This window comes from Felis catus, chromosome E2, assembly GCF_018350175.1.
Source record: "Felis catus isolate Fca126 chromosome E2, F.catus_Fca126_mat1.0, whole genome shotgun sequence".
In the NCBI taxonomy this organism is placed as follows: Eukaryota; Metazoa; Chordata; class Mammalia; order Carnivora; family Felidae; genus Felis; species Felis catus.
Window position 1 is genome coordinate 1,970,694 of NC_058382.1, and position 121,896 is coordinate 2,092,589.

General features: G+C 45.6%; 4 protein-coding genes across 13 annotated transcripts; all 4 read left to right on the forward strand.

The window, feature by feature from the left end:
* Positions 1–10,304: 10,304 nt before the first annotated feature.
* Positions 10,305–78,901, forward strand: ZIM2 (zinc finger imprinted 2). 8 transcript variants are annotated; one of them, XM_045046765.1, is made up of 9 exons: positions 10,327–11,667; positions 13,684–13,841; positions 22,415–22,917; positions 25,059–25,159; positions 27,024–27,150; positions 30,023–30,115; positions 49,270–49,433; positions 78,046–78,103; positions 78,815–78,847. In XM_045046765.1, exons 2-8 carry the CDS (start codon positions 13,789–13,791, stop codon positions 78,067–78,069), a joined length of 1,065 nt encoding a protein of 354 aa, XP_044902700.1. In that variant the 5' UTR covers positions 10,327–11,667; positions 13,684–13,788; the 3' UTR covers positions 78,070–78,103; positions 78,815–78,847. The 8 variants fall into 8 exon arrangements, with proteins under 8 accessions (XP_044902695.1, XP_044902693.1, XP_044902696.1 ...); XM_045046760.1 differs by lacking the exons at positions 49,270–49,433; positions 78,046–78,103; positions 78,815–78,847 and adding exons at positions 13,477–13,549; positions 32,490–33,885 and having other exon boundaries at positions 10,305–11,667; XM_045046764.1 differs by having other exon boundaries at positions 78,046–78,901.
* Positions 78,902–81,618: 2,717 nt separating this feature from the next.
* On the forward strand, positions 81,619–84,648 carry LOC123382403 (sulfated surface glycoprotein 185-like; the record flags this gene model as incomplete). Its single annotated transcript, XM_045046897.1, has 3 exons — positions 81,619–81,696; positions 83,123–83,162; positions 84,503–84,648. Coding segments are annotated over 3 exons (264 nt in total), but the record flags the coding sequence as incomplete, so codon positions are not given.
* A 13,765-nt stretch (positions 84,649–98,413) lies between these two features.
* LOC111558120 (olfactory receptor 5-like) lies at positions 98,414–100,174 on the forward strand. The gene has a single exon (XM_023246084.2). The coding sequence runs from the start codon at positions 98,839–98,841 to the stop codon at positions 99,775–99,777; it is 939 nt and encodes a 312-aa protein (XP_023101852.2). The 5' UTR covers positions 98,414–98,838; the 3' UTR covers positions 99,778–100,174.
* A 7,416-nt stretch (positions 100,175–107,590) lies between these two features.
* LOC101100853 (olfactory receptor 5-like) lies at positions 107,591–121,222 on the forward strand. 3 transcript variants are annotated; one of them, XM_045046802.1, is made up of 4 exons: positions 107,591–108,233; positions 110,962–111,022; positions 111,114–111,193; positions 118,345–120,278. In XM_045046802.1, the coding sequence occupies exon 4, from the start codon at positions 118,345–118,347 to the stop codon at positions 119,317–119,319; it is 975 nt and encodes a 324-aa protein (XP_044902737.1). In that variant the 5' UTR covers positions 107,591–108,233; positions 110,962–111,022; positions 111,114–111,193; the 3' UTR covers positions 119,320–120,278. The 3 variants fall into 3 exon arrangements, 1 of the variants encoding a protein (XP_044902737.1); XR_006590652.1 differs by lacking the exon at positions 118,345–120,278 and adding an exon at positions 120,810–121,222; XR_002149704.3 differs by lacking the exon at positions 118,345–120,278 and adding an exon at positions 120,810–121,222 and having other exon boundaries at positions 110,962–111,193.
* The last annotated feature ends 674 nt before the right edge of the window (positions 121,223–121,896 follow it).

Genomic DNA, 121,896 nt, shown 5'->3' on the forward strand with positions numbered 1-121,896 from the left:
CTATCTGTGGGCAAACAGGTTACTGAGAACTGGGCTCTGCACTTCTTAAATGCACCTTCCAGATCCTTCCTTTGATTTAAGTCACTCCCCACCCTGGGAAGGCATGAGTGAGAGAGAAGCCAGGACTGGTTCTGTATCTACCCCACACCAGCCAGACATCTGGAGGCAGGAGGATCACGTGGAGCCCCTTTCATCATGGAGAGGGCAATGTTTTATCCTCAATGGAAGAGAAACTCGTTCTGGATTTAGATTTTTCTTTCGCTGCCTACCGGCCTCTTCTCAGTGTCGGTGGGCTTGCTGCCCCACTTCTGTACCATATATAGCAGTTATGAATCCCAATAATGCTGTATAACAACCAACCATGAAACCTCAATAAGTCACACAATAAGTGTCTGTAGGATCGGTTTGGGATGGGCTAGGAGGCTCTGCCATCTCACCTTGGCCTGCTGTCTTCCCTGGCTGTCAGCTGGTGCATGCTAGTTATAGCGGGGGGGTGTGAGGCTCTTAGTACGTGCCTCATCCTCCCGAGACTCGTGGGACACCTCCTGATGGTGACAGAAGAATTCAAAATAATCATCTTTAAGAAGCTCAGTGAGTTAGAGACACCTGGCTGGCTCAGTCAGAGGAGCATGTGACTCTTGACCTCAGGGCCGTGAGTTCAAGCCCCACACTACGGGGGGAGAGTTACATTAAAAATAAATAACTTTGGGGGTGCCTGGGTGGCTCAGTCGGTTAGGCGTCCAACTGTGGTTCAGGTCATGATCTGACAGTTTGTGAGTTCAAGCCCCGTGTTGGGCTCTGTGCTGACGGCTCAGAGCCTGGAGCCTGCTTCGGATTCTGTGTCTCCCTCTCTCTCTGCCCCTCCGCTGCTTGCACTCTATCTCTCTCTCTCTCTGCCTCTCTGTCTCTGTCTCTCTCAAAAATAAACATTAAAAAAATTTTTTAATAAATAAATAACTTTTAAAAAGGCCTAGTGAGAACAGAACTCAGATAAACAGGTCAATGAGATCAGGAAGACAATACATGAACAAGCAGAACATCAGCAGACATAAAAACAAACAAAACACCCAAACACTGGTTCTGAAGAATACAATAACTACTGAGAAATTTGTGAGTGGAGTTCAAAAGCAGGCTTAATCAAACAGAAGAAAAAAAATCAATGAACTTGACACAAAGTCCTTCAAAATGATCTAGTCAAAACAAAAAGAATAAGAAAGAGTGAATGAAGGAAGCCTAAAAAACTTATGGGACTACATAAAATGAACAAATATGCCCATTACGGGGGAGTCCTAGAAAGGGGAGGGGAGAAGAGGGGAGGGGGAAGGTAAGGGAGGGGAGAAAGAAGCAGAAAGCCATTTTAATGAAGTAACGCCTGAAATTCCCCCAATTCTGGGAAAGCACATAAACATCCAGATTCGTGAAGCCCGTAGAATTCCAAATAGGTTGAATTTTAAAAGCCACTAAGACAAAAAAATTATCAAGTTGTCCAAAGCTAAAGAAAAAGAGAATTTTGAAAGTAGCAAAACTTGTCTCAGAGTAGATAGCCCTGATAAGACTGTCAGCAGATTTCTCTGCAGCAACCTTGCAGGCCAGAAAAGAATGCGGTGACAGATTCAAAGTGCTGAAGGGGAAAAATTGCCCGTCAAGAATACTACCCATGCCAAAGCTGTCCTTTAGAAATGAAGGGAAATAAAGGCTTTCCCAGAGTAAAGATGAGGGAGTTCATTACCATTAGATCTGCCTTACAAGAAATGCCCAAAGAGGGGCACCTGGGTGGCTCAGTCAGTTAAGCATCTGACTTTGGCTCAGGTCACGGTCTCACAGTTTGTGGGTTCGAGCCCCGCGTTGGGCTCTGTGCTGACAGCTCAGAGCCTGGAGCCTGCTTCAGATTCTGTGTCTCCCTCTCTCTCTTTGTCCCCTCCCCCACTCGTGCTCTGTCTTCTTCTCAAAAATAAACATTAAAAATTAAAAAAAAAATAAAAAAACAAGAAATTTCAAAGAGAGTTCTTCAGGCTGAAATGAAAAAAAAAAAAAAAAACCACACTAATCAGCAGCCTGAAAACCTATGAATATAAAATTCACTAGTACAGATAAGTATATAGTTAAACACAAAATACTCAAATACTGTTATGGTTGTGCATAAATCACTTTCAATTCTTGTATAAAAATTAAAAGACAAAATCATTAAAAATAATTATAATGACAATAACTTATGACTACACCATATAAAAAGATGTAAATGGTATCATCGATCACAAAATGCCTAGGGGAGGGAGTGAAAGCAGAGTTTTTCTGTGCAATCAAAATTAAGTTGTTATCAGCTTAAAATAGATGGTTAAAAATATAAGATGCTTTCTAAGTCTTATGATAAACATAAAATTTAAAGAAAATAGCAGATACACAAAATAGAAAGAAACATACCACTACATGAAATTATCAAATGACAAAGGAAAACAGCAAAAGACAAAGAAAAGAACAAAGGAACTATTTTTTAAAAGTCTGGAAACAGTTAACAAAAGGGCAATAATACATTCTAACCTATCAATAAGTGCTTTATGTATAAATGGATTAAATCCCCAATCAAAAGATATAGAATATCTGAATGGGTAAAAAAACAAAAACAAAAGCAAAACAAACTAAAAAAACCAAAAATCAAAAACATGATCCACATATATGCTGCCTACAAGAGACATACTTTAGGTTTAAGGACACACATAGGCTGAAATTGAAGGGTTAGAAAGAGATACTTCATGTAAATGGAACGTTGGCCAAAAGAGAATAGCAGTGGCTATTCCTATATCAGACAAAGTAGACCTCAGGCCAAAAACTGTTACAAGAGGGGCACCTGGGTGGCTCAGTCTACATGACCAACTCTTGGTTTCAGCTCAGGTCATGATCTCATGGTTCTTGAGTTCAAGCCCCTCATCGGGCTCTGCACTGACAGCATGGAGCCTACTTGGTTGGGATTCTTTCTCTCCCTCCCTCTCTGCCTCACCCCCACTCATTCTCTCTCTCTCTCTCAAAATAAATAAACAAGCAAACAAACTGTTACAAGAGACCAAAATAGTCATTATACAATGGTAATGGGATTAATTCACCAAGCAAATATAATAATTATATATGTACCTAACATCAGAGTCTCTAAATACACAGAACAAGTATTAACAGAAATTAAAGAAGAAAGAGACAGCAATATACAATAAAAGTAGGGTGCTTTAGTTCCTCATTTTCAACAGTGGATAGATCCGACAGAAAATAAAGAAACAGCAGATTGGATCAACGCTATCCAAATGGACCTACAGACATGCAGAACACTTCATCCAGTGGTAGTAGAATATACCTTTTCTCGAGTGCACACAAAACATCTTCCCAGATACTTCATATGTTAGACCACAAAAGAAGGCTTAACTAATTTAGGAAGATGGGAGCCACCATGTCTTTTCCAAACACAAAACAATAGAAAAGATGAATGAAACAAAGAGCTGGTTTTTAAAAAATATAAACAAAATTGGCAAAACTTTAGCTAGACTAAGGGGAAAAAAAGAAAAGTCTCAAGTAAATAAAACTGTAAATGAAAGAGGACACATTATAACTGACCACAGAATTACAAAACAAAATTATGACCCCACTGTGAACAATTACACACTACTAAGTTGGACAGCCTAGACGAAAGTGATACGTTTTCAGAAGCGCACAACCTACCAAGACTGTATCATGAAGAAATAGAAAATCTGAACAGGCCAATAATGAATAAGGAGATTAAATCAGTAATAGAAAACCTCCCAACAAAGAAAAGTCCAGAACCAGATAGCTTCACTGGTGATTCTACTAAACATTTAAAGAACAATTAACACTGGGGTGCCTGGGTGGCCAGTCAGTTAAGCGTCCGATCATGATCTCACAGATCTCGCATGATCAGCTCAGATCGTGATCTCACAGTTTGTGGGTTCGATCCCCACATCAGGCTCTGTGCTGACAGCTCAGAGCCTGGAGCCTGCTCTAGATTCTGTGTCTCCCTTTCTCTCTACCCCTCCTCCACTCACACTTTGCCTCCCTCCCTCTCCCTCTCTCTCAAAAATAAATTTAAAAACGTTTAAAATTTTTTTTCAAGTATCTCAGTGGACAGACTTAGGGAATGACCTTGAGCTAATCTAAATCCCTCACTGGTACCCACACTCCTGGAACAAGGTAGATCCCAGATTTATCTTAAGGTCACAACATGAAAGCCCATGGGAGAGACTTAATTCAGAAAACTTCTCCCCTACAAAGACTAAAGGCAGGTGCTGAGTCAGACCCTGGGGGGAAAATCAGTCCCTGGCTGGTGAGGCTCAAAAGGGACCGCCCTCCCTCTCCTCAAGGCTAGGGTGCTAATCTGGGGCCACCCAGTGGCAGCAGAATCAGGATCCTGATCAGTTTGGGGTGGGGACGAGGATCTCCTGGCTGGACCTCTGCGTGAAGGGCAGCGGAGGCGCCCAGCCAGCAGAGCACAGAAGCGCCTCGGGGTCCTGGGGCTCAAGTGTGCTGTCTGGGAGACCCTGAGATGGGTGTGGGAGGTATGGAGCCAGGCAGAGGACCAGAGAGTCATCCCGACCACCGCTGGCACTTTCCAGGCCATTTCCTAGCTGACAGCCACTCTGAATTGTGTGGCTGCCTCCTGCCACCTGCAGGAGAGAAAACTGGAGGGGACACAGAACACGGGACCTCACAGAGGAGATGGCTGGGGACACCCTCCATACTAGTGACACGTGGGTTTGGGGAGAGCAAGGACACATCTGGTGGGGTTCAACACACTGGGAAGTCAGTTAGGGGGCAAGTTATGGACACGGCCGGCAGGGCATAGGAAAAGGGTTTTAGGGGAGAGTCCTGAGGGATGTTTGCAGGAATAGGGGTAGGGGTGGGGGTGCGGGCTGAAGTCGGGTGAAGTGGGGGTGGGGGTTGTTGACTGGAGCCGCTGTGGAGGGCGCTTGTGAAGTTCCAGGAGGAGAAGGGCACCTGCAAACCAGCCCTGGAGCCTCCAGTGAGTGTCTGTGCCGAGCCCTGCCGCGAGTGGGGCCTGGGAGAGAGCCCAGGGTGTGCAGCCGCGGGGGGAGAGGGGGTGCGGGGTAAGAGTCAGTGTGGGCCCTGGTGTCAGTGAGACCAGTGTGCATCCACGCTGCGGAGCCCAGGCCAAGACCTGGGGGTCGCCTCCACGTTCCGGCAGCCCTGCTCTGAACACATGGGAACTGGTCAGCGCCTCCAGCTCCCGTTAATTTCTGTGGCCACCCGCAGGAGAAAAGTCTGGAAGGGACAGAGAAGGATGGGCCAGTGGGCAAGAGGGGACCACCCAGGCTCCCTCCAGGACAGGCCTGCAGACCTGGGCGGGGGTGGGGAGGGCTTCCAGAGGCAGGATGGTAGGGCCTTGTTCTAAGGCAGTCTGATGGAGGAGACAGAGGTAATTCGGGAGGCCTCCAGGATGCTGAACAGGTCAATTGGGCATCAGGGGAGACAGTGGCCAACTTGACAGGCAGAGACAGAGAAGAATGAATTTGGAGGCACCCCAAAGTCAGTCTGGAGCCAGGACCAGGCGGGGGAGGGGGCCGTGGAGTGTCGGGGAGACCCTCAAGAGACCTTTGACAGAGAGGGCTGACTGGTGAGGAGGACAGGACTGAAAACTCACGGATGAGAAGGGCGCTTGCGCACTGGCTCCAGCGCCTCCAGCGAGTCTGTGTGCGCATGCCCGGCTAGGGTGGGGGTTGGGCGCGTGTGGGGTGTGTGTATCCAGGAGGGGACACCTGGGGGGGGGGTAGGTCCACCCGCAAGGCTCAGCCTGGGTCCTGGGTGTCAGCCAGAGGCGTCTGCGTGTCTGGAGGGTGACTTGGGGTTTGCAAGCTGTGCGTCTACAGATGCGTGTGTCCCCCGGCGTGTGCGCATGCGTGTCCGTGTTCCCGGAGAGACCTGCAGGCCTGGGTGTGTGCGTGTCTCAGAGTTTCCCTTGCAGCGTGTGTCTGCGGACGTGTGTGACGTTATGTCCAGGCGTCCTCGGGGTTCGTTTGAAAATGTGTGTGTGTGTGTGTGTGTGTGTGTGTAAAAGTTTGTGTGTCTGTGCTTCAGTGTGCTTTCTTTGGACTTTGTGTCTGCCTGTTTCCGTGTGAGGGTCTGCAAGTCAGTCTTAGGTTGCTAATTGGAGTGCGAAGCCCGCAGGTTGTCTGTGAGGCTCCAGGAATGTGTGTGTTTGCCATTGTGTAGGGACCTGACAACCCCCCGCCCCCCCCCCGTGTTGTGAGCATGAGGATGCGTCTGTAGATTTTGTGTGTCTGTGGGATCCACGTGAGTCTCAATGATTCCATGTAAGACTGTGAGCGCCAAGGGGGTGATTGTGGGTTTTCATTGTGTATGCATTGTGTGCAATCTCTGCGTGTTGTGGGGGGAGCCCAGTGTGTCCCTGGGGGTCCCGGTGTGTCTGATCTGATGCTCCTGCAGGGCTCCTCCTGTTCCCCTTCCATTTGGGTGCACGAAGAAGACCCCGAGACTGGGCCAGTGCTTCAGGGCCAGAGAGGAGGAGGCGGGAGAGGCCTCCTGCCCCTCAACCTGTAAACACAATAAAATTGTCGCCAGCACCACAGCGGCCTGTGTCCTGCTCAGACACTGTTGCATCGCTTGTCTTGGGAGCACAGATGGGGCAGTGGGGGCGGGGAGTGTCCCTGAGCCCTGGGAGAGCACGTTCTTTCCCACACTCTTTGTCCTGCACGGGTCTCTGGGCCAGTCCTGAGGGGCCCTGAGCAGGCAAGTGGAGAGGAGCTGAGCAGGGCCGCCCCGCCCCTGCCCAGCGGGAAAGCAGCCGCCAAGTCTGACAGGGCCAGAGGGACAGTCCCAGGCTGGTGAGGCTCAGAAGGGACTGCCCTTGCTCAGCTCAAGTCTGGGGTGCTAATGGGAGCCTGCCCTGTGGCGGTGGGATCAGGTTCCGGATCTGGATGGGGATGAGAATCTCCTGGCTGGGCCTCTGCATGAAGGGCAGCGGAGGCACCCAGCCAGCAGAGCACAGAAACGCCTTGGGGTCCGGGGCTCAAGTGTACTGTCTGGGGGTCCCTGAGATGGGTGTGGGAGGTATGGAGTCGGGCAGAGGACCAGAGAGTCATCCCGACCACCGCTGGCACTTTCCAGGCCATTTCCTAGCTGATAGCCACTCTGAATTGTGTGGCTGCCTCCTGCCACCTGCAGGAGAGAAAACTGGAGGGGACACAGAACAGGGGACCTCACAGAGGAGATGGCTGGGGGACACCCTCCATGCTAGTGAGATGGGGGCAGGGAGGGGGAGGCACAGAGCATCCGTGGGGTTCAACACACTGGAGAGGTCAGTTAGGAGTCAGTGGGGAAGGTTATGTACTTGATGGCCGGTGGGGACGGTGGGGGGGCATAGGAGAAGGATATTAGGGGAGAGTCCTGGGGGGTATTTGTGGGGGTGGGGGTGTAGTAGAGGGGTGAGGATGCAGGTGGGAGTGGGGGTGCGGGCCAAAGTGCGGGTGGTGGGGTTGCTGAATGCAGCTGCTGGGAAGGCTTTGGAGGGCAGCTGTGGAGGACGCTTGTGAAGATCAAGGAGGAGAGGGGCACCTGCAAACCAGCCTTGGAGCCTCAAGTGAGTGTGCGTGCCGAGCCCCGTGGGGGCTGGGAGAGAGCCCAGTGTGCACATCCAGGAGGGGTCCCCAGGGTGGAGGGCTGTGGATGGGAGCCATCGTGGGCCCTGGTGTCAGTGAGAGGGCATCTGTGTTTCCTGGAGGGTGACTTGGGAGTATCAGGCCGGTGTCCACTCTGGCGTGTGTCTCCGCGTGTGTGTGTGCCAGAATGCCGCTGAGTGTGTGCACGTGTTACTGCACACGTGTGTGTCTGTGTGTGTGTGTGTGTGTGTGTGTGTGTGCCTCCACCAGAGGGTCTCTGTTTGCAGGTGGGCCGCCCAGGCTGAGGGAGAGTGTCAGAGTTGTTGGCAGTAGGCCCGGCAAGGAAGAGGGTGTGTCCAGTATGTTAGGAGATCATCCAGCACCTGGGGGGGTCATCTTGCCTCCCACGATCCTGCCTGCGTCCGGTCCCACAGCACAGCCCGTCCCCCCCTCCCCCCCCCCCCCCACCACGGCGCCAGGCACTGTGCCCCTGCTGCTCCAAAAGCATGAGGTTCCGTGCCAGCCCATCTCTCCTGTCAACTCAGATTGCCTTTCCCTGGACGGCCTGGCCCAGACTCCAGGGCTGGGTTGCTGGGGGAGGTTGCTTTTGTGTTTGGGGGTATGTGTGGTAGGTGTGGGGGTACAGGGGAGGAAGAAGACTTCCCTCCAGGACAGTCCTGTGGACCTGGGCAGGGGTGGGGAGGGCTTTAAGGGGCAGGACGATCAGGTCTTGCTCCAAGGCAGTCTGATGGAGGAGACAGAGGTAATTCGGGAGGCCTGCAGGACTCTTGGACAGGTCTACTGGGGATCAGGGGAGACAGTGGTCGACTTGGAGGGCTGGGGCACAGAATTAATCTGAAGGCGCCTTGAAGTCAGTCTAGAGCCAGGGCCAGGGAGGAGGAGGGGGACGTGGAGCAGCGAGGAGACCTTCAGGAGGCCTTTGTGTGAGAGGGGGTCACTTGTGAGTATGACGCTTCTGAAAACTCACAGATGAGAAGGGCGCTTGCGCACTGGCTCCAGAGCCTCCAGTGAGTCTGTGTGCGCATGCCCGGCTAGGGTGGGGGTTGGGCGCGTGTAGGGTGTGTGCATCCAGGAGGGGACGCCTGGGGGGGGTAGGTCCACCCGCAAGGCTCAGCCTGGGTCCTGGGTGTCAGCCAGAAGCGTCTGCGTGTCTGGAGGGTGACTTGGGGTTTGCAAGCTGTGCGTCTGCAGACACCATGTGTCCCCAGGCATGTGCGCATGCGTGTCCGTGTTCCCGGAGAGACCTGCAGGCCAGGGTGTGTGCGTGTCTGAGTTTCCCTGCAGTGTGTGTCTGCGGACGTGTGTGTGACATTATGTCCAGGCGTCCTCGGGGTTCGTTTGAAAATGCGCGCGCGCGCGCGCGTGTGTGTGTGTGTGTGTGTGTGTGTGTGTGTATGTAAAGGTTTGTGTGTCTGTGCTTCAGTGTGCTTTCTTTGGACTTTGTGTCTGCCTGTTTCCGTGTGAGGGTCTGCAAGTCAGTCTTAGGTTGCTAATCGGAGTGCGAAGCCCGCAGGTTGTCTGTGAGGCTCCAGGAATGTGTGTGTTTGCCATTGTGTAGGGACCTGACAACCCCCCCCCCCTCCGTGTTGTGAGCATGAGGATGTGTCTATAGATTTTGTGTGTCTGTGGGATCCACGTGAGTCTCCATGATTCCACGTAAGACTGTGAGTGCCAAGGGGGTGATTGTGGGTTTTCATTGTATGCATTGTGTGCAATCTCCACGTGGTGTGGGGGGAGCCCAGTGCGTCCCTGGGGGTCCCGGTGTGTCTGATCTGATGCTCCTGCAGGGCCCCTCCTGTTCCCCTTCCATTTGGGTGCACGAAGAAGACCCCGAGACTGGGCCAGTGCTTCAGGGCCAGAGAGGAGGAGGTGAGAGAGGCCTCCTGCCCCTCAACCTGTAAACACAGTAAAATTGCCGCCAGCACTACAGCGGCCTGTGTCCCGCTCAGGCACTGTTGGAATCACTTTTCTTGGGAGCTAGTGGGGGTGGGGAGTGTCCAAAAGCATGAGGTTCCGTGCCTGCCCGTCTCTCCTGTCAACTCAGATTGCCTTTCCCTGGATGGCCTGGCCCAGACTCCCGGGCAGGGCTGGTGGGGGAGGTTGCTTGCGTGTTTGCGGGTACGTGTGGTGGGTGTCGGGGTGGAGGAGAGGAAGGAGACTTACCTCCAGGACAGGCCCTGTTATTGGACACTGTGGGGAGGGCTTCCAGAGGCAGGATGGTAGGGCCTTGTTCTAAGGCAGTCTGATGGAGGAGACAGAGGTAATTCGGGAGGCCTCCAGGATGCTGAACAGGTCAATTGGGCATCAGGGGAGACAGTGGCCAACTTGACAGGCAGAGACAGAGAAGAATGAATTTGGAGGCACCCCAAAGTCAGTCTGGAGCCAGGACCAGGAGGGGGAGGGGGCCGTGGAGTGTCGGGGAGACCCTCAAGAGACCTTTGACAGAGAGGGCTGACTTGTGAGGAGGACAGGACTGAAAACTCACGGATGAGAAGGGCGCTTGCGCACTGGCTCCAGCGCCTCCAGCGAGTCTGTGTGCGCATGCCCGGCTGGGGTGGGGGCTGGGCGCGTGTGGGGTGTGTGCATCCAGGAGGGGACACCTGGGGGGGTAGGTCCACCCACAAGGCTCAGCCTGGGTCCTGGGTGTCAGCCAGAGGCGTCTGCGTGTCTGGAGGATGACTTGGGGTTTGCAAGCTGTGCGTCTACAGATGCGTGTGTCCCGCGGCGTGTGCGCATGCGTGTCCGTGTTCCCGGAGAGACCTTCAGGCCTGGGTGTGTGCGTGTCTCAGAGTTTCCTTGCAGCGTGTGTCTGCAGACGTGTGTGTGACGTTATGTCCAGGCGTCCTCGGGGTTCGTTTGAAAATGCGTGTGTGTGTGTGTGTGTGTGTAAAAGTTTGTGTGTCTGTGCTTCAGTGTGCTTTCTTTGGACTTTGTGTCTGCCTGTTTCCGTGTGAGGGTCTGCAAGTCAGTCTTAGGTTGCTAATCAGAGTGCAAAGCCCGCAGGTTGTCTGTGAGGCTCCAGGAATGTGTGTGTTTGCCATTGTGTAGGGACCTGACACCGACCCCCCCCCCCCCCGTGTTGTGAGCATGAGGATGCGTCTGTAGATTTTGTGTGTCTGTGGGATCCACGTGAGTCTCAATGATTCCACATAAGACTGTGAGCGCCAAGGGGGTGATTGTGGGTTTTCATTGTGTATGCATTGTGTGCAATCTCTGCGTGGTGTGGGGGGAGCCCAGTGTGTCCCTGGGGGTCCCGGTGTGTCTGATCTGATGCTCCTGCAGGGCCCCTCCTGTTCCCCTTCCATTTGGGTGCACGAAGAAGACCCCGAGACTGGGCCAGTGCTTCAGGGCCAGAGAGGAGGAGGCGGGAGAGGCCTCCTGCCCCTCAACCTGTAAACACAATAAAATTGTCACCAGCACCACAGCGGCCTGTGTCCTGCTCAGGCACTGTTTGCATCGCTTGTCTTGGGAGCACAGATGGGGCAGTGGGGGCGGGGAGTGTCCCTGAGCCCTGGGAGAGCACGTTCTTTCCCACACTCTTTGTCCTGCACGGGTCTCTGGGCCAGTCCTGAGGGGCCCTGAGCAGGCAAGTGGAGAGGAGCTGAGCAGGGCCGCCCCGCCCCTGCCCAGCGGGAAAGCAGCCGCCAAGTCTGACAGGGCCAGAGGGACAGTCCCAGGCTGGTGAGGCTCAGAAGGGACCTCCTGCTCTCAGCTTAGATCTGGGGTGGTAATCTGGGGCCGGCCAGATGGCAGCAGATCAGAATGGATCCGGATCAGGATGGAGATGGGGATGAGGATCTCACTGCTGAGCCTCTAGGCGCCCAGCCAGCACAGCACAGAAGCACCTCAGGTCTTGGGGCTCACGTGAGCTGTCTAGGAGCCCCTGAGATGGGTGTGGGAGGCACAGATCCACGCAGAGGACCAGAGAATCATCCCGACCACTGCTGGCACTTTCCAGGCCATTTCCTAGCTGACAACCACTCTGAATTGTGTGACTGCCTCCTGCCACCTGCAGGTGAGAAGACCAGAGGGGACACAACATGCGACCTCACAGAGGAGACGGCTGGAGACACCCTCCATGCCAGTTAGAGGTGGGAGGGGGGGTGGTCAGGGACTGGGAGGGGAATCAAGCGTGCATCTGGTGGGTTCAAGACTCTGGAGAGGTCAGTTAGAAGTCATGGGAAAAAGTTATGGACCTGACAGCCAGGGTGTGAGCATAGGAGAAGGATTTTAGGCGACAGTCCTGAGGGATGTTTTCAGGGGGTGGAGGTGAAGTTGTGGTTGGGGAGGGTGAGGGTCGGGTTGGGGGGTTGTTGATTAGAGCGGGTGTGAAGGATGCCTGTAAAGATCCCAGAGGGGAAAGGCTCCTGGAAACCAGCCTTAGAGCCTCCAGTGAGTGTGCGTGCGGAGCCCTGCAGTGGGTGGGGCTGGGAGAGAGCCCAGTGTGTGCATGGGAGGGGGGGCTCTCCGGGGGGGGGGGGGAGGCTTGGGTGAGAGCCTGCATGGGCCCTGGTGTCAGTGAGAAGGCGTCCTCGTGCCCTGGAGGGTGACTTGGAGTGGCACCCGGGGGTCATCGTACATCTGATGATCCTGCCTGCGTTCGGCCCCCATAGCCCAGCCCCCTCCCACCCCCGGGACTAGGGCGCCAGGCACTGTGCCCCTGCTGCTCCAAAAGCATGAGGTTCTGTGCCTGCCCGTCTCTCTCCTGTCAACTCAGATTGCCTTTCCCCGGACGGCCTGGCCCAGGCTCCTGGGCTGGGCTGCTGGTGGTGGAAGTTGCTTGTGTGTTTGGTGGTATGTGGGGGTGGGGGTGGGGGTGCAGGGGAGGAAGGAGCCGTCCCCTCAGGTCAGGCCTGCAGACCTGGGCATGGTGGGGAGGTCTCAAGAGGCAGGAGGGTAGGGCCTTGGGCCAAGGCAGTCTGATGGAGGAGGCACATGTTATTTGGAAGGCCTGAGGGCTCTGTACAGGTCAACTGGGGATCAGGGGAGACAGTGGACGACTTGAAGGGCTGGGACACAGGACAATGAATTTGGAGGCACCCCGAAGTCAGCCTGGGGCCAGGGCTGGGGCGGGGATGGGGCCGGATCCGGTGCAGGGAGCCCCTCAAGAGGCCTTTGACAGAGGAGGGAGGACTTGTGAGGAGGACTCAGTCTGAAAATTCACGGAGGAGAAGGGCGCTTGCGCACTGGCTCCAGCACCTCCAGCGAGTCTGTGTGCGCATGCCCAGCTAGGGTGGGGGCTGGGCGCGTGTGGGGTGTATGCATCCAGGAGGGGACACCTACGGGTGGGGTAGGTCCACCCCCGAGGCTCAGCCTGGGTCCAGGGTGTCAGCCAGAGGCATCTGCGTGTCTGGAGGGTGACTTGGGGTTTGCAAGCTGTGCGTCTGCAGATGCATGTGTCTCCGGTCGTGTGCGCATGCGTGTCCATGTTCCCGGAGAGACCTGCAGGCCTGGGCATGTGCGTGTCTGAGTTTCCCTGCAGTGTTTGTCTGCGGACGTGTGTGTGACGTTATTTCCTGGTGTCCTCGGGGTTCATTTCAAAATATGTGTTTTGGTTTGTTTGTTTTTTTTTTTTTTTTTTTTTTTTTTTTTTTTAATGTGTGTGTGTATCCCTGTCTGTTCTGAGTGTGTGGATGTATTTCTGAACGTGTGTGTTTGTCGATGTGCCCAGAATCTCTATTTTTAAAAGAGCGTTGTTTGGGTAATGGTAGGTTCTCTGTGTGGTCTGAGTGTGTGTGTGGAGTGCCTGAAGGGGTCTCTGTGTATAGGTTGGGAGGTGTGGAGGAATGGCTGGTGGGTTGTAACTGTGTCTTTTTTCCCCCAGCAAAAAGAAATTTTGTCCCCCCCCCCCATATTTTGAGGTGGAATTGATGAATAAAAATTGTACATTTTAAAAGGTACGATGTTTTATATCGGTATATTTCTTTAAATGATAATCAATATCAAGTTAATTAGCACTTCCTTTATCTTAGCAGTTATGTTATTTTTTCGTGCTTTGAATGCTTTACAGTGTGAGCTGCCTCTCTTTCAGCCTGAGGATCATTTTATGACTGATGACTCTGCAGGGCTTAGCCCCTACCACCAGCCCACCCCATGATCAGGAATCCAGGCCCCTGTGTCTCTGCTGCTCTGAAGTATGAAGTTCTGTGATCCTCTGATCTTCCTTTCAACTGTCATATACCTTTTCCTGTAAGTCCTGGCTGAGACTCAGGGGCTGTAGTACATGGGGCAGAGGCACCAGGCAGAGAGCTGACATCTGAAGCCAGGTGAAGCCCCTACCCAGAGGAACAATGATGCAGGGTAGCTGTGATCCAGGAGAGGAGGTGGAGTGAGATGCTTCCTGACTCTCATCCACTAATAATGGTAAAATTGTAGCCAGTACACAAACTGTCTATAGTGGGGTCAGACATTATTTAATCACTTGTTATGTGTTGGGGTTCAGGATAACATACCCTGAATATGACACCTTGGCGTATTGAACCTCAAGGAGTTTGAGAAAAACACCAGAAATAAGGTCACTCTGACATCCTCCACCTTCTTTCCTGAAACAGGTTATAAAACTCTCATGTGAAAGTTTCCCTCCTTATACCAGGAGGAAACAGACATCTTTATCTCTGAAGAAAAAGAGAATGAGAAGAATTCTAACAAACAGGCCTTGCTACAGTTTCCTACAATCCCTCATACTCTTTAACCGGTCAGATTCCTCCAGGAGTGTCCACTCTTCATCAAACCTAGCATAAAATGCGTCTTTCTCATTTTCTCAGGAAGGCTCTCATGTCACAGAAAACTTACATTGAACTGGTGAACTTTTCTCCTGTTAATTGTCAGACCCAGCTGGGATCCTAAGAGGGTTGAGGAAAACTTTTTAATCATATGTAATCCTTACATTTAATAACTTAGTATCCTTCCTCCCACCCCCACCCCACCCTCGCCCTCACAGAGGGGTAAACTGAAGCTCAGACAGTTTGCATAATTCTGGAGTCATTGGTGTCCAGATAAGACACACGGGAACACTTCTGGGGGATCCCCCACATGGGGAATTTGTGTGTTCTGACTTTGTGGGTTTTACTCTGCCAGGATGTGGTTATGTGTATCTTATGTTTCCTTCTAGGAGTTTTATAGTTGTGATTTTACACTTAGGTCTGTGATCCATTTTGAGTTATTTTTTGTGAAGGGAATAAGGTCAGTGTCTAGGTTCATTTTTGTGTGTGTGTATGGATATCTGTTCCAGCACCGTTTGTGGAAAAGGCTGTCTTTTCTCTGTTGCTCTGCCTTTGCTCCTTTGTTAAAGATCAGATTTATGTGAGTCTGTGTCTGGGCTCTCTGTTCTGTTCCATCGATGGCTTGGTCTATTGTTTCATCAGTACACACTATCTTGATTACTTTAGCTTTAGAGTGTTGACCTTAAAAAATAAAACAGTTCATTTACCATCTGAAAAGGTCTTTCATAATTGGGAAGAGCAGAGAATAGCAGTTCGGGCCAAGCAAGCTGCTGCAAAAAGCATAGGCTAGTCCGACAGACAAAGGAGAGGAACTTCTTTTTATGGAGAAGGAGGAAGTTGGGAGGGGTTGTTCTGAATGAAAGTCTGTTGGATAAAAAGCAGGGGTTCAGGGTGGTGATGGTTTGTCACTGGCTGAGTTGCAGGGGTGGTCAGTATCTTGTGGGAGATGCAGTGTCCATCTTTCCCTGTGGGGGCCTGGAATTGATGATTCTTCCCTGTGCCGAATTCTCATGGAGTGTGTAATCCACAATTCTTGATTTAGAGTGAGAGCTCCCCCTTCTGGTCTGCTAACTTCATTTTAGTGAGGTTTCCCTTTATTAAATTTTCTCACAAGTAAGTCTTGAAAGTCCAGTAGTGTCAAGTGCTGAAGTCCTTAGACACTGTTTTTCTCTTTCAATATCGTATTGGCCATTCTTGGTCTTTTTGCCTCTCCTGTAAACTTGAGAGTCAGTTTCTTGATATCCACAGAATCAATGAGGGTTCCAAAATAATCCCAGACTCCTCAGTTCAGGGGTCCTTGGTTCCTCTGGGCCTGTGCTCCCATATCTGTGAGATGCAGCCTGGCCATTCTGGGCCTTTCTGGGCAAGGCGGGGCTCTGTCTCAGCCTTGGTTCATCCAGGGCTTCCTTCTGTCACCTGAGCTGAGCCCCTGGACAGACACGCTCACAAAGGGTAGTGGGGGTCTAAGATGCAAAAGTGTTGATGGAAGGCAACTTAGAAACCTTTCTCAAAATGACACATACATGGGGTGCCTGGCTGGCTGGCTCAGTCGGTGCAGCGTGCAACTCTTGATCTTGGGGTTGTGAGTCGAGCCCTATGTTGGGTGTAGAAATTACTTAAAAATAAAATCTTAGAAAAATAAGAGACATGTACATGTTTTGCTTCAGCAACCCCGTGTTAGGGAATTTATCTTACCTGTAGATTTACACACCAGCACAATTGTTGAAGGTCAGGAGTATGCCCTCAACACTAGTCGCAGGAGAAAGTACTGAAAACTCAACTGTGAGGAACTAGTTAAATAACTGAAGTCAAAACCATACAAGATCACCCAAACAGCTATTCAAAAACAGTGAGGGGCACCTGGGTGGCCCAGTCAGTTAAGTGTCCATCCGACTTCAGCTCAGATCATGATCTCGCAGTTCGTGAGTTTGAGCCCTGCGTCAGGCTCTGTGCTGACAGCTCGGAGCCTGGAGCCTGCTTCGGATTCTGTGTCTCCCTCTCTCTGTCCCTCACCAGCTCGTGTTCTGTCTCTCTCTGTCTTGAAAATAAATAAACATTAAAAAATTAAAAACCAAAACCAGTGAGCAATCTCTCTTTGTACTGATATGAAAAGCTCTGCAAGACATACTGGTAAGTGAAAAGAAATAAGGGCACAGAACAATGGGTAAAGTGTGCCATCTTTTGTCTAAAAAAGGGAGGAAATGAGAGTACGAGTACTTACACAAACCTAAAAATATGTCTTATATTTATGAAAATGTATAATTATGTATAATAGTGAACCTATGTATTATAACAATATAGATTATATAGTTACATATTTCCATTACATATCATTTTACATATGTAAATAATATATATTATACAAGAAATATTTGTACTATATAATATTTAATTTTTATATATTTATAAAAATATTTCATATTTTAAAATACATTCATTAATATTATTGATACATGCATATGTACAGGAATATATACTCTAGTACAGATATATGTATGATCACACATATAGATATACGTATGATCATATGTGCTTATATGCATGTGTGGAAGATATGTATATACACACACACACACACCATGCATAAAGAAATGTGGAAGGACACAAACTAATCGCAGTGGTTACCACATGTTTCATGGGCATAAAAAATTGGTGGGTGGTGTGATGAAGTTTCGGGGTGATGGTGGGGGGTTGGGAGCTGACAGCCAAGAAAGAATTCTTGAAGACGTCTTTGGTGCAAAAAGGTGATTTTATTAACGCACTGGGACAGGACCCATGGGCAGGAAGAGCTGCACTGGGGTTGTGAGGGGTAACTCATTATATATCCTCAGGTTGGGAGGGGGTGAGGGATAGCGTTGTCTCTAAGGAATTTTGGAAGCAAGGTTTCCAGGACCTTGAGGGGCTAGCTACTGTTAGGAAAACACCATTTATTACCCTTTAGTAAAACCGCAGTCATGGGACCCTTTGGATATATATCAGCGGCCATAGTATGATTGCCCACATATATCTCAGGGGAGTTGAGACAAAGGAAGTTTTCAAAGGAATTTTTTTTATGTGAAAGTAGACTTACAGGATCCTGGGGCACCTGTGTGGCTTAGTTGGTTAGGAGGTCAACTCTTGATTTCAGCTCAGGTCATGATCTCAGTTCATGAGTTGGAACCCCGCATGGGGCTCTGTGCTGACAGTGCAGAGCCTGCTTGGGATTCTCTCCCTCTCTCCCTTCCCTCCTCTCTCTGCATCTCAAAATAAATGAATAAACTTTAAAAATAAAAAATTAAAATAAAATAAAATAAAATAAAATAAAATAAAATAAGTAGACTTACAGGATCCTGTGGGGTCGGGGTGGGGGTGTCAGGGTAACGTTAAGCCAAGATTCTCTTTTGTCCCTAGCAAAGTGTCATCATCGAGGCAGCTGAGCTCCTAGAGGGAGGCCACTGTGCCAGTTTCAAGGACTTGTCTATGGGCTGTAGGCAATAAGGGAATTTAATTTTTCATTTGCCTTAGTTTTCCATATCACCACGGCAAGCACTTAAATCCCTTTCCCCTGTTCTTGGGCAGCCAGGAATGTGCAAGGAATATCACACACATCCCACTTTGGGGGTGGGGTGCTGCTGGCCTGTACTCTGCCCTCACCTTGCCCCACACTCCCTCATCATGGGGCACACACTGGGAGGGGAGGAAGACTTTTCACCTCATACTGTTGGTTTACCTAAATATCTGCAAACCATATATTAACGAACCAAAAAGCCAAGGAAAGCACCTTAAGTACTCAGGCGACCCTGGTGCCACTTCCTTCTTCCCCTTCCCCCATCTCTGTCATGTGTGTCCTCGCGCGCCCCCCAGCGGAACGAGCGAGGAGCGGCCTGGATTTTGAGGTGCATTGCTCCGCAGGCCCCACAGAGCGCACGCGCAGACGCTGCAGGGCGCATGCGCCGCAGCGTAGGCGCCAAATCTGAGCGCGAGCTGTTCAGTCAGTCAGGCGAGGCTCCAGGCAAGCAAGGTGAGTGTGAGCGGGCGTCGGGGTCAGCGTGTGAGTGGCGCGCGGGCAGCCCGGGACGGGACAGGGAGGGGGACGTGATTGGAGGAGACGCGAGGGCGAGGAGCGGGCACCCGAGGGCGCGAGAAGCCCCGGGGCTGGTGGCGCAGGCCTCCCTGAGGTGCGACGCCACAGTGGGACTGAACCCGCGCCCAGCGCAGCTGTGCCTGGGGAGGAGGAAGTGGGGTGAGTGGAGCCTCCGTGTAGGGTGACGGGAAGTAGCCCTCGTGGGGAAGGGGCCTGGGTGGGACATGGGGTCTGAGGAGACCAGGGAGCTGAGGGACACCGGTGCACTGGCGTGGCCTCTCCTCTCTGCGCATTTGTGACCTCAGTTGTCTGGCCTCTGGTTACTGCCCTCCTAGCCCTCAGGCTAAAGTCCTCCCTCAGCCTGCCGGCCCCACCCCCATTCACAGACCCCGGCCCCTCCAGACCTCGACACGCCCCTCCCGGCCCAGACCCCAGCGCCCTCCCCCACCAGACCCCAGGACATGCCCCTCCAGCCCAGGGCCCGCCCCAGCCACAGGTCCTTCCATGCCTGACCTCAAGCCCCACCCCCTGGCTGAAACCCCGCCCCCACTCAAGGCTCCGCCCCAAACAACGGGGCACGCCCCTCTCGGGCCAGGCCCCGCCCATAGGCCTCAAGACACGCCCCTCCCGGCCCCCGGCCCCTTTCACCCCCCCACCCCCCCACTCCTTCCCGGCCTCGATCCATGCCAGGCCCTAGCCCCCAACTCTGACTTTCCTGTCCGGGATCAGGGCCATGTCTCTCTGCTCTCAGACCCAGGGCAGGTCTGAAGACAGGGCATCTTCTCCCCCTCTCTCAGCTCTACGCTCCTCCCTCTCAGTGCTCCCCTCTACCTCAGTTCCACCAGTCCTGTCTGTCTCTCCTCCCTGCCCTGGTCATGCCCCTCTTTTCCCAGCCCGTGACTCCCCCGCCTCACATCTGCTCCTTCTCTTTATCTTGCCCCACTCCGTCCTCGGCTCTGCCCTGCTCCCTGCCTGCCTTGATTTACTCCCTCTTGCCTCGGTGCCTCTCTTCCATTCGTTCCCTTCAGTCCTTGCTTTCTCCTCCCACCAAGACCTCTGCCCACTCGGGATCTCTCCGGACACTCATCCCTGCTTCTCGGAAAGCTCTTCCCCACTCTGAAATCAAGAGACTCTTTTTTTTTTTTTTTAAAGTATTTTTAACATGTTAAATAGGGACTTTTTTTAGGCCCCCCCCCCCTTTTTAAAAAATATTTAACACCTTAGCTGCTTTTGTCACTACTTTTTAACATGATTTCCCTCATGTTTCCCAGAGTGCAATTATGAATTATTTAGAAAATAATGAAAATAAGAGGGGTGACATCCCTAAATGTTGATGTATAACCCAAATTAACAGCTTTCAGTAGTCAAGAAGAAGGAAAATAAATTATACATTTTTTTCAAGAGGTTCCCAAACTCCCCCAAACAAATGAACAAACAAAAAATGATAAAACCCTAAAAAAGGAGTAAGAAAATAATGAAAATAAATAAAAATACATGAGAAAACAAAAATAATAGCCTTGGAACTAGCAGGTGGTACTTGGGGTGAAAAAGAGAAAGTGGCAATAAAGAACAAACAATAGAAATTTAAAAACCTAGGAATAAAGCAGCATCACTGATTAGTAAAGGATAAAGTTGCATACTTAAGGGATTTAATATTCTGAGAATACTATGTGCAGTCATGTATTAGTATACTTCAGTTTCAAGCAAATGGATGGTTTTTCTGAAAAAGGATGTTTTCAAACTTGGGTTCAAAAAGTGGAAAGCCCAAATAGACCAATGGCCATGGAAAAGAACTGAAATAAATTGTGAAACAATTGATTGACATTAGAGAGCTTTCTGTGCAGATGATTATAGTGGTATTAAGAGTTAAAACATAAAAGTTGAGTAAAAGAGTGTTGGGAAGAAATAGAAGGTGCCAAAACTATGAAGTAATTGGTTAGAACTTGGATGGTATGGATGTAGGAATAAGATAAGGCTGAAATCCAAAATATAAAAATTTAAGGGAAGGAGAGTTAAGAATTTATGAAGAATGGAGGGATGCTGAAGGTGCCCTCTGAGGAGGCAGGCCCATGAGCTTTCTTTCACTACTTGAGACCTGGAGGCCTTGACCCTTCAAGGTCATAGTTTCCCTTTGTGGGCCAGGAGGAAGAATTGTTACACCCTACTCACCTTGAACCTGGCTAGTGTAGGGAGGCAGGCTAGGCTGGTGTGATCCCACACTCATTTCTAGTAATCCTTTCTTAGGGTCCTTCCCTGGGCTGCACACCTGGAAGTTCAATTCAGGGTGGGACGTCACACATCCCAAGAAGGAAGGGGGACAGGGGCGCCTGGGTGGCTCAGTTTGTTAAGCATCTGATTCTTGGTTTCAGCTCAGGTTGTGATCTCCTGGTTCTTGGGTTCAAGCCCCCTGTTGGGCTCTTTGGGGACAGCAGGGAGCCTGCTTGGGATTCTCTCTCCCTGCCCTCCCCCCTGCTTATGCATGCGCACGCGCCCTCTCTGCCCCTCTCAAAATAAATAAATAAACATTTTTATTTATTTATTTATTTAAAAAAAATTTTTTTTTCAACGTTTATTTATTTTTGGGACAGAGAGAGACAGAGCATGAACGGGGGAGGGGAAGAGAGGGAGACACAGAATCGGAAACAGGCTCCAGGCTCTGAGCCATCAGCCCAGAGCCCGACGCGGGGCTCGAACTCACGGACCGCGAGATCGTGACCTGGCTGAAGTCGGACGCTTAACCCACTGCGCCACCCAGGCGCCCCAAACATTTTTTTTTTAAAGCAAGAAGGAGGATAGCGAATTTTTATTTGTAGTGGCAGGAAAATTTTTAGGAAAAAAAAATACTTTTCATACTTTACTCCAGACTGGATTTTGACCAAAGAATTAAAATGAAATGTTTAATTGTCTCCTGTAAAACACTTACTATTGTCTGATTCTTTTCAACGAGAACATCCTGGAAGGTGTGTTGTGATAGCTCCTTGTGGTTTTGATTCCTGTTTCTCTGATGACTAATGCAGTTGAGCCCCATTTCGTGTCTGTTCGGCCATTTAGCTATCTTGCACAATACCTGCTTATATCTTTTAACTTTTTTTGCTCTTATTTGCCTTTTTCTAACTGATTTAATATTTTGCAAATGAATCCAGTTGTTTGTAGGGTATACATATCATAAGGCTGATTCCTGGGGCGCCTGGGTGGATCAGTCGGTTAAGCGTCTGGCTTCGGCTCAGGTCACGATCTCATGGTTTGTAAGTTCGAGCTCCATGTTGGGCTCTGTGCTGACAGCTCAGAGCCTGGAGCCTGCTTTGGATTTTGTGTCCCCCCACCCCCGCCCCTCCCATGCTCATGCTCTGTCTCTCTCATTCTCTCAATAATAAATAAATGTTTAAAAAAATTTAGAAAGGCTGTTTCCTTATTTTGTATAATACACAGTCATTTATTTTATTTTTTTTTAATTTTTTTTTCAACATTTTATTTTATTTTTGGGACAGAGAGAGACAGAGCATGAACAGGGGAGTGGCAGAGAGAGAGGGAGACACAGAATCGGAAACAGGCTCCAGGCTCTGAGCCATCAGCCCAGAGCCCGACGCGGGGCTCAAACTCACGGACCGAGAGATGGTGACCTGGCTGAAGTCGGACGCTTAACCGACCGCGCCACCCAGGCGCCCCCACAGTCATTTATTTTTGAAGTGAAGTTCTTCTGTGGATCAAATTAATACAGTTCATTGTGTTTTGAGGTTCAAGTCTCTTTTCCCTTCAGTGCCATTTCTGAGATATTTCTAGCCTGTGCCCATGAATTTTGTAGACCTGGGGAGGGGACTGAAGTAACATCATATCTGGAGATGTGCAAATTTCTGTAAATGTATAGTTAGGCATTTGTGTGAAATGTGGTAACTCCTTTTGTTTCAAATCACCTGTACCCTACTGTCCAGTCCCAACTGTGCAGGCCATTTGTGAGTCTCTCTACATGATTTCTGCAGGTCCTGGGTTTCCGTATCCTGTTTTCATCCGCTAAAATTCCACCCAGCATCTTCCACACCAGTGTGTTCTGTAGCAGCCTGCCTTTTAGAGTATCTCCATCCTATGAAGGGCCAAGCTGTAAAGATGGTGCACGTGACAGACGTTTTGGCTATCTTGAAGAATCCCCAGCTCTTCCACCTACATGATCAAGAAGAGAATCCAGAAACCATCCCCATAAGAAGTCCAGGGGCTCTGAAAGCTTCTCATCAAACGTTTAGGCATGTTCAGTATCTTCCAGTGACTGGGCCTCACCCAGCTGTGAGCCAAATCCAGGAGCTCTGCCGGCAATGGCTGCAGCCCGAGACCCACACCAAGCAGCAGATGATGGAACAACTGATGCTGGAACAGTTTCTGAGCACCCTACCGGAGGAGGTACAGACCTGGGTGAAGTCAAAACAGCCTAAGAACAGCAAGGAGGCAGGAGCCCTGGTGGCCGGCTTGATCCAAGCATGTGGGGAGAAAGGTGAGAGAGGAAGGAAGCAACTGCCATTTCCACTTATTGAACATCCCCTGTGTGCATGGCATGTAAAAGGAGATGAATAAAAACTTGTCAAGGGCGCCTGGGCAGCTCAGTCGGTTAAGTGTCTGACTCCTGGCTTCAGCTCAGGTCATGATCTCACAGTTCATGGGTTCAAGCCCCACGTTGGGCTCTGCACTAATGTTGTGGAGCCTGCTTGGGTTTCTCTCTCTCCCTCACTCTCTCTCTGCCCCTCCCCTACTTATGTGCGTACTCTCTAGCAAAATACATTTAAAAATTTGTCAAAAGAATAAGTGAATGAATTTTATAATCCAGTCTAATCTGCCTCATAGGAGATGGAAGAAATTTGGGGCTTGGCTTTTGCTTTTAATATTTACTATTTCTTGGGGTGCCTGGGTGGCTCAGGCGGTTAAGTGTTGGACTTCACCTCAGGTCATGATCTCGTGGTTTATGAGTTCGAGCCCCACGTCAGGCTCTGTGCTGACAGCTGGGAGCCTGGAGCCTGCTTCAGATTCTGTGTCTCCTTCTCTCTCTGTCCCTCTCCCACTTGTGCTCTGTCTCTCTCTATCAAAAACAAATAAATGTAAAAAAAATTTTTAATATTTACTATTTCTCTGAGAGTATACCTTCTCTCCAGCTTTGTTGTCCCCTGCTCCATTTATTATCCAGCCTAAACTTTAGTACCAACACAAAACAAAACAATACACACAACCAGAAAAATGAGGGTATAAAATGTGAGATAAACAAGGCCTGGAAGTTTAACCTCTACCAAAATGTGGGCTCTTGGAAACTCAAGTTACCAGATTGGGATTTTAATAATGAAAGAAGGGTATTTTAATAGTGAAAGAAAAAAAGTCATTTATTCCTCGTAGTCCTTTGAACAAAAATGATACTAACTAAAAACAAAGTATTGTTTAGGAGCATTATATAGAGAGAGGGGGAGAGAGAGATGGATGGGGGAGAGATAGAGGCACGCAAAGGAACAAAAAATATGAATATAAGACTACAGTTACCTCTGGAGAAAAGGCTGGGTTGTGGACAGGAAAAAGCACACGAGTAGGTGTAAGTTATTGGGAATGTTCTAGATTGGGGGTTGGGTAGTGAATTCACAGGCATTAATTATACTTGTAAATGAATACATTTAAAATAAGTAGGGTCATGCGTGGTTTAGTACGGATATCGTGAATTAAGGATCGTTACTAACCCAATTCTGTGCACCTTCATCCCTTGAAAGAATTTGGAAGATGGTAGTAGTGAACACGTTGGATACTTCCAATGTACTACATCCTAGGTGTTTTATACATAACTAATTTATTTACTTCTCTTAATAGCTCTTTAGATAGTTATTACCTTATTTTGTACAGGAGACAGAGGCACAAAGAGGTTGCATAATTTGCCCACAATTGTACCCGGCAGTCAGGATTCCTATCCCGCAGCTGGCTGCAGCATCTATACTCCAACCATGGTGTTATACTGCCTCCGGTGGACATAGGGGATATTGCCCCAGAAGTTAAAAAGTTGGCCAAAGGGCCAGAGCTATTAACAAATGGAGCTCGAATTCAGGGAAAAGGAAAGAAAGCTCCCTAGGATATGAGGAAGAAACAACAGATTGAAAGGTGCACTTGGGAAGAGACTACAGGCAGGGCAGGCCTTCAAGGTGCAGGTTTCTGTGGGGAATGTGGTGGCCGTCTTGTAGATCAGTGAATGAAAAAGATGTAGGAAAAGCTTGAAGAGCTGCCACTTTAACATGCTTTGTGTGTGTGTTGTACATGTAATGCTTAATCCTTATAAGATCCCTTCCGAGCATAGGTATTATTATTTCCATCTTACAGTTGAGAAACTGAACAGTGAGGCTGGGAACCACTGGTAAACAGGGAACTTGCACTTTATGTGGAAGGCAGTGGGGAGTCATTGAAGGATTTAGAGCTGGGAAACGCCCAGAGCTCTTTTTTGGAACTTGCTATATTGAGAGGAGGAAAGATTTCTCTGGTTTTTCTCTTACAGGAAGACTGCTGCTGTCTTCCATGGCAGGGGCGGGGTTGATGTGGGGTGGCAAGCCACTCTCTGTGTCTGTGGGTGCTGCCAGACTGAACTCAGTTCCGTGGTCATTCCTTTCTCCCTTCAAGGTTTCCCTGCTCAGGACTTTGTCCTTGCCGAAAAGAGGAACACCAAAAAACAAAAGAAGGACACAGAGATGTCTGAAAACCCCTTATCTGCTGAACCCCAGGTGAGTCAGTCTTTCTTCTGACTTCATTCTCCAAATGGGGATCTCACCTTCCTGATTTCCAGACCTTCCCTTTCCAGTTAAACCACATTCTCACTTTCTGTAAGTCTTTATATAAGTATCACCTAAGTGAGCCTTTCCCTGTCTACCCTGTTTAAAATTTGTTCCTGACTCTATATCCTTCTCTGCTTTATTTTTCTCTGTTGTTCTTAATCACCATCCCAGATACATTTGACATTTTCCCTATTTTTCTATTTCTTGCATTAATTGTTTTGTTTGTTTGTTTTCTTAGTATTCCAGTTTATGCCCAGTGTTGGCTTATTCAAAACAACCCTCATGTGGTTTGCACTGTTATGCTCCTTTATATTTGAAACAAATGGTAGCTAATACTGCCATAGTATAGGGACATAGTACTGTTGAGAGGTTTTATTTTTTTTCAAAAATACTCTCCTTAATGTTCATGTTAAATCATATTTTGAAACCTAAATGATAATTAATGGAATTAATGAATTTATGAATTCATAAATAATGAAATTAATGAAATCAATACACTGCGTTTCCTTTAGAACCAGAAAAAAGCCTCATGGGGGTTGGCGATTAGGAAGAAATAGTCTAAAAAGATTCCTTGAGGGGAGAGACAAGGAAAAAAAGTTTGAGAAACACTGCTCTAGAAGATCTGCTCCTGTGAGTGGCCCTCTGTCCCTACAGTGTCCATCTAAGGAGCAGCCGTGCTCAGCTTCAGTGGGTGGTGCCATGTGAGAATGTGGGCTCAGGTCTCCGGTCTTCCGACTTCTGGTTTTAAAATTCCAGTTAATAATATCAAATCTACAATTTTTTTGGTGTTGGCAGTTAATATGAATTTTAAATATTTAAAATAATAAAAAAATCATAATAAAAGCCAGATAAACCCCTCTGTAGTTGCTGGGCAGCCAGTACATGACTTCTAGTTTAAATCAGTTGTTCATTGATCTGCATAATGTTTTCCTGAAAACACAAGAGATGTGTATTAATAAAGTGTGTATCATATTCTCATGTAGTCTTCTAGTATGCACTTTTTAACCTTAGGTTATCAAGATGGTTGTGTGTAACTGTGGTTAATTGGTTTGCATTGCTGGAATATTATTCCATTCTGTGACTCTACCATTTCTTCTACTCTAAACGGACATATGGGTTGTTTCCAGGTTTGGGATGTTACAAACAGCACTATTAAGAATATCTGTCTCCAAATACACATGAACAAATATACCTAGGAATAGAATTTCTGGGTCCAGAGTAGTTTACCAATTTACATTTCCTTTAGCATCTAGCAAGAGGTCCCATGGGTCCACATACTAGATAACATTTGGTATTGTCAGACTTACTAAGTTTTGTCAGTTGCATGGATCTAAATGGCACTTTGTTGTTTTTATTTGCATTTCTCTGTTAATATGATTGAATATCTATGAGCTCTTTGGGTTTTACAGATGAGTCACAGAGGCTTCAGTACCCACACTCACAAAGATGATAAGAACCAGAGCCAGGACTTAAACTTAAGTCTCTGATTCCTGAGGCTGAGGTATACTGCTCAGCTTCCAGTTACTCATATTCATTATTTGTTTATTAGGTGGCTTAAAAGGATCTTCTTCCTCCAATCCAAACTTGTAGTAGTTAGCAGCAGGAACTGTCTTAGAAATTTTCCCTCTTTCCTTGTACTTCAGGACAGAAGGGTACTTTACTAAGTCCCTACACCCTCTGGATTACAACACTTGGGTTAGAAGCTTTCTGCCGGTCTGAATGCTTTATGTTCAGTCCTCTCTCATCGGACTCCTCTCCCCCCTTAGGATAATCTCTGGATGTTGATCATTTAGAATTGTTTCTGGTATTTTAGGAGTTGGTGACTTTCCAGGATGTGGCTGTGGACTTCAGCCTGGAGGAACTGACCTACCTTAGTGCTGCTCAGAGGAATCTCTACCGGGAGGTGATGCTGGAGAATTACAGGAACCTGGTCTCCTTAGGTAAGGCCGTCTTCTCCATGGAACTTGGTTTCTGTCTGATAAGGCAGTGGTTCTCACCTCTTTCCTCTCCTCACGTCAGGAATGTCTGTAACGGTGATTCACCACGTCTGAATCTCAACCCAGACCAGAGACAGTATTTTAATATCAAATTCAGTTACTCATCATAGAGGTAACATTGAGTACTTAATATGTGTTATCAGGCACTAGTCTAAGCACTGCACCTGTCCTAACTCCTTTATTCCTCATATTAGTTCTGAGAGGGGGAGATATATTTCTTGTTATTTTTATTATTACTGCCACTTTACATATGAGGAAACTGTCTTGGGAAAGTTAAATTACTTGTCTAAAACCACACAGCTACTAAGTGGCTGACTGGGGTGTGACCCTAAGCGGTTCAGCCCCAGGATCTGTTCCCTGAAATTAAATGGCTGTACTGCCAGACAGGGGTTTGCTTCATCAGGTCTTGGTGCAGTAGAAGGCTCATGGTGATTAAAAAAAATTTTTTTTTAATGTTTATTTATTTTCGAGAGACAGAGATAGAGCATGAACCAGGGAGGGGCACAGAGAGAGAGGGAGGCACAGAATCTGAAGCAGACTCCAGGCTCTGAGCTGTCAGCACAGAGCCTGACGCGGGCCTCGAACCCATGAACTGTGAGATCATGACCTGAGCTGAAGTCAGACACTTTGACTGAGCCACCCAGGCGACCCACATGGTGATGTTTTTTGAATGCGCGAAGGAATCGATGAAACTTTCAGGAGCTCCAAAGGCTCTGCTGGACTTAAACTTTTAGAGTCAGAGATTCCCAGTCTCTCTTCACATCCAGAGGCAAGGTGGTTTGCCTTTCCTGACAGGCTACATGTTTTTGTTGCCAGTGCCAGGATCCTCATTTTAGTGGCTTTTTGGGGGGCCCTGAGGTCTCCTGAAACACACAATCAAAACCAAACAGCATTCCACTGGCAGCAAGCTGGTGCTCTGGTCCTTGTGAAGTCAGAGACCTGGGGGGTGGGGCAGGGGTTGGGGGTGCCTTACCTCAAACCTGGCACAAGAGTGTGTAATGTGAACCGTGACTTTTATTGGTCACGAAGAAGGCAAAAAAGAGTGCCTTTTCCAATGTAACTCTTCTCTCAGTTACCATATTTGTGACTTAAAATAGAGGGAATAAATCAGTTTTACCTCTTCAGCCCTCATGCGGTGACCCAGAGGCATTTCTGTCTTGTGATGCTTTGACCTCTTGCGTCACTGAAGGTTTGGGGTTAGTTGAGATCTTACATATCACCCAGGATGTTGTCTTCCTAAGTGTGGGGTGGGTATGGTGGGTTAGACCCAAGGGTATTTTGGGTAGTAAATCTTGTTGGTCTCCCATCTGAGTAAAGAGAGAGCAGACCTGAGGCCCTAAGCCTTAGACCGGCAGCACTCAGTAACCTTCATTTCTGGTGGAGCTATTGCTCTACTGCTCTACTACCTTAAGGGTTTTTTTGTTTGTTTGTTTGTTTGTTTTTGCAAATAACAGTGGTTTCTGTTTTTAACGTTGATATAAAGCTTCCATTTAAATTAAGTGTATTTAAGTTAAAAAAAAAAAGAGGTGATCTAAAGAGAAGCATTAAGGGGCATCTGGGTGGCTCCATCAGTTAAGTGTCCGACTCGATTTCGGCTCAGGTCATGATCTCACAGATCATGAGATCGAGCGCCACATCAGGCTGTGTGCTGCTTGGGATTCTCTCTCCTTTCTCTACCCCTCCCCCTGTGCACTTGTGCACACATGCTCTCTTTCTCTCAAAATAAGTAAATAAATATTTTTTAAAAAGAAAGAAAAGTATTAAACACTAAACACTACTATAAATGGCACACAGATAGGACCGACATGGGAGGGTCAGTAATAAATTTGTCAGCATGCCAGGTTGCGGTATAGGTAATAGATGAGGATTCCTGTTCTTGTGGATGTTATTAATGCCAGTGCAGTGAGACAGACAGTAAGCAAGGAAATAACGAGGTGGTGTCTTCGTTCGTTTGGTCTGCTGTAATAGAACACCACAAGAATGGCTGGCTTCTGAACGACAGATCTTTATTTCTCACAGTCCTGGAGTCTGGAAGTTCAAGATCGGGGGGCCAGCACAGTCAGGTGAGGGCTCTCTTCTAGGTCAGAGGCTTCTTGATGTCTCCTCACTTGGTGGAAAGGGCTAGGGAATCTCTCTGAAGCCTCTCTTTATAGGGTTACTAATCCCATCCATGGGGACTCCACCCTCATGACTGAAGTACCCCGCAAAGGCCCACCTCCTATCACCACCACACTGGGCATTAGGATTTCCACATATGAATTTTACAGGGACAGGAACATCCAGACCATGGCAGGTGGTATGCAAATGACTTAAGTTTGGGAAATACAGAAGTAGGGGAAAAGGAGCATTTCACAACCAAGGGAATGAAGGTATCACAGGAGGAAGAGAACCACATGTCGTTTACTTTTTGAGCAGCTATGACATCAGATCCCCCAGGCTGAAGTAGAGGGCCCAGCACACTGTCCTCAGGTTTCATTCTAAAGCAGAGTTTTTTAGCCGTGGCACAGCTGACATGTGGGCCAGATCGTTGCTTGCTGTGGAGGAATGTCCTGGGCATTTAAGATGTTTAGTGGCCTCCTTGGCCCCTGTACTAGATATCAACAGCCTTCCTTCCTCTCTGAACTTGTGACAACCAAAAATGCTCCAGACAATGCCACCTGTCCCTGGGGCCCTGATCAATCTTTAGAAATGGGCTTCATTTTTCTTTCTTGTGCATTTGCATCTTCCTTATTATCGCAGAGTCTTTAGAGCCTAGGCTGGGAGTTGCTGTGGGTCAGGGAAGAATCCCCCAGTTATGAGTCTCCTTCTTCAACAGGGTACCAGTTCTCTAAGCCCGACATTATCTCACAGCTGGAAGAGGAGGAGTCACATGTGATGGAGGAAGACAGCGATACAGAGATGCATCACGGTGAGTAGAGAGCAGAGAGCCCATGGAAACCGGAACTGTGGGAAGACAGGCTGGGGGCTGGGAGCTGTGGTCAGAGGGCATTCCTCAGGGTCCGCTCAGGCCAGGGAGGGGGCCGGTAGGCGCGCTTGACTCAGGGCTCTTGAGGCTTCACCCCCTGTGGGCACTTAGTACTTCCTTTCGTCTTCTCTTCTTGCTGACTGAGCTCTTCTCCTGCCTGGTTCCAGGGACGCCGTTTCCCTTTTCTCTAGTGTTCCAACCCCTGCACTTTTTCACGCCCTTGCCTCTGCAGCTAGAAGTCCCAGGTCTTTCCTTTTTAACTCAGACAAGAGAAAACCTTGGCATGACACCACTCTTCCTTCCACTTGCTTCCTATGTTCCCTCATGCCAGGTCTTCAGATTTGACACGCAGAGGCTCCCCTCCCCTTCCCTCCTTTACCCCCACAATCTCGTTTCCATCCCCCCACCTTTGCCAACACACACACACACTCTCTGTCTTTCCCTCTCCCTCTCTCACACTGTGTTCTACCAACATCGTTATGACTTCAGGACAAGAACCTTCTAGACTTTACCTTTTCCAACTCTGTGGCTACAATATGATAACATTTGCCATCTTTATGAAATCCTTTCCTTCTCTGAGTTGGGTCACTGTGTATCAGCCAGGATCGTCGTCCTTCAGTGCCTCTCAATAGAAAACCACACCAACACTGTATAAGCTGGAGGGGGGATTATTACTTACAGTACCGCTCATGTGGACCTCAGGGATCATTGGAAATGGGGGCTCAGTGATGTTATCAAAGGCCTACTTTCATTTCCTCTTGTCACTCTGCCAACAAATCCTAGATCTTCTTTCTTCTTTCCATGCAAGGAGAGAGAGAAAGAGAGAGACAGACAGAGAGAGACAGAGAGAGAAAGAAAGAGAAAGAGAAAGCAGGTGAGTCCAAGAAGCGTTGTCATGAGTGAGGAAGCTTCAGTGTTCCATTTGGGTCCTGTCCCACCCCGAACCAGTAGCTGTGCCCAGTCTAGTGCTGATCAGTGCAGCCCTCCCTGCCTTGTCCTGTATGGGCAGAGAAGTGAATGTCCCAATAAAATTCAAGGATCTACCGTGGGGACTCTTCTACCTGCCTCTGTGTTGCCTTTGGTGTCTTCTTTAGTCTGTTCATTCACTTTTTGACTCACTTGGTCATTCCACACATATTTACTGAGCCTCTGTGGTGGGCCAGCCCTGTCCTAGGTTCTGTGGATACAGTAACAAATCCCTTCCCCCATGGAGCTTGCCTTCTATTGGGGGTGATGGTTGATACCCAGGCAAATAATAGAGTCTGAGTGTAAAGCAGACAGCGACAAATGGGAGGCTGCTGAAGCCAGGACCGTCAGGGAAGAACTCACTGAGGAATATTTGAACGAGACGGAGGGGGAGCCACATAGAAATCTTGAGGGAGAATGTTACAGGTAGGGGGAATAGCAAATTCAGAGGCCCCAAGGTTGGAATGAGCTTGGGTGTTCCAGAAACAGGAAGAAAAGCAATATGGTCTGAGTAAGGTGGAGGGGACAGGAGATGAGGTTGAGGAGACAGACAGAGGTTTTGAGCCATGGAATGAGGTGTTATTATTGACACCATAGAATTGTGTTGTCTGATGTAGTGGCCACTAGACACATGTAGTTGAATTTACACCAATTAAAAGTACATAAATTTAAATTCACTCACACCAGCCGCATTTCAAGTGTTCATTACCAATGTGTGGCTAGTGGCTACATATCAGACGGCAAAAATATAGATGATTTACCTCATTTCAGGGCATTCCACTGGGCAGCACTGTTCTAGAAAGATCGCTCTGGTGATTCTGTGGAAAATGGGCTTTAGGAAGAGCAGCAGAGAAACCAGTTGGGAGTCTGCTCTTGCAGGCTAAAGCTCGTGGAGGCCGGTGCTGGGATTGTAGAGGACAGGTTTGGGGGACTCTGTGAGGAGAGCTGGCAGAACAGCTATCTCAGTCCTCCGTGTTTGAGTCAGCTCCTCAAAGACCATTTCCCGAAACATCTAATCCACTGTGAGGGGTCTGGTTATCCCCATCCTGATGCGTGCCTGATCGTAGTCTGGCTGTGCTATCTCATCTGTCCTCTGCTCACACACCGTGATGTCTGCCAGGGTGCCACCTTTGATTTCCTTGGCTTCAGTTTCTTTCCCACCCAGGGGGTTGCCTTTGTATAAAGCATAAAGTTTTGACTACTACTACTCTCAGAAGAAAATCCAAACTTTTAGCAAAACATTTAAATCCCTGTCAATCTGCGGGAGACCAGTTCTTTTTGTTCCCTTTCTTCGGTTTCTACAATGTGTCTCTGTGAGGAAAGAATAGAGGAAATTTTACATTTCTTTTAGATGGGGAAAAAAGACCTAAAACCAAAGATCTAACTCCAGAGCAAAGCCTGCCTGTGGAAAAGCCATCCTTGGGGGTGGGAATGGAGGATTTACAGGTAGGTAACTTCTTCAGTGTCCATGAAGGAGAGTCTTCTCCTGATGGTCCAACAGACTTGTACCAGGTTGACCAGGAGAAACTTTCAAGTTCTATAAAGATGAGTGAGCCCGAGACCCCCGCTCAGGAAAGAGGCCGTGACAGTGATGGTTTTGAAAGAAGCTCAGATCTCACTAAACAGTCAGAAGGTCCTCCAGGAAAGGACCCCCAGCAATGTGCTACTCCTGGAATTGTCACCAGCCCCCAGCCAGTGGTTGATGAGCCTTTGCTCCAAGAGAACAGAGACAACAGATGTAGATTTTGCGAAATAACTTTTATCACCCAAAGAGCTCGTGAGAGACATGAGCAGTTGCATGCTGGGAAGAAACCCTTTGAATGTAAACGATGTGGAGAAGCCTTCAACCTCATGCCACACCTCACCAGACGTCAGAGGACTCATTCCAGTGAGAAGTCTCGTGGATGCAGTAAAGGTGGAAAGTCTTTCACCCGGCACACAAACACCTGTGGCCGTGTAAGAATTCAGGGTCAGGAAGACTACTTCGAATGTTTCCAGTGTGGCAGAGCCTTTATCCAGGATGTGCATCTTTTCCAACATCTCAAAGCCCACGAGGCAGCCAAAGCTCTTCCCCCTAGGTTGCCCTGCACTAAGACGTATTTCATTCGCTATCAGCGGAAACATGACTATGTTGGAGAGAGAGCCTGTCAGTGTTGTGACTGTGGCAAAGCCTTCAGCAGGACTTCACACCTCATTCAACACTATCGAATTCACGCCCAAGAGAGGCCTTACCAGTGTAAGCTGTGCGGGAAATGTTTCAGCCGACCCTCCTACCTCACTCAACATTATCAGCTCCATTCTCAAGAGAAAGCTGATGAGTGCAATTCCCACTGAAAACCTCTAGTCAGAGAACATTCTCAACATCGTTGGCTTCATTCTGAAGAGAGACCCTCTGAATGTGAGAAGGCCTTCCGCCATCCCTCACAATTTCATCATGATGTGATTTTTAAAATGGCGAATAGTTGCAAGGGTATACAACAGTCTTTCTGCAAAAGAAGATTCAACGCATGTGTCAGTAGTCACACAGATGAAAATCCTTACAAAGAATATCTTTGTTGCATAGGAAAGAAGCTAATAGATTTTGCCTTTCTTTGGTGGTATTCGTGGAATGGAAAAACTTCGTTTTAAAAAAAATTTAAATCCAAATTAGTTAACATATAGTGTAGTCTGGTTTTCAGGAATAGAATTTAGTGATTCGTCACTTACATATAACACCCAGTGCTCATCTCAACAAGTGCCCTCCTTAATGCTCATCACCCATTTAGCCCATCCCCTCACCCAACACCCCGCCAGCAACCCTCAGGTTGTTCTGTGTATTTAAGAGTCTCTTATGGTTTGCCTCCCTCTCTGTTTTCATCTTATTGGAAAAACCTTCATTTTGACACTGTGACAAAAAATTTGTGACTGGCAGTTGGGCTCCAGGCAGGCAATCTATTCCCAAGTTTTTCTAGAAGTGTTTACATACAGTAACTTCACCACGTGGGATTCGTCAACCCAGAGCATGGTTAAAAAAGATTTTCAAGCTGTGCTTATAGTGATTCAGCCACAAAGCTGATGTAATTGGTATTTACACAGTACATCATAATTTACAAAACATTGCCATGTATATTATTTTATTTGATCTTTTAAGGAATGCTGCAGTGTACCTAGTGAGCACACCTGTTGTGTTTTTATAGGTAAAGCAAACTTGAAAGTCCCAAGTTGTCAGTTGTGACCTAGGTTGTAAGGGATGAAGTAGGAACTAAACCCAGGTTCTGTGGGGTTTTTTTTTTGAGATTTCATGAGACATTTATTTCATATTTTGATGTTCAACCCAGGCTTTCTTTATTCCTGCCATATCCTCTCAGAAGAACAGGTACAGTAGGATACCGAGTTCAGCTACCTTCCTCTTGAGCAGTCCCGGCACTGTTTCATGTGAAATCAGAGAAAGACACTCACAGTATTAGAGGTTCAGAAAGCTTTCTTAGGGTGAAGTTTTGATAGCCATTTCTCTCAGGATTTAGGATTAGATGATGACTTTTTGAGACGCTAACTTGTGAAAGTATATTTTTGCTAAACACTTCCTTGTAATTGTTCTTATAGATCATAAAACCATTACTGATCAAGTAGAGTTTTTTGGTAGTTTCCTATAGTTGTCTAAGGGGTTGTGCTTTCTTATTTCCCTTCTTCCCCCTTTAAACAAATCTTGTTTGAGAGCTTTCTTGGGCTCTGGCACTGGTAGCATGCCGACTTCACCTAAAATCCTAATGCAATGCAGAACACACTTCCTTTTAAAGGTATGAGCCCTGAATTGCACTAAAAATCTCTTTAATACCATATTGCTATAATGATAAAGGCTCTCCATCACTGCCTTGCCTGCTGGTCAAATACAAAGACACATGGTAACCAGCTGGACCTGGAGTCCCAGAACCTGACTCCTTGCCTGGAGGGGGGGTTGTTGCTGTTGTTACTCGCTGCCCAGCTTTTTCTCTTCCAGCCATTTTGAGGCTGGTTTACAATAGGCGGCTCCAAGGTCATGAAATTAAAAACAAACAGGACTCATCAGAACTTGATGAGCCAAATGAGCGTTAGCTGCACAACCCCCCTTCTTCATTTCCAAAGTTCTTGATGAAACAGACCTCATGGGCTGGCCCTATTTTCTAATCACAGTCCCCTCTTCAACACACCATAAACTGATTAATGATCTTGTCACCACTACCATAAGGGGAAATGATGTCGATGCATCTCGTTCGTCATGGTGATGGTAATTAGCCTTGATGCCTTGATTTAAAATGGCGTGCGCTGGGTTTTTCTATTGTAAAGTTACTATTGATTTCCCTTTGTAGTTAATAAATTTCTTGCTGGAGAAACTTTGAGACCATGCAAGCACAGATCTTCCTCGACTTACAATGAGATTTTCTCCTGATAAAACCTGGCATACATTGAAAATATCGTAAACCAAAAATTAATTTAATGTGCCTAATCTACTGAACATCATAGCTTAGCATAGCCCACCTTAAATGTGCTCAGAAAACTTGTGTTAGCCTACAGCTGGGCAAAATTATCTAATCTGAAGCCTATTTTATGATTGAGTGTTGAATATCTCATGTTGTTTACTGAATACCGTACTGAAAGTGAAAACCAGAATGACTGCATGGGTACATAATGTTTGTGTGCTGGTGGTTTACTCTGGTTGCGAGGCTGACAGGGAGCTGGGGCTTGCTGTCACTGCACAGTATCATAAGTGAGTATTGTACCACGTACGATTGCCTGGGAAAAGATCCAAATTCAAAATCTGAAGTATGGTTTCAAGTGAATGCATGTTGCTTTTGCACCATTGTAAAGTCAGACAGTCATAAGTTGAGCCATCATAAGTCGGGGGCCATCTGTATCCAGCTTCTCCTCAAACTTTAAGTCACTAAAGTTTAGCATCTAGCAAGCGGATCTTGCCTACAGCCATTGTTACTCTGTGCATTATTACTCTACTGTCACTGCAATAGCAATGGTGAATTTTTATTTCTCTCCTTCCTTCTACACGTAGTAATTAGAATTCTCCTGTGAGGAAGAGTTGCCTTCCCTATTTATTTACTCAGTAATTTTTTTTATAGCAGTATGGATTCATGGATATTTACTTTATCTTATGGGTTGTAATTTAGTACTATTGGTATTCATTTGTTCAGATTCTTTCAGCTTTGGCTGTATGGCATTGGCCAGCTTCCAACCCTGTCATGTTGGCTCCTCGACCTTTTCAACAAGCTCCCATTCTTTTCTTAACACTTCTAACTTTATACCCTCCTTAATCTCTCTCCCTTCACTTCCAAGTAAACCCTGCTGTAACTTCTTGATGGCTTCTCTCTCCTGTCCTGTGAAATCTGCTTCTTTCCCCAAGGCTATCAGTTTATTCAGGCTCTTATCAATCTCAGTCATTTCACTTCTCCCTTCACCATTTTTGCAAAATCTGCATTATATCAGGATTGTGATTCACTTAATACATTTCTTTCAACTGTCTCATCCCTGTTTTTTGAAACTTTAATATACTACTTTAAAAGGAAAATATTAAGTCACCTCAAACAAAGGGTTTTACCCAGGCCATAATCAGATTTCCCTGGTTGTTGCTAAGATGTCTTTTTACAGTTGGCCTGTTTGAATCAGATCCAAACATGGTCCACAAATTGCATTTGGTTGTCTGATCTCGAGTCTTCATCTATAGCAGTCTCCTCTTTTTAATTTTGCTTAAGTTTATTTTTTTTAAGTTAAAAAAATTTATATTATTATTATTTTTTAAAATTTATTTATTCTGAGAGAGAGAGAGAGCACATGGGCAGGGGAGGGAGACAGAATCCCAAGCAGGCTCCGCACTGACATTGCGTAGCCCAATGCAGAGCTTGAACTCATGAACCCGTGAGATCTTGACCTGAGCCAAGATCAAGAGCTGGATGCCCAACTGGCTGAGCCACCCAGGCACCCCTCCTCTTATGTTTTAATGCTTTATGTGATCCTTGGGATAGAGATATACCTTCCTCTCCTCCCCACCCAATTCCTAATATATCTGATTATATTACTGTTATATTCTGGTTTAATTTTAATTTAAGTTTACTTATTTATTTTTGAGACAGAGAGAGAGCAAGCATGGAAGGGGATAGAGATATACCTTCCTCTCCTCCCCACCCAATTCCTAATGTATCTGATTATGTTTACTGTTATATTCTGGTTTAATTTTAATTTTAATTTAAGTTTACTTATTTATTTTTGAGACAGAGAGAGAGCAAGCATGGAAGGGGCAGAGAGAGAAGGAAAGAAAGAGAATCCCAAGCAGGCTTTGCACCATCAGCATGGAGCCTGATGTGGGGTTCAAACTCACAAATTGTGATGCTTAACTGACTTGAGCCACCCAGGCACACCTGGTTTAATTTTTAATTTGGAAGCACTTTTATTTTAAAACATTTTTATTTTAAATTGTAGTAAATTTTTTAAAAAGTAATCTCTATAGGAGCACCTGGGTGGTTCACTTGGTTGAGTGTCTGATTTCAGCTCAGGTCATGATCTCACAGTCTGTGAGTTCAAGCCCTGCGTCAGGCTCTGTGCTGACAGCTCAGGGCCTGGAGCCTGCTTCCGATTCTGTGTCTCCCTCTTTTTCTGCCCTTCCCCTGCTTGCATTCTGTCTCTCTCTGAAAAATAGATAAACATTAAAAAATTTTTTTTGAAGTAATCTCTACAGCTCCAGTGTGGGGCTTGAACTAACAGCCCTGAGATCAAGAGTTGGATACTGCCATCTTAAACATTTTTTAAGTGTGCCGTTCAGTAGTGTTAATTACGGTCACATTATGTTCAACAGATCCCCAGGACTTTATCATCTTGCAAAACTAAAACTCTATGCCCATTAAGCAGTAACTCCCCATTTCTCCCTTTCCCCAGCCCCAGGGGCCATCATTCTAGCACTGTTTTTCTGTTAAAGCTTTGTGTGATTATGCAAATAATACTGGAAGAAACTGCCTGTTATCCTGTGGGATATCCCCCCTTCTGAATGTGTCTGCTTCCCGTGGTTTCCTTAAGCTCCTTCCTCTCTAAGTTAGCTCTAAGTATCTGAGACTTAGATTCATCTTCAACTTCTTTGGCTAGAATACATCATGGTGGGGGGTGGTTTGTACGCTGTATTATATTCTGTCAGGAGGCACACGGTGTTGGCTTTTCCCAAAGGCCTAGCCTTTTCAAGTCATTCTCCAGGCCACTGCACCAGTCACAGTGAGGTTTCAAAGCGTTCACCACCTCTGGGTTATACAGAGGCCAGCTGTTTAGTTCCTTCTTCATTACCTCTTCTAGATTTTCTCTGCATTCCTCCTTCATCACTGCAGCCTAGTCTTTAGACCCTTGAATTAAGAGGTAGTGGAGACTCTTGAGGGGTCTCAGAGTGGGCCATTTGTTGAGAACCCTGGGCCAGGGCTTCATGCTTCTTGAGGAGCCTTCACTAGAGAAAGTCAGGGAGCACAGCTTGACTAAGTCTGTTCTGATGCTTTCTTCGTACCCACACTGGCAGCGGTGACAGCATGGCATCGCTCACCCTGCCTGTCACCCCTGAACTATTTGGAACACACAGAATATGTACAAGCCACAGCTTCCATATTTTACAAACTCGAGCTCACTGAGATGGTGCGTATCTCAGCCTGTTATTTTGGCTTTCAGCTTGCTGCTGTCCTTGTGGGCTTCCGAGGATAATGCTTTCCTGCTTCCCTGCTTTTCCCATGCAGTTCCTGACATCTGACAGGGCACTGCTCTTTTATTTGGGCTAATTTTTTAAATTTTGAAACACTCATGTTTTAAGCATTTTTTTGTGATTATGCACATAATGCATATTCCTTGAAGATTATAAAAAATTTTTAATGTTTTTATTTATTTTTGAGACAGAGATACAGAGCATAAGCAGGGGAGGGGCAGAGAGAGAGGGAGACACAGAATCTGAAGCAGGCTCCAGGCTCCAAGCTGTCAGCACAGAGCCCGATGCAGGGCTCGAACTCACAGACTGTGAGATCATGACCTGAGCTGAAATCGGATGCTTAACTGACTGAGCCACCCAGGCGCCCTTATTCCTTGAAGATTATAAAATAACATGTTTTTCTTTGAATACCTGTATCTCTCTCTCCCAGATATACTTGCTGCTAAAAGGGATAGAAAATTGTCCAGAGATTTTTTCCTATGCATAGATCTATATAGATTTTTACATTAAAATATATTTATGAAGTAGAATCATATCAGCGCTGTTTTGAAGGTTGTAATCTTTATTCTAATATACCACGAACATCTTCCCATATCCATAAGTATGCTCCTAACTTTTGTTTTTTAGGACTGCCTCGTACTTGGTTACCTAGATGTATCCTGATTTACTTCACTAGCCTTCTAAGGTTGTAAACTGGGGTTGCTTGTAATCTGTCTCTGTGTGCACATTACTGCTATAGTTACACTTCCCTGCTATCTCTTGGACCTTAGCATATCCCTTATCAGTCTGCTCTATTGTCTTTGCATATAGTCATATTTCCTAAGAGGGAGTTCCCAGCAGAGGAATTTTTGGGCCAAAAGGTATGTGTATCTTGAAGGTTTTAGAAACATTCCTGGCCTCATCCCAGCAAGGTCTGAAAGTTGTGATTTTTTTCTCTAGGGAACTACTCTCTTTCACACCCCTTTTCTCCTTGAAGAATTTTCACTATGAACCCATCTAATAATAGGAGTAAGGTCAGAGCTGGAAAGAGTCACAGGCAAAGTAGCTTGACCAGGGGAGGGGCAGAGAGAATCCCAGGCAGGCTCCATGCTGTCTATGCAGAGCCTGAGTGGGCTTGATCCCACAAACCATGAGATCATGACCTGAGCTGAAATCAAGAGCTGGACACAACCGACTGAGCCACCCAGGCACCTCTTGACATAGTTTTTTTTTTTTTAAGTTATTTATTTAAGTTATCTCTACACCCAATATTTGCCTCTAACTCACAACCCGAGATCAAGAATCATATGTTCCTCCAACTATGCCAGCCAGGTGCCCCTTAACATAGTTTTATTAGGTTTACTTTCCTCATTAAACAAATAATATGAAGCATATTAAAGAAAATGTTGGAAAACAAGGCTAATCAATTTCCTGAGTCCCAGAATCTCAACAAGTACAAGCCCAGGAATGTAGTCCTGTTCACAGGTAGAAGAGCTCTTGGCAGAGGAGAGAGTGTGGGCTTTGGAGCCAGGCTGACCCACACCAAATCTTGCCCCTTCTTGGAAGCTGACTGATTAAACCTTGTTTCCTTAGGAAATGGGGTAACAGTGCTTCCCCCTGGAACTGTCCAAAGGCCTGGGGCTCATCTGTGTAAAAGAGCCCAATGGTGTCTGGTGAATAGTAGATACTCAGCTACCAGTAGCTGCTGTTACATAATGCTTTGTTTTCATGTAGTTTTCATTTACTTTTTAAGATTTTCTTAGTGACAGCAAACTACAGAATCGTAAACCAGATTTAAACATTGAAACACATTTTATCGTTTAGTAAAACGATTCTCTATACAAAGAAGTTTATCTTTGGGTGAAGGTTTCTCAGAACATGTTGCAAATCTGAAGTTCTCATTTCATAATCACATTTTCAAAAAATGGCTAATTATATAAAGGTTTGATTCAGAGAACATAAAGCATTGTATTTATAGTTTTCTTAGATTTCAAAGAAGTGATATTACTAGATGAGATGTGACGAACATTTCTGTGGCTCTGGGGAAAGATCCTGATGAATTTGTGTCTGGAGGGGCAATGCCATTTGTAGCAGAGGGAGGCCAGGAGGTCCATAGGTGGGAAATAAGTGACAACCGTCCTCCCTCCTGAGTCGCTGACAGGTGCTGCTTATCACTTATGCTCTGTGTCCACTGCACTGGGAGAATCTTTCACTCCAGGCAGACAAGGCCAACTGAGCAAAGTTTGTATGTGCAAAGGAATGTCTTTGCCGCACCTGGTGTAAATAAGCATTTGAACAGCTTTCCCAGTAGCTGGTGGATAACTCATTTAAAACACACCAACAAAAAAGTTGCCTATTTGATAAGCCAAAGTAGTGAGTCTTTGGTTACTAATGAATTTTTCCCCGTATGTTTTTTTAAATTTCTTTGTGAACAGTTGAGGCTCTGTACCTACTTAGCTGTTGGGTCTTCATGCATTTTCTTACTGATTTGCCTAAACTCACTTTTCTTTTTTTGAAGTGTGCACTTCTGAAGGGTTAATGTTTTCCATTTTAAAGTAATACTTGACTCATTAAAGACAATTTGTATTTTGGGGTACCTGGGTGGGCCCTGTTGGGAGAGCGTCTGATTCTGGCTCAGGTCATATCTCATGGTTCCTGAGTTCAAGCCCCGCACTGGGCTCGCTGCTGTCAGCGCAGAGCCTGCTTTGGATCCTCTGTCCCTCTCTCACTGCCTCTCCCCTGCTTGCTCTCTCTCTCTCTCAAAAATAAACAAACATTTAAAAAAAAGACAATTTGTATTTCTTAGAAAGGTAGAGTTCTCCTCCCTCTGTGCACCCCCCGCCAAGCACCATGAACACCTTTTTCTTATAATTTAAAAATGATAACTAGATTCATGAAAATGGTTGCCCCTGGAGAGCAGTGGGGAAAGGTCTGGTTTTCACAGCACCTCTGCCGTTTGTACCCGTGTGACTGTATTACCTATTGTAAGGTGTTTAAAGTTTTCATAGAGCTGTGCTCACTCCATGCATGCAATAGCGGATCTTATTTCCACCCAGTCCTACACCCACACCCTGCTTTTTCACCCCCTTGTCTGTTATCACCTCATTAATAGCCACACCAGAGCTTTCTATGTGGGGCCTTCCCTGTGTTGTCTGCATGTTTGACTTAGTTCTGATTTTTCATAATTGCAAATGATACCGTAATGAGCATTTTGGTGCTTGAAATGTTTTCCCAAACTTAGGATTCTTTCCTTCAGATAGGTTTTGCCAAACGGGAATCACTGGGTCAGGAGGGCTATGATCGTTTAAAGGTTCTTGATGCATCCAAGCTCCTTTGAAAACATTACACCAGTTTGCACTGCTGCCTGTAATGTGTTTGTCCCACACATCCTTGTTGGCATTATGTATTAACAGCATTTTTCACTTTGTTAATTTAATAGGGGAAAGGGCATCCAATTTTTGTTGCATTTATTTAGTTTTTTTTAATGTTTATTTTTGAGAGACAGAGACCGCATGAGCAGGGGAGGAGCAGAGAGAGAGGGACAGACAAAATCCAAAGCAGGCCCCAGGCTCTGAGCTGTCAGCACAGAGCCCAACGTGGGACTTGAACCCACAGACCAGATCATGACCTGAGCTTAAGTCAGACACTCAAGCAACTGAGCCACCCGGGCACCCCTCATAATTTTATTTTATTTTAATGTTTATTTACTTATTTTGAGAGAGAAAGTTTATTCGAGCAGGGGAGAAGCAGAGAGGGAAAGAGAGAGAATCCCAAGCAGGCTCCATGCTGTCAGTGCAGAGCCCAGTGTGGCGCTCGAACTCATGAACTGAGATCATGACCTGAGCCAAAATTAAGAGTTGCCCACTTAACCGACTGAGCCACCCAGGCACCCCTCACTTTAAGTCTCCTTTAACTACTCTTGAATTCCCTTTGGTATATTGCATGAAGAGAAGATCAAAATTACCCATTGTAAATTGCCTCAACATCAGTTATCAGTAATGATTCATAGTCATATTGTTGTATAGTGCGGAATCTAGTATCTGGACCATCTACTTTGTTTCATTTGCTTGTTGCCCTATTGTATCTTAGATCTGTACTCTTCTTTATAGCCTTATAGTTGAGTTTTCTATTACTGTGCCTTAAAGTGTATTTATATGTATTTTATATGAAAAATATATAATTGTTATTCTTCCAGATGAACACTTATGTTTATCAATTAAAAACAGCCTTTTGGTGACTAGTAAACTTATAAATAAATCAGAAAGAATTAACATTGTTTTATGTCCTTTCATGTATTCAAACTCATGTATTGATGAGGGTTTTATACTTTTCTTCTCATCAGGTCACAGGTTTTCCTCAGCCATTCCTATAATACTGTTGCAGTTGTGGGTTTCCTTGTGTAGGGTTTTTCTTTTTTCTGTTATAGTTCTCATATAAAAAAGGAAAGCCAGCATCCCAGGAATGGGGTCACTTCGGTGTTGCCCCCATTGCATGCCTTCAAGCCAACCAAACCCCAGACTTCCAGAAGCAGTTGGGGGCCAGAGATGCTCTTGATAAGAGCCGGGGACTCTCTCCCCAGGAAATTCAGAGATGCCTAGCAGTAAGGGTAGGTGTGTGTGCGTGTGTGCGCCCACACAGAGACTTACGAATGCCACCTCAGTGGGGTCAACCGTGCCCCCACCTCGGCTTCGAATCTCTCCTCCCCCTGATGCTTGCAGTTGGGAAGCTCTGAGTTCAGTGCTGGCGCCCAGGCCATAATTAGGTCTCCTACAGGTGGGATCTTGGAGGAGGAAGGAAGTACAGGACCCACTGCCTGGCACCTCCCCCACTTCAGCCTCTCAGGTAAAAAGATAGGCTTGGAATAAAGAGAAGAAGCAACCTGAGCGGCTCCATGAGGTGCACGTAAGGGAGCCAGGGGGCAGGATGGGCAATGTCATGAGGAGGAAGGGGGATAACCCTAAACAAAGAACCTCCTGTTACAGAATCTTTTGATTTCTCAAGAAATCAAAATTGAGCTGGAATGCTCAATTTGTATGTCACATCTCCCAATATTTTAATGGGGACAGCTAATTTTAAAAAACCCACTCAGGAACAGAGAACATTTGCAGGCCATGTCTGCTCCGTAGGCCCCATTTTGGGGCATCTGACTCACTAGGGGTCAGATCCTCTGCTGGTTTCTAACCTTCATGCCTTGATCAGGTAGGGACACAGAGTTGAATAGGTTGGAAGAGGCAGTCACTTGCTCAAGAGGGCCAGCTAGAAACTGGTGGTGTCATAACTAAGTCAAAGTCAGGCTGTGTGACTCCCAAGCCATGCTGTTACCGAGCCCATGGCTTTAAGGCAGTGTTTCTCGATGTGTGGTCCCTGGACCAGCAGTACCCCATTACCTGGTATAGCAGACAAGTGATGGCCCCCAAAGAGACCAGTTCCTAATCCCTGGAACCTGTAAATGTTACCTTATTTGGAGAAGGTGGCTTTTCAGATCTGATTAAGGATTTTGAGATGGAGGGATTACCTGGGTGGGCCTTAAATGCCATTAATATATCCTTATAAGGAGGCAGAATGAGATTTCACACACACACATGCACACACATGCACATGCGTGCACACAAGATTTGAAGACTGGAATGATTCAGCCACAAGCCAAGGAACACCAGAAGCTGAGGAGGCAACAGAGGCTCATCACTGAAAGCCTCCAGATTATATCCTTGCTGACATCTTGATTTGGACCCAGTGATACTGATTTTGGGTTTCTGACCTCCAGAACTCTGTGAGAAGAAATTTCTGTTGTTTTAAGCCACCAAGTTTGTGGCCATTTTTGAAAGCAGTCACAGGAAACCAGTACGCTTAGGAACATGTTAGGAGTGAATATTCTGAGGCTCCATCCCAGATCTACAGAATCAGAAATTCTGGGAGCAGAGCCCAGCACACTGTCTTTTAACAAGCCCTCCAGGAGATTCTGTCAGAACTTAAAGTTTCGAAAACAAAGGCTGAAGCCAAGGGTTGAAAAAACAGGGACCAGGAATTTTGTGAGAACATGTTAATGGGGCCTGTGGCAGATCAGGAGGTGATCTTGACCTAAAGGCATTCGTGCATTTGTGTGACGTGCTTGGCCCCCACAGGCATATGGGCTTTCAAGTTGATCCCGAAAACCAGTATTTCTCAAACTTTAGTGCACAATGCGGAGAAAGGTAATAAGCAAAACAAGGTGGTGTGTGCTACAAGGAAAAAGAAAACAAGGTAAGAAGGCAGAGGGAGTGCCAGTTGGGAGGGCTAGTTTTAGACCAGGTGGTCTGAAGAGGTGGACTTATGAGAAATCAGCCATGGAACACTGGGGAAGAGAGGGTTCTGGGCAGAGGGAACAGCATGAGCAAAGGGCTTGAGGTCAGGAAATAGCTTAAGTGCTGGAGAAGGAGATGGGGGAGCAGTGTTGTTACAACTTGCTAGAGGAAATACATGTGTTCTGTGAGAGGACTTCTGGAAGCCTGTGCCTGGTTCCCTGTGGACTTCACCCCATGCACCTTCTCCCTTTGCTGGTTTTACTTTGTATCCCTTTGCTATGGTAACTCTTAGCCACGAGTATGATTATGTGCTGAGTTGAGTCCTCTTACTGAGTCACCAAACTGGGGGGTGGTCTTGGGAACCCCAAGGCATTTATTTCCCCAAGACTAATATGTGATACGATGAACGAGCTCTGAAGTTTCGTGTGGGTGGTAAGTCTTAGTAAGAACTGCTGGGAGTTAGTTGCCACAGAGGTGTTTCCTTACCCTCACAGTACGTGCAGGGTTTCTCTCTGATGTACTTTAAGGGGTGAAACATGGCTAAAGGCTCTCAGACACTCCTTACACTCTTGGGTGTCTTGATGCTGTGGGTGTGCTGGTGCTTGGTCAGGGAGGAGCAGTACTGAAGGTGTCCCCGCACTGCTCATGTGTAGGGGCTCTCCCTCCAGTGTCCCCGCACTGCTCACACACGTAGAGGTTCTCCCCAGTGTGAGTTCTCTGGCGGAGGCTGAGGGAGTTGCTGTAGCTGAAAGTCTTTTCACAGTTACTGCATTTGTAGGTTTTCCTACAAATGGGTTTTCTGGTGCTTAGTGAGGAAGGACCTTTACCAGAAGGGTTTCCCACAGTCAGGGTACTTGTAGGGGTCCTCACCTATATGAGTTCTCTGATGGAGATTAAGGGATGAGGCCCAGCTAAAGGCCTTTCCACATTCACTGCATCTGTAAGGTCTCTCCCAGTGTGGATCTTCCGTGTTGGCTGGAGAGTGCCTGGTCACTAAAGGCCTCCCCACACTCATAACAGTGATGGGGTTTCTCACCAGCATGAACTCTCTGATGGTGAATAAGGCCTGCCCTCTGGCTGCATGCATGGGGTCTCTCCTCAGTGTGGATCTTCCGTGTTATGTGAGGAAGGGCTTGGAGCTGAAGGCTCTCCCACATTCAGGACATCCACGGCCTTTCTTCTCTGTGAAGATGCTGAGAGATGTCACCAGGACCAGCCTCTTGGGGAGGCTGTCCTCTCTGCAGGTCTTTATGAAGTTCAGGTCCCCAGGTCCTTTGTTTTGGGGACTTTCCAGAGACGTTCTTCTTTGAAGGTGTCCCTGTTGTCAGGCCCGGTGTCCCAGTCTGAAAGAAAGTTTTCAAAACTGCAAACGCCTGTAAGATGTGAGACAAGACACTGAAACCAAGGTGGCTGCTCCATTACCAGTTGTGATGGTTAGTCTTATTTGTCAGTCCCGAGTGATTTCAGTCAAATATGAATCCGAGTGTTGCTAGGAAGCTAGTTTATAGATGTAGCTAGCACTTACAATCACTTTAGGTAGAGGAAATCATCCATGATAATGTCAGTGGGCCTCATCCAATCAGTTGAAGACCTTAAGAGTAAAAGCTGAGGCTTCTTCGAGAGGAAATTCTGCTTGAAGACTGCAGCATCAGCCCCTGCCTGAGTTTCCAGCCTGCTGGGCAGCCCCAGAAGTGCATGAGACATTTCGTAAAATAAATCACTCCACACACACAGCTTATTGGTTCTGTGTCTTTGGAGAACTCTGAGGCAGCGGCTCTCTGGTGAGGCTGGACGTCAGGGTCCAGGCTGGGAACAGGGGAAGCGTGCACAGATTATAATATGGTAAAGCAGGACTGACCCACAGAGGAACGGAACGTGTCGTCCGGGAAAAGGAGAACTTGGAAAGGGCGGGCCAGGATCTGGGGGTCTCAGGAGTCCGCGTGGGCTGCAGTGAGCCCACACTACCTCGCAGCCGGGTCTCAGCGGTGCTGGATCACATGAACACGTGGTTTCAGGCAGCTGCTGTTCTTTGCTGAGTCACATTTCCAACTCTGGCACTGCTGGCATCTTGGGTCACGCAGTTCTCTGTGTGGGGACCGTCCTGGACATCATAGGATGTGAAGCCTCATCCCCGGCCACTTCCACGAGGCGCCGACGGCACCCTCTCAGCTGTGACAACCAAAACTATCTTCAGACACCGCTACACTCCACCTCAGGGCAGAACTTCTCCCGGTTCGACCACTGCTGTAGTGGGCTGTGACGTGAGGTTTTAAAAAATGAAACAGAATGGAACAACAGCCTGTCGTGTATAATAAGGGTAAGTATCATTTTGTGAAATTTTCGTTTCAGTCGTATCAGATGCGGACATAGTATGTGCAGTGAGCTGGGGAGTAAAATGCACCTTTCATCAGGGTGTGGTAGAAACAAGTTTGAGGAACTGACACAGGGGCCGTCAGCCCTACCACAGGGACAAAGAGAGCCAGAGACGGAAACAGGGCTTTAGACCGAGCTGAGATGTCCACAGTGTGTTCTCTGTGGGCACCCCTCAAGGGGACTCTGACTATTGGGCCCTTGTTGACCCTGCCAGCCCCATCTAGCCTGTCCTCTTTCCTTCCCCCACACACCGGCACATAAGTGCTCAGCAGGTGTCGGCTACCAGTACTGGGTAACCCAAGTGCGGCCAATTACAAAGCCCGATCTCTTGGCCTCAGCCATTGGCTTCAGAAAGAAGACAGGGGTGCCTGGGTGGCTCAGTCAGTTAAGCCTCCGACTGTTGGTTGCAGCTCAGGTCACGATCTCACGGTTCATGAGATTGAGCCCCGTGTGAGGCTCTGTGCTGACAGTGTGGAGCCTGCTTGGGATTCTCTCTTCCCCTGGCTCTCTGTGCCCCTCCCAGCTCATACTCTTTCAAAATAAATAAATAAACATTTTAAAAAAAGAGAGAAAACAGACATGGTCTGATGGCACTCAGGTCTGCAGCTTCTGCTAGAACTTCTGGGAAAGAGAGGCGCCCACCCTGCTGGGACCACTGAGCGTCATTAAAGCCTACTGCTGCCAGAAGTGGAAGGGGCCAGCCTGGTAGTGGAGCTAAGAGAGGAGAAAACATAACTGAGAAACAGACAGTGGGAGCCTATGGAGGACCAAGAAAACTAAGACCAGAAAGTAACACTTGCGCTCCTAGATCCAGCCATGCCAGAAGCCTCAGTCACCCTTAGCTTTATGTTCATCCAGAGAGGTGGGCACTTCAGGAGAAACAGGGTGGAAAGACCATGAACAGAGGCACTGAGTGGCTGAACCCCATCCCAACATAGTGTTGACATTCCCGATGCCCCTTGGCTTCTATGCAGTGAGGTGGGGTCTGAGGTCACTGAAACATCACTGCCCTTACCCAGTGAGACCAGGTTCCTGTAGTTCTCCAGCATGATGCCCCAGTACAGGGCCTCTGGCCAGGACTCAGCTGCCCCCGCCCCTCCTGGGAGAAGTCTACCACCGCATCCTGGAGAGCAATCAGCTCCTGGAATGACTAGCCCTTCACATGGTCACGGGGAAAGGGAGTCTGGGGTTGGGAGGGGAGTCAAAAGAGAAAAGTTCAGGACTCCTCACAGCATGGCTGAGGCTGCACGTGGCGGTCCAAGAGCCAGAAGAGCTCACAGACTCGTGGAACCTGGCCTTCCTATGGGGCTCTACAGGAAACTGCAATGCACTCAGTGTGACAAAGATTTACTGGGGTCGACTTACACTAGGCACCTGGGATTCACTTGCTGGGGACCAACAAACAGGGAGGGTGGGCACTGTGGCACATGGGAAGACCCTGCAGCCAAAGAGGGTGCCCCTACTCAGCCCAGCTAAGGCTGTCCCCCAACACTGGCCTCGTGTTGCTAGTATGAATGCTGCCCTTGGACTCTGCTTGATCCACCGCGGCCTTACTTTCTGCACAGCACTTGTGACCACCTGAATGACCACGCCTGCGGGTTTCTTTAATGTCTCCCACATCATTCCTGGTCTCCACGCAAGCAGGGGCCTCGTCAGTCTGCATCAGAATTGCATCCCAGTGCCCGAGAACGCCCGGCACACAGGAGGCCCATGGATATCCGCTGACTAACAGATCGCACCCACCGGCACACTGCTGCCTGGGCCGGGTGTGCTCTGTGTCCAACTCACAGCCACGTCCTGTCTTTCAGATCCCAGGGACCCTTCCAGGGAAGACCAGAGACAGCCGGCTTACCAGGGGCCTTGCAGTCATAAGCCCAGAACATCGACCGACTTACCAGGGGCATCGCAGTCACAAGCCCAGAACCATGCCCTGCTCTTCAGAGACCCTCTCCTGGTGGAGAAGGAAAGAGCGGTGAGTGATGGGGCCCTGGTGGGCCATGCTGCCAGCCCCTCCTCTGGGACCCAGAAGGGCCACCTCCCTTTCTGGGGTTGGAGGAATGGGTAAATGGCCACTGTTCCCTGCAGCCTGATCCAAGCTGAGCACTTGAAGTGTGGAACCAGGGTTCTGGGTTTGAATCCCATCTGTGACCCACTAGCTAGATGACCTCTCTCTGAGATTCAGTGTCCTTGTCTGGGAAATGGGGATAGGAATGGGATGTACCTGTAGGACGTGGCAGGCATACCATGAGCTAGTGAATGCAGATGGTGTTACTGGCCCTGGGTTCTTCACCTTCCCTGTAGCCACACCCTTGGCCACCTATCCGCTGTGGCCTCTCACTAAGCACGGTGCGTCCTCCGCCTCTTGGCTTTGGTCTGGCCTCCTAACCTGTGTTGGCCAGCGGTGGTCCTCCCGTTCCTCCAGCATCCCGACCTCGTTCCTGCCACAGGGCCTCTGTCCTTGCCCTTCCCCCTGCCTAGAACCTTCTTCCTCCAGCTTCTCCTCCAGCATATGATCATCCCTCAGGGCTGAGCCCAGACGGCCCTCCTGGAGGGGGTCTCTAACTGCTCCAGTGGCCCAGCCCTAAGTCGCTGTGCCCTGTGCCCTCTGGTGGTTTCTTCAGAGCACTCATGAGTGACAGCGTTGTTTTACGGCTGTCCCTGGCCTGTGTTCCCCACGGGAATGGAAGGTCCGTCCCATGCACCACCCACGAGTAGAACTCCACAAGCACCCCCAGAACTTCAGACACAAGGGCGATGAGCATGGACTCACATGGGTGTGACCACAGGTTTAGAGACCCCTGTGCACTTGTGCACGATCACAAACACACACACACACACACACACACACACACACACACACACACCACTTCCGCAGGCAGGTATGTGTCAGCCCTGTCCACGTGAACATCTGACAGGCGGGGGTGCATCCCTCCCACACAGAATCGCTCAGGACTACGTCCCCACCGCACGAACCCCCAACTCAGCCATGGCAAACCTGTAGGTGACAAACCACACTCTACTCTCGCTGTGCACGCGCTCACATGCCCGCTTGTGATCCGCCTTCATGCGCGCACACACACACACCACCTGCACTCGCCCGCCCGTGATCTGCCCTCACGCGTGCTCTCTCTCTCACACACACACCCCTGCACTCGCACGCCCGTAATCCACCCTGACGCGCGTGCACACACAGGCACACGCACTCACCCGCCTGCCTGTGATCCGCACTCACGCGCGCACGCACATGCACGCGCGCACACACACACCTGCATTCGCACACCCGCCTGTGTTCCGGCCTCACGGGCACATGCACACACACACACACACACACCTGCACTCATACGCACACCTGTGATCTGCCCTCGCGCGCGCGCGCGCACACACACAAAGGGACTCACCCGCCCACCTGTGATCCGCCCTCACGCGTGTGCGCTCACAAAGACCTGCACTCGCTCACCCGCCACGCGCACCACACGCGGACACGCACAGCCACAGGCTCAGCACCTGCGCTGCTTCGACCCCGCCGCACCGCCTGACCCCTTCGGAAGCGGAAGTGCGCCAGGCCCCGCGTGCGGAACACTCTGGGAGATGTAGTCCCGAGTCTTGCGCACAGGCGCACTTCCTTGTGGCGTGGTGGCTGCGTCCTCCGTGGAGTAAACTCCCCTTGTCTCAGAACCAAGTGTGATAAGGGATGGGAAGGGCCGTGCTACTCAGAGGTGGTTTAGAAAGGTCTTTTGAAAGAGATGACAAATATGAAGCAGCAGCAATGCCCCAATGTAGGGAAAGGTTTTCTGAACTGAGGAAAGAGCAAGTGCAAAGGCCCTGAGGCAGGGAAAGGATTGACGTGTTTGAAGAACTGAGATAACACCAGCATAGCTTGGGATGAAAGATGCAGGGGAGGGCGCAGGGAAGGAAACTGGAGAGGTGGATGGGGTTCCGCACATGGAGAGCCTAGGGCAGTGAAGGGCTGCAACAGGGATAGCACGATGTGATTCATATTCTAAACAGGAATCCATGTTTTCTGGGTGGAGGGGAGTTTGGGAAGGTAATAGTGAAGGCAGAGAGATCAGGGAGGAGGCCCGTGGGATAGTCTAGGCAGAGATGGCGTGTGCTGGGTTAGGATGCTGGTCAAGGCCCGGTGTTAAATGCATGGGAGGGACACAGTGGATGTGGAGTGTGTTGGGGAGAGGTGGGGGTAAGAGGGAAATCAGCAACCTGCTAGATTTCTGCCCTGGGGATGGATGGATGGCAGTGCACTAAATGGGGTGAACACTGGGGAAGGAGCAGGAAAACTGGGGAAGGAGGAAAAATAGAGACTGCATGTAGGTGTGTTAAGTTTCAAGGACTTGCTACGTATTCGTGCAATGTGATTTAACATGAACCTATTCATTCACGAACCAATTGTTTATTGAGTTTCTATTCTTCACTGACACCGTGTTTGGTGCTGGAGCATGCTAGCACATCTTACAAGGGTTAATTACTAACATTCGAAAATGTTACAAACCAGTTGTTACCCTATAGATTCATAGTTTGACGTCAGCTGTGGTGAGGTTATTTACACCATGGAAATTAGCAAATGCTACAATTTTTTTTCAGAGAGCGGGTTTTCCATCACGCCATTGGATAACACAAAGCAAACAAATGTAATCTCTACCTTCATTCAGTTTTAATTCTCATGGGGAAATAGATTTGTAAACAAATAGCTAAACAATTCACCGACACTGCAATGCATGTTTTGGAGAAGGGAGAGTTCTGAGAGTATAGAAGGAAAATGACCCAGCTTCGCCAGCAGGGGTGCTGAGGAAGTGATATTTGGGCTGTGATCTGAAGGCTGAGCAGCACATTTTAATATTGGAAACCAAGATGTGTTTTATTGACAAAGTGTTAAAGTTCGATCGGCGGTGACTTTTTCTTTCTTGGTGGAATGTGAAATGATAGACTGTCCTCCAATTGGTGGTGGTCTGGATTCAACTGCACTAATTAATCTGACTAGGGAAAGGGTTGTCCCTACTGGGTTTGTGGAGCCCCGTGATGCCATGCAGGTGTGGCATAAATAACTGTGGAGAGGGGACTAGAAACCATTAAGGGCTCAGGGGTCCCAGCCCCCTGACTCCATGTAACACCAGTGCAGCTCTGGCTTTTTGGTTTTTTGTTGTTCTGCTTCACGTTTGTTTGTTTGGAGAAACACATATTGAACACCTAGTGTGTGCCAGACAGTACACACAGCATTGAAGAGAACAGAGCTCTGCCCTCCTGGAGGTTATATTTGGAGGGAGGGGATGGGGATTTGTGGCCAAAAAAACTGAGTAAGTAGTTCAGAAGGGTGATAAATGCAACATAGATAATAAAACAAAAGGAGGGGATTGAGAGTGACCTGGAGGTGACCTAATTTGGATGGGAGAGTTAAGGAAGACCCTTCTGAGGAGGTGGCATTGGAGCTGAGACCTACAGGATTATAGAGAGCCTGCTACCCCAAACCTGGGGTACCCAAGTGACTGGATGTTTTCTGTCTCACTGAGTAGATCTCAAGTGATTATGGGAATGACACCCCATCACCGTTGCCATATTCTTTTGGCTAAAAATACATCACAAGTTTCTTCCACATTCAGGTAAGGGGATTATATAAGGAGGATGTGATTCATTGGTGATCACCTAAGGGTGTGTCTGCCACACCCACGTGATCACCAAAAATTTATGTAATCTAACTGGCTCATCACATGCCCCTTTTCTCTTTTTGGACAATTTATGTCTCTCCCAGGGCTTATGCATTTGATCAAGAGGCTGGTATTCCCAAGTAGAAGAGGACTCTTAATCCTCAAGGATATGTTAGTAGCACAGCAAACTTCTCCTAAAACCTCCCCCCCAAAATGTCTCAACAAAGTAATGTTTTTGAAGTCATTGGGGGTTCAGTCAGTTAAGCACCCCACTTCGGCTCAGGTCATGATCTCACGGCTTATGGGTTTGAGCCCTGCATCAGGCTCTGTGCTGACAGCTCAGAGCCTGGAGCCTTCCTCAGAATCTGTGTCTCCCTTTCTCTCTGCTCTTCTCCCTCTCATGATCTGTCTCTGTCTGTCTCTCAAAAATAAATAAACGTTAAATTTTTTTTTATTTATTTTTTTATTTTTTTTTCAACGTTTATTTATTTTTTTGGGAACAGAGAGAGACAGAGCATGAACGGGGGAGGGGCAGAGAGAGAGAGGGAGACACAGAATCGGAAACAGGCTCCAGGCTCCGAGCCATCAGCCCAGAGCCCGACGCGGGGCTCAAACTCACGGACCGCGAGATCGTGACCTGGCTGAAGTCGGACGCTTAACCGACTGTGCCACCCAGGCGCCCCTAAATTTTTTTTTTTTTTTAAAAGCTGCATGGATCGGAGGACTTGAGGGATATAGAGCAATGAGATAGGAGAAATCTGGTCTCAGGATGACTTTGTGGCACACAGACACCAGGATCACACTCAAGCACAGGTGTTTACATGAATGAGAATGAGGGCTTCTGTGGTTTTGAAGTCACCGTTAACTCGTTTTCTGCGAAAGCAACTGAGCAAAAAATCCAACTCATGCAATGCTACTAGGTAAACATGGTAGGAAGACAAAAATGCCTTCGACGTTCCCTTAGAAGGAGTCACATGAAGACTACACAGTGTATCCCTGCAAGTCCAATATGGTCTGTTTTCCTTCTGGAATCGTTGCTTCTTCTGATAAAGTCATTGGCTTGCATTTAGGACAGATACTAGATGAAGAATGTCTGCCATTAGACATTAGACTCACATTGAGTTGGCCATGCTGTGTCCTCTTGTGGAAGGGCCATGGGAACTGAGAGGATGGTTTCCTACTGGACTCGCACTCCAGGGCAAAGGGTCATTGAAGGGGCTCTTGGATGGAATGATCCCCACTATTTATTCGCTCCCTCTAGCTCTGTCTTTCCCTGTGTACATATGGTAGCATTTTCCTAAATTAGATGCATGTTGGACATGTCTCCATCTTATCTGGACATCCACTAGGGCCCCAGCATGGCTCAATGTCATCTTACCTGGACATCCACTAGGACCGTGGAAGGGCTCAATGTCATCCAACTTTGCTGCCAAATTTTTGGCTACAGGTGTGTTCCAGGTGGTCTTTGGAGGCACTAATACCTGGACCATGACCAGGAGGAAAATTCTGGGAGGGTTTCTGGGTCCCTCCCATGTCCACCTACCAAGTTCTAAAAGCGTACCTGAAGATAAAGCTTCTTCAGGGCTCCCTTCATGTCCTTGTTCCTCAGGCTGTAGATTAGTGGATTCAGGGTGGGTGTGAGGACAGAGTAGAAGACAGCAGCTACGCGCCCTTGCATCGGGGAGTAGCTGGCGGCGGGCTGCATGTAGGCAGAGCTACCAGTGCCGTAAAACAGGAGAACGGTGGCCAGGTGGGAAGAGCACGTGGAGAAGGCCTTCCAGCGGCCAGCCGTGGAATGGATCTGAAACACGGTGGCCACAATGCGGACATAGGACAGAACAGTGAGGGCAAAGCAGCTCATGATGATGCAGCCACTAGCTGTGGACCCTACCGCCTCGTGGGCATCCGCGTTGGCACAGGCCAGGCGCATAAGTGGGGGGATGTCGCAGAAGAAGTGCTCAATCACGTTGGGGCCACAAAAAGGCAGGGAGAAGGTGTTGGCTGTGTGGAAGGCAGAGAAAAGGAGCCCGCTGCCCCAGGCCACTGCCACCAGGGAGACACAGATCTGGGGGCTCATGATTGCTGTGTAAACTAGGGGCTTGTAGATGGCCAGACATCGATCGAAAGCCATGGAGGTGATGAGAAAACACTCCATGGACCCAAGGCAGACAAAGGCAAAGAGCTGGGATGCACATGCACACAAGGAAATCTCCCTCGAGCCCAGCATGGTGGCCACCAGGGCCCGGGGCAAGGTGGTGGACACAGAGCAGATATCCACCAAGGAGAGGTGTTTGAGGAAGAAGTACATGGGCGTGTGCAGGCGGGCATCGTGTGTCACGGCTGCCACAATGGTGACGTTTCCCAGAACAGTGGCCAGGTAAATGAGGAGGAAGGTGGCCGTGCTGAGCAGCTGTAACTCAGGGACAGCCGAGAAGCCCCGGAGGAGGAAGGCAGTTACTGCTGTCAGGTTGGTCATGGTCTCTCTCTGGAAAAGCTCCTGGACCACAGAGGACACCCAAGGAGCAGAGCAAGAGGGGAGAGATGAGACCAGAGCAGAGACCTAGGAGAAAAGAAGGGGGCTGAGCTCATCTGGAAAGGTTCCTCAAACGTTCCTTCACGAAGCACACGTGCATTATTTGTCTTCCTGGGAGGTCTCACGTTCAAATACCTATGGAGGCCTGGCACATGAATAAGTTAGTGAACCTGGCTGAGTGCCACCAGTGGGGGTGGGGGTGGGGGACAGGGCTCTCACATGAGACAGCTGCTCTGAGCTCTCACCAGCTTTAGTGGTGGGCCAAGCACTGCCAGATCTTCTGACATTTTTCAAGAAAATTTGTAATTGTGAAATTTCCCAAGTATTACATGTTGGCGGTGAGCCTGAACTTAAAACACTCTGCCCATCAAATGGGGCTTCTAGTTTAAGAGTTTTGGTCTTGTCGTGTGTCTCTGCTTCATAACTCCATACCATCTTTAAAAAAAATTTTTTTTTAATGTTGGGGTGCCTGGGTGGCTCAGTTGGTTAAACAGCTGACTTCAGCTCAGGTCATGATCTCACAGCTTGTGGGTTCAAGCCCCACATCTGGCTCTGTTCTGACAGCTAAGAGTCTGGAGCTTGTTTCAGATTCTGTCTCTCCCTCTCTCTCTTCCCCTCCCCAACTTGTGCTTGTTTATTTTTGACGGAGAGAGAGAGAGAGAGAGAGAGAGAGAGAGAGAGAGGCAGAGAGAGAGGGAGACACAGAATCTGAAGCAGGCTCCAGGCTCCGAGCTGTCAGCACAGAGTGCAACACAGGGCTCGAACTCATGAACTTCAAGATCATTACCTGAGCCGAAGTCAGATGCTTAACCGACTGAGCCACCCAGATGACCCCATAGCATCTTAATTACAGTTCCCTACCCAAGGCCTTCTAATGATCGATTTCCCCCACTAGACTGTGAGCACCCGCCCACCTGTGTGCAGGGACCACTTCTTTCTCATGTCTTTGTTCCCCAGCATCCAGCATAAGAGGTAGTGTATGGTAGGGAAGTAGAATTTAAGAATGGTTTTGTGGAGAATCTGGGTGACTCAGTCTGTTGAGCCTCTGACTTCAGCTCACGTCATGATATCACCGTTTGTGGGTTTTAGCCCTGTCTTGTCACTTCAGATCTTCTGTCTCCCCCCACCACTCTCTCTGCCCCTTTGCTGCTTGTGTGCTCCCTCAAAAATAAGTAAATCTTAAAAAAAAAAAAAAAAGGAATACTTTTGCAACCAGACATCCAGGGTTTGGATTCTGTGTGACCTTGGACAAATACCTTAATCTCTCTGAGCCTCAGTTTCCTCCTCTGTAGAATGGGATAATGTAGTGCTGTGAGGGTCATACGAGGTCCTGGAAGAAGAATACTTAAAACAAGATCAGGCAGGTGGCAAGCTGTCACTAAGGGTCAGCCGTTACTATTATCAGTTTCTTTGCAAGTGTGTGTTCCTTGTCTTTCTTTCCATTATTAGTGCCTGAGCTGCTGGGATTGTGTAATAAAATAGACATGAAAACGTAGTTTTAAACTTCTTCATGGAAAGTATTAGTTTTCTCACACTCCGTCAGCCCCCTGCCATTGTCACCTCCAGTGCTACAGAAGGGCAGCCTCGGGAGGCTGGGACATAAGCACCTCACTTGTTAGGTGGAATAATGCCTGGCCCCCACAGAAAGGTCCATACCCCAATCCATGAAACCTGGGGATATGTGACCTTACATGGCAAAAGGAACTTTGCAAATGTGATGAAGTTAAGGGTTTTGAGATGTGGAGATTATCCTGGACTATCCAATTGTTGTGGATGAATTGTGTCCCACCCCCCTGAAGTCTTAACCCCCAGTTCTTCAGAATGTAACCTCATTTGGAAATAGGTCACTGTGGGTGTAATTCATTAAGATGAGGTCCTTACAAGAAGGTGATCATATGAAGACAGAGACACGTAGGGGAATAGCACGTGATGACCAAAACAGCTTGACGTGATGAAGTTACCAGCCAAGGGATGCCAGAAATGGCTGGCAACCCACCAGAAGCGAGGCAGGGGCAAGGAAAGAGCCCCTGGGTTCAAATCGCAGCCCTGCCACTTGCTAGCTGTGTGGCCTTAGGTAAACTACTTAACCTCTCTGTGCTTTGGTTTCTTTATCCGTAACGTGTAGGAGTAATGGTGACCATGTGTCACCCATGCCATGGGATTATTAGTATGTGCAGAATTTTTAGAGCACCGTGTGGGGTCTTTATTACTTTGTCCAAATGGATGATTCTGTGTTTCTCAGAACTGTGCGGTATTACCTCTTCACAGATGTGGATTAGAACAGCGTAATCTGAAGCAACGGAGGGGAGCAGAGACCCTGGATCTGAGCCATCAGCCAGCTGATGGGAGAAATGAGGCTGCCTGATGAGCGACACAGAAGTGTCGATCCTGGGGGTGTAATGAGATGTTAGGAACTGCCTCTTCACAAGAGCCTGAATCAGACCCAGAGTCTCCCCACCCCGTTGTCTCACAGCCTTGGCTCGCATGCCTCCACTCACAGGGAGCTCACTTTAGAGCAGTGGTTCTCAGCTGGGGATGATTGTGTCCCCCCACCCCCAGTGGACATGGGGCAATGTCTGGAGATAATTTGGGTTGTCATGCCTGGGAAAGTTGCTAGTGGCACCTAGTGGGTAGAGAGCAGGGACACTGCTGACCATCCTTTAGTGCACAGGACAGTCCCTCCCTCCATAGCAAAGAATGATCCGGCCACAAAATGTCAATAGCACTGACGTTGCCTCTCTGACTTAGTTTTGAGTCCCTTGTACTACGTCAGCAGAAGGATAACTGGCATTTAAATATCACTTCCTGGGGCGCCTGGGTGGCTCAGGCGGTTAGGCATCTGACTCTTGATCTCGGCTCAGGTCATGATCTCATAGTTTGCGGGTTCGAGCCCCGCATTGGGCTCTGTGCTGATGGTGCAGAGCCTGCTTGGGATTCTGTCTCTCTCTTTCTTTCTCTGCCCTTCCCCCTCTTGTGCGCTCGCTCGCTCGCTCTCTCTCTCTCTCTCAAAATAAACTTCAAAACATTTTTTTTTAATTTTTTTTTCAACGTTTTTATTTATTTTTTGAGACAGAGAGAGACAGAGCATGAACGGGGGAGGGGCAGAGAGAGAGGGAGACACAGAATCGGAAACAGGCTCCAGGCTCCGGGCCATCAGCCCAGAGCCCGACGCAGGGCTTGAACCCACAGACCGCGAGATCGTGACCTGGCTGAAGTCGGACGCTTAACCGACTGCGCCACCCAGGCGCCCCTCAAAACATTTTTAATAAAAAAAAATAAAATAAAAATCCTGAGAGCCAGATACTGAACTGAGTGCTTCTCATACAATACACTTAATATTCCCAACCACCCTACTTTATCATCCCCATTTTTTTCACAGATGGAAAAACCGAGGCACAGAAAAGTTAAGCAATTTGTTCACAGTCTCAGAGTTAGTGAGTGGTAGTGCTAGGGTTCAAACCCAGCTGATGAACCCTGTAATCATAGGTGTTCATCCCTGCTCTGCGGCCTCCAGTCATACTCGGTACGAGATGGAAGCCTTTCGGAAATTTGTATTAGCCTGACCTACCTGGTGGGGTGTCCCAACCATCTCCCGCCCCCCCACCGCCCCCAGCCGCAGTGAAACCAGACCTCTCCAAGGTGCTGAGCTGGGCTTGTGGGAGGCCAGCTCCTCCAAGGGTGTGAGGTGACAAAGATCCAAGCTGGGATTCCCATCCCTGGGCTGACTCCCCACTTATAAGCTGTGGGCAGTGAGGGCATTAGGGACGGGCAAGCATTGCTGACTCCTGCAGTACTCAGCCCTGAGCCACACAGTGTCTCTCAGCTTGGGGATTCGTCCAAAGTCACCTCTGGGGACCTTCTGTCCCTCGGTGACTCCAGGCTCTGAGCACAAGACTCGTTGACAAGCGGGGCATCATGCCAACTGCTCACAACTTTTCTAGAGTGGTAATATCAAAACCATGTTAGTCAACGTTTTTGGACATTAGCGATGCTATTCACTGTTGAGAAATGCTCTTCTGCAATGTATAGTTTTTGCTTTCTGTGTCTTGGAGATATATGTGTTAAATAAATAGAGATTACACGTAGAAATATATCAGTCTTTTTGACTATCACACTATGGATAAAAGAGTCATGTAGCCAGCCACATGTTGGTGGACTCTTAGGTTGTTTTCAACTTTTTTTTTTTTTTTTTTTGCCAAGACAAACAATTCTGCCAACACTTATTACACCTTTCTCGGACATCTTACTTTATATTTTTCAGAAATTTTTATTTTTAAGTAATTTTCTTCATGTGAGTTTTGCATACTTCTTTTTTCTCCATCTCATTAACTTAGAGCTTCAGTGCCTCTTGTGAATGAGACCTAATTTTCCATGACACTTCTGATTGATTATTGCTGATACTCACATAAGTTATTGAACTTTGTGTTTTGATCTTGTATCTAGCCATAGATAGATATGTGTACTCTATTCACATATATGAACAGACTAGCTTCCACTAACATGGGATCTCTAAATTGAAAGGAGTGCACATTCAAATTCTGGTTAGTTATGCAAAGTCAGCATAAACACATTTTATCAGTGAATACCAACCATGTATATAAAACTCAACTTTTTGTCTTTCTGGCCAATAGTGGATGTATCAGTCCCTTAAACTCATGCCCATCCAGTGGTGAGAAATGATCTCATTTTTGTTTTGATTTATGTTTCCATGGTTTTTAGAGAGGTTAACCATCTTTTTTATCTGTTTGGCTAATTGCATTTACTCTTCTGTGAAATGTCTATACATAAAATGTTTTCTATTGGACTGTTTGACTTTTGTTAAGAATTTGTAGGAATTTTTTTAATGTATCATGGGAAAGTGTCTATTCATGTCTTCTGGCCATATCTTCACTGGATTATTTATTTTTTGGGGTGTTGAGTTCTTTACAGATTTTGGATACTAATCCTTTATCCAGTTGTCATTTGCAAATATCTTCTCCCATTCTGTCAGCTGCCTTTTAGTTTTGTTGATTATTCCTTTGCTGTGCAGAAGCTTCTTATCTTGATGAGGTCCTAGTAGTTAATTTTTTTTTTTTTTTAATTTCCTTTGCCTCCGGAAATGTGTCTGGGAAGACCTTGCTGCAGCCAAGGTCAAAGAGGTTTTGGCCTGCTTTCTCCTCGAGGATTTTGATGGCTTCCTGTCTTGCATTTAGGTCTTTCATCCATTTTGAGTTTATTTTTGTGTATGGTGTAAGAAAGTGGTCCAGGTTCATTCTTATGCATGTCATTGCCCAGTTTTCCCAGCACCACTTGCTGAAGAGACTTTTTTTTTCCATTGGATATTCTTTTCTGCTTTGTTGAAGATGAGTTGACCATACATTTATGGGTCCATTTCTGGGTTTTCTATTCTGTCCTATTGGTCTATGTGTCTGTTCTGTGCCAGTACCATACTGTCTTGATGATTACAGCTTTGTAGTATAGCTTGAAGTCCGGGATTGTGATGCCTCTAGCTTTGGTTTTCTTTTTCAGGATTTCCTTGTCTATGCAGGGTCTTCTGTGGTTCCATAAAAATTTTAGGATTATTTGTTCTAGCTCTGTGAAGAATGCTGGCAGTATTTTGATATGGATTGCATTAAATGTGTAGATTACTTTGGGTAGTATTGACATTTTAACAATATTTGTTCTTCCAATCCATGAGCATGGAACGTTTTTCCATTTCTTTGTGTCTTCAATTTCTTTCATAAGCTTTCTATAGTTTTCAGAGTATAGATATTTTACCTCTTTGGTTAGGTTTATTCCTAAATATCCAGATGGCCAACAGACACACAAAAAGATGCCCAACATCACTTATCACCAGGGAAATGCAAATCAAAACCACAATGAGATACCACCTCACACCTGTCAGAATGGCTAAAATTAACAACACAGGAAACAACAAATGTTGACGAAGATGTGGAGAAAAGGGAACCCTCTTACACTGTTGGTGGGAATGTAAACTGGTGCAGCTGCTCTGGAAACCAGTATGGAGGCTCCTCAAAAAGTTAAAAATAGAATTACGCTATGACCCAGCAATTGTACTAGTAGGTATTTACCCAAAGAACACAAAATACAGATTCAAAAGGGCACAGGCACCTTATAGCATCGTTATCAACAATAGCCAAACTACAGAAAGAGCCCAAGTGTCCATTGACTGATAAAGAAGATTTGTCATATATATATATATATGTATATATATATATATATGTATATATATGTATATATGTGTATATATATATATATATGTAACATAATTACAGTAATGATATTTCACCATATTCACTGGTCTCACCTACACTCAAGGGGAAGGGATTATACAAAGGTGTGGGTCATTTGGAGTCATCTTAGAATTTTGCCCACCATAGCATCTGTGAGAGCAAAGCAAAACTTATCTGGAGGAGGATACATTTATCTTGTGCCTTGAAGAAAACCCAAAGTTATTTTTTTAATGGCAATGACGATGAAAATTCAAAGACAACCAGGCACCCAAGGAAACAAGAGAAAATGAGTAAGAAGCAGAAGAAAAAACAACACACAGCAGAAGCTGACCCAGGGACATTTGAGACACTGGAGTCACCGGTTACGGATTATACAACCATGTTTGCAATGTTTGAAGAAATGTAACTTTGGAAATATCTGTAGGAAACAGAAACCTATAAAAAGGGACAGGTGGTTTGAAAAAGAATCAGAGAGAATGTCTAGAAACACAAAAATCACAAAACTGGAAATACAGACAACAGAGATTTATTTAACAGCAGATGGAACACAGCCAGAAGAAGAATTATGAACTAGAAGAAATACTAACAAAATTATCCATAATTCAGCACAGAGAGACAAAAAATAAGAAAAAATACAAAAGAGAGACTAAGAGGAGTGAGAAGATCCAGTATGCAATCAATTAAAGTCCCAAGAGAAAAGATACAGAATGGAGTCATGATGGTCAAGTGAACTTGACTGAGCTTAGAGAGAAACCCCCGGCAGAGCAGAGGTTAGAGCAATATTTGAAGAAAAAATGGCTGGGAATTTCCCAGAACTAATGAAAGATACCAATATACACATTGAATAAGTTCAGCAGATCCCAAGCATGATAAATAAAAAGAAATCAACACCCAGAAACATCACAAAATTCAGAAAAAAAACAAAGTTAGAGAGATTATCTTAAAGTCAGCCAGAGAAAAAAGGTCACCTTCCAAGGAACGGCAGTAAGACTGACCGATACCAGCAAAAATGGAAGTCAAAGTCAGTGAAGGATTTCTTTAATGTGTGGAAAGGCTATCTGCCTGTTGTATACCAGAAAAAGCATTGCTCAAGAATGAATGAAAAATAAAAAATATTTTCAGATGAAAATATTGAGAGTTTGCCACCAGTAGAAGACTGAAGGAAACACTAGACGGTATACTTTAGACAGAAAGGAAGGAGATGTAAGGTGGAAAGTCTGAGTTGGAACAAAAAATGAAAAGGAAAGAAAGAGGTAAATATGGGTCCAGGTGTGGACAAACATTATATAAAACAGAAACAAAAATGTCCAAAGGGGTCTGGAAAGCAAACAAGATACATTCAAAACACAAGGTAGTGGTGACATAGGCTGAGAGGAAATAACAGGAGTTAAAACATTCTGGGCGCCTGGGTGGCTCAGTCAGTTAAGTGTCCAACTTTGGCTCAGGTCATGATCTGATGGCTCCTGAGTTTGAGCCCCGAGTCAGGCTCTGTGCTCACAGCTCAAAGCCTGGAGCCTGCTTTGGATTCTGTGTCTCCCTCTCTCTCTTCCCCTCCTCTGCTCATGCTCTGTCACTGTATGTCTCTCAGAAATGAATAAATGTTAAACAAATTAGAAATAGTTAAAGCATTCTAAGATGTGGTGATCTGAAGACGCGCGTACTCTATGATGCAGAAATTGCGCTCACAGAAATATACACTGGGGAATGCATGTGTCTGTGCTCTTGAACACAATGTAGATAATGTTCATAGCTACATTGTTCATGGTGGCTGGAAACATAATGGAAACAATTCAAATGTCTATCAACCTTAGAATGTGCACATGTACACATATACATGAGTATGTGGTGATGGTTGCACATTTTTGTGACAATTTTAAAACCCACTGAATTTCACACTTAAAAATTAGATTACATTGGTGGTTTGCACAACTGTATAAAAATGCCCCCCCCAAAAAAACCCATTTAACTGCACAATTTAAAAAGTTTAATGTTTATTTTTGAGAGAGAGACAGAGTGTGAGCAGGGGATGGGGCAGAGGGAGAGAGAGAGACACAGAATACAAAGCAGGCTCTAGGCCCTGAGATGTCAGTACAGAGCCTGACGTGGGGCTCGAACCCACAAACCATGAGACCACGACCTGAGCTGAAGTCGGACGCTCAACCAACTGAGCCACCCAGGCGCTCTTTAAATGTACAATTTTAATGGGTGAGGTTTGGGGCACCTGGGTGGCTCAGTTGCTTGAGACTCTTGATTTCTGCTGGGGTCATGATCTCAGGGTTTGCTGGATTGAGCCCTGTGTCAGGTTCTGCGCTGATGGTGCGGAGCCTGCTTGGGATTCTCTGTCTCTGTTTTTGTGCTCCTCCCCTGCTAATGCATTCTTTCTCTCTCTCTATCTCAAAATAAATAAACTTTAAAAAGAATAAATGAATGAAGTTCGTGGTATGTAAATTATATATCAATAAGGCTGTGAAAATATTGATTAAAATGATCACTCTTCCCAGGGTGCCTGGGTGGCTCGGTAGGTTGGGCATCCAACTTCAGCTCAGGTCATGATCTCACAGTTCATGGGTTCAAGCATGGCATCAGGGTCTGTGCTGACAGCTCAGAGCCTGGAATCTGCTTCGGATTCTGTGTCTCCCTGTCTCTCTGCCCCTCCCCTGCTTGCGCTCTCTCTCCCAAAAATGAATAAACATTAAAATATTTTTTTTTAAATGATCACTCTTCCCTTCAAAAAAGAATGCCCATTTCTTTCCCACAAACATTGCAAATGAGTTCCCGTTTACCGTCACTCAATGTTTTAATATTTGCCAATATCATCTGCAAATATAAAATTAATACTAGCAAGCATTTATCTACTGCTTACTAATCTTCACAGGGTGTTCTGAGTTCATCTGTATTAAACACTCAGTCCTCACAACAACCCTATAAGGCAAGTACTATTATTAGTCCTTAATTCACAGATGAGAATTGGAGGCTCACAGAGACTAGGGAGCTTGTCCAAGGCCACACAGCTAGTAAGTGACAAGGACAATGACATTGATCCAGGTAGTCTGGGGCCAGAGTCCTAGACTTTTCACCATGATACTCATTACTGAATCTTTTTCAAACATGTATTTTACATTTCCTATACTTTAATAATTTTATATTTACGGGACTGTTACAAGATAGCCCAGTTTCCATATAACCTCCTGACAGCTTCACTTAATATGACAGCTGAGACACCATGTGTATCTGTCAAAGAGATGGACATCGACCCATTATTAGTAACTAAATGTGCTTTTTAGATTTCTCCATGTTTCTCACTCATTTCCCTCTTCTCTCCCAAGAGCCAATTCGGGGTCCCAGTTGCATTTAACTGCCTCCTTTTTACTGCACTCTTATTCTGGAATGTTCTATCGGGTAAGCTGCTTCCTTTTACCGCTCACTGATTCTGGAATGTTCTATTAGGGAAACCACCTCCTTTTTACTGCACCTTTATTCTGGAAAGTTCTATTGGGTAATCTGCCTTCTTTTTACCGCTCACTTATCCTGGAATGTTCTATTGGGTATGCTGCCTCCTTTTTACCGCTCACTGATTCTGGAATGTTCTATTAGGGAAACCGCCTCCTTTTTACTGCACCCTTATTCTGGAATGTTCTATTGGGTAAGCTGCCTTCTTCTGGAAAGTTCTATTGGGTAACATATTTAATATTCTGCTTGGCCATTTCCACTTCTCTTGTGAATTTTATGTTCATCTTCCTTGTCCATGCTTTATTGGCATTTTGATCTCTTGTAGTTTGTAAGAACTCCTTGTATATTGTATATTAGTTTATTTGATACAAAGGTCCTACTTAGTGCCTCCGTTTCCAGGACTGCCATAACAAGTACCACAGACTGAGTGGCTTAAACAACAGACATTTATTGTCTCAAAGTTCTGGAGGCTGGAAGTTCGAGGTCAAGGTGTCTGCAGGTTGGTTTGTTCTGAGGGCTCTGAAGGATCTGTTACAGGCCCCTCTCCTTGGCTTGTAGATGTCTGTCTTGTCCCTGTGTCTGTACACATCACCTTCCCTCATACATGTCTGCTTCCAAATTGCCCATTTTTATGAGTACACCATTAATATTGGATTAGAGGAATCCTAATCCAGGATGACCTCATCTTAACTAATTACCTGTGCAGGGACCCCATTTCCAAATAACATCTCACTCTGAGTTCATAGGGGGTTAGCATTTCAACATCTGAATTTGGGGGTGTGGGACACAATTCCAATGCATAACGGTTTATAATTTCTTTATTTTTATGTCATTGACTCATTCTACAACTCTTTTTTTTAATACCCCTAAGACACTTCTTTACAGACCACTGTAAACCACAGATCCCAGATCTTGTAAAATCATTAATGTTAGGGTGCCTGGGTGGCTCAGTTGGTTAAGCACCTGACTTCGGCTCAGGTCATGATCTCTCAGTTTGTGAGTTCGAGCCCCATGTCGGGCTCTGTGCTGACAGCTCAGAGACTAGAGCCTGCTTTGTATTCTGTGTCTCCCTCTCTCTCTGCCCCTCCCCTGTGCTCGCTCTCTCTCTCTCTCTCAAAAATAAATAAACATTAAAAAATTTAAAAAAATCATGGATGTTATATTCTAGCTGGGAGTCAAGCAATAAATAAGTAAACAAATACATTTTCAACTTTCAGGTGGTAGTCGACATATGAAGAAAAATACAGCATGACAAGGGGCATAGAAGGACAGCAGGACATGTATTTAGCCAGTATGGTCAAGGACAGCTTAGTGAGGAAAAGACAAACGATCAAATGGTAGAATGAGTCATGCACTGAACTGAGGAGGGAACATTCCAGCAGAGGAAACAGTACATGCAAGGTGTTGAGATCAGGAGGCACTCAGGGCATTAGAAAGATGTGAGTGGAGCAGATTGGAGGGTGAGGGATGGCAGGAGATGAGGAGAGGTCGGGAGTGGGGAGACCATGTGACCCGATTGGCTATGGTGAGGAGTATGGGTTGGATTAGCAAGCATGATAAAAAAAAAAAAAAAAAAAAGCCCTGCAGGGCTTGGATGAGGCTGTGACCCAGGCTGGTCCCAGTTACAGGGTGTAGAGAATAAACTTTTAAGGACGCAAGGGCAGAACTAGGGTGTGTAGGTGCTCTGGCGGGGGTCCGCGCTGGCAGGGGTTTGGCCCAGGGCAGTGGTGGCTTTTGGACTAACACGGTAACAGCAGAGGTGGTGACGGGTGGGCGTGGATGCTACAGTGAAACTTTGGTTTGCCAGCACAAATCATCCGGAAACACGCTTGCAATCCAAAGCACTCGCATATCAAAGCAAATTTCAAGAACCATTGGCTCTGTTGTGATCATGTGACATTGGGCGTCACGCACTACTCATATTGCAAGACATCTCTCATTTATCTGGAACCCTTGCAGAACAATTTACTTGCAATCCGAGCTTTTATTGTATGTTGAAAATTGAAAGTCTAAACTTTGGGGAGTTGAAAATTGTTTCCAGTGGTTGCATATGGGTTGTGGGAGAAACAATAGTAATATAATGCAAAATGATACATAATGTAATATGTGGTAATATAAAATAACGATGTAATTTTAATAATATAAAGTAATATAATAATATAAAGTAATATAAAGCATAACAATGGCAGCAAACACATGCTTACTCTGAGCCATGCACTGTCCTATATACGACACATACAATTATATATGTATGTGACTACACGCTGTCCTGTATACGACACATACGATTACATATGTGTGTGTACACACACACACACACACACACACACACACACACACCCCTTTGGTCCTCACAATAACCCGGCCATGTGACCCTATAGCTACAACCATCCTGTTTTAGTGCTGGGGGTGAGTTTTAGGCTTCCAGACTGAGTATCTGGGTGGATAGTGGATGCCATTTACTGGGCTGGGGAAAACTGTAGGAAGATCAGATTTGGGGACACAAAGCCATGGATCTACTTTAGTATGTTAACTGTGAGATGTCTGTTAGACATTCAAGCGGAGAAACAGCAGGACAGGGAAACACGGGGCTGAAGGTCAGGACTTGTCAGCATATGGACACCAATTAGAGCCTAGGGGCTGGGTGTTATCACTCAGGAAATCATTGCAATTAGAGAGCACACACCTTCAGCATTGCTAATTGGGCTGAATATTTAGTGTCTGCACCAAAGAGGGAAGTAACTCGGTGAAGAATAAACAGACTCCGTGGTCTGACTCCAACTGACCTTAGCTAACCTGTCTACAGACCCTGGAGTCCAGTGGGACTGCTCTTACCTGGTAACACAGGCTAGAAATTCCACCAGCCCCGATTCAGTTTAGCTCGGCATAACAACCCATTCTTTTACGGCTAAGAAAAGCCTCATTACGTTGAAACTCCTGGTGGTTCCCCAAGGACGAGAACTCTGCTGACATGCTTGGTGCCCAAGAGAGATCCCTGCACCCCCTCTGTCACCCTGGTATTGCAGGGCTGGGGCCTGGAGCATGAGGAGCCAGACGGGACTGCAGTAATTGGCCTCCAACTCCCCTCCAGTAGCCACTGGAGACCAGGGCCTACGAGCTCGTTAGGAACTGGCAATCAGAGATTGGCCTGGGAATTGTGAAGAAACTTTTTGACCTGTTTAACTCATTAGTAAAGCATCCGTGGTTCTGGCAGGCACTTCTTCCCCAAGGGCTAGTGTCTCTGTGCTGAGAAAACACATCCCGGAATTGCAAGAGAGGAAAAGATTTTTTTGGCGTGGCCGGATGCAGCCACTGCCTAGCCGTGTGCATTTCTTCTTGTAAAGTGGGCACATGGGTGAGGATGGGGCTTTGACCGTCTGGTTCACTCTTTGCCTCTCCGGTGCCGAGAACACTCAGTGCACATTCAGTGAAAACCTGTTAAATCACTGAAATGATCTTACATGTTTCTTTACTGCAGTGGTTCTCAATGAAGGGTGACTTGGCTCCCCAGGGGACCCTTGGTAGTGTCTAGAGACGTTTTTGGTTGTCACAGCTGGAAAGGGGGGTGGCATTAGTGGTGGGGGGCAGGGATGCTGCTTAACATCCCGCAGTTAAGCCCAGGATAGTCCCCACAGCTTAGAATGATTCATCCCCAAATATCAAGTCTGCATGAATTGAGAAACCCTGATTTTCCGGCTTATAATTCACCTCTGTCCACCAGAACTTAAGAGCCAGGGTCCAGCTTGCTCACTGCTGTATCTCCAGCAAATAGAATCGTGTCTGATGAGTAGATACTCCATAACTTTGCATTGACTGGAGTGATGGCTCTAGGCATCAGTCTATGGTGCCTCAGAGTCTCTGTCTGTGTTCTTCCTTTTTCAAACACTGGGCACTTGCTTGAACACGTGCTGGAGATCTGCCAATGAGCCAGAAACAGCCCCTGCTCTTCAGAAGGGCTCCTTCTGGTGGGGAAGACCCAGCCACCCATGCATGGGCTCTCCATGTGTGACAAAGGCATAGCTCCTTTCAGGGAAATAGAACTGCAGACAGAAATACTTTGTGATGTGACAAAAATGGCATTTTACTTCTGCGATATTCTGCCTCCCCAAACATAGAACCCCAGTGTAATCACAAGAAAAACATCAGACAAATCCCAATTGAGGGGCACTCTATAAAATCCCTGAGAAGAGTGATTTTGCAGTGAGAAAGCCTGAAAACGTGGCCTGATCAACAGTCATGGCGTGTCCTAAATTGTACAGATAGAATGTGCCATTGATGTGACAGGATGAAATGGCACCAGACTTTTGTGGTCCCATAACCCCATCCTAACTGTGAAAAAAAACGTCAAATTCCTATACAGGCTCACCTTATGGTAGACCTGAACAGTTCTTCTCAAAACTGTGTGGGTCACCAAAGACAAAGTCTGAGACAGTGTCACAGAGCCTCAGGGGACACGGTGACTCTGTGTAAAACCATGTTCTGGATGGGATCCTGGAACAGAAAAAGGACCTCAGGTAAAAAGTCATCAAATGCGAATAACTTACGAACTTCAGTTAATTTTATGTGTCAGCTTGACAGCCTTAGGATGCCCAGATACCTGGCTAACCATTATTTCTGAGTGTGTCTGTGGGGTGTTTCAAGATGAGATTGGCATTTGAAGTGGTGGACCAGGTAAGCCACTGGCCCTCCCCCATATAGGTGGGCATCAGCCAATGTACAGACAGTGTTCAAATCCCCCAATTGTTGGTTTAGTTTTTTGAATAAATGTTCTAATGATACCCAGCCATTGCATTTGATATATTTGTCTCTTAAATGTATTTTAATCTATGAGGATTTCCCTCTAAAGTTTCCCCCACATTTTGTTTGTTGAAGAACTTGTGGGGCACTTGCTATCTTGACAGCATAGTGGTTAAGGGCATGAGATCTCAAGTCAGGTAACCTAGTTATTTTCAAAAGATTAAAAAAAATTTTTTTAGTGTTTATTTTTGAGGGAGAGAGAGAGAGAAAGCAAGGGAGGGGCAGGGGTGGGGGGGAGACACAGAATCCGAAGCAGGCTACAGGCTCTGAGCTGTCAGCACAGAGCCTGATGTGGGTCTTGAACTCATGAACCTTGAGATCATGACCTGAGCCAAAGTCCGATGCTTAACCGACTGAGCCACCCAGCTTCCCCTCAAAAGATTTTTTAAATTGAAGTATAATTAACATACAGTGTTATACTCATGTTGGAGTATTACTCAGCCATAAGAAAGACTAAGATGTTGCCATTTGCAACAACATGCATGGACCTAGTTTTTTTTTAAATATCCTTTTTATTTAAGTGTTACCTATGTACAGAAAAGTACATGAATCATAATTGTGAAGCTTGGTGAGTTTTCCCAAATAAACGTGCCTTTGCAACCAGCAACTTATTGGGAGACAAATATTATCGGCGCCCTGGAAATCCCCATCCCCCCCTACCAGACTCTACTATCCCACAAAGGCATTCACATCATTGATCAGTTTTTACGTGTTTTAAAACTTGACGAAGTTTTAAAGCATACAAAATCTTTTCTGGCTTCTTTTTCTCAAATTAGGTTTCTACATAGATCCATATTGTTGCTTGTGGCTAGTTTCCATTGTCTCTCACTATTGTATGACTATACCACCATTTATTTAAGCATTTCTGTCATTGAGGGTGGCAGTTTCTTATAAAGTTAATCATACATCTATCCTAGGACACAGAAACCCCACTTCTTGTTGGGGGTGGGTCGATGGTACCAGTCTGTGTCTTGAAAGGGATTTGGGTTACCCAGGCATGTGCATTTGTTAAAACTTATCAAAAATTATCTGGGCATTTTTCTCTAGGTAAACTTTGCCCCCAAAATAAAACAAAAAAAAGAACTGTCAGTGAACTCCAGTTAGCAATGTACATGCTGAAATACTGAAGACCACATACTAGTGATTGTAACTTACTTTGAGATGCATAAAAAATTAAGATGCACTCACAGGTGGATAGAGGGATGGAGATATGGGTAGACATGTTATAAAGCAAGTTAGTAAGTTGTCTATTGTATTCTCTGTGCTCAGAGAATGATGAGGGGAAATATAACTGAATACCAGAGAGTGCATGAGGAGATGGCTGCCTTAGACAGGTGATCAGGCTTTCTGAGGGTCTGGTGACATTTGACGTGAGATTCAAATAGAAAAAAGAAACCAGACATGTGGAGGGTTGGAGAGTTTCATAACAGAGCCACACTTGTTTGGGTGTAAAATGATATTTCTGGGTTTTTCCAAATGCTCCAGAGGAGTTGGAATCCTGAGAGACCTGTGCTGCCCAGGAGCTTGCACATGGCTGCATATTCTGAGAAGAGCTCCATAGGCCGGTAGGAAGGAGGCTTCTCACTTGTCCTGGTGGCTCAGGACCACCTGCCATAGCATGGGGTTTGTCTGCCAACATTTCTCTGTCCCCTTGGGGATATACCCCTTTCCTGCAAGTCCCACTAGGCTCTGGGTCACAGTACTCTGCTCCAACTGGCTGCAGGTGAGAGCACGTGGTCTAGGCTTAGCCAGTCATAGCTTCCCACCCCTGGTGACATTGGTTGGTTCTCAGTGAAGGCAGCAACACAAACACAGCTAATTAGTTTTTTGTTGGGATGGACTGAAGGGTTTTGGGATCATGAAGATTTTGCTGGAGTTGGGGAGATGTTAGCCATATTTCTTCATGCCCAGGATGTGAGAAATTCCGTGTAAGGAACACATGGATATGAGTGATAATGAGATGGAGAGGTGGAGAAGGAACTAGAAAGGTGGAGGTATGTAAAGAGAGAGATAGAGAGAGAGAGGAAGAGAGAGAGAGAGAGAGAGAGAGAGAGAGAGAGAGAGAGAGAAATGATAGATAGATAGATAGATAGATAGATAGATAGATAGATGATATATAGATAGTAGAGAGATGATAGATAGATAGATAGATAGATAGATAGATAGATAGATGATAGATAAATGATAGGTAGAAGATAGATAGATAGATAGATAGATAGATAGATAGATAGATAGATAGATGATATATAGATAGTAGAGAGATGATAGATAGATAGATAGATAGATAGATAGATAGATAGATAGATAGATAGATAGATGATATATAGATAGTAGAGAGATGATAGATAGATAGATAGATAGATAGATAGATAGATAGATAGATAGATAGATGATATATAGATAGTAGATAGTTTACTTATAGATAGACAGACAGGGGTGCCTGGGTGGCTCAGTCGGTTAAGCAGCCAACTTCAGCTCAGGTCATGATCTCGCGGTCCGTGAGTTCGAGCCCCGCGTCGGGCTCTGTGCTGATAGCTCAGAGCCTGGAGCCTGTTTCAGAGTCTGTGTCTCCCTCTCTCTCTCTGACCCTCCCCCATTCATGCTCTGTCTCTCTCTGTCTCAAAAATAAATAAACATTAAAAAAAATTAGATAGACAGATAGATGGATGATAGATAAATGATAGGTAGGTATAAGATAGATGATAGATATATATTTGATAGATAAATGATAGGTATATAGAAGATAGATAAATAGATAATAGATAGATAGATAGATAGATAGATAGATAGATAGATAGATAGATGATATATACAGAAAGATCTGGAAGACGGGATCCCTAGTTCTTCCAAGGATTACATTCCTTCGCTTTCTTTCTTTGACTCTGTGACCTCCTCCATTCTTCCCAGTTCCATGATCCAGAAAATTCTATTTCACTTAACCTTATTTGGGTTGGGTTTTGGTCACATTTGCTGCTGAAATAAACCTGAAGTCTTACCACCAAAATATACCCCAAATCTCTCCACCTTTCTCCATCACCAGCACTATCTCCTGCCTGGACACCTGCTGTCACCTCCTGATTGGCCTCCAGGCACCAAAACTTGCCTCTTTGAAATCCATCCTCCTCAAGGCCATCAGGGTGAGCTGGCAGGTAGAATCTTCAGATGGTCTGTCCTCAAGGCCATCAGGGTGAGCTGGGAGGTGGAATCTTTAGATGTCATGCATGATAAGATTTCCATGCAGACCTGGAGGAGAGGACTGTCTGGGCTGTTACAGCCTGTCACAGCTTGGATGGTGTCTCTGGACTATTTGGCGCTTGTAAGGAAGATGCCCAGAGTAGGTGGGTACAGAGAGCAATAACTGAGGCTTTTGGTACAGAGATGTACAACCTTTCTCTTCCTCCCACCCCTTCTTTCCTGATTTATTAGCACCATATCACTTGTGGTTGCATGGGGCCCACCTGGATAATCCAGGCTCATCCCCTATCTCAGGATCCTTAGTCACACCTGCAAAGTCCCTTTGGCCATGTAATGTAACATGCTTACAGGCTCTGGGGATTGGGATGTGGACCTCTCTGGAGGGGGTCAAAGGGCATTATTCTATCTACCACAGAAGGCCAGCAAGAAACTGGATCCCTCAGCCTAACTGCCCACCAGGGACTGGATTCTAACAACTGTGTCATCTTGGAAGTATATCCAACCCTGGATATACTTGAGAGGAAGCCTTGGCTTGGGATGAAGACCCACTGGACGTCATGGTATTTGTTCTGAAGCAAAGGGCCCACCGAAGCTGTTCCTGATCCACACAATTGTGAGATGATATGTATGCGTTGTTTTAAGCCACAATTTGTGGCAATGTGTTGTGTAACAACAGAGCGCATGCATTCGTGTGACTCACTTTGGCAAAGAGATGCTGGTACTTGTGATGCACACTACAGCTTGGGATAAGTCTTGCTCATCTGCTCTTGCAATGAAAGCATGCCTAGGTGAACCTTCTGGAGGACAAGAGCAGGTGGAGCAGAGGAGGACCTTCTGGGGAAGGAGAGCAGGTGGAGCAGAGGAGGACCTTCTGGAGGACCAGAGCTGGTGGAGCAGAGGAGGACCTTCTGGGGGATGAGAGCAGGTGGAGCAGAGGAGGACCTTCTGGGGAAGGAGAGCAGGTGGAGCAGAGGAGGACCTTCTGGAGGACCAGAGCTGGTGGAGCAGAGGAGGACCTTCTGGGGGATGAGAGCAGGTGGAGCAGAGGAGGACCTTCTGGGGAAGGAGAGCAGGTGGAGCAGAGGAGGACCTTCTGGAGGACCAGAGCTGGTGGAGCAGAGGAGGACCTTCTGGAGGACCAGAGCTGGTGGAGCAGAGGAGGACCTTCTGGGGAAGGAGAGCAGGTGGAGCAGAGGAGGACCTTCTGGGGGATGAGAGCAGGTGGAGGAGAGGAGGACCTTCTGGAGGATGAGAGCAGGTGGAGCAGAGGAGGACCTTCTGGAGGACCAGAGCCGGTGGAGCAGAGGACGACCTTCTGGAGGACCAGAGCAGGTGAGGCAGAGGAGGACCTTCTGGAGGACCAGAGCTGATGGAGCAGAGGAGGACCTTATGGGGAAGGAGAGCAGGTGGAGCAGAGGAGGACCTTCTGGAAGACGAGAGCAGGAGGAGCAGAGGAGGACCTCCTCAGAACCTGAGTGTCCTGCTTCCAGAAGCCCAAACCATTTCACAAGGACACCCCTTGGAGAGGCCACATGTAGGGGTTCCAGCTGATCTCCCAAATATGAGCACAGACACTTCCATATCTCTCCAGCTTCCAGCCGTGGTGTTACCTCCAGCCTCAAGGCTTCCCAGCGGAGGCCCCAGACATAGTGCAGCAAAGACAAACTATCCTGCTGAGCTCTGTCCTACATCTCAACCCAAAGAATCAGGAGGATGTTAATAGGGTTGCCTCATGCCTCTAGGTTTGAGGCAGCTTGTCAGGCAGCAGTAATAACCCAAGCAGGGGCAGGCACCACTCTCCCAGGAGAACCCTGACCCTGTGCAGAACCAGAAGGCGATTTGCTCTGGGAACTGGGGCCTCAGCTCTGGGAGATGATCTGTAGGCACTAGCCAATCACAACGGCCCTTTTCTCCTTTGCTGGTGGTTGGTTTAGGAGTGAGCATATGACCCAATCTGGCCAGTGAGATTTAATGAGAAGTTTCCTCCTGCTCCAAAGAAATATTTTCCTCCACATAAAAAAGAATGAGGCAAAGGGTGGGACTACATTCCTCACTCTCCATCTTCCTCCCATCCTTTCTTCTGGATGTTTTCTGGCGAGGATGGGGCACTGGAAGCTGTTTTGTGACATGAGGGCAAATCCTAGATTCTCACAGAGAAGCAAGTCTGATATCATTGATACCTTGAATTGACCAATTTAGAACTACTCATCTATAGTCATTTCGTTTTATGAGGTGGTGGGGTTGCTAGATCTAGCAAACAGAAGTGTAGGACTCCCAGTTAAATTGGAGTTTCAGATAGACAAGCTTTTTAAAAAGTATTTCTTTTCTAAATTTAAATTCAAGTTAGTTAGCATACAGTGTCGTCTTGGTTTCAGGAGTAGAACTCCATGTTTCATCTCTTTAACTTTTATTTATTTTTGAGAGACAGAGAGACACAGTGGAGGGGCAGAGAGAGAGGGAGACACAAAATCTGAAGCAGGCTCCAGGCTCTGAGCTACCAGCACAGGGCCCAATGTGGGGCTCGAACTCATGAACCGGGAGATCATGACCTGAGCCCAAGTTGGACGTTCAACTGACTGAACCACCCTGGGCGCTCCGCGTATTTCATCTGGTACATACAATGCCCAGTGCTCATCCCAACAAATGCCCTCCTTAATAGCCATCACCCATTTAGCCCATCCCCTCACCCACCTCCCCTCCAACAATCCTCAGTTTGTTCTCTGTATTTAAGAGTCTCTTATGGTTTGCCTCCCTCTCCCGTGCTATGTTTTGGACATACTTATTCTAAAAATCACTGGTATAATTATACTTTAAGGAAACTTTATTTATATGAAATTTAAATTTAATTGAGTGTCCTGTATTTTACTTGGCAATTTTAAGAGACAGTAAACTTATTATTATTTCTAGAGGCAGTAGAATGTAATGGATATATGTTCTCTGGAGCAAGACTGCATGAATCCAAATCCCACTTCTTTATTTTAGGAGCTACGTGGCGTCAGGACAGTTACCTACTGTAATTCCATTCTCCTCATCTATAAAGTGGGGGTGATGATAATGATGGTGAGGATAGTCAGCCCACAGCATTGTTATGAGAATTAAATTGACATACATAAGTCACATAAGGTGTGCCTGGCCCATATACATACAATTTAAATGCTGGATGTTATAATGATGTGGGTAAGCATGTGGGATCTGGCATCAGACATCCAGGTTTGAAACAGGGCTCAGCTGTTTCCTATCTAGCGTGAACCCAACCCCTTGTGTGTTTCTGTTTTTCTCATCTGTAAAGTGGAGATACTAATAATTCCTACCTCATGGGGTTATTGTAAGGAAATCATTCATAATATATGAAAAGCTTTCAGTGCCTGGCACACGGTAAGCCCTTAACTAAGTTATTATTGCTTAGGCCACTTTTAAAAATCTTTTCTGTAATGTTTATTTATTTTGAGGGAGAGAGAGGGAGACGCAGAATCTGAAGCAGGCTCCAGGCTCCAAGGTGTCAGCACAGAGCCCAACACGGGGCTTGAACCCACAAACCATGAGATCATGACCTGAGCTGAGCTCAACCAACTGAGCCACCCAGGTGCCCCCCAGGGTTTTAGTTTTTAATGTTTATTTATTTGTTTTGAGAGAGAGAGTAAGTGAGCAGGGGAGGGGCAGAGAGAGAGAGAGAGGGAGAGAGAGAGAGAATCCCCAGTAGTCTCTGCACTGTCAGTGCAGAGCCTGACATGGGGCTCAAACCCATGAAATTGTGAAGTTATGACCTGAGCCGAAATCAAGGTCAGGTGCTTAACCAACTGAGCCTTTCAGGTGCCCCAATTCCAGGGGTTTTGACAAATGAATAATGACATGTGCCCTTCACTACAGCATCCTACAGAATAGTTCTACAGCCCTAAAGTTCCTCTGGGTTCCTCCTATATATCCCTACTTCTCCTCATCCCCTGACAACCACTGATCTTTCCTCTGTATGTTTGTATTTCCCAGAATGTCATAAAGCTGGTATCACACAGTATGTAGTCTTTTCACATTGGTTTATTTCACTTAATTATATGCATCTAAAGGTCCTCCAGTCTTTTCATGACTTGATAGCTCATTTCTTTTCAGCACTGACTAATATCCCATAGTCTGGATGGACCACAGTTTATTTATCCCTTCACCTACTGAAGGACATCATCGTTGCCTCCAAGTTTGGGCCATTATGAGTAAAGCTGCTAGAAACATCCCCCCATTCAAGTTTTTGTGTGGGCATAAGTTTTCAATTCCTTTCGGTAAATATCAAGGAGTGCAGTTGCCAGATCATATGATAAGACTATGTTTAGTTTTGTAAGAAACTGCAAGTTGTCCTCCAAAGTGACTGCACCATTTTGTGTTCCCACTAGCCATGAACGAGAGTTCCTGTTCTCCACATCCTCACCCACATTTAGTGACATTGGTGTTCTGGATCTGGGGCATTCTAATAGGTGTTCAGTAGTGTCTCATTGTTTAATTTGCATTTCCTTGTGTGTATAAGGTGGAGCCCATTTTCATATGCAAATTTGCCATCTGTATATTTTCCTTGGTGAGGTGTCCATTAAGGCCTTTTGCCCATTTTTAAAATGAGTATCTCTTTTTCTTATTGTTGAATTTCAGGAGTTCTTTGTATATTGTGGATAGTAGTCCTTTATCAGATGTGCCTTTTGCAGTATTTCTTCTTAGTTTGTAGTTTATCTTATTCTCTAACAGAAACCACTCTTGAAAGACATTTGATATCTTGCAGCTGAATGCACTCTTCCAGAGACAGGTAAGTACAGTACTTACGCTTGGTGAGATACCCAATTATGGTGCCGTGTCCTTTGACTAAAAGGTGGCTTGTCCACCATTCCTTCTCATGCCTCAAGAATTGGAAATGTTCAGAGTCAACTCATTGCAGAGATTCCAGAAGACAATACTTTAGTCTCAGTTCTGTGTTTTCTGAGATAAAGTGATTTGGCTTTTCCATAGATTTTAGCAGCTGCCTCATACAATTCCAATAGTTTCAATGTTTTTGCTTAAGTTATCCATTCATTGATTCCACCAGCAAATCTTTGTTGAGTGCCTACTATGTGCTAGGCAGTGCTCTGAGCACTGCTGATAGTGTAGTGAACAAAACAGACCAAAGCCCTTTCCTCATGAAACTTACATTCTGGTGGGAAAGTCATACAATGTACAAAGTTCATGAAGTACATAGCATGTCTAGTGGTGATAAATACAATGGAGAATTATATAGCATGTCTAGTGGTGATAAGTGCAATGGAGGGGAGTGTTGGCTTCAGGCATGGCTGAATCTAGCAGATTCAGTGATATCAGACTATAAAAGCTTGGAAAGGAATAGAGAATGCCTGGGTATTTTTGCCTCTCTGCCCCCAGATCTGTAAGGGAATTTGAGTCCAAAGAATAAGCAATGGCCCAGGAGGCTTGACTTTCATAAGCTGAGTGAGAAGGACCCAAGGAGTTAAATCTTGATATTTTCCAGGCAGAAAGAAAATAATAGCAAAATCATGATAATAATCACCATCATCACCATCGTCACCACCATCACCGTCACCATCATCATCACCACCACCACTATCATCATCACCGCCATCATCATCATCATCGCCATCACCATCATCATCGCCACCACCATCATCATCACCACCACCACCATCATCATCACCACCATCACCAACACCACCACCATCATCATTGCCAACACCATCATCATCACCATTACCACCATCATCATCACCACCACCACCATCAGGATCACCACCGTCCTCATCGCCACCACCATCATCATCACCATTACCACCATCATCATCACCACCACCACCATCAGGATCACCACCGTCCTCATCGCCACCACCATCATCATCATCACCACCATCATCATCACCACCATCACCATCAGGATCACCTCCATCATCATCACCACCACCACCATCATCACCACCAGCACCATCACCTATACCACCACCATCATCATCATCGCCATCACCATCATCATCATCAACACCATCATCATCACCGCCATCACCATCAGAATCACCACCATCGCCATCAGAATCACTACCATCATCACCACCACCATCATCATCACCATCACCATCATCATCATCATCACCACTATCATCATCACCACCATCACCATCAGGATCACCACCATCATCATCACCACCACCATCATCACCATCACAACCATCACCACCATCATCATCACCATCACCACCATCACGATCATCACCACCGTCACCACCACCACCATCACCATCACCACCACCATCATGATCACCACCATCATCAACATTACCAGAATCATCACCACCATCATCATCACCACGATCATCATCACCATCATCATCATCACCATCACCACCAACATCACCGCCACCAGCATCATCATCATTACCACCATCACCATCAGGATCACCACCATCATCACCATCACCAGAATCATCACCACCACCATCATCACCACCATCATCATCATCACCATCACCACCAACATCACCGCCACCAACATCATCATCATTACCATCACCACCATCATGACCACCACCACCGTCACCATCACCACCACCATCATTGCCACCAACATCATCATCACCACCGCCAGCATCATCATCACCATCACTATCATTGTCACCATCATCATCATCACCACCATCACCATCAGGATCACCACCATCATCATCACCACCATCACCATCAGGATCACCACCACCATCACCATCACCACCACCATCATCATCAACATCACCAGCATCATCACCACCATCATGATCACCACCATCATCACCATCATCATCATCATCACCACCATCACCATCGCCACCATCATCACCACCACCACCATTATCACCATAACCACCACCATCATCACCACCACCATCAACATCATCAGCATCATCACCACCATCATGATCACCACCATCATCACCATCATCATCATCACCACCATCACCATCGCCACCACCATTATCACCATCGCCACCACCATCATCGCCACCATCATCATCATCATTACCACCATCACCATCAGGATCACCACCATCAGGATCACCACCATCACCATCACCACCACCATCATCATTGCCACCAACATCATCATCACCACCGCCAGCATCATCATCACCATCACCATCATCATCATCACCACCGTCACCATCAGGATCACCTCCATCATCATCACCATCACCACCATCATCATCGCCATCACCATCATCATCATCATCGTCACCACCATCACCATCAGGATCACCACCATCATCATCACCACCATCACCATCGCAACCATCACCACCATCATCATCATCATCACCACCGCCAGCATCATCATCACCATCACAGTCATCACCACCATCATCACCACCATCACCATCAGGATCACCACCACCATCACCATCACCACCACCATCATCATCAACATCACCAGCATCATCACCACCATCATGATCACCACCATCATCACCATCATCATCATCATCACCACCATCACCATCACCACCATCATCACCACCACCACCATTATCACCATCACCACCACCATCATCACCACCACCATCATCATCAACATCATCAGCATCATCACCACCATCATGATCACCACCATCATCACCATCATCATCATCATCACCACCATCACCATCACCACCATCATCACCACCACCACCATTATCACCATCACCACCACCATCATCACCACCACCATCATCATCAACATCATCAGCATCATCACCACCATCATGATCACCACCATCATCACCATCATCATCATCACCACCATCACCATCGCCACCACCATCATCACCATCACCACCACCATCATCGCCACCATCATCATCATCATTACCACCATCACCATCAGGATCACCACCATCACCACCATCACCATCACCACCACCATCATCATTGCCACCAACATCATCATCACCACCGCCAGCATCATCATCACCATCACCATCATCATCATCATCACCACCGTCACCATCATGATCACCTCCATCATCATCACCATCACCACCATCATCATCGCCATCACCATCATCATCATCATCGTCACCACCATCATCATCATCGTCACCACCATCATCGCCACCATCATCATCACCACCGCCATCATCATCATCACCATCACCATCATCATCATCACCACCATCATTATCACCACCATCACCATCAGGATCACCAATATCATCATCACCATCACCACCGTTATCACCATCACCACCACCATCCTCATCACCATCACCACCATCATTACCATCATGATCACCTCCATCATCACCACCATCATCACCACCACCACCATCATCATCCTCACCACCATCATCACCACCACCATCATCATCACCACCACCATCATCATCATCGCCACCATCAGGATCACCACCATCATCGTCATCATCACCACCATCATCATCACCACCACCATCATCATCATCGCCACCATCAGGATCACCACCATCATCATCACCATCACCACCATTATCACCATCACCATCGTCATTGCCACCAACATCATCACCATCACCATCATCATCACCACCACCATCATCATCACCATCACCACCATTATCACCATCACGACCACCATCCTCATCACCATCATCATCATGATTACCTCCATCATCACCACCATCATCACCAAAGCCACCATCATCACCATCGCCACCATCATCATCAACATCACCACCATTATCACCACCACGACCACCATCCTCATCACCATCACCACCATCATCACCATCGCTACCATCATCATCGCCACCACCATCATTATCACCACCGCCATCATCATCATCACCATCACCATCATCATCATCACCACCACCATCATAATCACCACCATCACTATCAGGATCACCACCATCATCATCGCCATCACCACCGTTATCACAGTCACCACCACCATCCCCATCACCATCACCACCAACATCATCATCACCATCACCACCACCATCATCATCATCACCACCATCATCATCACCGTCGTCATTGCCACCAACATCATCACCATCACCATCATCATCACCACCACCATCATCATCACCACCATCACCATCAGGATCACCTCCATCATCATCACCATCACCACCATCATCATTGCCATCACCATCATCATCATCACCACCACCATCATCATCATCACCATCGCCACCATCATCATCATCAACATCGCCAGCATCATCGCCACCACCATCATCACCACCGCCATCATCATCATCACCATCACCATCATCATCACCATCGCCATCGCCACCACCATCATCATCATCACCACCATCATCATCACTGTTGCCACCATCATCATCATCACCGTCACCACCATCGTCATCACTACCACCATCATCATCATCGCCACCATCAGGATCACCACCATCATCATCACCACCACCACCACCATCACCATCGTCATTGCCACCAACATCATCACCGTCACCATCATCATCACCACCACCATCATCATCACCACCATCACCATCAGGATCACCTCCATCATCATCACCATCACCGCCATCATCATCGCCATCACCGCCATCATCATCGCCATCACCATCATCATCATCATCACCACCACCATCATCATCATCACCATCGCCACCATCATCATCATCAACATCGCCAGCATCATCGCCACCACCATCATCATCACCATCACCATCATCATCACCATCGCCACCATCATCATCATCATCGTCACCACCAACATCATCACCACCGCCATCATCATCATCACCATCACCATCATCATCATCATCATCATCACCACCACCATCATAATCACCACCATCACTATCAGGATCACCACCATCATCATTGCCATCACCACCGTTATCACAGTCACCACCACCATCCCCATCACCATCACCACCAACATCATCATCACCATCGCCACCACCATCATCATCATCACCACCATCATCATCACCGTCGCCACCATCATCATCATCACTGTCACCACCATCGTCATCACCACCACCATCATCATCATCGCCACCATCAGGATCACCACCATCATCATCACCACCACCACCACCATCACCATCGTCATTGCCACCAACATCATCACCGTCACCATCATCATCACCACCACCATCATCATCACCACCATCACCATCAGGATCACCTCCATCATCATCACCATCACCACCATCATCATCGCCATCACCATCATCATCATCACCACCACCATCATCATCATCACCATCGCCACCATCATCATCATCAACATCGCCAGCATCATCGCCACCACCATCATCACCACCGCCATCATCATCACCATCACCATCATCATCACCATCGCCACCATTATCATCATCATCGTCACCACCATCATCATCACCACCGCCATCATCATCATCACCATCACCATCATCATCATCACCATCATTATCACCACCATCACCATCAGGATCACCAATATCATCATCGCCATCACCACTGTTATCACCATCACCACCACCATCCTCATCACCATCACCACCATCATTACCATCATGATTACCTCCATCATCACCACCTTCATCACCACCACCACCATCATCATCATCACCACCATCATCATCAACGCCACCATCAGTATCACCACCATCATCATCATCATCACCACCATCATCATCACCACCACCATCGTCATCATCGCCACCATCAGGATCACCACCATCATCATCACCATCACCACCATTATCACCATCACCACCACCATCCTCATCACTATCTCCATCACCATCGTCATTGCCACCAACATCGTCACCATCACCATCATCATCACCACCACCATCATCATCATCATCACCACCATCAGGATCACCACCATCACCATCAGGATCACCACCATCATCATCACCATCACCACCATTATCACCATCACCACCATTATCACCATCACGACCACCATCCTCATCACCATCATCACCATCATCATCATGATTACCTCCATCATCACCACCATCATCACCAAAGCCATCATCATCACCATCGCCACCATCATCATCATCATCACCCCCATTATCACCATCACGACCACCATCCTCATCACCATCACCACCATCATCACCATCGCTACCATCATCGCCACCACCATCATCATCACCACCGCCATCATCATCACCATCACCATCATCATCATCATCATCATCATCATCATCGCCACCATCATAATCACCACCATCACCATCAGGATCACCACCATCATCATTGCCATCACCACCGTTATCACCATCACCACCACCATCCTCATCACCATCACCACCAACATCACCATCGCCACCACCATCGTCATCATCACCACCATCATCATCACCACCATTATCATCACCATCACCACCATCATCATCACCACCACCATCATCATCACCACCACCATCATCATCATCGCCGCCATCAGGATCACCACCATCATCATCACCATCACCACCATCATCACCACCACCACCACCATCACCATCATCATTGCCACCAACATCATCACCGTCACCATCATCATCACCACCACCATCATCCTCATCACCATCACTATCATCATCACCATCACCACCATCATCCTCATCACCATCACCACCATCATCACCAGCATCATCATCACCATCACCACCATCATCACCACCACCACCATCATCATCACCACCATCACCATTAGGATCACCACCATCATCATCACCACCATCACCATCATCATCATCACCACCATCGTCATCATCACCACCATTATCATCACCCTCAGCACCACCATCATCACCACCATCACCATCAGGATCACCACCATTGTCATCACCACCACCACCATCATCACCATCACCACCACCATCATCACCATCACCATGATCTCAACCATCACCATCAGGATCACTTCCATCATCATTACCACCACCTCCATCATCACCATCACCACCATCATCATCACCACCACCACCATCATCATTACCACCACCATCATCATCACCACCACCACCATCATCATTACCACCACCATCATCATCACCACCACCACCATCATCATCACCATCGCCACCATCATCATCATCATGATCACCTCCATCATCACCACCATCATCATCACCACCACCATCATCATCACCACCATCATGATCACCATCACCATCAGGATCACCTCCATCATCATCACCACCATCATGATCACCATCACCATCAGGATCACCTCCATCATCATCACCACCACCACCATCATCATCACCACCACCACCGTCATTACCATCACCATCACCACTACCATCATCATCCTCACCCTCACCATCATCATCACCAAAACCATCATCATCATCACCACCATCATCAGCATCACCATCATCATCATCACCACCATCATCATCACCATCACCACCATCATCATCCTCATCACCATCACCACCATCATCATCCTCATCACCATCACCACCATCATCATCACCATCGCCACCATCGTCATCATCATGATCACCTCCATCATCACCATCATCATCACCATCACCACCATCATCATCATTATGATCACCTCCATCATCACCACCATCATCATCACCACCACCATCATCATCACCGTCGTCACCATCATCATCCTCATCACCATCACCACCATCATCATCCTCATCACCATCACCACCATCATCATCATCACCATCATCATCACCATCGCCACCATCATCATCATCATGATCACCTCCATCATCATCACCATCGCCACCATCGCCACCATCATCATCATCATGATCACCTCCATAATCACCACCATCATCATCACCACCACCATCATCATCACCACCGTCATCATCACCATCACCATCAGGATCACCTCCATCATCATCACCACCATCATGATCACCATCACCATCAGGATCACCACCACCATAATCATCGCCACCACCATCGTCATCGCCACCACCATCGTCATTACCACCACCATCACCATCACCATCATCATCATCACCATCATCATCATCATCGCCACCACCACCATCAGGATCACCACCATCATCATCACCACCACCATCATCATCATCACCACCACCATCATCATCACCACCATGACCATCATCACCACCACCATCACCATCATCACCACCACCACCACCACCACCATCACCATCGTCATTGCCACCAACATCATCACCATCACCATCATCATCACCACCGCCATTATCTTCATCACCATCACCATCACCATTATCATCATCACCACCATCATAATCACCACCATCACCATCAGGATCACCACCATCATAATCACCACCATCACCATCAGGATCACCACCATCATCATCACCATCACTACCATTATCACCATCACCACCATCATCCTCATCACCATCACCACCATCATCACCAGCATCATCATCACCATCACCACCATCATCATCACGATCACTTCCATCATCACCACCATCATCATCACCACCACCATCATCATCACCACTGCCAGCATCATCATCACCATCACCATCATCATCATCACCACCATCACCATCAGGATCATCACCACCACCACCATCATCACCGCCACCACCATCATCATCACCATCACCATCAGGATCACCTCCATCATCATCACCTCTACCACCATCATCACCACCATCATCATCACCACCACCACCATCAGGATCACCACCATCATCATCACCACCACCACCATCAGGATCACCACCATCATCATCATCACCATCATCATCACCACCATCATGATCAACACCACCATCATCACCATCACCACCATCATCATCACCACCACCATCACCATCACCACCACCATTATTATCACCATCACCATCATCATCACCATTACCACCATCATCATCACCACCACCATCACCATCATCATCATCACCACCACCATCACCATCACCACCACCATCATCATCACCCTCACCATCGTCATCATTATCACCACCATCATCATCGCCACCACCACCATCATCACCACAACCATCATCATCATCACCATCATCATCACCACCGTCATGATCACCACCACCATCATCATCATCACCACCATCACCACCATCGTCATCGCCACCACCACCATCCTCACCATCACCACCACCATCCTCATCACCATCACCACCATCATCATCATGATCACCTCCGTCATCACCACCATCACCACCACCATTATCATCCCATCAAGCCATCATCACCATTACCACCACCACCATCACGATCACCACCATCATTATCGCCATCACCACCATTATCATCAGCATCACCATCATCATCATCACCACCACCATCATCATGATCACCACCATCATCATCATCACCACCACCAGCACCACCACCACCACCATCACCATCGTCATTGCCACCAACATCATCACTATCACCATCATCACCACCACCACCACCATCATCATCACTATTGCCATCACCACCACCATCATACCACCACCACCATCATAACCATCACCACCTTCATCATCACCACCATCACCATCTATCACCACCATCATAATCACCATCCACCACCATCATAACCATCACCACCTTCATCATCGTCATCACCACCATCATCATCACCATCACCATCACCACCATCATACCACCACCACCCTCATAACCATCACCACCTTCATCATCACCACCATCACCATCGATCACCACCATCATAATCACCATCCACCACCATCATCACCATCACCACCCTCACCATAATCATCATCACCACCATCATCATCACCATCACCACCATCATCATCATTGTCATCATGTTCACCTCCATCATCACCAGCACCATCATCATCACCATCACCACCATCATCATCATCGCCATCACCATCACCACCATCATCATCATCACCAACATCACCATCATCACCACCATCACCATCACCACCACCATCATCATCATCACCACCATCATGATCACCACCATCACCATCATGATCTCCATCACCACCATCATCACCAGCACCACCGTCATCACTGCCACTGCCATCATCATCGCCACCACCATCATCATCACCACCATCATCACCATCGCCACCATCATCATCGCCACCAATACCATCATCATTGCCAACACTATCATCATCACCAACACCACCATCATCTTTCTCATCACCACCATCACCATCACCATCATCATCACCACCACCATCATCATACCATCACCACCATCATCAACACCATCATCATCACCACCACCATCATCACCGCCATCACCACCATCATCGCCACCGTCATCATCACCATCACCATCATCATCATCATCATCACCACCATCATCATCATCATCACCACCACCACCACCATCATCACCACCACTACCACCATCATCACTACCGTCATCACCACCATCATCACCACCATCCCCATCATGATCACTACCAGCATCATCATGAGCACTACCATTATTATCACCATCACCAGCATCATCATTTCTACCACCACCATCTTCATCTCCACCAACATCATCATCGCGACCACCATCATCATCACCATCACTACCGCCACCACCATCATCATCACCACCACCATCATCATCATCACTATCCCCACCATCACCCCCACCATCATGATCACCACCACCACCGTCATCACCACCACCATCACCATCACCACCACTATCGTCACTTTCATCATCACCACCACTGTCACCATCACCATCATCATCACAATCACCATCATCACCACCACTATTATGATCATCATCATCAATCACCATGACCACCACCATCATCATCATCATCATCACCACCATCATCATCACCACCATCATCATCATCATCATCGTCATCATCATCACCATCATCGTCATCTCCATATCTTCTCTAGCATTTGTTATCTCTTCTTTTTCCCCCTTTTTGGATGATAACCAACATAGCATGTGTGAGATGGTATCTCACTGTGGGTTTGATTTGCATCAGGGAAGGCAAGTTTTTGTTTTAACCTGTCTAATTGCTTGCCCACCAACATGGCTGCATCAGTTTGTGCTCTCACCAGAGGAGTAGAAGAGGACCCGTTTGTTCACACCCTGGCCCACATCAAGCACCCTTGCCATGGAACTGGAATTTTGCACCGTGGAGAGGTATACTCCTCTTCAGCTGGAGAGAGGGGGTGGATAGAATGGAAGGGCTGTGTCTGCACTGCCCCCAGATTGGCACAGAGGGTAGATAATGAGCCCTGATTCTGAGGTCTTCGGGGAGAATGACAGCTTCAAGTTCCCTGGCCAGAAGCTTTATCTTGTTGAGGCTTCCTTCAGCCAAGCTTCTCAGCTGTGGATGCACTGATTTCTGAGAGTCTTCTCTGGGAGCAAAGCATCTTTTGGTTATTCAGGAAAAAAAGGGTGATTCTTCGAGGATCTGACTGGAGGTAGGAGGTGTGGAAGCCCCAGCTTTGACTTCTGAGTTGGTGAAGGTCTTTGGGCTTCTGTTTCCTGCTTCATCCATCATCTGAAGATAACCCTACAAACCAGGATGATAGAATGAGCATGGGGTGGGGCAAGGGGACCACTGGGTCACCTAGGCAGACTGATCCTCTCTGAGCATCACCTTTTCTGGTCCAAAAATGAAGAGCATTGGCTGACCTTCCAGGAAACTTTACATCCCATAGCTGTAAAATAACTCCTCCCTCCCTGCCTCTTTCCCTCCCTTCCTTTCCTCCATCCCTCCTTCCCTGCTTCCTCCTTCACTCCTCTGTTCCTCCTCATGCCCTCAATCCTTCTTCACCATAACTCGTTTAAAAAGGGAAAACAAGCACAGCACTCCCATACAAAGATGTCCATTGTGGCACTCTCTCAAGTTCTAAAAAATCAAATACCACTTGATCACATAGTAATGACAATAATCAAGTGCTTACTAGGTACCAGGGCCTGTAATAAGATATTTAATGCATCAGCTTCATTCACTCACACCACAAGCCTGTGAGGCAAGTACTTTTACTTACTTCATTTGGCTGACAAAGAATACTTCCTCATGTCGCTTAGGTAACTCAGAATTGTATCCCATTATTTGCCAACACTATATGACAAGACATTGCACACTTATTAAAATCGTGATTATGAACATTTTAATGAATATGGAAAAATACTCCGTGGATGAAACACACTAAAATGCAAAATGTAATTAAAAACCAATTTTTTTTTCAAAATGAAACTATGTCTGTGTATGTGATGCATTAAACATCCATGGGGATGATCTATGTAGAATCACATATTCATAAACCTACTTTTTTTCTGATTCCAAAGTGTTAAATGAAGTTATAGTAGGAGTCAAATCATAGAAAGCATTTCATGTACATGACAAAAAATCTGAAGGATATAAGGCCAAACTATAAATCCTGGTTATCATGTTGAAGTGGGCATTGGTTTCTGGAAGATGTTCTTTGTTTTGAACATACTTGTGTTATTTCAAATATATTTAGTTTTTTTATATTATTGGGATAAAATACACATAACATAAATTTTATCATTTTAACCATTTTAAGTGTGCAGTTCAGTAGTGTAAAGTATATTCACATTGTTGTGCAACAAGCTTCCAGAACTTTTTTGTCTTGAAAATTAAAACTCTGTACCCAATAAACACCTCCCCCTCCCCCTCCCCCAGCCCCTGGTCCCTACCATCTACTTTCTGCCTCCATGAATCTGACTCCTCTAGATGCCTCATATAAGTGGATCAAATGTTTTTATAGCAAGTTTGTTTGTGGAGGGCTTTCATTCCTTCTTCAATGTCTAAGAAGCAAATTTTTAGAAGCAAAATACATGTCCATGGACAAAAGTTTAAAAAATGTTATGAGGATATATGATGAAAAATGTCTCTTGCCTCTCTGCCCCCTCTGAAACTCTCGAGAGGCAGCCACTGTTAGCAGAATCTTGTCTGTCTTTCCAGAAACATTCATTGCATATGCATATGCATACATTTATACAAAAATATGTAACCTCTCCTGCCATTCATAGAAACAATAGCATATTCTCCACAGTTCATACACCTTGCTTCTCATGTATTAATACCATTCTTGCCCATGTGGCTGCAGGAAGAGCTGTAGAGTTTTTCACTGTAAGAATACAACATAATGCCTGAATAGCCAAAGCAATCTTGAAAAAGAAAACGAAAAAGAAAACCAAAGCAGGAGGCATCACAATCCCGGACTTCAAGCTATACCACAAAGCTGTAATCATCAAGACAGTATGGTACTGGCACAAAAACAGACACTCAGATCAATGCAACAGAATAGAGAACCCAGAAATGGACCCACAAACAGATGGCCAACTCATCTTTGACAAAGCAGGAAAGAATATCCAATGGAATAAAGACAGTCTCTTCAGCAAACTGGACAGTGACATGCAGAAAAATGAACCTGGACCACTTTCTTACACCATACACAAAAATAACCTCAAAATGGATGAAAGACCTAAATGGAACACAGGAAGCCATCAAAATCCTCGAGGAGAAAGCAGGCAAAAAGCTCTTTGATCTTAGCCACAGCAACTCCTTACTCAATACATCTCCGGAGGCAAGGGAAACAAAAGCAAAAATGACCTACTAGGACCTCATCAAAATAAAAAGCTTCTGCACAGCGAAGGAAACAATCAGCAAAACTAAAAGGCAACTGACGGAATGGGAGAAGATTATTTGCAAACGACATATCAGATAAACGACATATAGATTTAGTATCCAAAATCTATAGAGAACTTATCAAACTCAACACCCAAAAACAAATAATACAGTGAAGAAATGGGCAAAAGACATGAATAGACACTTCTCCAAAGAAGACATCCTGATGGCCAACTGACGCATGAAAAAATGCTTGACTTCACTCATCATCAGGGAAATACAAATCAAAACCACAAAGAGATACCACCTCACGCCTGTCAGAATGGGTAACATTAACAACTCAGGCAGCAACGGATGTTGGCAAGGATGCGGAGAAAGAGGATATCTTGTGCACTGCTGGTGGGAATGCAAACTGGTGCAGCCACTCTGGAAAACAGTATGGACATTCCTGAAAAAACTAAAAATAGAACTACCCTACAACCCAGTAATTGCTCTACTAGGTATTTATCCAAGGGATACAGGTGTGCTGTTTCGAAGGGACACATACGCCCCAATGTTTATAGCAGCACTATCAACAATAGCCAAATAATGGAAAGAGCCCAAATGTCCATCGATGGATGAATGGATAAAGAAGATGTGGTATATATATATATACAATGGAGTACTACTTGACAATAAAAAAGAATGAAATCTTGCCATTTGCAACTGCATGGATGAATTGGAGGATATTATGCTAAGTGAAATTAGTCAGAGAAAGACAAATATCATATGACTTCACTCATATGAGGACTTTAAGAGACAAAACAGATGAACATAAGGGAAGGGAAACAAAAATAATTTAAAAACAGGGAGGGGGACAAAACACAAGAGACTCATAAATATGGAGAACAAACTGAGGGTTACTGGAGGGGTTGTGGGAGGGGGGGACGGGCTAAATGGGTAAGGGGCACTAAGGAATCTACTGCTGAAATCATTGTTGCACTATATGCTAACTAATTTGGATGTAAATTATAAAAAAGATTTTTTTAATGTTGCTCTCTCAAAAAAATAATAAAATAAAATAAAATGTACCGGCGCCTGGGTGGCTTGGTCGGTTAAGCGTCTGACTTTGGCTCAGGTCATGATCTCGCGGTCCGTGAGTTCGAGCCCCGTGTCGGACTCTGTGCTGACTGCTCAGAGCCTGGAGCCTGTTTCAGATTCTGTGTCTCCCCCTCTCTCTCTGCCCCTCCCCTGTTCATGCTCTGTCTCTCTCTGTCTCAAAAATAAATAAACGTTAAAAAAAATAAAAAATAAAATGTAAAAAAAAAAAAAATGCAACATAATGCAGGACGCCTGGGTGGCATAGTAGGTTAAGCCTCTGACTCTTGACCTAAGCTCAGGTCATGATCTCACAGTGTGTGGGTTCAAGCCTCACATCGGGCTCTGTGCTGATGGTACAGAGCCTGCTTGGGATTCTGTCTCTCCTTCTCTTTGGCCCTCCCCAGCGTGCTTTCTCTCTCACAAAATAAATAAACTTAAAAAACTTTTTAATAGAAAAAAAAAAAGCATACAACATAATGCATTTCCCCAGTCCTGTCAGTGGACCAAGGTTCTCTCCAATCTTCTATCCTTGGAGATAATGATCAGCTCTCACTAACCCCATACACAGACCTTTGAGTGCACATGCACATCTATCAGTAGGATAAACTCCTAAGTGTTAATGTGGGCAGATATAGCCACTGTGTCCTCCGAAAAATTGGTTCCAGTTTATAGTCCTGCCAACCATGTATACGAATACTGCTGGGGAGATCTTTGTAATAATTATTTTTTTTTTATTTTCAAATATTTATTTTTTGAGAGGGGGAGGGACAGAGAGAGATAGAGACACAGAATCCGAAGCAGCTGATAGCACAGAGCCTGCCACTAGGCTCCAACTCACAAACCATGAGATCACAACCTGAGCTGAAGTTGGATGCTCAACTGACTGAGCCACCCAGGTGCCCCAAGGAATCATTGTTAAATTCTGAGGATGGAGAGGCTGTCATGAAAGGTGATAAGCTCCCCCTCATGTGAGATATACAAGCAAGTGCTTAATAACTACTTGGTGGGGATGTGTTTTGGTCATGGCTCCAGAATCACAGAAAGGAAGTGGGTGAGGTCACTTGAAGAAACTAAAGATTCCATAATTAGTGACCCTATCCATACTCTGAGAAGTGTAGTTCACAACCCATCAAATGCTTACTGAGTTATCAGCCTCGACACCTTTGTGCATGAAAGGCTCCATGCCTCTCACTGACTTCCCAGTGTTGAGAGAAATGGCAGGATACAGGTCTGACATGTGCCCAGATATCCCCAGAAACTAACACTTGCTCTGACAACATTGTGGGTTAGGTCTTCTTAGCTCCAATTTGCTGGTGTGGAAACGGGCTCAGTGAGGAGACAAAATCGTCCCAAAGCCACACAGCTAGGAAAGGGCATCTGGGATTATTTTTTTTAATGTTTATTCATTTTTGAGAGAGAGAGAGAGAGAGAGAGAGAGAGAGGAGGAGGGGCAGAGAGACAGACAGACACAGAATACGAAGCAGGCTCCAGGCTCTGAGCTATCAGCACATTTTGCTCATTATTGCCTCCCTCCATGTACACTGGTACTACTCCCACTTTTCAGCTATTGTGAATAATACTGTTATGAATATGGACATGCAGATATCCATTCCTGCCCCTACTTTCAATGGCCAGCATTTTCTTAGCCTCCAATTTCTACTGGAAAGTCCGCTTCCATGGTCCTCAGATGCATTATCTCCTCTCAGAACAAGTACAAGTTATGAACATGTGTTTCCATAACCAAACTTATCAACCAAAGGCAGGAACAGTTTACCACTCATCTTTTTTTTTAAGTTTATTTATTTATTTTGAGAGGGAGGGAGGGAGGGAGGGAGAGAGAGAGAGAGAGAGAGAGAGAATGAATATGAGCAGGGGAGGGACAGGGAGAGAGGAAGAGAATCCCAAGCAGTTTCCATGCTCAGTGTGGAGCCTGACGTGGGGCTCAATCTCACGACCGTGGGATCATGACCTGAGCTGATATCGAGAGTCAGACACAGCCACCTGAGCCACCCAGGTGCCCCTACCACTCATCTTCATGCCCCAGGATCCAAACACAAGACCAGGTATTTGGGAATAAATCAGCCAATGTGCGATGCCTGAACTGAGGGTGGATCTGAGGTTTCTCCTCCCCTTAAGCCAGTATCAGTAAAAGTGTTTTTCACACCAACTCTTCTCCAAATCTTCAGAGACTGGGGGAGGTCTCTGAGGTCCAGAGCTCCAGTTTAAGCTGGCCCTCCTGCCTCCTTCTCACTGTGAGGATAGTCATCTCAGCAACGAAAGGCATCCAGAACCACGAAGAGAAACAAGGGTGGGAGGAGTGGATGCTATTCAGGTCCAGGAACAACTTCTTCCAACATGGACTAAATGGTGACTCTAATTCCTTGGCATTTCCTCCTCCAGGTAAGAGGAGCTGAACTCACCTGAGCATCTCAACCTCTTCTAAGAGCAGCATCAGCAAGAATGGATCTGTAGTTGAGGAGACCATCACATGAGGAGACCAAATATTATTCTTAGGGGAATGAGGACAAGGAACGACAGAAAGGTTTTCTTTTTTTTTATGATTTTTTTTAATTTTTGAGAGACAGAGAGACAGAGCGAAAGTGGGGGAGAAGCAGAAAAAGAGGGAGACACAGAATCTGAAGCAGCTTCCAGGCTCTGAGCTGTCAGCATAGAGCCCGAAGCAGGGCTCGAACCCACAAACGGTGAGATCATGACCTGGGCTGAAGTTGGATGCTCAACCAACTGAGCCACCCAGGCACCCCGAAAGAAGGTTTTCTTTTATAAGAATTTATTTATAGAGTATCCATGGCATACCAGCTAACGACTCTGAATGCTTTAGAAATATTAAGTGAGGTAATTCTCAGTTAATAACCTTAGTAGTTATCCACATACTGTATATTAATTTACAAGGCAGAATTAAATGGATTGAGTGACTTTCCCAGAGTTCCACTGCTTGAAAGTTCTCTAACACTTTGAGGCTAAAACTCGGGTTTATTCATGCCCAAATAGCCATCACTATTGGTGCACTGCTTCTTACACAAAGTCCTTACTTAATAGATAATTACTGTTCAAGATTTTACCAGCCAAGGGTTTGTCTTCTCATGAGGGAAATTCTGATTCATTTAGAACAACTGGATTCAAACCCACTTCTGTATAACTCTGAGCCCAAGTTTTAACACAACACTACATTGCCCCTCTTCCCACAGCGGAGAATTTATATAGTTCATGGGAGAGATGATTATCTATATTTTTTATTAACATACAGCTGAGGTTAAGTAGAATGCTCAAGGCAACAGATAAAGTTCCCTGACACAGATTCCTCTGAGGACCAGGAACGAGTTCTTACTGACCGTCCTATCTGCTTCCAACCTAGCACAGCTCTTAGCAAATAATTCATGGATTACAAATATTTTTGAGATAAAATAATCTCTGAATGTCTAGTTTTGGGATTCAGGATACGAATATGACCCTCTGAGGGTGCACTCACTAGTTTTGCTGCAGATTATCCAGGGGTCTCTTGGCTCATCTGAAGCCCTATGTTAGGAAAATCAACGCCACAGGAGAGGATTTGTGGACGAGATGCCTGTTGAGGGGATACAGATGAGGGGATAATGAAGATCAGAAGCAGAACCAAAAAGAGGGGGAGTGAAGAATCTCATTGAAGGGGAAGGACTGGGGAGGAGGGGAAATGAAAGGTGATTGTGTTAATTGGGGTGAAACTTCTGCTTGATGGCCATGAAACAGGTCGGTGGAGTCACATCCCTGACCCTTGGTGCCCAATCTGTGTATGTGCAGTAATGTACACAACATCTGTGTGTCCTGAGGGTTAGCTCATATCTTCCTTTGTACAGAGTCTTAAGATCTACAAATCTGACCTCTTGGAAAATTTTGGTGCTCTGCAACCAGAAGAAAATGATAGCAACAAATTCTTTCATGCCGGATGCTCTTCCAGGTTCCTGGTAATATAACTCGAGAGATTGTGTCTCAGGACACCTTCATCCCTAACATTCACGTGCAGAGTAGGTATCTTTCATAGGAAAATTTGGCAGATATTGCTTTCTATCACTAGTTTATCCTCAATTATTTTAGCTTAAGTAGTCTTGAACTCCTATCTTGGGCCCCCCTCTTAGCTGAAATTGCTTTTTTTTTTTAAATTGGTTTGTTTATTCATTGACTCTCTTTCTCATAAGAAGTCAGTTCATAGGGTGCTGACTGGGTGGTTCAGTTGGTTAAGCATTTGACTCTTGGTTTCAGCTCAGGTCATGATCTCACGGTTTGTAGGATCAAGCCCTTCGTGGGGCTCTGTGCTAAGCATGGAGCCTGCTTGGGATTCTCTCTCTCCCTCTCTCCCTGCCCCTCCCCTGCTCTTTCATTCTCTCTCAAAATAAATAAATAAAAATTAAAAAAAAGAAGTCGGCTCCCCACAGACATGGACTGTGTCTTCCTCATCCATGTATTCCCAACACCTACTATGGAATGGAAAGCCTAATGAATGTTATTGAATGAATCCCATGAATGATAGCCTGTAGTCAGAAAGATTCTCTGGTTGGGTCACTTGTCAGCTCTTTACTCCCCATGTCCTGAGTGTAGACTTTTCAGGCTTGATTGCGACAATGGAATGAAAAGGGGTTGGCACAGCATAGACGTCTGGCCCAGCTATGTTTTCTTCTTTGTGCTGTTGTGTCCTGGCTCTGTGGCCTTGGGCAAGTGAATTTATCTGTTTGGGCTCCATACTGTTTCATGGCACAAAACCAACAAATATAAGTAAGCTTTATGGCAAGTTACTGAGGCATACTAGGGGCTCAATGAGTTATGGAAGTTTTAATTATGGGATTGTGTGTTCCAGTTTACATTATTTTTTTTTCTGTGAGCCTCAGCTTCCAGAAACTTATCAGTGGGGAAATAATGCCTATGTGTGTTTTTGATCACACACATTGATACAATAAATGGTATTTCCAACCTTCTCATGAATGGCATGTCCATTGAACATCATCACTGGTGACCTACAACCTAATGCAATTCCCAAAATTAATTTGCATTAAGAAGAGGAAACGTTTTCTTAAAAATTTTTTAAATGTTTATTCATTTTTGAGATACATAGAGAAACACAGTGTGAGCAGGGGAGGGCAGAGACAGAGGGAGACACAGAATCTAAAGCAGACTCCAGCTCTGAGCTGTCAGCACAGAGCCTGATGTGGAGCTCGAATCCATGAACTGCTACATCATGACCTGAGCCGAAGTCAGACACTTAACCCACTGAGCCACCCAGGCGCCCCAAGAAGAGAAACATTTTCAAACAAAAGAGATGACAGTCTTGCTCTACTCCAGACTTATAAAATACTCCAAAATTTTTACACAGATTGGAGCCCCTGGGTGGCTCAGTTCGTTAAGCACCCAACTCTTGATTTTGACTCAGGTCATGATCCTGTGGTTCATTAGATCAAGCCCCGAGTCAGGCTCTGTGCTGACAGAGTGGAGCCTGCTCAGGATTCTCTGTCTCTCTCTCAAAATAAATAAATAAACATTTAAAACTAAATAAATAAATTTTTATGCAGACTATACAAAGAAAGAAAAAACATGACCCAGAATAAGCACTTTTTTGAGAACTGAAATAAGAACAATTCTAATTTCTTATTTGGTATAGCATTTCCCATCAATTCATTTATATGTTATAACAACCTCGTGGGAGGCCAATGTTTTTCTCCCAATTTTCAAGCTATCCAATTGTATAAGGACACAGACTTAGTAAGACAGATTAAAGACAGTGATCTCATGCTCAGAGTTTCATTCACAAACATCTATTTGGCATTTCTGTATAACAGTCAATTTCCAATAGAATTTGGGCTAGCCAAGTGCCTAGCGTCTCCATGTACTGTGACCATATTCCCAATGTTTTTTTGCTACTGTGTCTCTGAAGAAACCAGAATGTCAACAAACTTTATTTGTCCCTCCACAGATGGAGAGGTCTCTGGAATTGGTCAACATGACAAGAGTCCAGGAGTTTGTCTTGTTGGGTTTGTCCACAAGGCCAGACATAAGGGATGTCCTGTTTGCCATCTTCCTGACCCTCTACCTGCTGACCCTCCTGGAGAACACGCTCATCATCTACCTCATCTGCAGTCACATCGAGCTCCACAAGCCCATGTATTTCTTCCTGGGCAACCTGAGCTGCCTGGAGATGTGCTATGTGTCCGTGACCATGCCCAGTCTGCTCATGGGTTTGTGGACTGGACCTTACCATATCTCCTTCACAATCTGCATGACACAGCTTTTCTTCTTCATAGTCCTCATCTGCACGGAGTGCACCCTCCTGGCCTCCATGGCCTATGACCGCTACGTGGCTATCTGCCGCCCACTCCACTACCCACTGCTCATGAGGCCCCAGGTCTGCCTGGGCTTAGCCTTGTCCTCATGGCTTGGGGGGATGCTGGTCTCGGTGGCCAAGACGACATGCATTGCCAGCCTTTCCTACTGTGGCCCCAATGTCCTCAACCAATTTTTCTGTGACGTCTCCCCCCTGCTCAACCTGTCCTGCACCCACGTGGCCCTGACGGAGCTGGTGGACTTCATCTCTGCCATTGTCATCTTCTGTGGAACACTGTTGGTAGCATTGGCTTCCTACTCGGCCATCGTGGTGGCTGTGCTCCGCATGCCATCAGCTGCTGCCCAGCGCAAGGCCTTTTCCACCTGTGCCTCCCACCTGATTGTGGTGGGCATCTTCTACTCAGCAGCCCTCTTCATTTATTGTCGTCCCAGCCGTATCAAATCCATGGACCTCAACAAGGTGCTATCTGTCATCTACACAGTGGTCACGCCCATGTGCAACCCCATCATCTACTGCCTGCGGAACAAGGAGGTCCATGTAGTGCTTCGGAAAACTCTCCACTGGCCTTGATCATGGTTTTGGATTGGACCTTCATCTCCTGATCAAAAATCTTTCATGGCCAGGAAATACCAAACATAGTACTGAAAGGCAAAACAAACAAACAAACAAACAAACCTAGAGAAATGTGGTTCCCAATTAATAAACAATGAGTTCATTTCAATTAATAACAAAATCTGAATCACCCATGAGAAGAGTGAACAATGTCCATGAGAAAGCAAAGTCATCAAAGATAAGTGACTGATAACTCACATGGCAAGATGGTCAACTTTATTAGTAAGCCAAGAAATGCAGATTTAGCAATTCCATCATTTTATTCCTAGGATGACAAATATTTACCAAATGTTTTATATGTTCCCACAAGTAAAGATAGACCATATGTGTGTGTGTGTGTGTGTGTGTGTGTGTGTGTGTGTGTGTGTGTGTGGAGAGAGAGAGAGAGAGAGATTATATATATATATATATATATATATATATATATGTGTGTGTGTGTGTGTGTGTGTGTAGCATCTTTATAATGAAAAAATCAGAAGCAATCTAATATTCATCTAAAATTGATGGATTAAATACATTATATTCATTCTGAGATAAACGTTGGGGTACCACATAAAAAGAAACAGATTTATATGTTTGACATGATGATACGACCAAGATATATGTGCTAAATAAAAAATTAGGGCAGAACTTTTATCTCAATCCCTTCCCCATCCCTTTGCTACTATCTATTACCTATCTATATTCTTTTTTTCTTAAAAATGTTTATTTATATTTTAGTCAACATACAGTGCAATATTGGTGTCAAGAGTAGGATTCAGTGATTCATCACTTATATACAACACCCAGTGCTCATCACAAGTGTCCTCTTTAATGCCCATCACCCATCTAACCCATCCCCCACCCACCTTCCTCCATCAACCATCAGTTTGTTCTCTTTTGTTAAGAGTCTATTGTGGTTTGTTTCCCTCTCTCCCCCCCCCATATGTTCCATTTGTTTTATTTTCTAAATTCCACATATGAGTGAAATCATATGGTATTTGCCTGTCTCTGCCTGTCTATATTCTTAATAGTGTCTTATAATAAACAAGATTTTGATTTTGGTGAAATCTAAATTATCAATATTTAAATTTACAGTTATTGCTTTTTGCATCCTAACAAAATTTGCCTATTTCCTGGCCACAAATATAACCTCTGTTTTCTCCTAGATGGTTTATAGTTTTAGCTACCTCATTTGCGTGTATGAGTATATTGTTTTCACATATTATCCAGTTTTACCAAAGTGATTGTTGGGAAGACTCTCCCATTAAATTGCATTGGCATTTTTGTGAAAAATCAGATTGAGCATAAATATGTGGCTCTCTTTCTAGACTATTTAATTCTTTATGGATCTATTTGTCGATTGTTTCACAAATATGAGATTGTCTTGATCATTGTAGTGTTATTGTAAGAATTATCACCAGGAATTTTAAATCTTCCCTCTTTGTTCTTTTTCAAGATAGTTTTGGCTCTTCTAGGTTCTTCACATTACCACATAAATTTTAAATTCACCTATTCATTTCTACAAAAAGTGGCTTCTTAGATTATAATTGTGACAACATTCAATCTAGAGATCATTTTGGGCAGAATTGACATTTTTGACAATATCGAGTGTCAAATTATAAATATGGTATACCTTTCCCTTTAGCACTTAAAATTTTTTTGAGTGTAGTTGACACACAATTTTACATTAGTTTCAGCCATACAACATGGTGGTTCAACAAGTTCAAACATTATGCAGTGCTCACCACATGCATAGCTATCATCTGTCACCATACAACCTATTCTTTCTTTTTTAATATTTGTTTTTGAGAGAGACACAGCATGTGCAGAGGAGAGGAAGAGAGAGAGGGAGACACAGAATTGGAAGCAGGCTCCAGGCTCCCAGTTGTCAGCACAGAGCCCAACGTGGAGTTCGAACTCACAAACGGTGAGATCATGACCTGAGCTGAAGTCGGACGCTTAACCGACTGAGCCACCTAGGTGCCCCACCATACAACCTTATCTAATATCGTTGACCACATTTCGTTATACCTATCATCCCCATGACTTACTTGTTCCATAACTGGAAGTCTGTGCCTCCCTCTCCCCTTCAACCATTTAGCCCATTCCCCACCCTTCTAGCAACGATCAATTTGTTCTTTGTGTTTGCAGGTCTGATTCTGATTTTTGTTTATTTATTCATTTTTATTTTTTAGATTCCACATAGGGGTGAAATCTTATGGTATTTTTCTTTCTCTGACTATTTTCACTTGATATAATCCCTTCCAAGTCCATCTATGTTGTCTTGAAAGACAGTCTCATCTTTTTTTTATAGATACATTTTCTTTTTCTTTTTTTTTTAACTTAGATATAGTTGACATATAACATTGTGTTAGTTTCACCTGTACAACATAATGGTTTGATATTTGTATATGTTGTGAAATAATCACCACAATAAGTCTAGTTAATATACATCACCATACATAGTTATAAAAAGGTTTTTCTTGTGGTAAAAATTTTAAGATCTTAATGAAAAATTTTAAGCGTTCTTTTGGGTGAAGGTATGTCTTTCTCTTTCTTTTTTCTTACCCCTCTTTACTGAAAAGGTGGGGAGGGGGAGACAAGGTGGCTGGAACTGGAGTAGCCATTTGGAACAAGAGGTGAATTTGACAATGGAAACTATGCCAAGTGGGCTACAAAATAGAAGGATCTTATTGTATTTTATTTGAGAGAGATATAAACTTCTCTCTTTTAAAAAAAAATGTATATCCAAGTTAGTTAGCATAGGGTACAACAATGATTTTAGGAGTAGATTCCTTAATGCCCCTTACCCATTTAGCTCATCCCGCCTCCCACAACCCCTCCATGTTTTGTTCTCCATCCCTTATGTTCATCTGTTTTGTATCTTAAAGTCCTTATATGAGTGAAGTCATATGATATTTGTCTTTCTCTGACTAATTTTGCTTAGCATAATACCCTCTAGTTCCATCCATATAGTTGCAAATGGCAAGATTTCATTCTTTTTGATTGTCAAGTAATACTCCATTGTGTGTGTGTGTGTGTGTGTGTGTGTGTGTGTGTGTGTGTGTGTGTACCACATCTTTTTTATTCGTCTGTCAACGGACATTTTGGCTCTTTCCATTATTTGGCTATTGTTGATAGTGCTGCTATAAACATTGGGGTGCATGTGTCCCTTCGAAACAGCACACCTGTATCCCGTGGATAAATACCTAGTAGTGCAATTGCTGGGTTGTAGGGTAGTTCTATTTTTAATTTTTTGAGGAACCTCCATACTATTTTCCAGAGTGGCTGCACCAGCTTGCATTTCCACCAGCAGTGCAAAAGAGATCCTCTTTCTCCGCATCCTCGCCAACATCCGTTGTTGCCTGAGTTGTTAATGTTAGCCATTCTCACAGTGTGAGGTGGTATCTCCATGTGGTTTTGATTTGTATTTCCCTGATGATGAGCGATGTTGAGCATTTTTTATGTGTCGGTTGGCCATCTGGATGTCTTCTTTGGAGAAGTGTCTATTCATGTCTTTTGCCCATTTCTTCACTGGATTATTTGTTTTTTGGGTGTTGAGTTTGATATAAGTTCTCTATAGATTTTGGATACTAACCCTTTATCTAATACGTGGTTTGTAAATATCTTCTCACATTCTATCAGTTTCCCTTTAGCTTTGCTGATTGATTCTTTCACTGTGTAGAATCTTTTTATCGTTATGAGGTCCCAATTGTTCATTTTTGCTTTTATTTCCCTTGCCTCTGGAGACATGTTGAGAAAGAAGTTGCTGCAGCTGAGGTCAAAGAGGTTTTTGCCTGCTTTCTCCTCTAGGATGTTGATGACTTCCTGTTTTACAGTTAGGTCTTTCATCCATTTGAGTTTATTTTTCTGTATGGTGTAAGAAAGTGGTCCAGGTTCATTTTTCTGCATATCGCTGACCAATATTCCCAACCCCATTTGCTGAAGAGACTGTCTTTATTCCATTGGATATTCTTTCCTGCTTTGTGAAAGGTGAGTTGGCCATCTGTTTGTGGGTCCATTTCTGGGTTCTCTATTCTGTTGCATTGATCTGAGTGTCTGCTTTTGTGCCAGTACCATACTGTCTTGATGATGACAGCTTTGTAGTATAGCTTGAAGTCCGATTGTGATGCCTCCTGCTTTGGTTTTCTTTTTCAAGATTGCTTTGGCTATTTGGGGTCTTTTCTGGTTCCATACAAATTTTAGGATTGTTGGTTCTATGATCCTTCTATCCCTACTTTCTTGAGGGTTTTTATCAAGAAAGGATGCTGTATTTTGTCAAATGCTTTCTCTGAATCTATTGAGAGGATCATGTGGTTCTTGTCCTTTCTTTTATTGATGTGATATATCACATTGATTGTTTTGTAGATATTGAACCAGCCTTGCATCCCAGGTATAAATCCCACTTGGTCGTGGTGAATAATTTTTTTCATGTCTTGTTGGAGCCAGTTGGCTAGTATCTTGTTGAGGATTTTTGCATCCATGTTCATCAGGGAAATTGGTCTGTAGTTCTTTTTACTAGGGTCTTTGTTTTGGAATCATGGTAATACTGGCTTCATATAAAGAGTTTGGAAGTTTTGCTTCCATTTCTATTTTTTTGGAATAGCTTCTAGAGAATAGGTGTTAACTCTTCTTTAAATGTTTGGTAGAATTACCCTAGAAGGTCATATGGCCCTGGACTCTTGTTTTTTTGGGTGATTTTTGCTTACTAATTCAATATCCTTACTGGTTATGGGTCTGTTCAAATTTTCTATTTCTTCCTGTTTCAGTTTTGGTAGTTTATATGTTTCTAGGAATTTGTCCATTTCTTCCAGATTGCCCATTTTGTTAACGTATAATTGCTCATAATATTCTCTTATTACTGTTTTTATTTCTGCCGTGTTGGTTGTGATCTCTCCTCTTTCATTCTTGATTTTATTTATTTGGGTCCTTTCCTTTTTCTTTTTGATCAAACTGGCTAGGGGTTTATTGATTTTATTAATTCTTTCAAAGAACCAGCTTCTGGGGGCGCCTGGGTGGCTCAGTCGGTTAAGCATCCGACTTTGACTCAGGTCACGATCTCACGTTCTGTGAGTTCGAGCCCCGCGTCGGGCTCTGGGCTGATGGCTCGAAGCCTGGAGCCTGCTTCCAATTCTGTGTCTCCCTCTCTCTCTGCCCCTCCCCCATTCATGCTCTGTCTCTCTCTGTCTCAAAAATAAATAAACGTTAAAAAAAAAAAAAGAACCAGCTTCTGGTTTCATTGATCTGTTCTACTGTTTTTTAGGTTTTGATAACATTGATTTTTGCTCTAATCTTCATTTTCTGTCTTCTGCTGGTTTTGGGTTTTATTTGCTGTTCCTTTTCCAGCTCTTTAAGGTATAAGATTAGGTTGTGTATCTGAGACCTTTCTTCCTCCTTTAGGAAGGCCTGGATTATTATATACTTCACTCTTATGACTACCTTTGCTGCATCCCAGAGGTTTTGGGCTGTGGTGTTATCATTTTCATTGGCTTCCATGAACTTTTTAATTTCCTCTTGTTAGCCCATTCTTTCTTTATTAGGATGTTCTTTCGTCTAAAATATTTGTTATCTTTCTAATTTTTTTCATGTGGTTGATTTCGAATTTCATAGCGTTGAAATCTGACAATATGCATGGAATGATCTCAATCTTTTTGTACTTGTTGAGGGCTGATTTGTGTCCCACCATGTGATCTATTCTGGAGAATGTTCCATGTGTACTGGAGAAGAATGTATATTCCACTGCTTTAGGATGAAATGTTCTGAATGTATTTGTTAAGTCCATCTGGTCCAGAGTGTCATTCAAAGCCATTGTTTCCTTGTGGATTTTCTATTTAGATGATCTATACATTGCTGTAAGTGGGGTGTTGAAGTCCCCTACTATTATGGTATTATTATCAATGAATTTCTTTATGTTTGTGGTTAATTGATTTACATATTTGGGTGCTTCCACATTTGGCACATAAATGTTTACAATTGGTAGGTCTTCTTGATGGATACACCCCTTTATTATGATATAATGCCCTTCTTCATCTCTTGTTACAATCTTTATTTTAAAGTCTAGATGGTCTGATATAAGTATGGCTACTCTGGCTTTCTTTTGTTGACCATTAGCATGATAGGTGTCTTTAGGTCTAAAGTGGGTCTCTTGTAAACAGCATAGAGACGGATCTTGTTTTCTTATCCATTCTGTTACCCTATGTCTTTTGATTGGAACATTTAGTCCATTGACGTTTAGAGTGAGTGCTGAAAGATAAGAGTTTATTGCCATTATGTTTCTTGGAGAGTTGGAATTTCTGGTGGTATTCTCTGATCCTTTCTAGCCTTTATTGCTTTTGGTCTTTTTTTCCCCATCTTTTCTTCCCTGAGAGAGTGCCCCTCAAAATATCTTGCAGATCTGGTTTAGTGGTCATGAACTCTTTTTGTTGGTCTGGGAAACTTTTAATCTCTCCTTCTATTTTGAATGACAGCCTTGCTGGGTAAAGAATTCTTGGCTGCATATTTTTCCAAATCAGCACATTGAATATATCCTGCCACTCCTTTCTGGCCTGTCTTGTTTCTGTGGAAAGGTCTGCTGCAAACCTGATCTGTCTTCCCTTTTAGGTTAAGGACTTTTTTCCCTTGCTGCTTTCATGATTCTTTCCTCAACTGAGTATTTTTTGAATTTGACTATGATATGCCTTGTTGATGGTCGGGTTTTGTTGAGTCTAAAGGGAGTCCTCTGTGCTTCCTGGATTTTGATGTCTGTGTCTTTCCCCAAGTTAGGAAAGTTTTCCACTATGATTTTCTCACATAACCCTTCTACCCCTTTTTCTCTCTCCTCATTTTCTGGGACCCTTATGATTCTGATGTTGTTCCTTTTTAATGAGTCACTGAATTCTCTAATTCTTAAATTGTGCTCTTTTGCCTTAGTCTCCCTCTTTTTTTCTGCTTCATTATTCTCCATAATTTTGTCCTCTATATCACTGATTCGCTGCTCTGCCTCATCCATCCTTGCCACCGAGGCACCCATTCAAGATTGCAGCTCAGTTATAGCGTTTTTTGTTTCATCCTGACTTGACTTTATCTCTGCAGAAAGGGATTCTAATCTATTTTCAATCCCAGCTAGTATTCTTATTATCATGATTCTAAATTCTGGCTCAGACATCTTTCTTGTATCTGTGTTGATTAAGTCCCTGGCTGCCACTCTTCCTGCGGCATTTGGGGTGAATTCCTTCGTTTCATCATTTTGAAGGAAGAAAAGGAATTAATAAGGTAAAAATAAACTTAAAATTAAAAACAACACACACACACAAGATCAAATAAATGATGCTAGATGTTAGGTGTGTTTTGGTCTGGTTGTTGAAAGGAGCTTGTTAGATTAGAGAAAAAGGGGAAGAAAAAAGGAAAACATTTGATAATTTGAAAAAAAATACAAAGAAATAGAATAAAATGAAATGATGGAAGTAAAATGGAATTTGAAAAATTTACAAAATAGTAAAAATATAGTATTAAAAAATTAAAGAAAAATATTTTTAGTAAAAATTGAAAATAGAAATAAATTTTTTCTCTTTATTCAAGAAAAAGAAAAGAAAAGAGAAAAAAAATTGAATAAAGGGACCAGCAAACAGACTGAAATACGACTGAAATTACTTCATTTTCCCCTGGAAGTCAAACTATGAAGCGCATTATTGTTGGTAAAATAAGCAGGTGGAGAGACTTGGGTTCCTGGAGAGAGAGATTGGCCCAGTTGGGCGGGGCTTAGTGTAACGGCTCTGTTCTCCATTAGATAGCACTGCTTAGCTTACTGGGGTGGATGTTGTGGCGCACGTAGGTGTGTGTGCACATGCGCGGGAGGGGCGAAAATGGCATCACCCAGCTGTGTGATCAGTAGTATCGGAGTTTTTTTTTCCCTTTGACCAGCAATCGTGCACTCATCCTCTGTGTCCGGCTTCTGTCCACCCCCTGCTTCCACAATGTCCGTGACCAAGCCATCAGACTGCCAGGCGGCACCTCCCTCCTGAGTTTTATCTCAGAAGCAGCTGTGTTTCCCAGCCCCTCACTTCTGAGGGACTGCAGCTTTGTTCTGCTCAGACCTTCTGTGGGAGGGTCTCACTGAGCATGGCTGGTGCCAGCCGCCCCCAGGAACATTCGCGAGACCGTGCTGCTGCCAACGCCCAGAGACCGCGGCCAGGTGCCAACCCACCCCAGAAAAAGTTCACGTGGGCGTGTAGCAGCAGCATTTTGGGGATTCTGGAAAATCACAACTCACATCTGGCACCAGGCTTCACCCCCAACGGCCCTGTTCCAGCACCAGCGAATGTGGTTGTTCTCCAGGATCCGCTGGGATGTTTGCCCGTGGGGAGTCCTCCCAGCAGGGGAACCGCCTCCCGTGTGGCCCGAGGACCTCGCTCTCTGCTCCTGGGGATTCGCCCCTCCCATCAGAGCTCCACCAGGTATGCAGCTGCGGAGTTTTGGACTCTGCGCTCCCCCTGTTTACAGAGTTTAATGGAATTTAAACCCTCTCCTTCTCCTTTCACCCTTTTTTGTTCGGTCCCTTGCGTACATTTTCTTTTCTCTCCAGCTGCTTTGGGTAAGGGGGATGCTTTCCATACGCTCCACCTCTGCCCCTATCTCTGTCCTCTCTCCACAAGCACAAACAACTCCCTGCACTGTCCAAATGTCTCTCCCCCACTTCACCTCTCAGCGCTGCATACCTGCTGAATTCTGTGGTTCAGGTTGTGCAGATTGGTGTATTAATCCTCAAATCAGTTTTCTAGGTGTGCAGGATGGTTTAGTGTTGATCTGGTTGTATTTAAGGGATGAGAGATGCAAAGAAAAGTTCCATGCGGTTCTACCATGTTGGCTCCTCTCCCCCACATTCTCATCTTTTTTATGTTTGCATAACATTCCATTGTGTGCATGTATCACATACATACCCTTACCCTTTCCTCTATCAGTGGACTCTTAGGTTGCTCCATATTTAGCACTTTTAACCTTTAAACTTTGTGTCAGCAATGTTGCAGGTTTTTTTACTGTGGAGGCCATGTGTATCAATAATAGCAAAAGCTACCACCTACTGAGCTCCTAATACATACTAGGAATTGTAATAGGCACCTTATGTGCACTGATTAATTTAATATTCATGAGAACTCTTTCTGGTGAGTATCACAGTCACCATTTTATAGATGGAGACACAGAAGCTCAGGGAGGTCAAAGTCACACAACCTTTGAATGATAGATCAAGAATTTCAATTCAGATTCTCAAGCTCCAAATTTGGTTTAAAGCCCAGACATTCAATCCAGTTCCTAGATACCTGCTGGGGAGCATGCCATCTTCAACACACTTCTTCGTCAGGAGGGAAAAAAGCGTTAATTCCTGGTGTCTGGAAAAGGAAAAGTGGGTAACAGCTACTCTAAGGAGGTGAAAATGAGCTTGAGAGATGAGTTAGATTTCATTCAGAGGGGAAGGACAGAAAGACAGACATTGGCATAGATGTGCAAAGTTCACTGTTGTATTTGTGTGTATAGGATAAAGCTAGGAAAGTACTTAAGTACTTAAAGCAAGAGTACGTTAAAGTATTTTAGCCTTCGTTCCCTTAAAAGATGGGAGGAGCAGGGCACCTGGGGGACTCAGTCGGTTAAGCCTCCGACTTGGGCTCAGGTCATGATCTCGCAGTCCCTGAGTTTAAGCCCCTCATCACGCTCTGTGCTGACAGCTCAGAGCCTGGAGCCCACTTTGGATTGTGTCTCCCTCTCTCTCTGCCCCGCCCCTGCTCGTGCTCTGTCTCTCTCTCTCTAAAAAATAAACATTAAAAAAAAATTTTAAAGATGAGAGGAACAGAGAACATCCTAGAGAGAATATGGGTCAGACATTAGCTCAAAAATATCTTGTATTGCTTGTTGACTGAAGCATTTTATAGACTAAAGGCTTTACTGTTCCTGAGAGAATGCTATGTTATAATTATGGGCATATTCCTTTTAAATTTTTAAAATATTTTTATTTATTTTTGAGACAGAGAATGAGCAGGGGAGGGGCAGAAAGAGAAGGAGACACCAAATCCAAAGCAGGCTCCAGGCTCTGAGCTGCAGCACAGCGCCTGATGTGGGGCTCGAACTCATGGACTGTGAGATCATGACCTGAGCTGAAGTCAGATGCTTAACCGACTGAGCCACCCAGGCGCCCCTGGGCACATTCCTTTTAAATCTATCTATGGAGGCACCTGGCTGGTTCAGTCAGAGGAGCATGTGACTCTTGATCTCAGGGTCATGAGCTCAAGCCCCACTTTGGGTGTAGATATTGCTTAAAATAAATAATTTAAAAACAAATAAATCTAGGGGCAGCTGGGTGGTTCAGCCAGTTGAGTGACTTCAGCTCAGGTCATGATCTCATTGTTTGTGGGTTCAAGCTATGTATCGAGCTCTCTGCTCTCTGCTTTGGATTCTCTCTCTCTCTCTCTCTCTCTCTCTCTCTCTCCCCTTCCCCTGCTCTCTCTCTCAAAAATAAATAAACCTTTAAAAGTAAATAAATAAATCTATCTATGTAAGCTGATCACACAAGAGGAGAAAAGAAAAAAATTCAATTTGATTGTCCTCCCTCCAAATTTGCATCGGGCATCCCAGGAACAGAGAGACCTATTTAGTGGGTAATCCACAGCACAGAGAGGAAAAGATGTGCTTCATGCATAGAATTCTCAACATTAAATGTTAACTCAGGCAGCTAAAATATCCAGCAGGAAGTGGGGAAAGGATATTTTAATTTTCCATATGAGCTGGAAGAATGTTCCATCTATTTCTTGTCTTGTTTCAAGGAGACATGATCTTGTAACACTTCAGAGAGACTCAGCTCAGACCTCCCTCCTGCATGTATTTCCAAACCCCAGGTTTCCCTGGTCCAAACACCCACAGTTTTGCTCATCTCCTACTATAATGTGTATAAACGTCTGTTTCAACCTGAGAGCAGGAATTACGTCTCATTCCGCTTTTGCAATCCCAGTATCCAGCATAAATCCTCGCATCTATTACGAGCTCCAAACTGTGTGAGAACAGACTTGGAACTCTCCTTCCCACGCCTCAGTACAACTGATGTAAAGCTTTTGCTTCATTCTCCCCTCTAAACCCACAGAGATTAGGACAGCCCCCTAAGGCCCATCTCTCGGATTTAAACTGGCCCTTCTCTTGCAGCCGGCTGCAAGCACAGAGTACCGTTGGCAGCTGAGAGAACAGAGGCGCCAAACGAAGAGAGGTGGGTGAACTCGCTGCTCAGGACAAAGGCAGCTTCTTCCAAACATTCCTGGCCAACGCTTCACATCACTGGCATCTTCACTTATGTCCAGGGGCAGAAGCTGAATATTTGCGGCCCCCAGAGTCTCCTTGAGAAAAGAAAAAGCAGGACCCGTGTCACCTTAGCTGAGAGGTAAGAAAACAAGATTACTTGATTTGGCGAGGGGGGAGGGGGGAAGAGAAGACCAGAAAAGTTCTCCCTCCTATAAGTCACCTGTGGGGTGCCAGACACTACCTGGGTGCCATGGAGACTATCTGAGGTCTAATTCCCATGACAGTGTGAGAAAGTCAGTGCTGTTATCTCCCTATTGGAGGCAACACAAAGGTCAGAAAGTCAGAGCCCTTGTCTGAGTCAGAGGCACAGCCTGGGTTAGAACCAGTGTCTGTCTATTCCAAAGCCCTTCTCTTAACCTTAATGGCAATATATTTTAATTTTTTAATGTCTATTTATTTTTGAGAGAGAGAGGGAGAGAGAGAGAGACAGAGCATGAGCAGGGGAGGGGCAGAGAGGGAGACACAGAATCTGAAGCAGGCTCCAGGTTCTGAGCTATCAGCACAGAGCCTGACATGGGGTTCGAACTCACGAACCACGAGATTATGCATGACCTGAGCCAAAGTCAGACACTTAACCGACTGAGCCACCCAGATGCCCTGTGAATTACAGTATATTTTAAACTGAGGGTTAAAAAGTAGTTGTATTAAGTCAGTACTAATATTAAATGTTTATTTCTGAGACAGAGACAGAGCATGAGTGGGGGAGGGGCAGAGAGAGAGGGAGACAGAATCTGAAGCAGGCTCCAGGTTCCAAGCTGTCAGCACAGAGCCCGCTGTGGGGCTCAAACTCACAAACCGTGAGATCGTGACCTGAGCCAAAGTCAGTCACTCAACTGACTGAGCCACCCAGGCGCCCCTAAGTCAGTACTAACGTTAAAGATCACATGGCATAGGGGCTCCTGGATGACTCAGTCAGTGGAGTGTGCAACTCTTGATCTCGGGGTTGTGAGTTTGAGCCCCATGTTGGGTGTAGAGATACTTAAAAAAATAAAATCTTTTTAAAAATCACCTGGAGGGGCACCTAGGTGGCTCAGTCGGTTGGGCATCCGACTTCAGCTCAGGTCATGATCTCACAGCTTGTGAGTTTGAACCCAATGTCAGGCTCTGTGCTGACAGCTCGGAGCCTGGAGCCTGCTTCAGATTCTGTGTCTCCCTCTCTCTCTCTGCCCCTACCCCACTCACACTCTGTCTCTCTTTCTCTCAAAAATAAACATTAAAAAATCTTTAAAAAATCACATGGCTAGAACATTAGAGAAAATATGAAAGGGAATCACACAGATTAAAGATAAGTATTTCTTTGAGAGATTTCCGCTTTATTTGTATATGTGGTGTATGTGCGCACCATTGTGATTGGGTAACAACGTGAGTATATTCCTTATTTTGGGCAATAGTAAAAATGCATGAAGCCAGCTGCAGTGTATTTTACTGCATCTAGATTGCCCGGACACAGAAAGCAGGCAATAAATGAAAGCCATCTTAGCTAGTATCTTTTTTATTCCTCATGGACCTATTGTTACCATCTTCAGTAGTAGTTAGCTCAGGTTTAGAGAGATTGGGAATTTTGCTCACTGCTCATCATAACCTCTGCAGGGGCAAAAATCATGTCAACCTTGACTATATCTCAGGCTCCTGGTGCAATTCAGGTGCAAAATGTTTGTGCAACCATCCCCAGAGAGCCCAGTACCTTTTTAGGTGCATTTGTGAGTTATTCAGCAGGTTAATCAAGGACATTCCAGAGCATCTAAAGTTATCAGAAGGGCAAGATAGCCTGAAGAAGTCTTCAGGAAGAAGTTAAGAACAGGAGCAGCTAGAAGGAGAGGAGGGCAGGGCGCCTGGGTGGTTCAGTGGTTAGGCGACTGACTTCGGCTCAGGTCATGATCTCGTGGTTTGTGAGTTCGAGCCCCACGTCGGGCTCTGTGCTGACAGCTCAGAGCCTGGAGCCTGCTTCGGATTCTGTGTCTCCCTCTCTCTCTACCCCTCCCCTGCTCATGCTCTGTGTCTCTCTGTTTCTCAACAGTAAATAAATGTTTAAAAATTAAAAAAAAAAAAAAAGGAGAGGAGGGATAGAGCAGGACAGAGGGAGGGCAGAGCATAGACAGGAAGGAAGCCCATGGCAAGAGACCGTGACAGACACTCGTTTTTAGCACCAGACAGAGCACCTCTAATGGACTCAGCTCTTACTCCCGGCCAAGAACAGCCCAACAGGCCGGGTGACCCCATTCAGAGCTAAGGACATCCACCCTAGACAGAAGTTGGCCTGAAAATAACTTGAAGTACCAACACTGAGCCTCATTGCGCTTGTCTGAAAAATGAGGGCTTGTGCCAAAATACCAACAGGGAAGTTTCCACCAAAACATATCTACCTTCCTGTGCCAAACTGTGTCCCCATAATCATAAAATAGCATCAACAATGACGACCAATAATTTCTTTCATTCATATTATTCAAGGTGTTTTTATCTGTTACTTGAAGGGGAGTATCTCAATGACCTCGTCTATCTTTGCCTAAACCAACAGTTTTGGAGGGAATGATCCTTTTTCCTTAATTTGGACATGTTAGGAATTAAGCATGGTCGGTGGGGAAATTTTGCTGAAATTGAGGGAGAAGGCATTAAAGAATTGGAGAAAAAACATAATATTTGGATTCAAAAAAAATCTTAGTACTCACACTTCATGTGAAATTTTTGTCATTTTTTAAAGGGAGAGAGGGTGGACCCATACATTAAGTGCAAGAATGTGCCATCAATATTTCTTAAAGAACCTTCAAGACACTGATACCAATTGTTACCTCAGGGAGCTCTATGGGAGCAAGAAAATTACTTAAATTTTTTTTTAAAATTAACATAGATAAAATTGAGTTTTTGGGTGTGTAGATACATATATTTTAACACACATAGAAACTATTTTTATCAGTAGCTTTTATAGGGGCACCTGGGTTGCTCAGTGGTTAAGCATCTGACTTTGGCTCAAGTTGTAATCTTATAGTTTGTGAGTTCAAGTCCCACATTGGGCTCTGTGCTTATGGTGCAGAGCCTGCTTGGGATTCTCTCTCTCTCTCTCTCTCTCTCTCTCTCTCTCTCTCTCTCTCTCTCTCTCTCTCTCTTTCTTTGCCTCTTCCTTGCTTATGCTCTCTCTCTCTCTCTCAAGATGATAAGTAAATAAACTTAAAAAATAAAATAAAACAAATGGCTTTTATATAAATAATGAGCGAATGCAACCCAGAAATAGGTATAAAAATAATGATGCATTTGTCTTTCTCTGACTTATTTCACACAGCATTATACTCTCTAGCTCCATCTATGTCATTGCAAATGACAAGCTTTCATTCTTTTTTATGGCTGAGTAGTATTCCACTATGTGTATATGTATGCACACACACACATATATGTATATGTCACATACACATATACCACCTCTCCTTTATCCATTTGTCAGTTGATGGACACTTGGGCTGCTGACACAGCTATCAAAGTGTACTATATTGTACACTTGAAACTAATATATCACTATATGTTAACTATACTGGAATTAAAATAAAAATAGAAAAAATAAAATAAAGGTGCAATGACTCCCTTGTACTTATTAGCCATTTTAAGAAAATGATCTTTGAAGCCCCTTTGTGCCCTTCCTACACCACTCCTCACTGCTAGGAAGTATGTTTCTTGAATTTGGGGCTCACTTTTCTCCTATTTTATCTGCCACATGACTTTGTATCCCTAAACAATATGTTTCTTAACATTTTTTTGCACAGTTTGGCTTTTATGTAAATGTAATTATAACTGCACACTCATGTAACTCTCTTTCTTTGTTCAATATAACGTTTCTGAGATTGATTTATTCATAACATTAGATGTGGCTCTGATTCACTCATTTCTTTATAGAATAGTATTCCATTGTATAAGGAAATCATAATTTAGTTATCAATTCTACCACTAAACACTGGGGATGTTTACAGTTTTTTTTTTTTCTAGTAAAACGGTGCAGCTGTGAACATTAGTTACTCTGGATATATGCTTGGACAAAGAATTTCTGGGGCATGGTCATACCTTAAAATTTACTACATAATGCCAAATTGTTTTCTGAAGTGATCATGCCAATTCAGACTGTCAGCAACCATGTGTGAAAGTTAGCATTATTAAACTTAATATTTTCAGAAGTTTATATTTGTGCCAATTCCACGGATGTGAAGTGGTATCTAATTTGGGTATTAATTTTCATTTCCTTTGTTACTAATGAGATTAGCGTATTTCCATGTTTTCAGTGATGAATTATTTTTTCGTGAGGTATACATTCAGGCCTTTTCCCCAAATTTCTGTGGAAAAAACCTATTTTGCATATTAACTGTCCAATTCCTTTGTATATCCTACATAGGGATTCCTTGTCACCCATATGTGTTGCAGGAATATTTTCCCAGTTTGTGATTTTTAGTTTTTTTTTTGGTGATCAGCTTTTCTTTTGATAGTTACACTTTACATTTTTTTCAAGCTTACTTATCTAAGTAATGTCTACACCCAATGTGGAGCTCAAACTCACGACCCCGAGATCAAGAGTCACACATTCTTCTGACTAAGCCATCTGGGTGCCCCAGATTTTTACATTTTATTTATTTATTTTTTAATTTTTACATTTTAAAGCAGGCAAGTTTTGAATTTTTTTCTTATATTCTTATAGTTTTCTCTGCCACCAAGGCCACAAAGATATACTTTTATTTTGTTTTCTAAAATTTCAGAAATTCGCACTTCACCTTTTGGTTTTCATTCGCCTGAAATTGATTTTCTCTGCATGTGGTATGATGTATGGTTTTAATTTCCTTTTATTTTTCTACACAAATAATTTACCCAAAAACCATTAATAGAAAGACCTATCTTCTTCCTGATTATCCTCTACACAAGTTATGTGATAAATCAAGTTTGTATATATATGTGTATGTTCCCAAGCCTCACCCCACCCTGTTACTCTGTTTATCTCTCACACATAATTTTTTTCATTGGGATGTTTAACTCAGAGACTAGCACACCACGAGAGATTTAGAGTGCATCGGGGTAGAGATGGGGCATTGTGGGCAGAAAATGACTTTCTTCCCTCCTCAGTTCTGCACTCCTGGGCCACTCTGGATCTCGTTTTCCTCAGCAGTGCTAAACGCCTTCCCAACTTAAGGTTTTTGCACGTGCTTTTTCCTATTCTGTTTCAAGTGCTCTCTCGCTAGCTCAGTGTTCAGCCTGTTCCTCCAGACATTACTGACCATCCTGTTTTGCTTTCTTCTTAGCTAAAATTTATCCCTATATTTGTCTTCTTGTTTGCTTTCTCTATTCCTCACTAGCAAGAATATAAATTGTGAAAGCTCATGGCCACTGGTTTTGTTCGCTGTTTGATTTCAGGCCCCTTGTGCATAGTATACACTCATATAGTTGCTGTTTGATACGTACGATAAATAGCAAGTCAGAAATAAGTCCAAATAGCATATTTTATGCATGCCAATGACCTAAAAATCATACTGGATCCTCAGAGTCAGCAACAGAGGCAAAGGACCCCTGCTTCTTTTTTTTTTTTTTTTGTATTTTTAAAAGCTTATTTATTTATCTTGAGTGAGACAGAGACAGCGCAAGCGAGGGAGGAGCAGAGACAGAGAGGGAGAGAGAGAGAATCCCAAGCAGGCTCCACACTGTCATCACAGAGCCTGAAGTGGAGCTCAAACTCATGAAACCACAAGATCATGACCTAAGCTGAAACCAAGAGCCAGACACTTAACCGACTGAGCCGCCCAGATGCCCCATAAGGACCCCTACTTCTAGAACTCTGTTCTTTGGACAAGTTACTTACTGCTTATGAGCCTCAGTACAGTCGTGTATGAATGGATAAAATCATGCTATTTTTGTAGGGTCGTGAAAATTAATTGATCTCCATGTGTTTAAAACATGCAGCACAGTGTAGGGGCACATATGTGGTGTTAACACATATAGTTTTTTTTCCTTAAAAAAAAAGAATGTGTTCTCTTTCTAGAAGAAGTCATTTTTAGAAACATTCAGAAAGGAAATTATTCATTGGTCTTTCTTAGAAAAACCATTATTGATGGTACTTTTCTCTAATAAGCAGTGACAAATTTCCCCCAGAAATTCAACCTATTAAAAGAGGTATGCATTTCAGAATAAAGGGATTGTGAATCTTCCTTTATTTAAACTATTGGAGACAACCCCTTGCATCCTGAGAAACTTTTCAAGAATGAGAAAAAGGAGAGGGAGGGAGGGAGGGAGGGAGGGAGAGAGAGAGAAAGGAAGGAAGGGGGAGGAAGGAAGGAAGGAAGGAAGGAAGGAAGGAAGGAAGGAAGGACAGACAAAGACCAGACCACTTAAAGTCATCAAAAGAAAAGAAAAAAACAATTATAGCTTTTACCTCCATTTTATAGACAAGATAACTGAGGCTCAGTTTCAGATTCTATGTCTCCAAACCCCCCCCCGCCTTTCCCCCAATCTAGCTGTCTTTCTCTCTCAAAAATAAATAAACATTGGGGCGCCTGGGTGGCGCATTCGGTTAAGCGTCCGACTTCAGCCAGGTCACGATCTCGCGGTCCGTGAGTTCGAGCCCCGCGTCAGGCTCTGGGCTGATGGCTCAGAGCCTGGAGCCTGTTTCCGATTCTGTGTCTCCCTCTCTCTCTGCCCCTCCCCCGTTCATGCTCTGTCTCTCTCTGTCCCAAAAATAAATAAACGTTGAAAAAAAATAAATAAAAATAAATAAATAAATATATATATATTTTTTAAAAGGTACCTGAGGCTTGGGACGCCTGGGTGGCGCAGTCGGTTAAGCGTCCGACTTCAGCCAGGTCACGATCTCGCGGTCCGTGAGTTCGAGTCCCGCGTCGGGCTCTGGGCTGATGGCTCAGAGCCTGGAGCCTGTTTCCGATTCTGTGTCTCCCTCTCTCTCTGCCCGTCCCCCGTTCATGCTCTGTCTCTCTCTGTCCCAAAAATAAATAAAAAACGTTGAAAAAAAAAATTAAAAAAAAAAAAAAAAAGATACCTGAGGCTTATAAGGGTTGAATTGCCGAAGGTCACAGATTTACTAAGTACACGTGGAGGTTTTCCATTTCCGGTTTTGCGACGTCCCACCTCACCAGTCCTCCTGACAACAGTCAACCCACAGCACTTACATTGGCTCTCGGACCCCTGATGCTCTTCCTCTTTGCCGTTTTACTCCTGCGTGGATCACAGTCTCCTCTAACCTGCTTCTTTTGCACTTAGATGGAGAGGCCCCTGGAGTTGGGCAACGTGACCAGAGTCCAGGAGTTTGTCTTGTTGGGTTTGTCCACAAGGCTGGGCATAAGGATTGTCCTGTTTGCCATCTTCCTGGCCCTCTACCTGCTGACCCTCCTGGAGAACACGCTCATCATCTACCTCATCTGCAGTCACATCGAGCTCCACAAGCCCATGTATTTCTTCCTGGGCAACCTGAGCTGCCTGGAGATGTGCTACGTGTCCGTGACCGTGCCCAGCCTGCTCGTGGGGCTGGGCTCCAGTCCATGCCATGTGCCCTTCGCAGCCTGCATGACACAGCTTTTTTTATTCATAGCTCTCATTAGTACCAAGTGCACCCTCCTGGCCTCCATGGCCTATGACCGCTACGTGGCCATCTGCCGCCCACTCCACTACCCACTGCTCATGAGGCCCCAGGTCTGCCTGGGCTTAGCCTTGTCCTCATGGCTTGGGGGGCTGTTGGTCTCAGTGGCCAAGACATCATGCATCGCCAGCCTGTCCTACTGTGGCCCCAATGTCCTCAACCACTTTTTCTGTGATGTCTCCCCTCTGCTCAACCTGTCCTGCACTAACGTGGCCCTGACGGAGCTGGTGGACTTCATCTCTGCTATCGTCATCTTCTGTGGGTCATTGCTAGTGGCTCTGGCCTCCTATGTGGCCATCGGGAGGGCTGTGCTCCACATGCCATCAGCCGTCACCCGCTGCAGAGCCCTCTCCACCTGTGCCTCCCACCTGGTGGTGGTGGGCATCTTCTATGGGGTGGTCCTCTTCATGTATTCCCGCCCCCGCCTCATCGGTTCCACAGACCTCAACAAGGTGCTGTCTGTCATCTACACGGTGGTCACGCCCATGTGCAGCCCCGTCATCTACTGCCTGCGGAACAGGGAGGTCCAGGCAGTGCTGCAGAAAACCCTCCACTCGCCCCGGGTCTCTTCAGCAACAACACACTTTGCCCACTCCTGATTTTAACAGAGCACACTGATGGTCACCAGAAGGGAGGTGGGTGGGGGTGCATTGAACAGGTGATGGGGAAGAAGGAGGGCCCTTGTGATGAGCACCGGGTGATATACGAAAGTGTTGGGTCACTAGATTGTGCACCTGAAACTAATATTACACTGTATGTTAACCAACTGGAATTTAAATAAAAACTTTAAAAAGTAATAATAAGATAACACTACTTCCCTGTCCCCAACAACTTTTGCTTCACCATATAATTGGCTTTGGCTAATGGAATGTAGACCAAATTGAGAGTCCTGAGCTGATGTCTGGGGAAGCACTAACTGTTTCCACTGCCTTCTTGCCATTTGCCTTGAGAAGAACATCTCCTGGTTCTGGGATGAGAGACAAGTAGAACAGACCTAAGCCTGCCCTGCAGCCTGAAGCAGAACACCACCATAGATCCAGAAGCCAGAAAAAAAAAACAAGTGTGCTACTGAAGCCACTGAAAAACATTTTTGGATTGCTTGTAACATAGCAGTGTTGTAGCAATGACTGACTAATACAGCATCATATTGGTTAGGTAATGGATTTCAGCCTAAAACAGTTGCTTAAACAAGATACAACGAATTTCTCATCAGTGTAGCAGCACTTATTTGGTATTAATAAGACAGTCCAAAACGTCAGAGTTCCCCTATCTTGTTATATCATTCTCAGCATGGACGCTTCCAGGTCAGGGTGCAAGATGGCTGCTCCAGCTCCAGTCATCACGCTTGAATTCCAACCAGAAGAGAAGGGGAGTGAAGGAAGTACAGGAAAGTGTCTTTCCCCTAGAAAGCATAACCTAAAACTTTTCTATGGACATTTGTCCAGCACATACTCCTATGACATCATGGAGAGACAAGGGAAGAGCTGAGAAACATTTTTTGTGTGTGTATGATGTAAGAAAGTGGTCCAGGTTCATTCTTCTGCATGTCGCTGTCCAGTTTTCCCAGTACCACTTGCTGAAGAGACTGTCTTTATTCCACTGGATATTCTCTCCTGCTTTGTCAGAGATGAGTTGGCCATACATTTTTGGGTCCATTTCTGGGTTCCCTTTTCTGTTCCATTGATCTGAATGTCTGTTCTTGTGCCATGGAAACATTTTTTTCTGGATTTCCAGCTGAGATATGGTGGATCTATTACTAAAGGAAGAAGGAAGGACTGATGTTGTAGATGACCACAACCTTTGTCACACATATCTCCCTCACAGTGTGGCTGTGAATGTGACAAATCTATATAAAGTGTTTTGAATAGGGTCTGGAATTCAGCAAATTCTCTATAGCCAGTAGAATTATTATAGCTGTAAATCTTTGGGAATATGGAGATGGATAAGACATCCCCTTTCTTCAGTGAGTTGTTCTCTTATTTATTCGACCAGATTCACCAAGCAGCTAACGTGGACCAGGCATTGTACCGGGCAACGCGGATGGGGTCCATGCTCTGAGGTGCTCACGTTATGCTTTGCATATTTTCAGCTGGCTGTGAAGTGAGCTCCACGGAGGAATGGCAAGAGGAGTGGAGTGTGGTGTCACAGCAACTGGGGACACAGAAGCCAGACCTTGAAGGTGTCTGCATGCACAGGGAAGACAAGGAAGATCACGGCATTCAGATGACACTGGTGCACAGGCACCAGATACGACACCCCTGACATGTCCACACAACGCTGAGTCTAGTGCAGCTGGAACCACAACAGAGTGCCATTTTGAGTTCCCAGTGAAACAGGTTCAGCTCTGTCTTATGGACACAAAAGACACAGATTAAAGTGATTTTTTAGGGGCACCTGGGTGGCTCAGTCAGATAAGCATTCAACTTCGGCTCAGGTCATGATCTCATGGTTTACGAGTTCAAGCCCCATGTCAGGCTCTATGCTGATGGCTCAGAGCCTGGAGCCTGCTTTAGATTCTGTGTCTCCTTCTCTCTAACCCTTTTCTGCTCGTTCTCTCTCTCTCTCACTCTCTCTCTCTCAAAATAAACATTAAAAATTTTGAAAAAAATAAAGTGATTTTTAAATTGAAAATTACATCTTTTTTTAAAATATGAAATTTATTGTCAAATTGGTTTCCATACAACACCCAGTGCTCATCCCAAAAGGTGCCCTCCTCAATAGCCATCACCCACCCTCCCCTGCCTCCCACCCCCCATCAACCCTCAGTTTGTTCTCAATCTTTAAGAGTCTCTTATACTTTGGCTCTCTCCCTCTCTAACCTCTTTTTTTTCCTTCCCCTCCCCCATGGGTTTCTGTTAAGTTTCTCAGGCTCCACATAAGAGTGAAAACATATGATATCTGTCTTTCTCTGTATGATTTATTTCATTTAGCATAACACTCTCCAGTTCCATCCATGTTGCTACAAAAAGCCATTTTTCATTCTTTCTCATTGCCACATAGTACTCCATTGTGTATATAAACCACAATTTCTTTATCCATTCGTCAGTTGATGGACATTTAGGCTCTTTCCATAATTTGGCTATTGTTGAGAGTGCTGCTCTAAACATTGGGGTACCAGTGACCCTATGCATCAGCACTCCTGAATCCCTTGGGTAAATTCCTAGCAGTGCTATTGC

What these genes read in the sequence shown, in the direction of transcription:
- LOC111558120 (XM_023246084.2), top strand. Translation starts at nt 98,839, where the DNA reads ATGGAGAGGTCTCTGGAATTGGTCAACATGACAAGAGTCCAGGAGTTT.
- LOC101100853 (XM_045046802.1), top strand. Translation starts at nt 118,345, where the DNA reads ATGGAGAGGCCCCTGGAGTTGGGCAACGTGACCAGAGTCCAGGAGTTT.
- ZIM2 (XM_045046760.1), top strand. Translation starts at nt 13,789, where the DNA reads ATGAAGTTCTGTGATCCTCTGATCTTCCTTTCAACTGTCATATACCTT. An exon ending in CAGGAACCTGGTCTCCTTAG is followed by an intron (nt 27,151 to 30,022) that starts GTAAGGCCGTCT and finishes CTTCTTCAACAG; the next exon opens with GGTACCAGTTCTCTAAGCCC. An exon ending in CGATACAGAGATGCATCACG is followed by an intron (nt 30,116 to 32,489) that starts GTGAGTAGAGAG and finishes CATTTCTTTTAG; the next exon opens with ATGGGGAAAAAAGACCTAAA.